The sequence below is a fragment of the Schistocerca cancellata genome, chromosome 12 (genome assembly GCF_023864275.1).
Source record: "Schistocerca cancellata isolate TAMUIC-IGC-003103 chromosome 12, iqSchCanc2.1, whole genome shotgun sequence".
NCBI classification, from domain to species: Eukaryota; Metazoa; Arthropoda; class Insecta; order Orthoptera; family Acrididae; genus Schistocerca; species Schistocerca cancellata.
This window is the reverse complement of record NC_064637.1, coordinates 31726728-31870906: the sequence shown is the minus strand read 5'-3', so window position 1 is coordinate 31870906 and position 144179 is coordinate 31726728. Positions and strand designations below refer to the sequence as shown.

Here is a 144179-nt window from a genome sequence, read left to right as displayed (position 1 = left end):
TCTTCGTCATCTGCAGAGCTAGTTGGCATATAAACTTGTACTACTGTAGTAGGTGTGGGCTTCGTATCTATCTTGGCCACAATAATGTAATCAAGTATGTATACGATATTATTTCTCAACTGCTGTCAACTACTATAAATCAATCTTTTGAACAGGGATGCTTTCCAAATGTATTGAAATATGCTGAGATCAAATCTCTATTCAAGAAAGGATTGACAGAAGATATGGGGAATTACCGCTCTATCTCTCTTTTGCCGATGTTCTCTAAAGTGTTTGAAATGATTGCAGCAAAACAAATTAATAAATTTCGTACTGTAAATGATATAATTATTAAAAACCAGTTCAGATTCCAACAGGGTAAAAGCACTGTGAATCCCATAAATGAGTTTATCCAAAAAATATGCTCCACGTTAGATAAAGGTAGAAAGGCCACAGGAATATTCTGTGATCTAACTAAAGCTTTCAATTCAGTGAACCATGCATTACTCCTCCACAAATTACAGATGTATGGAATTAGGGACATTGCTTTAAAATGGTTCAGCTCTTACCTGTCAGGTAGGAAACAAAGAGTAATTTTAACTTCAAATGGAACCAATTATTCCTCAGACTGGAAAACAGTTCCGCAAGGAGTCCCACAAGGTTTAATATTGGGTCCCTATCTGTTTCTTTTTTACGTAAATGACCTACCAGTTGCTACTGATGTTCATTCAGTCTTATTTGCTGATGATACATCAGTTCTAATTGAAAATGAGGTATCTGAAAATACTCCAGAAAAAACCAAACATACTTTAGAAAAACTTGAATCTTAGTTCTATTAAAATGGACTAAAACTAAATGTAACTAAAACCAAAATGATGCAATTTGCAGCTAAATCAGTAGAAAGTACTGAAATAAAGATAACTTGCAATGATCAGGGTATCACAGAAGCAAACCACATGAAGTTCTTAGGGCTAAATCTTGACAAAAATTTAAATTGGAAGGTACACATAGATTACTTAGCAAGTAAACTGAACAACTTAGCATTTGCAATGTGTATTTTGTCTGGTGCCACAAACATGGATACCAGAAAGATAGTTTATCACTGCTACTTTGAGTCAGTTATTCATTATGGCATAATCTTCTGGGGAAATTCAACAAATGTCACTAGGCTCCTAGTATAACAAAAGAAAGTAATTAGAAACGCGTGTTGCAAAAACACGGGAATCCTGTCGACCACTGTTAAAAAATTTAAAAATACTACCTATCCCCTCACTTTACCTATATGAGATGGTGGTGTTCCTATATAAAAATCAACATACACTAGGCACTTTCCATTTTGACCACAACTACAGCACTCGCCACAGAGATAACTTCAAACTTCCAACACATCATTTAAAACTTTATGCCCAAACTTCAGAGTATATGGGGTTAAAAATTTTCAATAAAATAAAATGCAGTAATATATTTAAAATGAAATTTGGTTCACTGAAAAGATTGCTCTTTACTCTTCTGGTGGAAAAGGGTTATTATTCTGTCAATGAATTCATTGAGGACAGCTTCACAGTCTGAACACAGGGATTGTATTACATGTATTATTTTATGTACATGTGTAGCTGTAACTTAGAAATGTAAAATATAATGAAAGCTTTTGTATTTCTCTTAAAAAAAACTGAAAAAAGTTTCTTTTGTAAACCTTGACATGTCTCCTGTACATCAAATCAAATGATTTGAAAATTGTACATAATGAGATGAATAAATCACATACCGCATCATCCTTTCATATCACTGTCCATTGCAGTCAACTGTTCTTCCAAGTCTTTTGCTGTCTTTGACAGAATTACAGTATCATTGAGAAACCTCCAAGGTTTTTATTTCTTCTCCCTGAACTTCAGTTTCTACTCAAAATTTTCCTTTGGTTTCCTATACGGCTTATTCATTGTACAGATTGAATAACATTGGGGATAGACAACAACCTTCTCTCACTCCCTTCTCAATTACTGCTTCCCTTTCATTTCCCTTGACTCTTATAACTGCTGTCTGTTTTCTGTACAAGTTGTAAATAGATTTTTGCTCCCTCTGTTTTACCCTTGCTATCTTCAAAATTTCAAAGAGAGTCTTTCAGTCAACATTGTCAAAAGCTTTCTCTAAGTCTACAAATGCTATAAATGTAGGTTTGCCTTTCCTTAACCTGTCTTCTAAGACAAGTCATAGGGTTAATACTGCCCCATGTGATCCTACATTTTTCTGGAATCCAAGCTGACCTTCCCTGAGGTCAGCGCCTACCAGATTTTTTATTCTTCTGTAAAGAATTCATGTTAGTATTTTGCAGTCATGACTTATTAAACTGATAGTCTAGTAATATCTACACCTGTCAGCAACTGATTTCTTTGGTATTTGAATTAACATTCTTTTTGAAGATTGAGGATGTTTCATTTGTCTCATACATCTTGCACAGATGGGTGAGTTTTGTCATGAATGACTCCCCAACACTGTCAATAGTTCTGATGGAATATCATCTACACTCGAGCTTTGTTTTGTTTTTAGATTCTTCCAAGCTCTGTTATATTCGCCTCACAGTATCATATCTCCCATCCCATCTTCATCTTCATCCTCTTCCCTTTCTGTAGTATTGCCTTCAAGTTCATCTCCCTTGTATAGACCATGCAAATCCTCCTTTGCTTTGGAGTGGTTTTCCATCTGCACCCTTGATATTCATACAGATGCTTCTCTTTTCTCCAAAGGCCTCTTTAATTTTCCCGTACTGAAATATGCTTCTAAGTCCTTAAATTTGTCATCTAGTCATTACTGCTCAACCATTTCTCACTTCCTTGTATTACTTTTCTCCTGCTTCATTTTTATATGTTCTCATTTCATCAGTTAAATTCAGTGTGTCTTGCTTTATCCAAGGATTTCTACTAGATCTTGTCTTTTTAACCTATTTGATCCTCTGCTGCCTTCACTATTTCATCTCTTAAAGCTACCCATTTGTCTTCTACTGCATTCCTTTCCCCTGTTCAAGTCAACCATTGCCTAATACTCACTCTGAAACTCTCAGCAACCTTTGATTCTTTCAACTTATTCAGGTTACATCTCCTTCATTTCCTACATTTTTCGAGTTTGTTTCATTTTAATCTACAGTTCATAACCAATAAATTGTGGTCAGAGTCCACATCTGCCCGTGGAAATGTCTTATAATTTAAAATCTGGTTCCTAAATCTCTGTCTTACCATTATATAATCAATCTGAAACCTTCTGGTGTCTCCAGGTCTCTCCCATGCATTGAACCTTCTTTTATGATTCTTAAACCAAGTGTTAGCAATGCTCAGTGCAAAATCCTACCAGGTGGCTTCTTCTTTCATTTCTTTCCCTGAGTCTGTTTTCGTCTACTGTTTTTCCTTTTTTCCTTTTCTATTATTGAACTCTAGTCCCCCATCACAATCAAGTGTTTGTCTCCTTTAACTGTCTGAAAAATTTATTTTATCACATCATACATTTCTTCAATCTCTTCACTATCTGTGGAGCTAGTTGGAACATAAACTTGTACTACTGTGGTAAATGTGGGCTTTGTGTCTATCTTGGCTCCAATAATGTAGACTTGTAGTACTGTGGTAGGTGTGGGCTTTGTGACTGTCTCGGCTGTGGTAATGCATTGTGTAATGTCAACGCAAACATTTTGAGTCACCAATGCATGCTACAGTGCTTGAGATTTACGAAGTGATGAATATTTTCCAGAAATGACCTTTAAGCCTATATGTGAAAACTGAGAAAAGATTTATTATTATATTGTGACTTATTATTATATTGTGAAATGTAAATAACTTCAAACCACGATATGTTTCATTATTTTTATAACCTACAAAGAATAATCATATAACAAAAGATAATACCACTAAAAGACTGTATTTGCATTGTATTGTCTGTGAGATTCTTCTTTCTTCTATTGTTCTCTATGATGTATGTAGAAGCTGAGATTGAAGATAAGCTGAGGTCTATTCTTTTAAATATTGTAAAAGGTAGTCATAAGTGATCGAAAGAAAAAATATAATGTACAATTTACTAAATGGAATTCTAGTGTTTGGACTTTTATTTGTAATTAGATAACCTACTATGAATGTGTAAGTTTTGTGTCCACAGCAAACAGGAAAGAATACCATGTCCAGACTGTGTTTTGTCTGCCACCATTACGTGAGCGTACAGAGCGGCAATTTCAAAACTGCAGAAATAATCAAACGTTAATTTTTTTGATCCATATTATAATATTTGAACTCTGAGGACAAGAACCCACAGGAATTTATTATTTTCTATACTAACAGTGAAAACAACATTTAGTAGAACAATCTTACACTTTACATAAATGAAATAATTTTTGTGGCTGGTGTGTAAGATTAATTTTTCTCACAGTAATTTATCAGTGACTTTAAATAATAATATTTATGATACCAGTGTTCATTATGGAAAGAGGTTGTGGTATGATATATTAATTATTTGGTGTATACATTTTAAAGTCTTTTAGTGAATTAGTGAAACAGCACTTCAATCATTATCTGTAGTGATAAGCTATGACAAAATAATTCAATATAGTTGGGGTCAGCAGCACATAAATAAGAATTATCAGAGATTATTTCTTTCTTTCAAATAATACCGTTATTGTTACTGCTACATTTTCATACATTTTACAATAACACAGACACACCACCACAACAACTTTAAAAAGAACCAAAACATATTACAAATGACTATGCTGTTCATGGTAGCTTACCCGCATTTCCACTTTCTTATTGATTATTAGACCCACTCCTGCATTACCCCTATTTGATTTTTTATTTATAGCCCTGTATTCATCTGACCAGCAGTCCTGTCCCTCCTGTCACTGAACTTCACTAACTCCCATTATATCTAACTTCAACTTATCCATTTCCCTTTTTAAATTTTCTAACCTACCTGTAGATTAAGGGATCTAACATTCCATGTCCAGATCTGTAGAAAGCCGGTATTGTTTCCCCTGACGATGACATCTTCCTGAGTAGTCCCTATCCAAAAGGGGAACTATTTTACCTCCAGGATATTGTTTACCCAAGAGCAAGCCATCATCATTTAACCATAAAGTAGAAGTGCATCACCTTGGAAAAAATTACAGCTGTAGTTTCCCCTTTCTTTCAGCCATTCCAGTATTAGGAGAGCAAGGTATGTTTTGGCTGATGTACAAGGCCAGATCACTCAAACATCCAGATTGTTGCCCCTTCAGCAACTACAAGTTTTTGTGGCCTCTGAACAGATACGCTCCATTGCGGTTGCTCCTATACAACAGCTATTTGTATCACTGAGGCACACAAGCCACTCCACCAATAGCAAGGTCCATGGTTGATGGGAGAAAGGGGGGAGGGGTGTTGCAAAATAGTGATATGAATTTTTTACAAAATAATGGAGAAACTGGTAAAAAGCGACCTCAGGGAAGATCAGGTTGGGTTCTAGAGAAATGTAGGAACAAGCAAGGCTTGCTATGCCTTGTTGTTGTTGTGGTCTTCAGTCCTGAGACTGGTTTGATGCAGCTCTCCATGCTACTCTATCCTGTGCAAGCCTCTTCATCTCCCAGTACCTACTGCAACCTACATCCTTCTGAATCTGCTTAGTGTATTCATCTCTTGGTCTCCCTCTATGATTTTTACCCTCCAATACTAAATTTGTGATCCCTTGATGCCTCAGAACATGTCCTACCAGCTGATCCCTTCTTCTAGTCAAGTTGTGCCACAGACTTCTCTTCTCCCCAGTCCTATTCAATACTTCCTCATTAGTTATGTGATCTACCCATCTAATCTTCAGCATTCTTCTGTAGCACCACATTTCAAAAGCTTCTATTCTCTTCTTGTCCAAACTATTTATTGTCCATGTTTCACTTCCATACATGGCTACACTCCATACAAATACTTTCAGAAATGACTTCCTGACACTTAAATCTATATTCGATGTTAACAAATTTCTCTTCTTCAGAAATGCTTTCCTTGCCATTGCCAGTCTACATTTTATATCCTCTCTACTTCGACCTTCATCAGTTATTTTGCTCCCCAAATAGCAAAACTCCTTTACTACTTTAAGTGCCTCATTTCCTAATATAATTCCCTCAGCATCACCCGACTTAATTCGACTACATTCCATTATCCTCATTTTGCTTTTGTTGATGTTCATCTTATATCCTCCTTTCAAGACACTATCCATTCTGTTCAACTGCTCTTCCAAGTCCTTTGCTGTCTCTGACAGAATTACAATGTCATTGGCTAACCTCAAAGTTTTTATTTCTTCTCCATGGATTTTAATACCTACTCTGAACTTTTCTTTTGTTTCCTTTACTGCTTGCTCAATATACAGATTGAATAACATTGGGGATAGGCTACAGCCCTGTCTCACTCCCTTCCCAACCACTGCTTCCCTTTCATGCCCCTCGATTCTTATAACTGCCTTCTGGTTTCTGTACAAATTGTAAATAGCCTTTCGCTCCCTGTATTTTACCCCCGACACCTTCAGAATTTGAAAGAGAGTATTCCAGTCAACATTGTCGAAAGCTTTCTCTAAGTCTACAAATGCTAGAAACGTAGGTTTGCCCTTCCTTAATCTAGCTTCTAAGATGAGTCGTAGGGTCAGTATTGCCTCACGTGTTCCAACATTTCTACAGAATCCAAACTGATCTTACCCCGAGGTTGGCTTCTACTAGTTTTTCCATTCTTCTGTAAAGAATTCGTGTTAGTATTTTGCAGCTGTGGCTTATTAAACTAATAGTTTGGTAACTTTCACATCTGTCAATACCTGCTTTCTTTGGGATTGGAATTATTATATTCTTCTTGAAGCCTGAGGGTATTTCACCTGTCTCATACATCTTGCTCACCAGATGGTAGAGTTTTGTCAGTACTGGCTCTCCCAAGGCCGTCAGTAGTTCCAATGGAATATTGTCTACTCCGGGGGCCTTGTTTTGACTCAGGTCTTTCAGTGCTCTGTCAAACTCTTCACGCAGTCTCGTATCTCCCATTTCATATTCATCTACATCCTCTTCCATTTCCATAATACTGTCCTCAAGTACATCGCCCTTGCATCGACCTCCTATATACTCCTTCCACCTTTCTGCTTTCCCTTCTTTGCTTAGAACTGGGTTTCCATCTGAGCTCTTGATATTCATGCAAGTGGTTCTCTTATCTCCAAAGGTCTCTTTAATTTTCCTGTAGGCAGTATCTATCTTACCCCTAGTGAGATAAGCCTCTACATCCCTACATTTGTCCTCTAGCCATCCCTACTTAGCCATTTTGCACTTCCTGTCGATCTCATTTTTGAGACATTTGTATTCCTTTTTGCCTGCTTCATTTACTGCATTTTTATATTTTCTCCTTTCATCAATTAAATTCAATATATCTTCTGTTACCCAAGGATTTCTACTAGCCCTCGTCTTTTTACCTACTTGATCCTCTGCTGCCTTCACTACTTCGTCCCTCAAAGCTACCCATTCTTCTTCTACTGTATTTCTTTCCCCCATTCCTGTCAATTGTTCCCTTATGCTCTCCCTGAAACTCTGTACAACCTGTGGTTCTTTCAGTTTATCCAGGTTCCATCTCCTTAAATTCCCACCTTTTTGCAGTTTCTTCAGTTTTAACCTACAGGTCATAACCAATAGATTGAGGTCAGAGTCCAAATCTGCCCCTGGAAATGTCTTACAATTTAAAACCTGGTTCCTAAATCTCTGTCTTACCATTAGATAATCTATCTGAAACCTGTCAGTATCTCCAGGGTTCTTCCATGTATACAGCCTTCTTTTATGATTCTTGAACCAAGTGTTAGCTATGATTAAGTTGTGCTCTTTGTAAAATTCTACCAGGCGGCTTCCTCTTTCATTTCTTAGCCCCAATCCATATTGACCTACTACGTTTCCTTCTCTACCTTTTCCTACACTTGAATTCCAGTCACCCATGACTATTAAATTTTCGTCTCCCTTCACTACCTGAATAATTTGTTTTACCTCATCATACATTTCTTCAATTTCTTCGTCATCTGCAGAGCTAGTTGGCATATAAACCTGTACTACTATAGTAGGCGTGGGCTTCGTATCTATCTTGGCCACAATAATGCATTCACTATGCGGTTTGTAGTAGCTTACCTGCATTCTTATTTTCCTATTCATTATTAAACCTACTCCTGCATTACCCCTATTTGATTTTGTGTTTATAACCCTGTAGTCACCTGACCAGAAGTCTTGTTCCTCCTGCCACCAAACTTCACTAATTCCTACTATATCTAACTTTAACCTATCCATTTCCCTTTTTAAATTTTCTAACCTACCTGCCCGATTAAGGGATCTGACATTCCACGCTCCAATCCATAGAACACCAGTTTTCTTTCTCCTGATAACGACATGCCTTATAGTGGAAGATAGGTCAAAGAAATGCAGGTCTATATTTATACCATTCATAGATTAGAAATTGGAATTCACTTTTTGAAATTCTAAAGATGGCAGAGATAAAATACATGGAGCAAAAGGTTGTAGAGAAATCAGGCTGCAGTTGTAAGAGTATGAGGGCATGGAGGGGAGCAGTAGTTGGGAAGGGAGTGAGACATTGTTGCAAGTTATCCCCCATGTTATTCAATCCTGAACACTTAACAAGCAGAAAGGGAAAGCATGGAGAAATTTGGAAAGGGCTTTACAGTTCAGAGAGAATGTAAAGAGCTTCAAGATTTGCTAACAATATTATAATTCCAGATGTGGCACGGGTGCTCAGAAGGGTAGTTGAATGGAATGAATAATGTCTTGAAAACAGGTTACAAGACAAACATCAACTAAAGTAATACAGAAGTAACTAAATGTAGTCAAATTAGATCAGGTGATGTGGAGGGAATTAGCTTAGCAAATGAGACACTAAATGTAGTGGGTGACGTTTGGTATTTGCACACCAAAATTACAACCCACAAAAACAAGTGGACCATCATGTATTGCATGGATAGCCACTGATTTGATAGGCATTTTAATCTTCTTATCACCAAATGTAGTAGTCAGCTCAGTATTGTCTATAGATTTATACCCTGTAAATCTTGAATGACGACAAAATCTGAAAGCAACAGAGAGTGCCAACACTAAGAAAAATCACTTCTCGGCTTTTGACAAGATCAATGTCTAGTCTTTCTTTTATACAAAAAACTTTATTTAAGATAGTTTACAGAACAACCACAATATTCACATACATAATAATAATAATGTTTATTTGTCCATGTTAACTTTACAGTCTTGGACATCATCATTTTTTGTACAATTATATCAATATCATGTCATTCTGAGAATGAATATATACATCAAGTAGCACATTGTATATCATTCCATGCAATAATGTTATAAACACATTAGCACATTATATATCACTCCATACATATAATGATTATATACATCAGTCAGCCAATTATAACAATACCACCACTAATATACTGCAGTATGTAAAAAAATAAACTAACAGTACTGCAGCTCAGAATCCTTTTAATGAGTATAAACATCTTTCTATTAAAAAAATTTTTCAACTTGCCCTTGAAAACATTTCTTGGAAATTTATTATAGAATTGTCTCCCAGTTACATATGGACTCTGGTCTGTAGCTTTCTTGTTAGTCCGTATCCTATGATAGTCACTTTTGGCTCGAGTATTGTAATTATGGGTGTCACTGTTCTTTACATTATTTTCCTTGTTCTCTTTTACAAACATTATGGTCTTAAATACATACAATGAGTACACAGTAATTTATAATTTTTGAAATAGTCCCTACAGGACTGGTGTTTGCTTATATTAGCAATTATCCTAACTGCTCTCTTTTGAAGCCTGAAAATGCGATCCATATAGACAGTGGGTGACCCACCCTAGACGTCGATCCCATATTGCAGATGTGAGTGTATTAACCCATAATACACTTGTTTAAGGGCAACGGGAGATATTATATTTGCACGATGTTTTAGTAAGTAAATATTACTAGAAACCTTTTTACAGGTGGAGCCGATATGCTCTTTTCAAGTGAGATGTTCATCAATCAGTATGCCTAAAAACTTATGTTTGTCAGATGTTTCAACTGCAGAAAGTGATTGAGTAGGAGTATTATAAAAATGTAGCAAGAACTTTATTACTACAATCTTGTCCTTATTCAGTGTAAGCTTATTCACTGTTAGATATTCTGTGATCATTTCAAAGTTCTCTTTGCTGCTTTGGAATACTGCCCGCTCTGTACGGCCCCAGCTAATAAAAGATGTATCATCAGCATAGTTCACTAGTTTGGAGTTTTGTGGCTGTGTTATATCATTAATATATACTATAAACAAGAATGGTCCAAGTATACTTCCTTGGGGAACTCCACAATTGAGAGTTATGTATGCTGACTTTACTGTTTGGATCTTACTTTCATTCTTATAATTTAGGTTTGTGCACTGTCTTCTATCACAGAGATAAGAACTTAGTAATTTTAGAGCTACTCCTCTTATCCTGTACTTTTCTAACTTGGATAACAGTACTGCATGATTCACAGAATCGAATGCTTTAGACAGATCTAGGAAAGTCCCTATAACTTTGTTTCCTTCATCCAGCCTGTTCAGTAGTTCATGGAAAAAAAGCAGCTAATGCTGTTATTGTAGATCATCCTTTTCGACACCCGTGTTGTGTTTTGTTTAATAGTTTGTATTTACAGAAGAAGAATTATTCTTTCAAGCAGTTTGCCGAGTGTTGAAGTCAAAGAGATTGGCCGTCTTTTTTACCTTTAATACAGACATGAACAGTTTCATCAGAGTTTATCTTATGGTTATTATGAGTATACAAACTAAAAGGAGAAGGGGAAAGCTCTCAAGAGTTGTCATAGTTCCCTCAAACAAAAAAACAGTGCCCAGTTCTTGGAAAAAAGCGTGGGTCATACCCATCTACAAGAAGAGTAGTATATGTGATCCACATGACTATCATCCAATATCCTTGACACCTGTTTGTTGCAGAATCTTACATATTCTGAGTTCTCCAACAGAATGACCTCCTCAGTGCCAGCCAGCATGGATTCCAAAAATATCGATCATATGAAACCCAACTCACACTTTTCTCACATGACTTACTGAAAGCTTTGGATTGAGGCAGTCAGGTAGCTGCAGTATTTCTTGCTTTTCAAAAAAATTTGACTTAGTACCACACCTATGCTTATTGTCAAAAGTATGATCGTAAAGGATATCGAGTGAAATTTGTAACTGGATTGAAGACTTTTTGGAAGGAAAGGCACAGCATGTCATTTCGGACGGAGAGTCATCGTCAGATGTAGAAGTAACTTCGAGTATGCCCCACAGAAGTGTATTGGGACTCTTGCTAGTTCATGTTGTATGTTAATGACACTGCTGACAACAGTAACAGTAATCTCAGACTTTTTATATAAATAACGTGAGCATTAGATGTTAACATTTACGAATTCTTTTGCAGGCTTCAGCCTATTGACCCTTAAGGGAGACAGATAGGAATTGATTTGAGACATTGCAGCAAGAGACCTGCATCGTTTATGTGTGGCATGAGGTTTAGTGTGTTATGTTGGAGCTGCTAAGTTTTTTACCTTATGCTTGTCACCATGTTTAAATAATGGCTTCACTTTTGAAATTTTCAGCCTTTCTGGAAAAGCTCCTTCACTGAATGATAAATTGGCTATGTGTGCAAAGAGCTTTGCGATTTTTGGTGCTGTCCTTATTATGATTGACACCAGCACCTCACCTATGCCAGCCGACATTTTGGGTTTCAAGCTTTGTATCACTTTCAACACTTCACCCTCGTTTGTTGGCTCTAGCCTCATCCTACAAGCTGTGTTTGGATATTCAGGTTTTTCTTCGTTTGTAAATTTTAAGCTTAATGAAGTTGTTGCATTTATGAAATAATTGTTAATATAATTTGGCAAATCTTGTTTATTAATATTGACATTTTTTAAATTTTTGAGGGTAATGTACTGGTTTTCAAAACTCTTCCCCGTTTCAGTCTTCACAATACCCCATATGGCTTTTGATTTGTTTTCAGACTGTCTTATAAAACTATCATTACTCATGAATTTTGCTTCAGCAATTACTTTTCTATATACCCTCTTGTAATTCCTGACATATTCTACGAATTGTGCATATTTTGGCTGTTTTCAATCTCTTGCCACATACGGAATAATATTTTGGGGTTCCACAACAGGCTGCCTAAAACAAATTTTTTTGTTGCAGAAGAGGGCCATCCGAATAATAACTCACAGTCATCCACAGACACACTGCATACCCATATTCAAAAAGCTTAGAATACTTACTATACCATCATTATACATACACAAATGTGTATTGTATGTCAGGAACCACGTTGCAGATTTTCAGACAAATACCGACTTTCATAACTACAATACCCGTAATAGCGCAGCACTCCATACTCAGTGAACAAAAAGAACAAATACACAAAGGCATGTGAGTCGTATCGGTGCAAAACTGTACAACGCACTGCCAGTCAACATGAGGCAGTTAAAAGATGATAACAAACTTAAAACAGAATTTAAAAAATTTCTAGTAGAACAATGTTTTTATTCTGTAAATGACTATGTAGGTCAATAAATTTTCTCTGATGATGTTTATAAAGGCAAATGGAAATACTCTATCTGTACCTAATCATTCATTACCTAATCATTCATTACATTTACATACTTAAAGGACAGCTGTTGTGTGATGTACATATATACTTAAGCAGTGTTGTGTATATAAGGACTTGCCGTTTAGGGAGGACAAAACTAAAGCCTTATGAAAAACAGACTATGCATTTAAAATAACAAGCAGGGATGTATATAGGCTATATTAATTTCATGGTATTATTATTAACTTCATTGTATTATTTTTTTTGTACTTTTTTACATATATAATGTTTGTGTCCCATTTCTTTGAAATGGCTTACATGTACCCTTGACAACATCCATACAATATTTATTGTCAATGGATGGATAAATAAAAAATAAATAAATAAATAGGGTGATATGTTAAAACTGTTATTTGTAATTTGTCATAGTTGCAATGAGAAATATCATTTATTTGCAGTGACTAATTTTGGACATGTGATTGATGATTAAACTATTCCCTATAAACAAGTTACAGCCGTTGTCACACACTTTCTCTGAACTCATAGTCTCCTTACACCCAGAGACTCGACTCGAGATTCTCTACCACTTGTCACTTGAGTCTGAGCGGGTACAAGTGAACTTTCCCAGCATAGAAAGTAGAGGGTGTACACGAGTTGGCAAGTATAGCTGAGAACTTGTGACATTGTCACTATATTAGCAATCATTGTACACGACAATTATTATCTACCAATGCAATGACTGAATGGTTAATAGTGAATACTGTTCTGTTTATGCATACATTAATATGTATGTGTGTATATTATTGTTATTAGTACTAGTATTATGTGTGATTGGACCTCAGATCATGTGAAATTCTTTATGTTTCAGTCTTTCGAGATTCGAAGCAGCTCACATTTTTTTTTTCTCCTTGTATTCTTTGTCTTTCTTCAGCCCACTTTGTCTCTAAATAGTGTTTAATTATTAAAATCAATTTCCAGCAGTCTTCAAAAAAGTTACAGAAATTGATGATAAGCCAAACAACTCGCTATTAGTTCATAAGCACAAGTTGTCACAACTAAGAGAATACACAAAGAGTACACTTTTTGGTCACAAGGACAGAAACCTACATTGCTCAGGATCCGGCTAGTCATCTGATGGTGCAAATATGTTCTCTCATGTTGGAGGTTGAATAAAGAAAAATACAACCACCCCGTTTGAATTGGACGAACTTTGTAAGTTTCTTGTCTGAAGGGTGGATTACAGCATCAGACTTAACAGACATCACTCCTGTAATGGGTTACATTTGCAATTGTATTCATTGCATCACTTAATTTTTGTCTCACGTCTTTCACATCCTGACAAAACACAGCTTCATTAGAAGCCACCTGATCCTGAAAACCAGTCATTTCATCCTCTCAGAGCATCTTTGTAACAGCCAGATTGAGCACTCAACTTCCTTACTAAGTCACCATTTCTCTTACACCCCTGCAAGCTCCAGTGAGAGAGGACAGATTGACGAGTAGGAAGCGATCGCAGCACCAATGTTCTCAGACTCGTCATACTTGCGGAACTGCAGTGGGAAGGAAGAGGTCCGAATAGCACAGATGGGACGGCGGTGCCTCGATTTATAAGCTATGCAACCGTCTACATTAGACATATACTCAGTATGTACTGCCACAGATAGAAATCCATCATAGATGAGAGTTGCCAAGATGTCAGGAAATCACACCAGTGGCATCATCAACGAGTAACCTGTTCAGGCTCTAGTTAATCGTGAAGCGTAATTTTCTGTGATACCAGGAGCTTTCTGTTGCTATCTTAAGATGTTCTGAGGTGCATAAGATACACAGGCCACTTTGTTGAAGGTTGTCCGTGGAAAATTCATCTACTTGTCAGGAACCTGTTTTGCAAGATTAACTATCAACAACATAATACAGCCCTTCCAATTTATTGTTTTATCAGCCATAATTTTGTATTGGTTGGGGCTTCTTACATGTAGCACAAACAGTCACAGACTGTGGTAAGTCGGAGCTCCAGACTGATAAAGCTGCCCCACAAGTTCATGCAGCAATGAGTGCTTTGCACGATAGTCAACAGTTGAAGAGACACTTTACAGTCTGTGGGTATCTTACAATTGCTACAGTCACCCATCCATTCCCAGCTCTATTGGTATCATTATTTTGTAGAGTGAAATTAAGCACTCCTCCACAAAAAAACAGAAGGGCCGTGCGAAAACACCTGCCCATTAGTGTGATTGACTTTCATGTTGATATTATCTACAGCTTTGTAAACTGTCTGGCATGTGCGCCTCCTCCTCCTATAGTAGCATGGCATCTCTGTGTGTACGTGCTGCTGCTCGTGCAGCTGCTCGACGGATGACACCTTGTGACAAACGTTATTCGTGCAGCTCCGTTATCAAACCCCCACTCCGGCACAGGAAGCAACTCACCTGGCACGTGTGACGTGGGCGTCGCCATCTTGAAATGAGCAGTACGCATGCGCGAAGCCGCATTCAGCGGCTAAGTCCCGTCCGAGGTCACGCAGAGATGCCTCACACAGAGTACATCACTGAGTATTAACCAGAGATTTTATTTTTTTTAAAAAAAGAAATGACACAAGGAAAGGAAAGGAACTTCATTAATTTCTGTAATAGTGAGTCAAATCACCTACAAATTGAACATCAGAACAATTGCCTGAGCCTTTAGCCCAGACACATACATATTCATATTCACAAATTTTACGGTGATTATTAGTTCTTAAAGTATGAGGCATTGTAGACATAAAATACGAAGCTGCAATATCTCTGTTATACACTTCAGCTATATGATATGTATGATATGCAATAATGTCTCTATCATAAAATGCCTCTAGTCCTTCAACTTTAGACACTTTGTCTCCTGGGTACCGTACAATTGCTACAGTCACCCATCAGGCAATTGTGCTAATGTTCATATTGTAGGTGATTTGACTCACTATTACTGAAATTAATAAAGTTTATTTCCTTCCCTTATCTCTGTGTGACCTTGAACAGGACATAGCCGCTGAACGCGGCTTCGCGCATGCGCACTTCTCGTTTCAAGATGGTGGCACCCATGTCACAGGCACTAGTTTTACTAGGCCCGTGACAGGATAAAATTATTTCCGGTGGCCTCGTGCTCAAGGTCACGCACCGAGGCAAGTTGCTGCTTATCATTTCTGGGGCCGGAAGCTGTGGTGTGATAACGCAGCTGCACGAGTCACGTGTGCCAGAAGGCGTCAGTCTCTGAAGCAGCCGCACGAGCAGCAGCACGTACACACAGAGATGCCACGATACTACAAGAGGAGGAGGCGCACATGTCACACAGTTTACAAAGCTGTAGACAATATTAATATGAATGTGAATCACACTAATGGGCAGGTGTTTTTGCACGGACCTTCTGTTTTTTGTGGAATGGTGCTTAACTTCACTCTAACAAATAATGATACCAACCAAGCTGGAAATGGATGGGTGACCGTAGCAATTGTACGTTACCCAGGTTGCCCATGGAAAATTTATCTACTTGTCAGGAACCTGTTTTGCAAGATTAACTATCAACAATATAATACAGCCCTTACAATTTGTTGTTTTATCAGCCATAATTTTGTATTGGTTGGGGCTTCTTACATGTAGCACAAACAGTCACAGACTGTGGTAAGTCGGAGCTCCAGACTAATGAAACTGCCCCACAAGTTCATGCAGCAACGAGTGGTCTGCACGATAGCAAACTGTTTAAGAGCCACTTATCCCATTGTTGTTCATGAGATAAGTTCTAGCTCATAACCTGGATGTTCAGTCAAACTGTGAACTTTTAGTAAAGTGCAAAAAGAAATATATATGCTAGTGACAGTCATAACCATTACAAATGGAGCAGAAGAGTTGTGGGCCACCAATTCCACTTAACGCTGCAACCCATACCTATGGGCGTGTGCATACGGACTGACAAACCCGTTCAGGAACAGACTGACAAACCAGTTCAGGAATGTCAGCTCAGTGCAACTGATGGAGAATCGTTCTATGACACCGTTACAGACTACCCACCATCATCTTCTACCTGACCACAAGTAGGTCCCAGCTTGAAAGAGGGACAATGTCTGCGTCTTTCAGCTATTCTGTGTCAGTTTTCAGGTGCATTTGCGTCCTGAGAGGGGATGAGGAAAACTAGATGACTAAATGTGAAATGCCATATGCACATCCCCAGTCAGTTATTACTCATAAAGGCCTTTCTGCCCTGGCATGCACGATTGTGCACGTCCAGTTTTAAATGTTTTATGGCTCACCATTGTCAATTTTCTGCATCACTCCAGGTTACAATGATTGTGCAAGTTCCCAGCTTCTGTTTGGCAGCTATTTTGTTTGATATTGTGACTACCACAGTGTAACAGATCATTTGAAACTTCAATTAGAAGACAGAGACATGCCTCCCAGAGATAAATACGAAGTTTTCCAACATTTCATTACTTCAAGGCAATTCCTGCCTTATTTTATACTGAGAATGTTTCATTTAATATATATAAGGCGTTTAAACAAATCCATGAAGTGCCAGTTGGATTCTATAGATGTCTATATTTTGAGTAACATAATCACATTAGTGACTTTTTAAACAAACTAGCATCATGAGAATTTTTTCAGTATTTTTACCTGAATCAATAGGTCATAGTGTATGGAAATTTCTACATTTCAGATAGAAATTCAAAAAATTTTCAGTCAAATGATGAGTAATTCAGAAGAAATTGGAGAAGATGCTAAGAGAAATCAGTCAGCCACTGTAGAGTCCTGCAATGTGGTCCTCATGAAGAAGAAAGGCAGCATGTCTATTCTGTGGCAATTACTTGTAGCTTAATAAAATCACCAAAAAGGATGTATAAACAAAACACTGTCATGAGTTTATGGCACCCTGGGTTGTCTAATGGGGGCACAGTATTTCTCCACTTACGAATATGGAGACTAGCTACTGGCAGTTCTAAGTTGATAAAGCTGACCATGAAAAGTCTGCTCATAGCACCCGATAGCCCTCTTTCAGTTTAAATGTACACTGTTAGACCTGTGAAATATTCCAATCACATTTGAATGCATGATAGAAAATATGCTTTGACATCTTAAAACAAGGCTTCACAACATACGTGCTCGCGGAGCAAGCTGTGAGCAGCAAGGCGCGAGCACGGAGCAGCGCGAGCACGCTACCCCCACTACCGGACCAGAGCGGAGAGTGGGGAGAGTCACGTGGGGCACACAACAGCTGCCGCCAGTCAATGTAAATCCGCGGCCACCTGCAGGGATATCACTCACGAATTATTACTGCGACAAATGAAACAAATAAAGGAGAATGTACACATGCCACGTAATTTTATTAGCTTAGTGTATGCCTCTACATTCGCATTAATTTGTGAACTGTAACACAATAAAAGGTGTCACTGAAGTGTGGGATTCTCTGTTATCTTGTACTTTTTGCCCTTTACAATTGCGTCAATGTTCGGAGTAATTGTTCTTGTGCATTGTAGGCGCAGTGTGCAGTTTAAATTTTGATCAGAAAATGCGTTTCTCAGGCGCGTCTTGTTACCTTTCATTGCAGAGAACAGTTGTTCACAAACATACGTTGAACTGAACATTGATATTATTGTAGCCGCCAATTTGTGCAAACGAGGAAATCTATGCTGAGGGAAGTGTCTGTAGAATACCAAAATGTTTTTCTTGTTCTGAAATTTGTCTCCGTATTCTCTGTCACACTGCAGGTCAATAATTTCTAGTTGCAGCTCAGGACGAATCTCTTCAATATTCACTGAATATGGAGAGGAGAACAGATCAAAATCACTGTCTAGTGCTGTCAGATCTTGAAAGTGTTAATCAAATTCTTCCTTAAGGGCAACTAAACTATATGAATAACGTTCACAGTTTTTGTGAACATCGTGCATGGATGGTAATTTAGGAAAATGAGCTAGATTTCCTGTTTCCAGCTGACTCACCCAAAGTGTCAATTTCATTTTAAAAGCTTGTATTCGATCTATGAAATGAGTAATTAGCAGATCTTTACCTTGTAGTGAAATGTTCAAAGCATTCATATGGCTAGTTAAATCTGCTGAGAACGCAAGATCACATTTCCAGGAAGGCTCTTTCAATTCAGAAACACACATGTTATTTATTTCCATGAACATATTTATCTCATCTAATAGGCAAAAAAATCGATTTAATAATTCGCCACGACTAAGCCAGCGGACCTAGCTGTAATAAGGCAGGCTACCATACTGGTTTTCTACATGCTCAAGAAAGCTTTTAAATTGTCTGTGTTGTAGCCCATGCTTCCTTATATAATTGGTTGTACGAACAACAACACTCGTCACATTTTTTTAGAGTGATCCACTTTGCACATAAGTTTTCCTGGTGGATGACACAGTGAACGCCGCTTATTTCATTCGGCACGGTCAGTTTTTGCATTTTCTCCTTCAACAGCGCAACGAAACCTGATTTTTTCCGTATCATCGCTGGTGCACCGTCTGTAGACACCGAAACTAAAGAATTCCACGACAATCCTATATTTTCAACACTTTCTTCAACACTGCTTAAAATATCACCTCCAGTTGCAGTGTTCTTCATGACTACTACATCGAGGAGCTCCTCCCTCACCTGAAGATCTCTATTAACACCTCTAATAAATATGGCAAGCTGCGCTGTTCCAGTGATATCAAGACTTTCGTCCAGAGCTAGAGAATACGCCATAAAATCTTTACAGATATTTGCAAGCTGGTTCTGGACGTCGTCTGCCATGCCCTGTATGCGACGCATAATGGTCATGTTAGATAATGGCACAATCAGAAACTGTTCAACTTGAGATGGACACAAATGTTCCGCTGCAGCTACCAAACGTTCTTTTATTAAATCGCCATCAGTGAAGGGGCGCAGGGATTTTGCTGAAAGCAATGCAATTTTGTAACTCACTCTGAGAGCTGCCTCAGTTGATTTTTCTTCGTCGTCCAGATCTTCTTCGGATAGCTTCCTTTTAAGTTTAATAACTTCCTGTGCATGACCTGGTCCATCACATTTTCCACTTCTGTAGTCTTTCGCGTGGTACGACATATAATGTCGCTGCAAATTAAATTTCCTAAAAGAATTCAGCGTTTTGTGACATACTAAACATTTTGCAACTCCATCTTTTTCTGTAAACAGATACAATTCCCCCCAATGGGGATTGAACTGCGAAAGCATAGTTGGGGTTACACAACGGCGACTTGACATGATTCTTAACCAGCGAAGTGACTGTTAGAGCTGATCATAGTACTTTAAACGTTACACAGTCGGTGCGAATTCAATAGGCATGCTGCGGACCTATTCAAACGTGTGCTCGCATTTCCCCTCCCTCCCTATTCCGTGACCTTGCACCTGCTCGCGAGCACGTGCCTGAGCAGACGCGAGTACTCGCGCTCAAAACCGGCCAGTTGTTAAGCCCTGTCTTAAAAGGATAACATGTCTTTGCTACCTGAATGAAACTGTTCTTCTCAAAAATACTCTGATGCGCCCAGACTTAGTGACCACTGCTGACTGTGAAGATGAATGAAGATGAAAAGTGGTGTGGGAATGTGGTGCAGAAAAGGAAACTGTATGTAGAGCAGAAACAAATAGTGGAATCATTCACAATACAAGCTACAAAAGAGGGTCTACTTATATAAAGGACTTCGACAAAGGGCAAATTATTATGCCCGGGACCTGAGCGATGCTTTCCAAAACTGTGCTGATTCACAGACATAAGCTGCTCACTCTCAAGAAAATTTATAATATTCAAACTGAGTATATGTTCAAGGATTCTGGTGCAAACCAATATTAGGAATATCAGTCTGTAATTTTGCAAGTCAATTCTTTTACTCTTCTTGCATGCTGGAATCAACTGCACTTTTTTCCAGCCACTTGGGACTTTGCACTGTATGAGAGATTCACGATAAATACAAGCTAAGTGAGAGACCAATGCTCTTAACTACTCTGTGGTAATACTGACTTGGGATTTCATCTGGATCTGGTTGTTTCCAACTTTCAGTTATTTCTCTATCCCAGGGATGCTTATCACCATGTTGTCCACACAGGAGTCTGTTTGATGGTCAAACAAGGGTATGTTTGTACTGGCATTACGATTGCAGTGAGCACAGGATCATCAACATTAGACTGTGGAACAATGAAAATGTGTCACCTGGTCATATAAGTCAGGGTTCTTTTTTCACCAGCTCAGTGGTTATGTGCAAATATGGTTCAGATAAACTGCTGCTTGAAACACGCCCTTGGTCACAGCCACATGATGATGGGGTCTGTATTAAGCTATGGGGGACATTTACTTGGGCTTCCATGGGACATATGGTAATAAGCAAAAGCACCACACTGTGAATTATGTAAACATTACTGCAGACCACCTTGATGTCTTTCCTGATGGCAATGCTATCATCTCACAGGATAAATGTCCTTGCACTAAGGTCAGAATCGTGCTGCATTTGGTTTGAGAAGTGTTGGATAGACATACTCTAACGCATTCATCAGTAACGGCAGTGATATCACGTTCAAGTCTTGACTACCAAATTCACGACTTGATCCCGATCGGACACTGGCTTACAATTTATGGGAATTTTGTGACCTGTGCCTAGACATCTGGTATCACGTACCTCCAGAAACTTACCAAGGACTTGTCAAGTCCTTGTCACACACAATTACAGTTCATTTTCCTAGTGTTTGTTTTACCCAGATTATTTGATGACAAGACTCTGACTTTGCTCAAATCTGTGATGAAGCTCTCTTTGCTTTCATAATAATTTTCCAACAGTGCTGTTGATCCACAGTAGGCTTTTCCCATTGGCCATGACTCTGATTGGCACACATCTGTCTTATGTACAGGATGTAATGGGTATTTTCATATGTGGCACCTTAATATGCAGTCACATCAGTGTTTTAGTTGTTTTTCTTTTCCACATTGAAAGGTCTTCCCATTAACAAGTCACAAACTTTACGACCTGATGTTTCCTGTACGGTTGCAGCTGCACCACTAAGTGGACTACACCTGTAAGTATAGACTGACCATTTTATGCCCACATTTCAACACGCGGCCTGCTGATCCTTGGAAAATCAGGCTAATGGCTTACTCTTGCCACATGTACTTGGAGGTACTACCCAACCTAAAAAAAAAAAAAAAAAAAGTAGTCTGCAAATGACATAAATACTGATGTAAAGTTATTCTGTACTTCAGTCACTAATAGAAATATCTGCATTTTTTCCTATTATATCATTTATATTGTGTAATACGTTTGAATTTTTGCCATTAATTCTCTATATTTTGAGACCCTTACATGAATACTTGATATTGGCTGTTTGGGTGACCTGCAATCTGTTTGTTGCCTTTGCAAAGCAGAAATATTTTGCTAGCTTTCGTAATATTTATTTTAATACCCACCGTCATTAATGCTAAGATGGACCTAGACTCACCAATTACCTTCCTTGTGTTAACGGAATCGAAGATATGAAATCTGTTTCTACCCGGAGATCTCAGACATTATCCTCACCAGTCAGCTGTACAGCTAACTGGCACAGATACTTTATGAAAGTTATTTAGTACTACATCATACAATTCCCTGTTCTTGCTGCATGTTCTACTGGATCGAGTCACCAATTATGTAACTGATATGCTGAAACTTTTCCCTTATGGGAAATTTACAAGTACTGTTCTCCACTGACATGTTCTACATCCTGGAGGACCTCCTCACTACAGGTCAATCGGACTGAAAGTAAATCTAATCTAATCTAATCCAAGTTTTCTGCTACTTTGGCAACTAAGTCACATAGCCTATAACAGTAATAAACTACAATGTTCGACTCACAGTTCACATTTATGTTCCAATTATTTTGTGTTTGGAGTAAGTAATAAACTCACTAGGTATGACTTTCTTCTCTATGGATGGTTTGGAAAATAGAAAATTTGCTCCAGTAAATAAATATTAAAAGCACACTGTAACCAAAGACATGTGTCATTATGTGTTGAACATTCATTTGTGGTATTCAAGTTTAAGGACCTTGAAGTGTTAAAACATAATCTGGAATCTTGTTACTATAAATTTGCCATTTCAGTGTTAAAATCCCCACAGATAGGAACATATGTTTCTTAAAAATAATTCAAATTTATCAAAAAATAAAGTTATATACTGATTTAGAGACCTGTAATATTATTACATTTTCTTCAACCAGTCTTACACAACTTAACTGTGTATGTGTTTCTGAACAATACTGTGTTGTGTTGTTTTGAAACTATTGAACTGTGCTTGATGTAAAGTCCACCATTCACCTCTGTTTCCCACAGCATATGCCCACTGCAACATATCCCTAACGGCTCTCCACTGGATTTTCTGTAAGCCAGTTTTCAGATATGATGGTGGTCTCAAAAGTCCTCAGCCTGGTAGTGAAAATGATGATTCATGCTTTCAAAGAAGTTTCAACATAATCTCCTCTAATATCCAGTGGTGTTCCAATGCCTTTATCTGCTCTCTGTGGTGTTCCTCCAGACGTTCTGCAAAGTATCCACGTAAGGCTGCAACAGCTTCTCAATTGGACAAAAAGGCATTTATTCAATTTTAGGAATAGGCTGAAGTTTGAGAGAGTCAAATCTGGCAAATAAAATGGATGTTCCAGCACTTCACAGTGCAAATACCTCAATTTCCCCTTTGCTGAGACCGATGCATTATCCTGATGGAATATAATATTTTTCTTCTTTATGCCGGATCCGGTTTCACAAATGCTTATTTCCTGTTTCATTAAAAGCTGAGTAATATTCTCCAGTTTGGTTTTCTCTCTTTTGAGATTGTCAACTGACAAAACTCCTTTCACATCCTGAAACACTGATGCTGTGGTCTTTCCTGCCAATGGCACCCTTCTTGCCTTCTTTGGAGCTGAAGAATGAGCTTCAATCCACTGCGTAGACTGCTGCTTAGATTTGGCTGTGTAGTGATGTATCCACATGTCATCCACTGTCACGAACTGACTTCTGTAAAATATCTGGGAGTGTGCGTGCAGAACGATTTGAAGTGGAATGATCATATAAAATTAATTGTTGGTAAGGCGGGTGCCAGGTTGAGATTCATTGGGAGAGTCCTAAGAAAATGTAGTCCATCAACAAAGGAGGTGGCTTACAAAACACTCGTTCGACCTATACTTGAGTATTGCTCATCAGTGTGGGATCGGTACCGGGTCATGTTGATAGGGAAGATAGAGAAGATCCAAAGAAGAGCGGCGCGTTTCGTCACAGGGTTATTTGGTAAGCGTGATAGTGCTACGGAGATGTTTAGCAAACTTGAGTGGCAGACTTTGCGAGAGAGGCACTCTGCATCGCAGTGTAGCTTGCTGTCCGGGTTTCGAGGTAATGACAGTGGCACGTAAAGTGGCCTCCGCCACACACCGTTGGGTGGGTTGCAGAGTATAAATGTAGATGTAGATGAATAAGTCATTTCTGTTCTTCTTAAAATGCACCAAGCACTCTTCACAAAGTGCTGTGCAGACGCATTTGTGATCTGCACTGAACAAATGCGGCATATGTCTTGCACGAAGCTTTCTCATGTTCAGTTTCTGGAGCAAGATGTGACCTATATGTTCCTTTAATATCCCTAGAGCATTAGCAATTTCTCACACCTTTAAGCACCAGTCATCCAAAATCATATTGCGCACTTTGCTGATGATTTCTGGTGTGTTTGCACTTTTTGGACATCTTCTATGTGGCATCTACTACCATGTGTACCAATGTATAGGGAAAAAATCAGTAGTAGTGCTGTAATCTCCAGGTGAGGCTGAGAACTTTTCAGATGGCCCTCGTGCATATCGTATCCACATCTTCAATGGTACAAAAATGTTCTAACAGTGTGGTTTTACAACAAAACATATTTATTTGTATGCTACAACATTTAGATGGTCAGTCTAAATAGGGCTGGGAGTAGCATACTGCCACGAAATGCACCGGTCAGACTTTGGCACACAGGCAGTGGCAACGTCACGAGGCCGGTCATCTGCATTAGCACTCGGAAGCACCTGCATCGAGTGTGGCTGCACGCAGCTTGCAGGAGATGACGGCCAGGGCACCTGTGATCCAGTCATAGGCTGCACAAGGGGAAGGCGTTTACCAGCTTGCTAGAGTACGCAAAGCTGTGTAGCAAAATGCCATGCCCCCCCCCCCCCCCCCCCTCCGCTGGCTCTGCAGAAGTCTGCCACAGGAACAGAGGTGAACAGCAGTGGGGACTCGCCTACGAGATGACGGATGGTGGGTCAGACCTCCAGAAGGCCTGGCGGATGCCAACGGCGCAGCTTTCCGCCAGTCTCGACTCGGTAGATGGTGCCGCAGCTCACGGCGACCGAGTCCCTCCGGACAGGACTTTCCACTCAGTAGAAAATCAGTGGCGGCTAGGAAAGCAGAGGGTCGACTGGTGCTCGCTTTCCCCTTTGATAGGATGGCTACAATCTGAATAGAACTCTGCCAGAACAGAAGTAATATTTATACAGGACAAGCTCCTGTGCTCTGCTACAGTGAGGCAGCAATGACCTTATTCGTTCTGATTTTCCCATTTAGTCTGCTCTCTTTTGTCACTTCAGGATCTCACATGCTTATGTTCCAGACATTCTTTTCTGCTGTGTCAGTAAATTGAGTAGTTACTCTATTGTCCAACTTCAGCTTTCTTGCAACACTTTGTGCAGTCACGATTGCAATAATATCCCTTTGTCACCACAGTGTCATTTTGCTATGTTGCTTACTCCGGCACTCAGCCTTTCAGTGTTGCAATAGCTTCTGTGTTTGCTGCTGCACTATCAGTGGTTCTTCCTCACTGGAATTCTGCCTGGCTGTTAACGTTCTGCCTCTGGGGTTGTCAGAGAAGAACTTCAAAATTTTTTTGGCTGCGCCAAGGAAAGCCTATTCTAATCTGCATTGCAACAGTTAGATGCCAGTTTCGCATTCTCCAGTGGACATATCACCGGAAATATTAATCTCCTAAAATTTCCACCACCAAATACTCTGTGCAGTATCTGTCACACAAAAACACTGTTAGGTGACATTCTATGAGGGTTGTCCAAAAAGTAAGTTCCGTTTCCATTTCTATCCAAGGCAGCACTACGATCGCACTTCCGAACATGCACAGCAGTTACTCTGACTCGAGGAGAAGATATGTACGCCACCTTCAGATCACTGCTGCTGATGTGTGCTTTTTTAGTGCTTCTTTATAATGTTAGCTGTAATTGAAAATGCCACCACGTGTGAAATCAGATCTGTGATTCATGTTCTAAATGCAAAGAAAGTTAAACCAAAGGAAATTCATTCGCAAATCTGTGAGGTTTATGGACAAAATGCTATGAGTGATTCAATGGTTAGAAGATGGGTCAGACTGTTCAATGAAGGACGTGATCAAGTTCATGATGAACGAAATGGATGCCCGCCTGTTGTTACTCATGAACTGGTTCACACAACTGAAGCGAATATTAAGCACAACCATAAGTTTACATTTAGAGCCCTGGCTATGGAAGTTCCGTACAATGCAGGACGAGCGCCGAGGATTACTGTCAAAATGTGTTGCTTTTTTCCACGATAATGCCCGACCGCACACAGTGAATGTGACCAAACAACTCTTATGCCAATTCCACTGGTGGCGTGTTTGATCATCCTCCGTACAGCTCGGACCTTGCTCCTAGTGACTTTCATCTCTTCTTACACCTTAAATCTGTCCTTGGTCGTCAACACTTCAACGATCATGACGAGCTGAAGAACATGTTGCCACACGGTTGAATACACAGGCGGCAACATTCTATAAAGAAGGCATATAAAAACTTGTGCCACACTATGACAAGTGCCTACAAAATTTCAGAAGCTGTGTGGAAAAATAGTGTAACAGTTGTAGATTTTTGTACAATAAATATTTTTTCTGTATCTGTACACGTTTGTTTTATATAACCAAATGGAACTTACTTTGTGGACATACCTCGAACAATTACAGTGAATTTGGAGAAGGACCTGGTTGTTCATTGCACTCCAAAACGAAAAGTAAGGTAGCGTACCCCAGTAATTTCAGTGACAATGGGCGTTTGAGTAAAGGGAGATATGGCCAAAAATAATTTTCCTTTATTAGTGCAGTTGTTGTTGTGGTTGTTGACTGGTTTGGTACAGCTCTGTATGCTACTCTACCCTGTGCAAGCCTCTTCATCTCTGAATAACTATTGCAACTTACATCCTTCTGAATCTGCTGACTGTATTCATCTGTTGGTCTCCCACTACAATTTTTACCCCCCACCACTTCTCTCTGATACTAAATTGGCAACCCCTTGATGTCTCAGAATGTGTCCTGTCTACCAATCCCTTCTTCTAGTCAGGTCATGCCACAAATTTTTTTTCTCCCCATTTCCATTCAGTACCTCCTCATTAGTTACGTGATCTTTCCATCTGGCATTTTTCTGTAGCACCACATTTTGAAACCTTCTATTCTCTTCTCATCTAAACTGTTTATTGCACATATTTCACTTCCATACATGGATACACTGCAAATGAATACCTTCAGAAGAGACTTCCTTATACTTCAATCTCTATTTAATGTAAACAAATTTGTCTTCTTCAGAAACACTTTCCTTGCCATTGCCAGTCTACATTTTTTACCTTCTCTGCTTTGGCCATCATTTTACTGTCCATTTACATTACTTAATTTTTTTGTTTTTAAAGTCTATACTGCACTGGGCACATGTGAGGGAATACTGATCCTACAACTTCTCTTGGAAGATAAGTTTAGTAAAGGCAAACCTATGTTTTTAGCATTTCTAGACTTAGAGAAAGTGTTTGTCCTAATCTAATTCCCTCAGCATCATCTGGTTTAATTCGACTACTATCCATTACACTTGTCTTGTTTTTGTTGATGTTCATCTTATATCCACCTTTTAACACACTGTCGATTCAACTGCCAACACTATCCGTTTGACTGCTCTTCTCTTTATAGTCTTTTGCTGTCTCTGACAGAGTTACAATATCATCAGCAAACCTCAAAGTTTTTATTTCTTCTTCATGAACTTTAGTTACTACTACAGATTTTTCTTTGGTTTCCTTCACTGTTTGCTCAGTGTAAAAATTGAATAACATTGGGTTTGGGCTACAGCCTTGTCTCAATCCCTTGTCAATCACTGCTTTCTTTTCATGGCCCTCAACTCTTATAACTGCCATCTGATTGCAGTTCAAGTTGTAAATAGCCTTTTGCTTCCTGTATTTTACGCCTGATACCTCCAGAATTTCAAAGCAAGTATTGCAGTCAACATTGGCAAACACATTCTCGAAGTATAGAAATGCTAAAAACGTAGGTTTGCCTTTGCTAAACTTATCTTCCAAGAGAAGTTGTAGGATCAGTATTGCCTCACATGTGCCCAGTGCAGTATAGAATTTAAAAACAAAAAAATTAAGTAATGTAAATGTAGCTTCTTAGTGTAGTTTTCATGTGTCTGGCATGTTTAAGGGTATTTTAAGATAATAAAGGCTATAATGTAATTCAGAAGTTTATTTCAGTTGAGACTGTCGTTTGTGTTACAGACTTAACAAAATATTTTCGTAATATTTCATATTTTGCCCATTTTCATTACATAAATATATACATATTTTGCCTGTTTATAAGAAGTAAAAGTCTGGGCTCTACATATCAGTGTTAGGACATTATTTGCAGCCCTCTTGCAAGGATAATGTCTTACATTCACAACAGAAAGCAGAGGGTCTCACAGATAGACCAGTGTCTCAGGCATTTGCCTACAGAATGGGGAAGCATAAAGTGTGAGGTGCCACACGGAAAGGTATTGGCCCAGCTCTTGTTCTTAACCTACAGAAGTGGTTTTCTGATGACCTTAAAGGGCAGTTCAAAGACTGCAATGTATGCTGATGACACAAGCATACAAGCACGGGTCAGATGATAACTAAACAGACCAAGTGGCTCACAGTAGATAGTTTAAGACTTAGACTCACAATATGTGATTTCAGACAAGCAATAATAATGTGTTAGCACCAGAAGTTGACACTGATGGTCATACACTAGATGAAAATTCCTTCACGTCCAGCAGGATAAGTTAAAATATTCAACACACAATAAACTAATACAAAAGCTTAGTTCAGTGTGACACGACCTTAGAAACCTCCCTCATTGTGTTGCCCTTAACACAAAAGTGTTGGCTTATTTAGAACATTTTGTCTTGTGGATTTATATTCTGGGGCACGGTAGTTGAGTGGTCAGCGTGACAGAATGTCAATCCTAAGGGCCCGGGTTCGATTCCTGGCTGGGTCGGAGATTTTCTCCGCTCAGGGAATGGGTGTTGTGTTGTCCTAATCATCATCATTTCATCCCCATCGACGCGCAAACTGCCGTAGTGGCGTCAGAAGACTAGCATCCGGCAAATGGTCTACCCGATGGAAGGCCCTAGTCACACGACATTTACATATTTGTTCTGGGGGATTGCATCCACAGTAAATAATGAGAATATTCAGTAGAGGTGAGAAGTAAGACTATTGCATATAGTAAACAGCATCTCGCAAAAGTCTTTTTAAAGAGACTGACATTCTTGCCACTCACTTTTCAACATATTTACTCCTCAACTGTTTTTGCTACTGACAATCAGTTTCAGCTGAACTGTGGTTTGCACAATCAGAACACAAAAACAGTGCTCAGTCCATCAGTTCACCTGATGATGGCGGCATGTATGATCGCCGAAATATTGTGCCCGTTGGACACTGTAGACTGGCAGTACACCTGTGGATATTTTGATTATCAAATACGCCAGGAGAAACTCAAGAATCACAGTTTCCATATACTTTGCCTCCCTGTCTAGGTTTCAGGATGGAGTTATGTGCTCTGCTATGTACCTTGTGTTACTTTCTCCCACATAACACAAGGCAAGAAAGCGGGCTGGGAATCCCCACCATTCGATAGAAAATGTCTCATTAGCCACTCTTTCCATAAATTATTTGAATATCTAGATTCAAAGATTAAAAAGTTCTGTTAGCTACATGGCAAGTGCAGCAATGGTCTTCGTAAAGCTTCATGGCAAGTAGTAATGTACCGTAAACAAGACCCGGTACTTGTAGGTGTAGGCAAAAATTTTCTTTGAAAAATACCATTGTAATAAAATTAAACAGATGCTATACAAAATAACCAAGGAGGCAGCAGTTTTTTTCAATGAAGCAACTTTATTTCTGATTTATTTGTTTACATGTAGCCAGCAAAAACATGAATGGCATTGATTACATTCATGCTCATAAATTGAGGATAATGCTGATACATGGTGAAACAATGTTCTGGTGGGCAATTTGCAGGTTTAAATCACCTCGGGGTATGACCAAGCGGTCATTTGACCTGCGGTCATTGCATGGTGACGCTGGCAGCAGTCCACATATGCAGAGGGGTGTTGGTTCATGTCAGAGTACGGTGCAGCGAGTAAGTGTGCAGACATTTTCAGATGTGCTAATGGTGACTGTGTGTTGAAAATGGCTTAAAGAATACATATTGATGACGTTATGAGAGATAGAATACTAGGGCGACTGGAGGCTGGTCAAATACAGCAGGTCATAGCATGGGCCCTCAGTGTGCCACAAAGTGAGATCTCAAGATTATGGCAATGATTCCAGCAGACAGGAAACGTGTCCAGGCACTACAGTACGGGAGGTCCACAGCGGACAACACCACAAGAAGACCGATATCTCACCATCAGTGCCTGCAGATGGCCACAGAATACTGCAGGTAGCCTTGCTCGGGACCTTACCGCAGCCACTGGAACAGTTGTCTCCAGATGACTGAACAGACGTGGTTTATTCACCCGGAGACCTGCAAGGTGCTTTCCACTGACCCCTGGTCACAGGAGAGCCCATAAAGCCTGGTGTCAAGGACACAATAGATGGTCAATGGAACAGTGGTCCCAGGTTATGTTCACAGACGAGTCCAGATGTAGTCTGAACAGTGATTCTCGCCGGGTTTTCATCTGGCATGAACCAGGAACCAGATACCAACCCCTTAATGTCCTTGAAAGGTACCTGTATGGAGGTCGTGGTTTGATGGTGTGAGGGGGGGTGGGGTGGGATTATGATTGGTGTACGTACACCCCTGCATGTCTGACACAGGAACTGTAACAGGTCAGGTGTATCGGTATGTCATTTTGTACCAGTATGTCTGCCTTTTCAGGAGTGCAGTGGGTCCCACCTTCCTCCTGATGGATGATAATGAATCGTCCCACAGAGCTTCCATCGTGGAGGAGTACCTTGAAACAGAAGATATCAGGCGAATGGAGTGCCCTTCCTGTTCTCCCGACCTAAACCCCATCGAGCACGTCTGGGATGCTCTCTGTCGACGTATCGCTGCACATGTTCAAACCCCTAGGTCACTTCAGGAGCTCCGACAGGCGCTGGTGAAAGATTGGGAGGCTATACCCCAGCAGCTGGTCAGCCACCTGATCCAGAGTATGCCAACCCGTTATGCGGCTTGTGTACATGTTCCTGGTGATCATATCCCATTTTGATGTCAGGGTACATGCGCAGGAAACAGTGGCGTTTTGTAGCACGAGTTTCGGGACGGTTTTCTCAACTTATCTCCAATACCGTGGACTTATAGATCTGTGCCATGTGTGTTCCCTACGTGCCTATGCTATTAGTGCCAGTTTTGTGTAGTGTCATGTTGTGTGGCACCACATTCTGCAGTTATCCTTAATTTATGAGCATGAGTGTAGTATAGTGGTAGGCTATTGTTGATACAGAAAACAAATTCAATTTCTACAATTTGCTTGTCTTTTGTCAATTTCTGTCTTCAATTGCTGCATACCTGTGAAGTTTCTTCTTTTTGATGTGACATAAGGAACACAATGAATGAATGAATCAATCAATGAATGAATGAAAAGAATACGAGACAAGTTCCTGTTGACGAAGGCTCCTTCTTGGACTAGAATATACAAAGTTTATGTGGTCCTTTAGTGGACAAATAAAGCATGTTAAATTAAAAGAATCTTTTGGTGTACTTGGAATGTTTAGGATGTACCTTATTCTGGGGGAAGAGGAGATGTTAAAACATAAGGATGTCTCACACCATAATGTCATGGAGACACACACACACACACTGATGCGTCAAAACATTATGTCCACCTGCCTAAAGTGTACTGGCCCCCTCTGGAATGCCATTCAGCAGTGATTCTGTGTGATTCAACTAGTACTTGATAGGTTTCCAGAGGTTTGTAACACCAGATGACTGTGCACAGGTCACAGACTTCCCGTAATGTAAGTGTGGTCATGTTGGCTTGCGGTTGCGGTGCTGGTGCTCGATAGCATCCCAGATGTGTTTCATTGGATTCAGGCAAGCCAAATTTGATGGCCAAGACATAGAGGCGAGTTCACTATCGTGCGTTTCAAGCCCCTGCAGCACGATTCTGGCTTTGTGACACGGACAGTTATCCTGCTGGAAGAGACCACCGCTATTGGGTAAGACATCAAGCATAAGAAGTTACAGGTCGTCCCAAATAATATTCGTGTAGTCCGCAGCTGTCTTCGAATACTGCTGCGGGTTCCACGGAAGCCCTGGTGAATGTCCCCCACAATATAATACTGCTCTCACCAGTCTGGGCCTCTGCTGCACTGCACTTTTCGAGCAGCCATTCGCCTGGATGGCTGCATATCTGAACACAACCGTTAACCTGTTTTAACAATAAACAGGATTCATCTAGCCAGGTGACGCACTTCCAATCTCAATGATCCCGTGCCCACTGTAATCGTAAATGACAATGTCGTTGGGGCAACAAGGGAACACTCAGCAGCCCCTCTACTGTGGAACTATACGTTACCTGCATCTGTTATCAGATCTGCCACAGATCAATGCCTACCCTGCTTTACAGCGTGGGCAAGCCTCTGATCCCTATATCTGTGCTGAGGCATTCTTCGACCACTTTCCATAAAGGCTCGTGACAGTAGCATGCGAACAGCTGACAAGTTTCGCCATTTCCGTGATGCTTGCTCCGAGCCACTGGGCCACAACAACCTAGCTTTAGTCAAAGTCACTGAAGTTGGCAGATTTCTGCATTTATGCCACTTATCGTTGCTAGAATGATTCCTCATTTCTCTCTGCTCCGTTCGTACGCTTCTCTTCGCTCGTCACGTGCCCTCGGGCAGTGCACGACCTCGTGGTGGACAGTGGTCATAACGTTTTGGCTCTTCAGTGTACAATTACATGCATACGTATTAATAAGGATACGTCAGATAATGATGAAGATAACAAGTTGTGAAACAAAGATATCTTTGAAGGAAACACCTCTGTAAGAGTTGATGGTATCTTTGATGACTTACTGTCTTTTCTTCAAGTGACATGACCTGCCCACTGTCATTTCAAGCTAATCACTCTTTCCATTATGTCACTGACTGATATCAGCTGCTTTCCTTCTGGGTTTCTTTGTGAAGCCCAACATTGATCATTCCATTACTGTTTGGATTCTAACAATGAATTCATTTAATGTCCATGTCTCATAGTATAAATTGGTCAAAAACTGTTTTCTTCAACTCAGCTGACATATTAGAATTCAAAACTGTAGAGTGTCTTCCACAAGCTTGCCAGCCTAATTTCATATATCAAAGTATTTTTGGTTTTAGGTCTCCTTTCATATTTTCAGATCGATCCAGACAGACATTCTGTGACTCTTTTGTAGTGGCACTACCCAGTATTTTAGGGAAAAGTATTAAATCTTTAGTGTAAGTGGCTGAAAGTAGCATGGAGGCCATTGTGGAGTATTATGGTAATAACTGTCAGCCACACTAGGTTATTATGTGGGGCAAAATAAGAGACGTGCAAGTGAGTTGCAAAGCGAGGATAGCCGAGTGCCGTGTTAAACTGCCTGTGCAGCTGTAGCGAGCAGGTCGTTCCCACCACACTCGAGCGAGTCTCTCTGTTACGGGCAACACGACTAGATGTCAGGATTTAGAGAAAACAAACGGGCAGTAGCTGAGTATAAATGAGACTGAATTCGAGAGCACGATATCATTCAGTTCGAGGACTCAATCGTTACTGAGTAGCTGCACCGCAACACCAGACTACGAGACAACTGGGCAGCACCAACTGCAGCCTCCGTTTTGAGACCAGGCTATGTCTGCTATCACACTGGGTCCTTCACGGGGCTCTGTACCAAAGCCACACTAGCCTGCTATCTGTGTCTGCTACCACCGACACTGAGGCCCACGGAGGGACACGGTGTCACGGACACCGTCCGCCACCTGTCGGGGGGGTGGTTGGTTGATTTGGGGAAGGAGACCAGACAGCGTGGTCATCGGTCTCATCGGATTAGGGAAGGATTGGGAAGGAAGTCGGCCGTGCCCTTTCAGAGGAACCATCCTGGCATTTGCCTGGAGTGATTTAGGGAAATCACGGAAAAACCTAAATCAGGATGGCCGGATGCGGGATTGAACCGTCGTCCTCTCGGGTGCGAGTCCAGTGTCTAACCACTGCGCCACCCCACTCGGTGGGGGGTGGTTTGAGACCTGTGCACGGCAACCTCCGCCACCGTGGAGTGAAGAGAGGCAGAGCTGCCGCACGGCGTATCGATCGTTCCGCCATGAAGCGCCACTGTCACAAATGGTCGTGGCCTCGCCTTTGCCACCAGGTCGGAGTCCTGAGTCCTGACATGGCATCACCGAGCACCCTCCTGGCAGCCCACGCCGGCAGCACCGTCCAGAGCTCACGAGAAGAGGTGTGTCTGCCTCGTGTAGAATTGCAGGTGTAGTAAAGTTATACTGTTAAATTGTCCACAGTGTTCCCACTGGTTTTGCACCACCTACAGTATCACCACACACGCATCACCCCCTACAGAGTGGTCTGTACACTTTGCAGTTGAGTACATTCAACAGAGATAGTTCCCTCCAGTGTTCATTCGTGCATCACGATCCGGTTTTACCATAGTTCATTTTTAGACTAATATATACACGGTGAATCAAAATTCGTGCTCTCCGATGCCACAGTGTGATTCCTCGCATATCGACATCACAAAAATGTCGGTAAAAAATATTTGTCCCTTGCATATTTTCAGTTGAAAATGGACGACAAAGAAAGACAATTTGGAAACATTGTAGTCACACTTGGATGTATCTTCTTCTGATACATTGTAGCTACACTGTCCCATTAGTGTGATAAGTAGAGCTTTGCCTTAGAATTTTCGAGTTTCATTTTGGGTCCAGGGGTAATTTTTTTCTTTTTTAAAAAAGATTGACCTGCTCAACAATGCTGGAATATACACTGTTTCTTAAATGAAATGTATCTTATAACTACAGCTTTTAACGTTTAACATAATTATTGGACAGATATGTCAGACATATTCATAAGTGTTGTAATCGATTAAAAAAAAAAAGGAGAACCGTTACAGGATAGAAATAACTGCAAAACTTATCAATCAGATATGTTAAACACACATGCTACATTAAGGGTGGCAAGTTGTAATACTTTAAGTACACCATCTGTGACAGTAAGTCTTTCGGTTACACAATACATCACACAAATCTGAAGGCTGTGAATCCAACTAAATACTTAGGGATTACAATTACAAATAACTTAAATTGGAATGATCACATAGATAACGTTGTCGGGAAAGCAAACTGCGGTCTGCAATTTTTTGGCAGAACACTAAGAAAATGAGACTGATCTATTAGAGAGACAGCTTACATTACGCACATGTCCTCTCTTCTCGAATACGCTGTGCATTGGGGGTACACACAAGTTAGGATTGACAGAGGACCTCAAAAAAATTCAAAGCACAGTTCCTATTGTAGATTTTCCCCACTAGGGTAGGCAATTGCTCACAAACAGCCATTGAAAATATCTTTATAGAAAAGTCCAATGAACAAAATTATGTTACAAAAACAATAGTCAATGGCCTCTCAGACCGTGACATGCTGTTCCTTCTGTTAAATGTTAATACTGCACAGGATATAAAATCTGTTAAATCTGAGCTCAAGAGGGTAATCAATAAGCCAAAAATTGATTATTTTAGGACACTCCTCAGAGACATTCACTGGACTGATGTTTACAGTGCTCATGGCACGAATGAAAAATATAACACTTTTGGTAATAAAATGCTTACCTTATTTGAACACTGTTTTCCCCCAAAACTAACCAAGGTCAGAGCAAAGTCTACAAAGAAGCCATGGATTACTCAAGGAATAGGGGTATCTTGTAAACAAAACGAAAACTGTTTCTGTCAATCCAAAACAGTTATGATGATGCTACAGCACATTACAAGAAGTACTGCAAAATATTAAAGACTGTAAAACGGACATCAAAGCAAATATATTACAAGGAAAAGATAGTCATATCAGATAACAAAATGAAGACAATATGGGACATAGTGAAGGAGGAGACCGGTAGAACCAGACACGAAGAGGTACAAATAGCATTAAGAGTAAATGATACATAGGTGACAGATGTGTGTAGTGTTGCAAAACTTTTTAACAAATATTTTATAGAATGAGATTTTCACTCTGCAGCGGAGTGTGCGCTGATATGAAACTTCCTGGCAGATTAAAACTGTGTGCCCGACCGAGACTCGAACTCGGGACCTTTGCCTTTCGCGGGCAAGTGCTCTGGAAACATCCCCCAGTCTGTGGCTAAGCCAAGTCTCCGCAATATCCTTTCTTTCAGGAGTGCTAGTTCTGCAAGGTTCGCAGGAGAGCTTCTGTAAAGTTTGGAAGGTAGGAGACGAGATACTGGCAGAAGTAAAGCTGTGAGTACCGGGCGTGAGTCGTGCTTCGGTAGCTCAGTTGGTAGAGCACTTGCCCGCGAAAGGCAAAGGTCCCGAGTTCGAGTCTCGGTCGGGCACACAGTTTTAATCTGCCAGGAAGTTTCATATCAGCGCACACTCCGCTGCAGAGTGAAAATCTCATTCTGGAATCATCCCCCAGGCTGTGGCTAAGCCAAGTCTCCGCAAAATCCTTTCTTTCAGGAGTGCTAGTTCTGCAAGGTTCGCAGGAGAGCTTCTGTAAAGTTTGGAAGGTAGGAGACGAGGTACTGGCAGAAGTAAAGCTGTGAGTACTGGGCGTGAGTCGTGCTTCGGTAGCTCAGTTGGTAGAGCACTTGCCCGCGAAAGGCAAAGGTCCCGAGTACGAGTCTCGGTCGGGCACACAGTTTTAATCTGCCAGGAAGTTTCAAATATTTTATAACTGTTACTGAAAAGATGGGGTTGTCAGGTTCTGTAGAAGCTGCTATGGAATACCTCATAGACCAGACATTTCAAGTAACTTCCATAATATGAATTTCACCCTAACTACCACAGCAGAAATGATGTCCACCATAAAATCTTTAAAATCAAAAGCATCTAGTTGGTATGATGAAATATCAACAAAGTTAATTAAAGAATGTGATTCTGAGTTAAGTAATATATTAAGCTATCTGTGTAACCAGTCATTTATCAGTGGAATATTTCCTGAATGGTTGAAATATGCTGAAGTTAAGCCACTGTTTAAGAAGGGAGGTAAAGAAATAGCATCAAATTTCCGTCCAATTTCACTTTTGCCAGCATTCTCAAAAATTTTAGAAAAAGTAATGTACAAATGGCTTCTTAATCATCTTATCTCAAATAACATACTGTCAAAGTCACAGTTTGGATTTCTAAAGGGTTATGGTATTGAGAAGGCTATCTACACTTACAGTGAAAATGTGCTTAATTCATTAGACAAAAAATTGCAGGCAACTGGTATATTTTGTGATCTGTCAAAGGAATTGGACTGTGTAAATCAGAATATCCTTTTAAGTAAATTAGAATGCTGCAAAATGGTTCAAATCTTATCTCTGTGGCAGTAAAAAAAGGGTGTTATTAGGAAAGAGACATGTATTAAGCTACCAGGCATCATCCAACTGGGAACAAATACATGTGGGGTCCCCACAAGGTTCCATTTTAGGGGCCTTACTTTTTAATGTGTATATCAATAACCCTTTCATCAGTAACATTACCAGATGCCAAGTTCGTTTTGTTTGCCGATGATACAAACATTGAAATGAATATCAAATCAAGTGTAGTGTTAGAAAGATCGGCTAGTAAAATATTTGTGGACATTAATCACTGGTTCCTAGCCAATTCTTTGTTACTAAACTTTGAAAAAAACACACTACATGCAGTTCAGAACTTGTACGGGGTGTCCCATGAGTATATGCCTAACATATGATGACAAGCAGATAGAAGAAGTAGACAGTGTTAAATTCTTGGGATTACAGCTTGATAATAAATTCAACTGGGAGGAGCACACCACAGATCTGCTGAAGTGTCTTAATTAATCTCTATTTGCTATGTGAATTGTGTCAGACACAGGGGATATAAAAATTAAAAATCTGGCATACTATGCTTACTTTCATTCCATAATTTCATATGGGATTATTTTTTGAGGTAATTCATCAAGGCAAGCTAAGTTTTCCATGCACAAAAACGTGCAGTAAGAGTTATATGTCGTGTGAACTCAAGAACATCCTGCAGAAGCCTGTTTAGGGAACTAGGGATACTAACTACTGCTTCCCAATATATTCATTCGAAATTTGTCATTAAAAATATATCACTTTTCCAAACCAACAGCTCAATTCATGGAATCAATACTAGAAATAAGAATAATCTTCACAAGGATTTAAAGTCACTTACTTTTGTACAAAAAGGTGTGCACCACTCAGGAACACACATTTTCAATAACTTGCCAGCAGCCATAAAAAGCTTAACAACCAATGAAATTCAGTTTAAGAGAAGCCTAAAGGATTTATTGGTGGCCAACTCCTACTCCATTGATGATTTTCTCAACTGATTTTTGTGTGTGTGTGTGTGTGTGTGTGTGTGTGTGTGTGTGTGTAAGTACAATCTAACTTCTGCAATGTGTTCATTGTAAATAGGTATTATAGTAGTTCTATCGAGCCTCATCTGAAAACAGAACGAGGTAAGGACTCATTTCCCCATCATGCACTCGTTTTAAAACCCATTTGCAAAACTTAACCCTGTGTTCATTGTAAATAAGTATTATAGCAGATCTATTACATGTTAATTACCTTATAAATAAAAATAACTTTTTTTATTTAAAATTCAGTGCAATTGCGTTTGTAAAATGATTCTTTCATACCGTGTTCATTAAAAAAAAATTACCACCATTCCACTTGGGACCTGTGGAAGATACATTACCTTATTTGTTTCAGTTGTAAATATTTGTCATGTATTATTGTTTTTCTGACATGTTCTACATCCTGGAGGACCTCCTCACTATGGATCAATTGGAATGAAAGTAAATCTAATCTAATCTAATACTGTGCAGTGCACTAGATGCCGGGCAGTGTGCGCTCCGTTGCCCAGCGATCAGAGGCGTTGTCGCCTGTTTACTGCTGCGGTATGACGTGAATCTATTTAAAATATAAGAAAATAAATTTTGTACTCACTCATGTCACGCGAGGAGATGCTGGAGCTGCCTGCCATTATTTACTAGGCATTTATGACATCTACAAGATGTAACTCTCTTTTGAGATATTGAATTAATTGATTCACACAACTTGACCAGAAGAAGGGATCGGTTGCTAGGACATGTTCTGAGGCATCAAGGGATCACCAATTTAGTACTGGAGGGCAGCGTGGAGGGTAAAAATCGTAGGGGGAGACCAAGAGATCAATACACTAAGCAGATTCAGAAGGATGTAGGTTGCAGTAGGTACTGGGAGATGATGAAGCTTGCACAGGATAGAGTAGCGTGGAGAGCTGCATCAAACCAGTCTCAGGACTGAAGACCACAACAACAACAACAACAACAACAACATATTATCCTCGAGTTACTCTATTGTGCGAGGATTTGTTGTGTATGCTTTGTCCTTCAGCGCACCCCACAAATAAAAATCATACAGAGTGAAATAAGGACTTCTAACAGGCCAGGTATTGTTACTAATCACTCTTTCATCAAACACACTGTGAATTGCATGCGAAGAAACATTGGTCATATGAGCCTTTGGTCAATCCTGTTGAAAAAATGTGATGCTTTGTTCTCTTCCAATAAGTTCATTAAAAATTGGTCACAAAATGTTTTGCACATATCTTTCACTTATAACTGTGTAATTACAAAAAATTGGGCCTATTATTCTGTCACCACTAATGGCACACCACAGCCCTATTTTCTGATCACGAAGGGATTTCTCGTGAAGCACAACAGGTCTATCTGCACTCCAATGTTGACAGTTTTGGGAATTAACATGGAATCAAGCCTCGTCTGAAAACAGAATGAGGCAAGGACTCATTTCCCCATCATGCACTTGTTTTAAAACCAATTTGCAAAACTTAACCCTGTGCGCAGGATCATCAGGTCGAAGTTCTTGTACCAGTGATACTTAATAGGGCCTTTGCCCAAGCAGCTTAGCACCCCTTTGTACAGAGGTGCACAATATTTGTGTTTCCTGCGAAATATGTACAAGATACTTTTTAGGGGAATTTTCCAGGCGGTACGCAATGTCATCGAGACTAGGTTCTTTGAGAACTGTACATCATCCTTTATGCTTATTGTCTTGAACGCTTCCCATTTCACAAAATTTATTCACTAATTTGTGAACTGTGTCATGACTTGGAACTCTAACACTTGGAAACTTCTGTTCAAACAATGTCCGACCAGTATGAGTGTACGCACATGCGAATTGTAAATAAACACTCATTGCGGAATTGAATAATCACTCATGCCATTCTTGTGTTCGCAAACTTCACTGGCCATGTGTCTGTATGGCCTTCACGCAAAAAAATGGGGGGGTTGGGAGGGATTGGGCGGGGGGGGGGGGGGGGGGGGGGGGGGGGTAGCGCACGTGGGACCCACTCGACTGGCAGGTGCATCTTCCCCGTGGCTGACCTGCAATACCCCGGGCAGGAAGTCATCAGATAAATTGAACACCCTGTACTATCACAAAATAGGGGAGTGTGTGCCACAAACAATATATGTAAATTGGGGTGCCAATCATTGAAATAAAAGTGGTTTGCAATGTGGCAGTATCTCATTAAATTTCAATCACTAACTTTCTCCTCAGGGTGTGAAAATATTTTGTTGGTACATAGGTAGAAATGATCATCATAATAATAAATAAGAGAAATCACAGTTTGTGCAGAAAGATGTGAATGTTTGTTTTCTTCCGCATGCTGTTCAAGAGTGTAAAGGTAGAGAAATAGCTTGAAGGTGGTTCGATGAATCCTCTGCCACTCTCTTGGATGTGAATTGCAGCATAATCATGTGGATGTAGATGTATAAACATATGTAGTCTTCAGAGCAGATGCTACAGACCTTCCCGCATCTCCAAACATTTAAAGACTTGTCGGAGTGCGTTTCTCCAAACTCTTCGCAGCACAGCTGCATTCTTAGTTACGAGACCCACACGGAAGCCCACTACCAGTTGCCCCCACATTCGTCAGTGGAACAGAATAAACATGCCTCTTCAAGTGCCCCACAGAGAATTTAGATCAGGTAAATGCGGAGGCCACAAAACGACCTCCATGGCCAACCCGTTTCCTGAAAAAGGCGCTCCTTCATTACTGTTGCACATATTTTACAAATTGTACAGGTGCAACCACAACCTGTGCCGAATATGAAGTAGAATGTCTTATAGAGCTTCAAGCATATTGTCTGTGGGAAATGAAACCTTTGATCAGTCAACCAGCCCGGCATCATGTTGGGCCCCCAGGTACCCTCATATGTGAAGACAACTTCTTCCTTAGAAGTGGAATAATAAAAACAATTGTACTCTCATTTATGTAATAGTATTAAATAACTGCATGTGTCTGCAATGCCTCTTAAATGATTACGAAGCCAGATACCAAATTGTGAGTCTAAAATTAGAAAAGAAAAAATATTACACCTAGATCTGGAATCAAACTAACGAACTCCAGTACTCTCACACAAAACTTGCAACATGGCTGGAGAGGAAGTCTCAGGCAACCAGTGACAGTTATTTGGGGCTGTGAAAGTATAAGCTGAAGCCGAGAAAACTAGTTCGTGGTAACACCCAAAAGTGTGAACAATAACAGACGACCTGTAACACGTGTTGTGGAAACGCTGGAGCGGGAGAGCAGTATAACCATTAGTTTAAGCTGTTAAAAGACAGGGATGGTTCCCTTTCCCAAAACACATTGCTATAGAAGACTGTTCATTCTGTTGTGTGTATATGAAACAGAGGCCGGGCAAGTGATGACGGGTTCAGCCAAAGTAGGCACGACAAAGGCCTACGGACAGAGGAGGAATTAGTAGGAGTTAGCATCTGGCCTTAAGTGGCGAGAAGGCCGCTAATAGCTACTTTTTGTTTGGAAATCACAACATTCTGAACAGAACCAACACCTTAATAAATTAGAATAAGACAAGGAACACTGATGCAGTAAGCTTAAGAGTTATATGTGAGTTCAAGAAAGACAATGTTATTCATCGCTATGAACACAAGCACCAGCTTTAATTACAAGCATAAGTAGACACTGTACTGTAAATGTTTGCAGACAATAACAACAAACAAGACTGTCATACAAGGCAGACATAATATGGAAAAATGGCATTGCACACTAGCCATTATCACGAGTAACAATGCAAATTATGTTACTTTATATTATATTACTTTTACACTACGATGATAGGTGTCTGCATTAAGAATGTCATACCACAGAAAATTCCACACACACACACACACACACACACACACACACACACACACACACACACACACACTTATAAATAAAACAGTACACATTTATTAGAATATAAAACTAATGTAACATAATTATTAACCTTGTCAATAGCATTTGATTGAGACTGCTATAAATGCACATCCTTGTCTAAATAAATCATATAGCCATGTTTAAAGGAACAGAAATTATTGTCAGTACACACTGTGTGAAATAATGTTTCGTCTAACTCGTGTAAATTATCTGTAGAATTATTAGTGTAGGAATAGTGGTCCTGTCCCATTTACATTTCCAATTCAGTTTCATTTCATTTTAACAGCACATGGTGTGTAAAAGTGTTGTAAGAAGTTGTGTTAGCTAAAGGTGGGTAACAGTGGTGGATGTGATGGTGTGCGATGTGCTCTTGGGAGCTGTTGGAAAATGCAAGAGGAAGTTCTGTTACAGCCATTGGACAGAGGGGACTAGTTTGGTTTTCAGTGAGAGTGGATATTCAGTTATGGCTGTTGGAAATTTGTGTTTTTTTGCAATCGGAAGTGCAGCCAAATGATAGATTCTGAAAAGATACTCGTGACTGTGACTTTGGCTGTCGAAGCACATATTGTATTTCGTTATATGTGGACATAAGTTTACACATCTGAGCATATGGTTAGAAGAACTGGTATATAAACACATTTATTAATTTGAGCATACCAAGTCAAGACTTCCACAACTTGTATGCCACTAGTTAAATTGCAAACGGGACATCCGTATTAGAGTAACTCATATTTTATTTCATTAGGACCACAATTAAATGGGAAGTAAAATTGCTGAATAAATGATCTATTTCAAATATAAATCTGGAGTGTATTGAAAGTTATTACTGCAATTTCCACGATCTTTTATGTTTAATAATCTAACTCGCATCACGTGTCTGCCCTAAGGTTCACCAGTGTAGTGTATTGACTGGGCACTACCATATTGTGGCGTAAAGCAGACAACGCATGGCGTGATCCCGAGACGTCTACGAGCCAAGTTTTAGCCCGAGGAAGTTAATTCGCCAGCTCTACCCACCACACTATTAAGACACCATAGCTATGAAGTACTGAATGAACACGTTTGTCATAATGCAACGAAAGTGTTGCCAAATTGCCTTTTCATCGATATCAATTTTCTACCAACAGTATGCAAAGACAAAATTCTGTTACAGACATTTTTGCACTGTTAGCACACAAGGGATTGCATTGTGGTGTCTTCACTGAATGAATTTTGGTTCACTCGATATACCGGTTAGCCGATGTCCTTGCCACAGTGGTATCACCAGTTCCTGCCAGTCACCAAAGTTACGCGCAGTCGGGCTCGGCCGACAGCTAGACGGGTGACTGCACCAGCCTGCCGAGTGCTGTCAGCAAGCGTGGAGCGTTCGGCCCTCGTGAGGCCAACTGAGGAATTACTCGACTGACAAGTGGCAGCTCCGGTCATGAAAACTCACATTTGTCGCAAAGGCTTTGAAACACTTGATATGATCAGGGAAATTTAGCATTCAGTGGAAACAAATGCAAGAAGTTACATTTATCTCTGTAGTAGTATTGTGACATTCAATAAGTAATGCCAAACAATTTTTTCTGAAAACAGGTTGGTTTCATTCAGGATTCCAATAACCCATATCATTCCTCATTTGGCTAGAAATCTCTATTTTTCAACATAATCTCCACTCTATGTAATGGCCTTTGCAACGTTGCCCGCACAGTACCGCTCTACTGGTTTATGCCGGGGCCAACATCTTGCCGGATCAATAACCTCCGTGCACTCCTTAATGCGGAGTGCATCCTCCATTGGGCCAAAGAGATAGAAGTCGGAAGGTGCAAGATCTGGGCTAAAGGGTGGATTATTTAGAACAATCCAGTGAAGTTTTGTGGGCTCCTCTCAGGTGTGAGGACTTGCGTTGTCACAGAGATGGAGAAGTCGGTTCATTTTTTTGTGGCGAGACTGCATTGACGTCAATTCTTCAATTTTCTGATGGCGCCCTTGTTGCGATGCTGACAGGTGCCTCGCCTAAGGACTAACCCTGCTTTTTCTCACTGCCAGGTCTCCACAGACATTTTGCAAGCATCTAAGAATATCTGTGACACTCTGGTTTTCTGTCAAAAGAAACTCGACAACAGCTCTCCGACTGGAACGCACCTCCATTACAGACGCCATTTTGAAGACACATTCAGTGCGACCACCAATCAGAACTTCATGAAACTATAGAGGCGGGAATATTCCATGATGTCATACAACAAATTCCGCATTTCCCCACCCAAAATTGACCAAGGGGGAAAAAAAAATGTAGTTCATTACTTACTGAACGCACCTTGTATACCACATGTTGAGTGAACATCTGTTCATTTGGGAGACACATTCAAAACTACCACTTCTCAGCAGGTTTTCGGTCTTAATAAGATAACATTCCCCTGCAATATGCAGTCAGTCTTAACTTTCCTTGATGTGATCATTGTCACTACATGTGTGATATGCAGATACTGTTACCTCCTACTCCTGTAGGAGGCTGTGAGGCAACGGTTTGTCTACAATAACATTTCTGAAATGGACTGGATTTCCCACATTCCCAACCTGGAGCCAAGGAACAACTTTAGGATTAGTTAGAATGTTGAATTCGCTTTATGTCCCAGCACCTTCTCTGGTTCTGGCTGTTTAAGAAGAATGGGCTGCCATTCCTTCACAGACAATCAGACACCTTGCTGACAGATTCTCCAGTATTCAAGTTGTCATGAAGGTGAAGGATGGAAACACTACATTTTACTGTCAACTAATAGGTGTCCAAATACTTAAAAAACTCTGCCACTGCCAGTCTCCAGCCCGGGGCCTCGCCTTGCAAGTGACGGAGGAGGAGGGGGAGGAGCAAGTCGTCGTCACAAAACCTGGGTCCGGATGGTAGCACCCTGTGAGGGGTCCCTGCCCGAGGTTGTGTGTGAAACCTGTTCAACAGTCTCAATGGCAAAATAGTAGTATCAGTTCCAAATGGCAGAGAAAATGGAAGAAAACTACTCACAGAAACCCTTTCAGCATTTTGTCGGACAAGCAGTTAAATGTTGGCGTCTGTTTATCTAGTTGTGGTAGCTGCAATAAAGATCTGGAAGTGACCACTCCAATTCAACTCACCCAGTGGAAGGTGGACTCGCAAACTGAGTGTAGACTCGAACGGTGGGAGAATACTATCACTACACCAATGGTAGCCGATCAACCAGCGCCCACCGTTGCACCGTAACCAGACTGACAGATTTGGTGGAGTTTGGTCTACCACGGAAACAGAGGTTATCAGAGACATCTGGAAAATTTTCCACCGAACTGCAAACATACATAGGAACACTGAATACCAATACACTAATCATAGCAGGGAAACTAAACAACAGTAACACAGAGAGAGACAAAGAAAGAATCAATAAGCACTGAGATGGGGTAAAAAAAAAAAAGGAGAGAGAGAGAGAGGGGGAGAGAGAGAGAGAGAGAGAGAGAGAGAGAGAGAGAGAGAGAGAGAGAAATGTGGAAGTTATCCAACACGTCCTCAGGAGAATACCAAACTGACCAGACAGCCATTACACACACAAACCACAGAGAAATTGTGAATATACAACTCAGAAAAGAGGAAAACAGACTCCGATCAGTACCTCACCAAGATCAAAATCAGGCTGATGCCAAACAGAATGAACAAGACAACTGTCCCGATACCAAAGTCTGATATGACTAAATTAAAATCATCGAGAATCAAAGACAAATGGGAGGAAAAGACAGCCAAGACACGGGAAGAATTCAAAGAGAAGATCATTAGTAATGTAAAAGAGAAAATTTCTCTAATCAAAATGAAGAGAGATCCATGTTGCAATGACGTACCTGATAAAGCAACTGAAAACACAAAAATAGCATACAAGAAATGGAACAGGGGCATAACAGAATTTAATCTAGCAACATACATAGAAGCAAGAAAGCAAACAACAGACTCCCCTAATGAGTCAAAAGAGAATATGAACAGCATCAGTTAAAAGGAACACCAGAAGATTTCCAATACCACAACATGAGACACTTGTAGAAGTGTTTAAAACCAAAGTACCCGGATAGCATCCTCAGAAAAAGGGTGGAGAACTGGTACAGAACAAGAAAGAGAGCTGCGAGACATTGGTGAAATACTTCAACAATTGTCCTGAACCAGCTGAGAGAGTCCAAAGGAGCCAAGAGATCGAGTCAAATGCACTGTACAAATTGGAGATCAAGAGAAAAATCATGAAACTGAAAAATTGGCAGAACAGCAGGAGAAGATGGCACTGTAGCTGAACTTCTAAATGAAGATGGGCTGAATAATATCAGAAAAATAACAAATATCACACGACACATAGGAGAGAAAGTGCACAGTTATACACACTGTACGTACGAAAGGGAATAGGACTTCACAGTTACACAGGGATATGTTTACTGCCCGTTACATACACAATTATATCACAATACCTGCTAGATAGGACACAGTTCCAACTGGAAAACACAGTAGGAGAATACCGAGCTGGCTTCACACTGGAAAGGTCCTGTGTTGAACAGGCACTCAGTTCAACACTTCACGGCATAGAAATCTGCTGTGCACTTTCTGCACGAATGTTTTTCTTTTAGTGAAAAAGATAAATGTACTGAAACTTCCTGGCCGATTAAAACCGAGACTCGACCTCTAGACCTTTGCCACAGTTTTAAGCTGCCAGGAAGTTTCATATCAGCGCACACTCCGCAGCAGAGTGAAAATCTCATTGTGGATAAATGTATTGCTTTCAAGGTTACCAGTCCATACTCGTAAGCAATTTTGGAAATAAGTTTTGTTTTCCAAAATATATAAAAAAGGCTTTGGCACATTTCTGGCACATCATGCATGTAAGGCGCAATATCTATGAGTGCAGTGGTTTTTTTTTTTCCCCCTGCTATGTGACATACCTATCACTTCACTTGTGCTGTCCAATTGTACAATCTACATCAACACTCCTTTACTCGTACAATATGGAATATTTTGCAACAATTTCTGTCCTTCGCAAACAAGACCGGATATATCCACCCTTCAATTTCCATAGCTACCGATCTCTCCACAAAGACTAGTGTCCAGCATTTGGCCATTTACACTGGTCAGCCAGAACATTATTACCCTTTACCTGAAAAACTCGGGAGGAGGTCAATGAGCTTTGACACCACGCTCCATCACATTCCAGATGTGTCCAATCGTGTTCAGATCTAGGGAGTATAGGTGCTAACCCATCAATTGGGACTCTCCACTATTCCTCGAACCACTCCGGCACACTCCCGGTCTCGTGACGGCACATTATATTGTTGAGAAATGTCCGAGTCATCGGGAAACACGATCATCGTGAAGGGTTGTACGTGGTCCGCAACCAGTGTATGATAATCCTTGGCCATCCTGGTGCCTTGCACGAGCTCCACAGGACCCGTGTATGCCCACGTTAATGTTCTCCAAAGTACAATAGAGTCGCCACCAGTCTGTCTCCGTCCCGAAGTACATGTACCAAAAAGCTGTTCCCCTGGAACACTACAGATTCGCACCCTCCCTTCGGCACGATGAAGAAGGTATCGGGATTCGTCAGGCCGTGCAACGCTCTGCCACTGCACCAATATCAAGTGCCGAAGGTCACGTTCCATTTCAGTTGTAGCTGCTGATATCCTGGTGTTAACAGTGGCACATACACGGTTGTCTGTTCTGGAGACCCTTCGTTAGCAGTGTCTGATGCTCTGTGTATTCAGATACACTTGTACCTCCCCAGCATTAATGTGTGACGTCAGTTCCGCCGCAATTTGCTGCCTGTCCTGTTTTACCGGTCTGCTCAGCCTACAACATCCGACATCTATAATGAGGGGTGGCTGCCCAACCCCATAACATCTGGAAGTGGCTTCACCTCGGTTTTGCCAGGTGTTGAAGACACTAATCACTGCAGTCCTCAAACACCCGACAAGTCACTCAGCTTCCGAAATACTCGTGCTGAACCTCCAGGCCATCACAATCTGTGCTCGGTCCAACTCTGACAGATCGTGCACCTTCCCCATTCTACACACAAGACAGCACGTTCACTGATGCGACACGCACCGTACGTGTGCCCGACTAGCAGTCGTTCCTCGCCATGTGACGCTGCTATCGCCTGAACTGGTTTATATCAATAGCAGGTCAGCGGTCACAATTTTCTGCTCATCAGTGTATATGTGAATAAGAATGTAAACTCATTTAAAATGTTCCATACTGCATACGTAAAGGAGTATTGGTGTAGATTTTGTACCATTGGACGTGATGAGTAGTGTAGTAGTTACTTCACACACTACAGTAATTGTGAAAAAATAAAAAAGTAATAAACTGAACTGCTACGTATTGCAGCTTACATGCATGGTGTGCCAGAAATACGCCAAACTATTTTTTCTTATACAGGGTGATTCAAAAAGAATACCACAACTTTAGGAATTTAAAACTCTGCAACGACAAAAGGCAGAGCTAAGCACTATCTGTCGGCGAATTAAGGGAGCTATAAAGTTTCATTTAGTTGTACATTTGTTCGCTTGAGGCGCTGTTGACTAGGCATCAGCGTCAGTTGATGCTAAGATGGCGACCGCTCAACGGAAAGTTTTTTGTGTTATTGAGTACGGCAGAAGTGAATCGACGACAGTTGTTCAGCGTGCATTTCGAATGAAGTATGGTGTTAAACCTCCTGATAGGTGGTGTATTAAACGTTGGTATAAACAGTTTACAGAGAATGGGTGTTTATGCAAAGGGAAAAGTTCTGGACGGCCGAGAACGAGTGATGAAAATGTAGCACGCATCCAGCAGGACTACAGTATCTGGAGATGTTAGAGAATTGGCTGTTCCCTCAGCTCGAACAAGAAGCACAACAATTCATATCTCAGCAGGATGGAGCGCCACCACATTGGCACTTATCTGTCCGTAACTACCTGAACGTCAACTACCCAAGGCGATGGATCGGCCGCCAGGCAGTCCGTGACAGAGCACTTCATCACTGGCCTCCAAGAAGCCCTGATCTTACCCCCTGCGATTTTTTCTTATGGGGGTATGTTAAGGATATGGTGTTTCGGCCACCTCTCCCAGCCACCATTGATGATTTGAAACGAGAAATAACAGCAGCTATCCAAACTGTTACGCCTGATATGCTAAGAGAGTGTGGCACAAGTTGGAGTATCGGGTTGATATTGCTCGAGTGTCTGGAGGGGGCCATATTGAACATCTCTGAACTTGTTTTTGAGTGAAAAAAAAACCTTTTTAAATACTCTTTGTAATGATGTATAACAGAAGGTTATATTATGTTTCTTTAATTAAATACACATTTTTAAAGTAGTGGTATTCTTTTTGAATCACCCTGCATTTTGGAAAATAAAGTGGTTCCTTCTCAAACACGCAGAAGGGTAAACAACACCAAACTAAAATTAAATTCGTGGGAGAGTTAAACGTGCTTCAAGAGTAGAACAGGAGTGAGACAGGATGATTGTACTTCACCACTATTATTCGATATACTGTTAGACAAAATTGTCACAGAATAGGAGAAAGAAGTGAAGATACATGAACTTTATAAACCAATGAGGCTAAGAAGGAAAACCAAAGCACTAGATTTGTCTGTCTAGCATTCGCTGATGATCTGACAGTACTCACAGATAATATAGAAACTGAAGTAAAGCAAACATAGAACTGAGTAGAAATCTCTTGAGAAAACAGAATACATGTGAAACCAAAAAAGACATATCTAAAAAGATCGCAATAAAATATGGTGAATTCACAAATTCAGGTTATCTTGGGGAGATGATACAGCCAAATGGGATAGAGAAAGCAGCTCACGAACAGACCAATCAAAAGATTAGTAGAGCATTCCGGAAGACTGGAAGCACCTACAGTAATTCGGACGTTTCACATAATGCAAAGAGAGACAATACAACACTGTCATCAAGCCAGAAACCTCACATGCATCCAGAAATGTGGATCAGAAAGGTGCACTAGAAAATATTAAGAAACTAGGGAAAAGAATAATCAGAAAAAGTCTTAGAGCTCAATTAGACAGAAGGAGGCTACAAACTGCAAATTAGGCAAGAGGCCAAACAGCTATGTAACATAGCACACGACATTAAGAAACACTGCTGAAATTTTACAAGAGTATAAAGAGAACATGACACATATGACAAACTTAACAGATCTTTGAGTCCACAGAAAGTATTCAGGGACCAAGAAATTCAAGACTAGGGCAACTTGGCCAGATGAAAGGAAGAAAATGCAAAGTGAGATGATGAAAGAAGTGAAATGCTTACTGTGCACTTCACAGTGGTTTTCAGAGTACGCTTGTATGTATTCTTTTCAGCTTCATGGTTAACTGTGCACCAAAGGTATCTGGGTATGCATTTCGAAAGAATTTTGTAATGCAAAACTAAGGAAGTTTAGCTATCTAATCTTGTGTGAGCACAATGTCCTCACGAGTCGCATTGGGCCTATGTCACAATGTGGTTAATTAACTGCACACTATTGCTCTGCAGTATTATGATTATGATATGGTAACAGCAGTTATGATTGCTGTAGTCTATGATGACAATCTGTTCATATGAGGGGGTCACAAAGATATTTCTTGTGTGTGTTTGTGTGTGCGCGAGGGCCCCCCCCCCTGCTCCCCTCAAACTTCAGGGTCAATCTGAACTCACCAGGTATGAGCCACAGATATCTAATAAGGTGCATGTTCATATATAACCCCACAATAAAAAAACTTGGGCTTTTTAAGGATACTGTTGTGCTTATTCAGAGAACTCCAGACAGAAAAATGACTTGCACCCTGATAACATTTCCTCGTGCACTGTACAGAAATGATTAAACAGAGAATAGAGTGGGACATCTTTTACACATTAATGCTTTCTTGCAATAAACTTTTAGTATTGTATTTGTCAGTTTTCAAATAGGATTTGCTTTGCTGCAATACATGTGTATATATGGTTGCAACTCTGTTATTGTTCACGTTCTTGTCTGTAACCATATTCTGTGAATGTCAATATCCAATGGTCATTCAATAATAAAATAACTTTTGCTCATATTGTCCCAAAATCTGGAAATTTAAACAATTCTACTTACCTAGCAGCACATATGGAATACTGGCCACTAGCTCATAGGCTCCAAAATTTCCTCAGCTAGTTACAGGGAAAAAAAGGTTTCAAAGAAATGCCTAGCACTTTATTTATATGGCAAATGAGAGAGATCTCCTTCCCAAACTTTTTACAATTAAAGCCACTATCACTGATAAAGATATTGCATTAATTCACCTGAGAAGTGAATCGAATAATGAGAGATTTCTCACATCTTCTTCTAGAGTCACGGGTTGGGCTGCTTTTCGAACATGACAACTGTTTGAGTAGGGACAGAAGGAAATGTAGCAGTGCCAAATAATTAGAACTTCAAACATCACAATTTCCAGAAAAAAGTATATTTTTGACAAGAAATGATTTACAAAATGAGCTAATGCCACATTCACAAACACATGCTTGGCCAGCACACACAAACAGCTGTTGCTGCATATCTCAATCACACAAAAATGAATGAAGCAACGTATTATTACATTTTCCCCTTATTCACCATAACTTCTCTTCAACAATAATCAGATAGTTCTGAGAAGGGAAAACTGGAACTTTGTCCTCTCATCATTGTTACAATGCAAATTGAGAAAAAATACAATTCCATTTTTTGTGCATGAAACTGTGTTTTCATATACACATATACATATATATATACATATATATTTCACACCACGTCCTTTAATTTTTTTTACCATTTTAGCTTTTCCACACTAACAGCAAGCAACAGGCAGGACTTCAAAGAGCCCAGGTAACCTAAAAAAATCCACACAAACAAGAGGCTCTTTATACAATACTCTAGCACTTTGCAGCATCATATAGAAGACACTTTCGTTCTTAACTTGTCACTATTCTAACGCTTACATATAAGAACGTATTTTAACTGACTGGGGCACATTTAACAGAAAAAAAAAGTGAAACGAAGGAAAGTTATGCTTTGGCATTTCTTAGTCTTGCCTGAAAAAAACGCATTTCCCATTCCATTCTTGTTGCTCACAATGCTCTACCACTATTATTCTGCTGAAGATCATCACACATTCTGGTAGGCTACACAATAATAAACATGCTTCTTAGCGTTTTTCCCCAATGCTAAACTGTGATGTTTGACCACTGTCTAACTCAGTGGCCTAAAAATGTTGCTGGGTTTCAGTTTGTAATCACAGGTTAGACGTTTGTGCACAATATTCAATTCAGTAGACAGAGCTGAAGTAAACTAATAAAACAAAGAACATGTTTGCAATATATGGCTGTATACATTTACAAAGGCAGAAATAAAAAAAAAAATAAATCACGAGATATAAAATTTATTCATAAGATGTAACAAACAACATAAAGCTTTTGGCAATAGCAGCTCAAATAGGAATACAAACATTACATATTTTGGAGTTGTTTTCGGATGTCTATAGTGTTGCAGGTAGTTGCAATAATAACACAGACAATGAGTGAAAAATAACCGTTTGTAATGAAGGGTTACCCTGAGCAAGCTCCCTATGTAGTTTAGTAATTTTCCATATTTAGTTTCTTATACTGGGCTGTATGAATCTGTACTTGAATTTCATGTAATGGCATTGTTATATATTAGTACACCAAGGTGTCTCAAATGTCTTGAAAAGTGGTATTTATGTTTCTGCAATTCTTAAGTACCAAGAAGTGAATGAGGAAACAAATAAGCATTCAAGTAACTGGATGCTTAAGCAGCCGATGACTCAGGGAGGTAACACAGCACATCTCAATCACTAGCTCCTTTCAGTAAATTATTACAAAATTTTTTATACTGTCTGACTGAGAAAAATTTTGTCCATTTTCCTTTGGACTCAATACCCTTTAAATAAACAAATAAAAAAAAATTATGAAGGGCATATGACTGCAGGTCCACTTCACACATTAACACACCGACAGTGCTACCAATATCAGTACTTCCTGCCCATTTACACATTTTCTTCACCTTATCTAATTTTTTTCCATACATCTCTCACATCTGCACAAAGAATAGCCCACTGAACAAAAGACCTGCGTTAAATACTGTTTCAACTGAAATTAAATTCTGAGACCAATACAAACCACATTTGAAGACACCTCAAAAGCCTGAAAAAATTCAGACTTGCTAAAAGATATGACGACTCGTCTAATGGCAAGCTGGCAGTAAATGGTGTCATAAGTATTCCTCAATAGCTGTTTGGAATCTTGACAATGGGGTTCAGTGAACCTGTGATCGAAGTCGCAATATGACAACTCCGCACACGTTACGAGCCAAATTGATGTCTGCTTCTCTTGTGCCTAGATAACCAGTACTCTGATACAAAATGGAGTCGACCTTACCAATGTCTACTGTCCTTTCAAATTCCTCGGTTGCACACACTATCTCAGTCCGTTACACTGTCGCAACTCGAGGTGACAGCTGGACTCTGGAGCTCTCCGTAACAGAGATCAAATTGGGTCGACATGTATTCACGAATTTTAAATGACATCGTTGTATATTGATAATATTTGATTATTGGACTCTGTTAATACTTCTGCAAAATGCGTCGTAACAAATAAAAATTAGTCCGTATAAATATAATTCACAATATGTGTATGTGTGTACATATATTTATATATATATATAGCTTGGCATAATCATCCAATTAACTGCAACAATTTCTGTTTAATAAATAAATATTCTGTATACATTAATACAATTCACAATATTTACAGTTAGAAGATAATTAAATCAGCTGAATTTCACAAGCTATTTCTGTCATTACGAACACTACAAACTTCAGTATTCAACCGCATTTACACCTATGATATATAATGCCAGGGAAACAACAATAAACAGAAAAAAGTAAAAACCATCCTCACAAGTTCTGCAATGCTAATCAAAAACTTATCACATTCCATCTCCAGCATTTAATGCCTCCCACTGTAGACAAACCCTACGAGAAAGCAGTGTGTCGCAGGCACGGCTCTCGCACTTCACACTGACCTAAGACGCGACACCGCGAAGACGCGGTCGCATTCAAAAATTGTCTCTTCACAGTGCAATACTTCTCGATCCAAAAGTTCGGATGACTGTGTCCGTCTGCTGCACACTGGCAATCTGGATTTCTTTCTTAGGCCAAACTGTCACTGTTTAATTACTTACAACAGCCATTAAAAACAACAACAAAGCAAATATGCACAGTACAACTCACTGAAGAGCTGTAAAAGGTATTTCCACAAATCCTTCACAACCTCCTCTCGCGAACAAAAAGAAAAAAGAGGGATAAATATTTTCACACAACAATAGCACGCGCTCTGCACAGCTATACGGAATAATTAGCTTAGTACAATTATTTACAAACATGGAATAATTATGGGCTCATTTAAAATACAATTAACAAACAGATTAGCATACATTCATGTAAATGTCCCTTGTTTTACAACCAGATGATGACAATAGGCACTGGAGATTCAATAGATTTCATACAGCTGCTCTCCATAAGTGCAAGTCAATGCCTCTCCTACAAGATAGGGAAGGTGGAAAAGCATAGAAGGGAAAGAAAGAGGAGTAAGAAGGAGAGAAAGAGAGAGAAAGAGAAAGAAAGAAAGAGAGAGAGAATCCCAAAGGAGGTAATATTGTTAGGCGTTGACCTTCTCCCACTTCACAGATATGTTTCACAGAAACCTTACCGAATCGACAAACACACCGACTCGAACAGTAAATGCAAACTCTGGATCCTTACAAAAGCTCTCAGTTGAGCTGGTGTTATCTATCACAATGCACCAAAATATAGGAAATTTTAACATAACATAATGAGATATTTTGCAAACAACTGCAGACTATAATTGTTTCACAAAATATTTTTTTACAATTCGAAGGCATTATTTTAAAATGTTGCGCTATCAAAAACCCTACTGTTTGGAGCTCATAATTCCTGTAATGTACTCCTGAAGAAAATTACAAACACCATATATGCCAATAAATACAGAAATTTTGGACAATTTTAACCCAAAGAAACAAACTGATATTTTGGTTCAAGTTGGTCCACTGCTATAAACTTAACTGGTAGCCAGAACACCGAGGAAAGTACAGCTGACAAGCAGATGATAAGCTTACTGTAAAACTGAAGTAGTTATTAACATTAACTTGGTAGTGTAAGTTTAAATATCACACATAATCATGGGGGTTGCCTCCTTCATTCCTAAACGTAATGCTATATGTAGCGCATTTCAACAACTGCCCCCCCCCCCCCCCCCCCAAAGAAAAGATTAAACATCTCACACTTCCCAGGCATGATAAAATTCATGTTTAAAGCAATGGTTATATTACATTCCTCTTATCAACCATTCTTGCCCAGAAATTTCTGTCCTATAAACCACAAAAACATTTTTTGCTACGTTGTCATTGGCAGTAGGTAATTTAGGATTTTGAAGTTTACATCAGAGAGAGAGAGAGAGAGAGAGAGAGAGAGAGAGAGAAAAGAGGGATGAGGGAGAAAGGCAGAAGAGAAGGAAACCAAAGAATTAGTTGTGACTTCTCTCTGATGCTCACTAACAAATGTATCCCTACATCAGACACTAGACTCAGGTGACACAACACTCAGGAGAAGGAGAAGAAGGGAGCTCTTCCTTCCACAAATAATAAGCGAAGTGTCCGATGCTCTCTAATTAATGTACGACTGTACTGGCATTGGATTCCTCTGACCCAATACAATGAACACAATACACAATGTAAGAACATTTCCTCCAATTCTTTTTTCTTATGTAATAAAATGATTAAAAATAAATTATCTCTCAATATGTTACGTGGTGTCGAGCGAGAGCTGCCAGGCGTGGCGTGGCGTTTTAAACCAGGTTGTACTCCTTCAGGTTCGACTGCAAAATCGTGTCCTTCACTGCCGCAAACACAAACCTGATGTTCTCTGTATCTGTAAACAGCAATGAAAATGGGTGACATGTAGTAACTGAAAATGTTACAGTTGCTACCGTGCTACTACTATCTAACTGGTAGTCGTGACTACTGAAGAAATTGTGAAGCAGTAAATCATTGGTCATACATAAAGACAAGCACATTTAAGAATTTTTGGAAAGAATACTGAATATTACATATGTTTTAGAGACAAAAAAACAAATTGCGTTCTGCACTAATTTGAACCCAGGTATATTTAATGTTTGTCACTTGTTTTAATAGGTACTTCAGTAACAGTACACACTCTTCCAGAGAGCTACATTTTGTGCACGGGCAAGTGTTCTGTCAACTGAGCTATCCAAGTACTTCTGCTGTCCTAATAGCAAGTTTCAAAATAGTGCATACTCCACCGCAGAGTGAAAATTCGTTCTAGAAACAACCCCCCATGTTGTGGCTCAGTTATGTCTCTGCAATATCCTTTCTTCCAAGAGTGTTAGCCCTGCAAGATATGCAGGAGAACTTCTGCGAAGTTAGTTTGGAGGATAGGAGATAAGATATTGGCAGAGGTTAAGTTGTGGGGGGCAGGTCGTTAGTTGTGCTCAAATATCTCCATCAGTAGAGGATTTGGCTGCAGAAGGCAAAGCTGATAGGTCAGAGTTCTAGTCTAGTGGGTAGTTTTATTCCACCAGGAAGTTTCGAACCAGCACGTAATCGATCACTGAGTGAAAATTTGTTCTGGAAGTAGGGTTAAGGTCACAGATGACATGCTGTATGAAATGTTCTGTACTGAATATATGCACAAAACTAACCCAAATAAAGTTTAAAAAACAACATTTCACATACTTAACAACCAATCAAAGTGGTAGCTCGCAACACACGCACGCGCGCACACACACACACACACACACACACACACACACACACACTTATTTTATCTGGGCACAACCTTCAACCAACTGTTCACCCCAAGCACAATGTGCTCAATTTTTTGTAATTGTGACAAAGTCACACAAAAAGAATGCAACCATATTGCAAATCAATATAAGTACTTTATTATTTTTGTTTGATTGTTTTCCTTCACATTTTATTCATGTGATTTTGTATGAAGATTTGAATTTTTCTAACTGTCCTGGGATTTTTACTCCGTTAACTGTAACTCTTGTCAATGGTATTTTTTATATGTATAAATTTCTAAGCTTAGTTAATTTTATTATTTCCCATTTTGTAAAATTTTACCAAAGTTTAATTTTGCATAATACATTTTTTAGGAATTAGAAAAATTTCTTCTGTTTCTGTCACTACACAGGCTACTTTTGTATTCATCACTGCCCTCTGGTTGCTTAAATTTTCTTCCTTGTTATCGTGTTGTAGCTAGTCGGTCTGCCATGACTGCTGTGCTACATACCGTCTTTATACAGCTCATCACCAAGATGTTCATGGTGTGCATTTCAGCTGTTTAATGTCCTACGTATTTCTGGTTTGCAGACAATCTGAAGATGCGTTCTAACTGGAACGCGTAAGTCATTGCTGGCTTCTTACTTAGTGATCAAGAACTCAAACCCTCCGAGAACAGGTTGCAGAGATTGTGCACATAAAACTCATTAAAAAACAAATAATGTAATAAAAAACACCACAGAAACACAAGGGAAAACAGAGGACATAATATAATTCCCAAAAGCACTGGGGTAAGTGGCAACAAAGATCTATTCGGAATATGAGCATTAATTATAATATCAGATGTCAAGGATGCTGGAATGTTTCCCATACTTATCACTTTTGTCATACTTATTTCTCGAGTGTTTGAGTTCACAGCATCCTTGATATCTAATAATTAGTGCTCACGTACTGAATAGGTTGTTGTTAAAGCTTATCCTAATGCTTTCGGAAATTTTAGTATGCCTCTATTTCCCCCCGTCTTCCAATGGTCTTTTATTATTAAATTATTTATTTTATCTTTTAACGAGTTTTGCTTGCACTACCTCCCTCACCTGATCCCTGTGTGGGTTTGAGTCCTTGCCCTATGTTACAACTGAATTCTCTCTATTGTCTTTCACCTTTTTAAATTTTTTTTCCTTCACTTGTTTTATTTATGTAATTTTGTGAGAGTTTAAATTTAGGCAACTGTCTTGGAATTTTATTCTGTTTGTCATTTTACATGTATGTCTTTTTTGTCAATGGTATTTTCCATATAATTTTAAATTTCTATTCTTTGATCTTTTATTATTTACACTTTGTAAACTTTTCCAAAAGCCTTTTTTTTATGCATTACATTTCTTACGAGAAAAAAAATTTCTCTGATTCTGTCACTACATTTATATTCATCACCACCCTCTAGTGCATTGCATTGTCTCTTTGGTTATCATGCTGTAGCTACCCAGTGGGCCACTACAGCTCTCTTTGTTACATAATGCCTTTACATATCTTATCACCAAATTGTTAATGGTGTGTATTTCAGCCGCTTAATTTTTGCGAAAGCTCAAAATTTTGTGTGTGTGTGTGTGTGTGTGTGTGTGTGTGTGTGTGTGTGTGTGTGTGTGTCTTATTGTGCCTATCTACCAGCCCTTTCCCGTATATATATATAATAGAGGGAAACATTCCACGTGGGAAAAATATATCTAAAAAGAAAGATGATGAGACTTACCAAACAAAAGCGCTGGCAGGTCGATAGACACACAAACAAACACAAACATACACACAAAATTCTAGCTTTCGCAACCAACGGTTGCCTCGTCAGGAAAGAGGGAAGGAGAGGGAAACACAAAAGGATTTGGGTTTTAAGGGAGAGGGTAAGGAGTCATTCCAATCCCGGGAGCGGAAAGACTTACCTTAGGGGGAAAAAAGGACAGGTATACACTCGCCATATACCTGTCCTTTTTTCCCCCTAAGGTAAGTCTTTCCGCTCCCGGGATTGGAATGACTCCTTACCCTCTCCCTTAAAACCCAAATCCTTTCGTCTTTCCCTCTCCTTCCCTCTTTCCTGACGAGGCAACCGTTGGTTGCGAAAGCTAGAATTTTGTGTGTATGTTGTGTGTCTATCGACCTGCCAGTGCTTTTGTTTGGTAAGTCTCATCATATTTCTTAGTTATAATAGAAGGAAACATTCCACGTAGGAAAAATATACCTAAAAACAAAGATAATGTAACTTACCAAATGAAAGTGCTGGCAGGTCGACAGACACACAAACGAACACAAACATACACACAAAATTCAAGCTTTCGCAACCAACGGTTGCCTCGTCAGGAAAGAGGGAAGGAAAGGGAAAGACGAAAGGATTTGGGTTTTAAGGGAGAGGGTAAGGAGTCATTCCAATCCCGGGAGCGGAAAGACTTACCTTAGGGGGAAAAAAGGACAGGTATACACTAGCACACACACACATATCCATCCGCATATATACAGACACACGCAGACATTTGTAAAGGCCTTTTGTTTGGTAAGTTTCATCATCTTTCTTTATATATATATATATATATTATCTTTGTTTTTAGGTATATTTTTCCTACGTGGAATGTTTCCTTCTATTATAACTAAGAAATATGATGAGACTTACCAAACAAAAGCACTGGCAGGTCGATAGACACACAAACAAACACAAACATACACACAAAATCTAGCTTTCGCAACCAACGGTTGCCTCGTCAGGAAAGAGGGAAGGAGAAGGAAAGACAAAAGGATATGGGTTTTAAGGGAGAGGGTAAGGAGTCATTCCAATCCCGGGAGCGGAAAGACTTACACTCGCACACACACATATATATATATATATATATATATATATATATATATATATATATATATATACTGAACTATCAGTTTCATAAGTCACGGCTACAAAATACAAACACAAATTCTTTACACACTAATGGAAAAACTGGCAGAAGCTGACCTTGTGGAAGATCAGTTTGGATTCCGTAGAAATGTTGGACATTTGAGGCAATACTGACCCTATTTTAGAAGATAGATTAAGGAAATGCAAATCATCTTTTCTAGCATTTGTAGACTTAGAGAAAGTTTTTGACAATGTTGACTGGAATACTCTCTTTCAAATTCTGAAAGTGGCAGGGGAAATACAGGGAGCAAAAGGCTATTTATAATTTGTACAGAAACCAACGGTCAGTTGTAAGAGTCAAGGGGCATGAAAGGGAAGCAGTGGTTGGGAAAGGAGTGAGACAGGGTTGTAGCCTATCCTCGATGTTACTCAATCTGTATATTGAGCAAGCAGTAAAGGAAACAGAAGAAAAATTTGGACTAGGAATTAAAATCCACGGAGAAGAAATAAAAGCTTTGAGGTTTGCTGATGGCATTGTAATTCTGTTGGAAACAACAAAGGATCTGGAAGATCAGTTGAATGGAATGGACAGTGTCTTGAAAGAAGGATATAAGATGAACATCAACAAAAGCAAAACGAGGATAATGGAATGTAGTCGAATTAAGTCGGGTGACGCTGAGGGAATTAGATTAGGAAATGAGACACTTAAAGTAGTAAAGGAGTTTTGCTATTTGGGGAGCAAAATAACTGATGATGGTCAAAGAAGGGAGGATATAAAATGTAGACTGGCAATGGCAAGGAAAGCGTTTCTGAAGAAGAGAAATTTGTTAACATTGAGAATAGATTTAAGTGTCAGGAAGTCTCTTCTTAAAGTATTTATACAGAGTGTAGCCATGTATGGAAGTGAAACATTTTTGATGAATGGTTTAGACAAGAAGAGAATAGCAGCTTTCAAAATGTGGCGCTGGAGAAGAATGCTGAAGGTTAGATGGGTAAATCACTTAAGGGTGTGCTGAACAGAAGTGGGGAGGTGGGAAAGAGTAATTTGTGGCACAACATGACTAGAAAAAGTGATAAGTTGGTAGGACATGTTCTGAGGTATCAAGGGATCACCAGTTTAGTATTGGAGGGCAGTGTGGAGGATAAAAATCATAGAGGGCGACCAAGAGATGAATACACTAAGCAAATTCAGAAGGATGTAGGATGCAGTAGTTACTCGGGAATTAAGAAGCTTGCGCAGGATAGTGCAGCATGGAGAGCTGCATCAAACCAGTCTCAGGACTGAAGACCACAACAATAACAACATGTTAACATAAGATACTTAATTTGTACATAATCCAACTGTAACATACTATCACTGACAAAACCTATTCTACAGGATGTCATCAATGGCGAATAAAGGATATAATCTGGAGAAGTTCACCCATTCCTAGCGTAAGATTTCCCCATGTTCAGTAGTTATTTTCTACAGCACATGTCATCCTCATGTAAATCTACACAGCGCTCACTGTGAAATTTTGTCAGAGTTCCAGTTCGAACTGTATAATAAATCAATAATAATAAATAAGTGTATAATAAATTAATATGTAAATTTACCTCAGGATGATCTGTGCTGTATAAGAAACAGAGTGCAAAGGGTGTGTGTGTGTGTGTGTGTGTGTGTGTGTGTGTGTGTGTGTAATCTCAAGAATAGCAATACCTCATTTACTGCTACAGAAAACCAGCTGTCAGAAGGAAAAATAACTATTATTTTCACAATTTACATTTGTCTCTCCCACATGTGTGGTCACACCTTAGCACACCTTAGCTCAAGGCTGGACCGTACTAGTCGTTCAGACTTCTGCAAAGCCTTTGACACATTACTGGGAGATTAAGTCCCACCATCAGAACAGATAGCGTGGGGTGAATGTGTCATTGCGAGACATCACAGTTTCACCTGTTTCTATACTCCACAAGCCTCCTCACAGTTTTTGATGTAGGGATACAGTGTTTACCCTTTCCCCACTACACCCATTAATCGTGCATGGTAAGAACAATTAAACCTCTGTACAAGCTCTAATTACTCCATTTTTTTTGACTGTGGTCATTTCCAGAGAAGTAAATGTTTGGAAGCAATAAGTCAGCCAAACTCTTTGAGGAATGTATGCTCTCGGAATTTCGCTGGTACACTTCTGTGTGGTGTGCAACGTCTCTCTCGTACTGTCCGCTACAGGAGTTCGTCAAAGTTTCTCTGGGACACGTTCACAATTACTACAAGATCCTGTGACAAAATGGGCCACTCTTTGTTGACTCCTCTCTATCTTTCACATTAATCTCCCCTGATACACATCCAAGACTGATGGGAGACACAGGCACTCACGAATCAGTCTTACAAGGGTTTTGGAAGCCACTTCTGTCATCGACGGATTACCTTCCCTCAAGATTATTCAATCCCATCTCAGCCTGATATCTGCTTTTCCTACAATAATTTTTATGCAATCATTCCTCTCCAAGTCACTTAGGATGGCGGTTCACAGTTTGTGGTAATTGTCACCAGTGGTGTAATTAAACAGCAATGAGTTTCTTTGCCTAGCTGATTAATATTTGACAATTCCTGCAGGAATCGCCAGGTCATCCTGAATTTTTTGGTATTTTGGCTCTACTCTCTCTCTGTCTCTGAGCTGAGCTGCTCTGATTTTTTCAAAATAAGATTTTAGCAAGCTGTGTTCACACAAAATATTGATTGTGTACTCCATTTTGACAGAAGGATTTGAAGGAGCATTTCATCTGCAACATTTAACAGAATATTATTTTAAATAATGACTGCACTGATACTGTTAACAGAAAGAGCTAAACCATCTGTAAAAGACAGGCACTTGATGCAAGTGCTCCAATTCCGATACGTAAGTTTGCTTTTGCTATCTCTTCTAGTGTCTTTTTTTTACCTTCAAATGGTTTTTGTATCTCCATCAAATAGCCGTTCAAATTTCAAAAAATTATGACACATGGGCTATCAAGAAGCTAACCTCCACTGTCATGCAGTGCAAGTGGGAATGGAACAGATATTACACTGGTTCAGTAGGGCAGGGCACACTACATTTGCCTACAGTAGCTATTCAACATGGGTATTACACCTGAAACATCCAACAGGTTTGAAAACAATCTTTAAAACAGCTTTTAGTGACGAAATATCTCAAAGCTGTTGACATTAATCACAAACGGTAAGTTGCGTACAGACTGAATGTGACGAGGGAATACTGTGTGTATCAATGAAGCTGTCTAACAATGGGAGGAAAAAAGTTAAAGAAGCCACAAGTAGCTGTCCATATGTAGCCAGCAGCCAGCTGATACACCTACAGAAAACTGAAATAAAAATTTGCAAAATCCAACTTTCTGGCAATATTTCTGAGGATCATATTACTCAATGTATTACTGCTTATCTTTACTTATACAACAGACAGAGAAGATATGAGCGTCTAATGAACAGAACAGAAACTAGTGACGAGGCATTGGCTTCCTATACTAATGCGTAGACCAAACAGTAGGCAGTGACAGTCAACAGAGCCTTGGAAAAAAAGAAGCGTGGAGGGAGGAGCATGCCAATGTCTTGCAGCCGGAGAGATTACAGCTACTGTGTTTTTTGGACACTTCTGGATGCGGAAGGAAAATAAATTCTTAATTCTACTGTGAAACATTAAATCTCTTGGCTAGCACTCTGTGTTTGCTCAACATTCCGATCCACATTCTGCCTGGGAAACAGTAGAATTCTTGCAGCAGTTCAAACAGAACTCTAACCCAAGATTTGGCTGGAAGTGATTTTCACCTCTTCAAGAAAACGGAGTAGCAGCTCAGATTATAACGCTTTAAGCCTGAAAAAGAATTTGAAGATACTGACGTGCCCCTATACTCTCAAGCAGTGGAACATTGAGCCAAGAGAACTTGTCAACTCATCAAGAAATAAATGGTCCAGTTACATTAATGGGAGCTCTGCCAATCAAAATGCAATAATAGCAGGTGGCAGCACTAGTAGTGGAGGGAGGGTATATAAAGCTGGTTTAAGGGAGGGGGGGGGGGGGGATGCGGTCAACAATGCAGTCATTGTGGTAATGTGGAAAAGGAGCAATTTATCTGACATCCAAAAGGAGTATGAAAATTGGCTTTCTAGTCAAGTGTGGAAGCAATTCCAAAATGGCTACATTTTAAAATGTGCTGCTGTGGTTGAAGTATACCGTGCACAGAGAAACAGCACTATCCAAAATCGGCACCACGGCAGCTGCGGACCACCACGGGCCACAGGTGACGGACGTGAGCGACAGCTGTAAAGATGTGTACGAGCGAACAGATGTGCAGCTGTTAAGAAACCACCCACTCAGATGAACTGCGGTGTTACTAACAGTGTCTCCTCAACGACTGTTCAGCAAGCTCTGCTGCGTAAGGTCCTCCTACGCAGAAACAGGGTCAGTGCACCAGTGCCGACCACCGTTCACTGATGACAGACTGGAATTTGCAGCCAATACCATAACTGGACTGGAGTGGTGACATGTAGCAGTTTCAGATGAATCGTGTTTTAGGCTCCATCAGATAGGTGGCCACTGGTGTATATGGCATGAAACACTGATAGCACACATCCTAAAACAATTGTGGAAAGGGTGCAAGCTGGAATGGGTGATATTGGCTTCCTGCACCGCACAACGGATGAACACAGGTACACACCTACCCACGGGAACCGCGTCCACCCCTACACGCAGTTCGTTTTTCCTCGGCATGATATCTACCGGCAGGACAGTGCAATGTGCGACACGGCTCCTAGTGTACGTGTGCGGTTTGAAGAGCGCCACGGTGAGTTTACCTGGTCACCGTGTAAACCTCATCAAGAATCTATGGGACCACCTCAATCTGGCTGTTTGTAGCACGAATCGTCAGTCGAGGAACACAGTGCAGCTAGTTACGGCACTGGAGTCTGTACGGCACTACATTTCTGTCGGTACCTTCCAGATCCTCACAGACTCCCTCCCTGCACGTCTCGCAGCAGTTTGCACTGCAAAAGGTGGTTATTCAGGCATCTGACAGGTGTTCACAATAATGTGAGTGGACAGTGTATATTAAGTGCTTTAATAATAAAAAGAGTAGTTTTTAAAACTGTCTTCTCCATTTGCAGTAGTTTACTGAAAGCTGACTGAAGGGAATTTTTAGAATAGCTATTATTTTGCTAAGGAAATTGACCTCGGATTTACACTACTGACCATTAAAACTGCTACACCACGAAGATGACGTGCTACAGATGCGAAATTTAACCGACAGAAAGAAGATGCTGTGATATGCAAATGATTAGCATTCCAGAGCATTCGCACAAGGTTGGCGCCAGTGGCGACACCTACAACCTGCTGACATGAGGAAAGTTGCCAATCGATTTCTCATACACAAACAGCGTTGACCGGCGTTGCCTGGTGAAACGTTGTTGCGATGCCTCATGTAAGGAGGAGAAATGCGTACCATCACATTTCCGACTTTGATAAAGGTCGGATTGTAGCCTATTGTGATTGCGGTTTATCGTATCATGATATTCCTGCTCGCGTTGGTCGAGGTCCAATGACTGTTAGCAGAATACGGAATCGGTGGGTTCAGGAGGGTAATACGGAACGCCGTGCCAGATCCCAACGGCCTCGTATCACTAGCAGTCAAGATCACAGGCATCTTATCTGCATGGCTGTAACAGATCGGATAGACACGTCTTGATCCCCGAGTCAACAGATGGGGACATTTACAAGACAACAACCATCTGCACGAACAGTTCGACAACGTTTGCAACAGCATTGACTATCAGCTCGGAGACCGTGGCTGCGGTTACCCTTGATGCTGCATCACTGACAGGAGCACCTGCGATGGTGTACTAAACAACGAACCTAGGTGCACGAATGACAAAACATTTTTTTGGATGAATGCAGGTTCTGTTTACAGCATCATGATGGTCGCATCCGTGTTTGGCGACATTGCGGTGAATGTACATTGGAAGTGTGTATTCGTCATCGCCATGCTGGCGTATCACCCGGCGTGATGGTATGGGGCGCCATTGATTACACATCTCGGTCACATCTTGTTCACATTGACTGCACTTTGAACAGTGGATGTTACATTTCAGATGTGTTACGACCCATGGCTCTACCCTTCATTCAATCCCTGCGAAACCCTACATTTTAGCAGGATAATGTACAATCGCATGTCGCAGATCCTGTATGGGCCTTTCTGGATACAGAAAATGTTCGACTGCTGCCCTGGCCAGCACATTCTCCAAATCTCTCAGCAATTGGAAACGTGAGGTCAATGGTGGCCGAGCAACTGGCTCGTCACAATACGCCAGTCACTAGTCTTGATGAACTGTGGTATCGTGTTGAAGCTGGATGGGCAGCTGTACCTGTGCACGCCATCCAAGCTCTGACTCAATGCCCAGGCCATATCAAGGCCGTTATTACGGCCAGAGGTGGTGGTTCTGGGTACTGATTTCTCAGGATCCAAGCACACAAACTGCGTGAAAATGTAACCAAAATGTCAGTTCTAGTGTAATATATTTGTCCAATGAATATCCGTTTATCATCTGCATTTCTTCTTGGTGTAGCAATTTTAATGGCCAGTAGTGTAGAATTCAGGGCAGAGTGGTCTGTCACTGCCCCAATGCACGATATCACTACATTAACATGTGCAAATCTGCCTTTTCACTGTGCAACAGACTCACTCTCACCGCCTACTCTTCTACCGAGAGGTGCGGAAACATTTAGACACACTGCCACTCAAAATACTATGACTTACAATTATTTGGATACGAACAATGAGTAAGAAGACACCATAATATTTTGGCTTTAAAGGTTGCCCTAGGGACCATTTGCCGGCCTCATTTATACCGAACACAGTATAGTACAACACACCACTTTAAGAAAGTCATGTGTTGCACAATGTATTTAGGACAACTAAATGATGATCAACTGCTGAAGAAAATTTATTTGATGTAGTTGGAAGGTGAACACACGTCGAACATGGGGTTGCTCAGTAAGTGCACATTAACTGAATGGCAGTGAAGTTGGCACAGCTACTGGACAGGGTGAAGCTCCTGGCGGCTCGCGTACAATTGCTGTTTTTAATGGTTTCTCCAACAACCAACCCCCGCCTCGGACTTGTGCTGGTCTCCGTGAAAGAAGACTTGTGACAATGCTTGAAAAGCTCACGGAAAAAAAGTAGTTTGAGTTGCAGAGCCCGCTACGAACAGGGACTCCGATTGTCACTAATACATTTGAGGCAAACTTGTCCGGCAGACAGAGAATTGTTTGACGTTGTTTTCAGAGTTTAAAAGATTGTTATAATGTATGTGGCTTATGAAAGAAAAAAATCCTCTCATTTAGCAATGTTGAGAGAGGTAGTTTACTGTCAAGTTTTCAGCGCTCAGCAACATGCTAAAAAGGACGATATTTCAACGACGTGAGGCACACAAGGTATAGCTTGACGTAGATTTGGATGGGTGGGAGCGTGAGTTGGATGGGGGGGGGGTTTGGTGCGAGAGATTTTCAAGCCAAGATGTAGGCAATGAGAAAAAGGGATTTTCACATTAGAAGCCTACCTTCCAGTTAAAGTACTGAATTATTCAACAACTATTATGGAGGAACCCACGAAACATTTCATTCGTGATACTGTTCTAGTAACTACATTGGTCCAGACTCATCTTGATCCTATAGGCTGTGCTAGCACACAAACAAAAACAGTTGACATTCCAAATTCTACAACATTCGTTCTGTAACTGATACAAAAGTACACAAAAAATGAAACAACACACTCAGTGCTGCAAAAACACAGACTTCACACCAAGACAGATTGCTCATGTGGCAGCCCTCCAACCAAATAGATAACAATTCAGATCTTGAGGCTTGTTAAAATGTCACTAGATATTATTATGTATAAGGTACTGGAGGGACTGATATTTCCTGTACTATTTTGTCTTCCTTTTAGCAAAATTTCTTAATTAAGGTTTTATGGTATTGTTTTAACTTCTCTGGTGACTACAATGTTAGTTATACACAAGTACCTTGGGTTTGGTTTGACTATTTTCTTCACCAAAAGTAAACTACAGAACACAAGCCTATTACAAATTTCATAATGACTGACTCCTGACTTTGAGCTCATATTCTGGTTACGTCCCATGACAAACATCAATGTGTTGTATCCTGCTGGAATTGTGGAAATGTCTGCTTTCAGTTGATGTACGAATATTATACAGGGTGATTCTAAAGTCACTACACATTTAAGTGATATACTAAGTCACTGTACATTACTTTGCCTGTCAATTCCGGAAAACAGGGCATACCAGGCTCGCTATCAAGACCCTAGTCAATAAATTCCAGCATACTGGTAGTGTTGCAGATGAAGAACATCCAAGGGAGGCTGGCCATAATGCTAGACACCGTGCAAAGTGTGCAGGATGCGATCACACGTAGCCCTTCTGCATCTACCAGCAGACTTACTAGGGAGCTCGGTATTCCTCAGACCACTGTAATGGAGAGTTCTTCGTTACAAGCTGCACAAACGTGCGTACCATATCCACATACATATCCATATCCCCGTACATAAGCTTGTAACGGAGGACTACGCAGCCAGACAAGGTACGTGTCATGACCTGCTACAAGCTGTGGAAAATGATAATTTGACGCAAAATGTCTTGTTCGGTGATGAAGCTACGTTTCATACCTGTGGACAAGTGAACAGACAACTGCAGGATCTGGGCAGACGAACAACCAAGCGTGCTGCAGGAGTGGCAACGGGACACGGCAAAAGTGAACGTGCGGTTAGGGATAATAAGGTCAACAGTGTACGGGCTCTCCTCCTTCGCAGAACAAACAGTTACTGGAACCACATACCTAGATATGTTGGAACAATTTTTGGAGCCCCAGCTGATATCTGATGGGATTATAGATACTGTCGTTTTTCAACAGGACGGTGCACCACCCCATTTTGCCCTCGTTCGAGATTATTTGAATCGAGCATTTCCCGGCAGATGAACTGGTCGTGCCTCTCCACGGATGTGGGCACCCCGCTCTCCTGACTTGACACCCTTAGACGTTTTTGCATGGGGATTTATCAAGTCTAAGGTATACCAAGTGAAGATCCGCAACACTGAACACTTAACACAGCGGATTCGAGCTGCAGCTGCTGAGATTACACCAGATATGCTCGGGCAGGTTTTTCAGTTTCAGTGGCGCACTGGGGTTGTGCCTAGACATGCAAGGTGGTCACAATGAAATGTACTGAAATTATGTCTTATTGTAACAAGAGTTGCAGTGCCATTACATATTGGTAAATAAAATTTGTTTAAGTACAAAATGTATAGTGACTTTAGAATCATTCTGTATTTCAGTTGAAAAGGTGGTGTCATCTGCAGTAATATTTAGGAGAAAGTGTGCTTTATCAACCATTTTTTGGTGAACATCAACTCTGAGGAGTCACAGAAACCAGACCGTAATTAGGATAAAAATTTCTTTTGCAGAAGCAAAGATACAACATTTTTCTCCTTGCAGGGGATTTTCATTACTTTCTGATTACTGATTTCATTGCTATAATGTCAAATGCAAGACACTGCGACTGAGCTTACCGGTTTAGTCATTGCAGTGGACAAATCGTGTGTGTATAGCTTCAACTTTTGTTGACTGCATTGTATGCCACTACTAATGAATACTCCATGCGTTTTTCAGTTAAGAGTTTGTAAAGCAATTATGTTAGCAGCTGCAATGTACAGGATACTGAGTCGTCATACCAATGCACTGCTACAGTTTTAACGCACAATAGGCACTTATTCACCAGCAAAAATGGCCAACTTCATACTAGCATTACAATGTAGCTTTCACGCGTTCAGTTGTTGAGGGTAGGGGGGTAAGAAAATGGGAACTGCAAGTGAACACTTGATATAGAAGCAGCCCTCAATAAATGAACAATGAAAACTACTGTATGTTTTAACAGAAAATGAAAAATTTATTACTTTGAATGAATTTTGGAGGAAAGAATGACGAATGAAATAATACCTACCTTAATCACCTTTGCAGCTATTTGTTTTCACATACGTGAACAACCCACAGAATTCCTCCAGAATGCTTTTCTGAGTAGAACAACACAGCTACAAAGGAAGTACCATTTACCTTAAAATTCTTGTTCTCCTTTGCTACCTTGTTCTTGACAAAGACCCAAATAAGTTCAATGGCGGTGAATTTACAGTGTGCCATAGGGAACCACGAAAGTTTAATTTCCTTGTCCACTGAGTCCAATATGCTGACTTTCCTTAAGGTATTCTCGTGACCCAAAGTACGGTCACACACGTTTCGGTAGGCCCACCTTTGTAAATTCTTCAACTGACGAGACAGATGGAAGCTCTCCGTTACTGCTTTCCATCTATTTAACAATAGAATTCTTCTTCCATTTCACAGATGGGTTTCACGATACTGGACTTAGCATTGTGTGGTATGGAGCACAATTTATTTCAATCGGAGATATGTATGGTAATATTTCGAGAATGCTCCTAAACCAATCTTTGCAGTGTGTGGTTTTCATCTCAAAGTGATAATCTGCATCTCCTTTTTGCCCTACAAAATGTAAACCAGCATTCTGCAAGAATCCACCTTTGTATCCAATGTGGCACAATATAATCCTACTTCCAGACCCGGGCAAAGTTTCAATTCTTTCATTCCAGTCATTCTACTCTTTAACACTTCCTCAGAGATAATCGAATATATTTTCTGATGCGTAATTTCTTTTCTTTCCTGCAATAAATACTTTTTGATACGATTTGCACAACATCAAATCTCGTCAATGTAATAAATAATCCATCGAGTGTTTGGCAATTGTCTTATTTCTCACAGAACTGGTTACCTTTTCCTTCTGCTCTGTTATTTTTCATCAGCACAGATTTTTTGTTCAGTTTCTCATATCTCATTCCCAATTTTTAAATAGCACACCAAAAGATTGTTTCGCCTTTATCATGCAGGACTTCCACTTCAGTCTTCAACTTTTTCCATGCAGCTGCTAATGATGGAAACTGCGTTTCCACACTGAAGCTGCAAATTTTCTTTCTTACGACTCATTGCGTAAACTCATCCAATACAAACTTCTGTTGCCTGCCAGAACACACTATTGGTTATATGAGACATCAGCTTTCTGTATGTTCTCTTTAAAAGCTTTCTGTGTGTTCTCTTTAAATTTGCTTCACTGTAGTTTCACTAACATCGAGACATTCAGAAATTCTCTTTGCTGGCTGTAACACAGAACTCCTCACGCCCTGTTCCTTTTTGGCTTCACAGTAAGCATGCCCACTTTTCACCGTGGACTTATCCCAACCCTGTACACAAGTACAAGGCAGCTAATCACATCCTGAAGCTTGCCGCATATGAGTACTAAACGACAAATGGTAGCACAGATGTTTCCTATCTGAGCAGAAACCTTGATGTAAATACTGCAACAATGAACAATGAAATGGAAATGCTTTTTGGAGGTCCAACAACACAGCAAACGCAAGCACGTGGTGTGTAGGGACGCAAAAGTGTAATTTTAAACATGTGCTATTTGCGTTTTATGTAGAGTTACGTTCATAAAAACATAATAGCAGTGAAAGATGTCAACAGAGGTAGCATTTAACTTTCCATCTTGTTTTTAAGCATCAGCAATATGGGAGTTGTGTCAACCCACATCTGTCATTATTATGACAAAATGGCTAATGAGGAATCAATGAAAATGTACCTGCAAATGGAGAATGGTGGAATTTTTAAACTGTGCAAAGGAAATTGTTAACGTAATTACGGTCTTGTTTCTATGACTCTTCAAAGATGACATTCACTAGAAAAGATTTGAAAAACACATTTCCTCTTAAATATTACCACATGTCGCTCCCTATTCAACTAAAACATAATATTCATACAACAAATGGAATCAGACATTTACATGATTCCAGGAAGGTACTATACTTCAAGGATTGTCATACAATGTAACCAGAATACAAGTTCAAAATCAGGGCTAAATCATTATGAAATGAAGAGCATTCAGAGCAGTGGGGCACCAAGACAGTGACGAAATATGGTGTTAGGGCATCTATGCTAGGTGTGCGAAGTTGTAGACAGTTAAAAGAAGAATGTGTGTCATGTCAAATAAAAAGATCAATTAAATCAGGAGGTGCTAACACCTGCACATGTAGCAAATTTTAAAAGCAGATGGCATAGTGCTACTATTTGAGGGGTGTTAATCAGAAATCACTGCGTGTAAGGTAGGGCAGTGTATGTAATTAGAACTATTTTGGAAAAATCTCTCTCCTTTAAGAAATGGAAGCCACATTACATCTGCTAACAGGGTGTATACATGGACAAGGAAAAAAAATTCCCGGATTTTTCCCAGATTTCCCGGTTGAAAATACACTTTCTTCCGGGTGAAAAAACACTTTTTTCGTGTTAAGTGACATTACACTTTTCCTCAGCACTGTAAAACTTAATCCTTTGATGGTTTTTGGTTTTATACGCCGTAGAATTTCCCAACACTTCAGACAATGACACTCAGGGGAAAAAACACGTTTTGGAAAGATCTTTGATGTGCAGCAACATGTACGCTGCATATTTTGGTGTTACAAAGGTGTAAGTTCAAATTCCACCAAACACCGCATATTACTTTCCGAAGCATTTAAATCGACATTGAGACGCACTTTTGTAAGCCAGCCACAGTTCAAGTCGCGTGATCTCACCAGCTGATGACAGCATAGGACACGTGACGTAGTCAGCCAATAGCAAGATCACTCTTAAGTGGCGCAAACACACAAACAAGAAAAGTTAATGTTTCAAATTAATATACACATTGCTGCTACAAGAAAAGCAAAGCTTTCACATATAATATTGGTCTCTAAGATTAATAAGCTGCAAGAGAAGCTAAGCTTCCACGTATAATGTTGATCTTTTTTGCGCCTGTTACATTTTAAGATACATAACCCAAATGTGCCACTGAAATTTTTAGATATGACGTAAATGTCTGATCTTCTGGGCCCGAAATTCTTCTTGATGGTCGTCCCCAAAGAGTCGATTTTTAAATGAGAGTTTAACGCTCTGTGATATAAGAAATTCGTCGTACATTCTCGCATGTAGTTCATCTTGCATAAAAGGAAATTTACTTTCAAAGTAATGCTTTTCAAACAACCATTAGCAATATTTTCCCGTCACCTGTCAGAAATAGGTCCGTTTCAGCAGTTGCCAGAGAGCGCCACTGCGCTTGCACAGCTACGATGACGCAGCAAGCCCGTATGTTCGTACGTGTAAAACATTTAAAAGATCTTGCATTAAAACGAATCTAGTGTAAACAGCTGTCACGTCACACTCATCGGAGGCAATTTGTTGTTACGAAGCATTGTATAATCTCCCTAAAGCCTATGACACACTTTGCTGTTAGCAGACGCTTGTATGAGCACTGTGTTTTGTTGTTGTATATGGCGCATTTCCTTTCCGACTTAAGTTTTATTTTCGTTTTTTTTTTTTTTTCTCTCGTTCATGCTTTGTTACTGCAGTATTATTCTGCAGAAGCGGGATACAGTAATATTCTTTGTTAGAGTATTCGTTCTCACCAGTTAAAATCACAAAAATTTAACTGAAAACTAAAACAATGAAAAATTCACAGAATTCTAAAAAATTCCCGGCTTTTTTCCAGTTTTCTCCCGGATGAAAAAATTCTCGGGTTTTTCCCGTTTCTCCCAGTTGTCCTGGGTCGTATACACCCTGGCTAAACAAAACTGACAAAAAGAGTGTTTACTGAAGTCATTTCTCGCTATCACAATTAATGGGTGAGAATACTTCTTTCAGTGTTGCAGTCAATGTTCACTTTACACGACGATACTGCATAGTCTTTTGGGATCTCTCTTACCTGTTACGTTTTAGTACTTAAGAGATAGAAATAAAATTTTAACAATAAATATAAATTCTATCAACAAAACTTAATAGTCATCTTAGGTATGCCAAAGACAAATACAATTACCCTCACTGCACTACTTGTCAGTTGTCAGAAGAAGAAGCATTTCGTGCACAAGTCATGGCGATAATAACAAGACCGTCCATATTACCTATCCACAGACAATGCCACTAATGGGTGAATGAGTGGTCTGTTAAGTTGCTGTGCATCTTTGACTTCAGGATAATCAGTCACTTCGGAGTGAGGACATAGTGAAAATGCCGAGATCCTTGCATTATACAGTGGTTTAGCCTTGAGCTATAAAACTTTACCACCTAGATGCTATTTTAACTCTAGCCTTCTACAATACTAGCCCATTATTCGCCTGTCTAAGTAAGTAGAGAAAACCAGTATAATATCGCATGAATGATAAGGTAATTATAAATGGAGTACAAGCTCAGATTGAAGAAGGGTGAGAAAGGAAGTCAGCTGCGTCTCCTTTTCGAAGGAACTGTTCTGTCATTTTCCATAATTGACTTAAGAAAAGTACGGAAAATGCCTGGAAAGTACGGAAAATGCCTGGATGGGGATTTGAAATGCCATCCTCCCGGGCACAAGTCCACTGTGATATCTCACAGCCAATAAAGAGCGTGGTGTGGTAAGCCTATACCTGTCTTCCACAGTTCACTTTAAGATAACTGATGAAGCTCAACTGAAATAAATGATGACTACCTGTGATACCAAACTAGCATACAGTATTTGGTATGTCAGGGTAAACTTTAATTTAAGAATGGGTGAGAATGTTTAAAAACAGTGTACAGTCTGACGGACCATATGACTAGTCATTGTTTACAGAGTCGACACTCCACCCTTTCACTTCATGCAAGATAAGTGTACCTATAAATATCACTCAGGGTTGCACAATGTGGGTAAATGTTGCACATGGGAATTGAAATTTGCAGTTAGATCTTATACCTTCGACGTTTTCTTTTGGGTATGAGTTGTACTGTCACAAATCGAGTTCTTCAACAAACTGGAAGTAACAATCACTTTTGTGCTTACATGTCAGGGAAAAATATAATGCTGAATAAAGCCTCTGTGTGGGAGCATGCACATGTGTCTTCGTGTTTAATTTTCATTACAGCTACTTAAGTGACAAATTTAACAAACTTACTGTAATTTAAAAACAGAGTGGCTTGTCAAACTCACTTTTCCTAAGGCATTAGGTTTGGAATCCTGTTAATTGTGTACTGTTTGACACAAAACACCAATTTGGTTTGTCAAATGTAGAGGAACTGTTGCTCTTTCACTATCTGAGGCTGAATGAGAAATTATCATTTCTGATGTATTTGCAGTTTTGTAGCTAATGGGTGTACATCAAATACATATTGAGAGTTGGCGATCATGTATGCATGCTTGTGTGTATGAATTCTCTTTTCTGATGAAGCCTGTGGTCAAAAGATTTATCTAAGTGTCTCAGTTGTGCCTGTCTGCTACTTAATGCATCTTCTTTATGGCAAGCAGCAATCTACTGTTTCCTATATTGTAAATACATACATACATATATATATATATATATATATATATATATATATATATATATATATATATATATATATATATATATCTGTTTACTATTTCTAACCAAGAGATTCTGTCTCATTTACAATGAACTTCTCCAGTTGTTTAGTCTGATATCACTAATTTTGAGGCAAAAGTCTCGTTATGAAATTCCCCAATATAAAAAATACAGTGTCAATAAACCCTAATTTTAAGTAGAGATTCATCATCATCATCATCATCATCATCATGCATTCTTGACAAATATAGAGGGGCCACAAAATCTGGAAATGAAGACCAAAATTACACCTGGAAAATACCAAGATTAGAAATAATAAGCCAAATTGGTGCAAGAATATTACTTCAGCAGAGCTGAGAAGATTTTTTGTGAGGACTACTGCTATTTTGAGGCACGATAAAAATTATTGTAATCGGGATGATACTTGGAAATGAATGAGTGGGTATGGTACAAGGATTAGGAGTACAGAAAGAGAGGTGTGTGTGTGGGTGAGGGGGGGGGGGGGGTGTTTTGGAGGGCAGGAGGGGGCCTCTATAAAGATGGTCATTTATATTAACTGTGGTTGTCCGGTAAGGTTTTTAACAGATGTCCAAGCAGCATTCTCCACAATACACGTGCAAAGCACAAACAAATAAAAACATGCAATCACTATTTGGTCTTCCAACAAAGTCATCACTGTTTATGTAAAGTGATACAAATAAATAATCAGTGTTCAACAAATAACAGTTTCTATATTTGTGCATTTCCAAACTCATATCAGAAAATAATTGTATTTAAACATTAGTTATTTGATTCTGAAGAATAGATTATTTACAAAATTAGTAATTATAATATTAACACACTAAATTATTCTACATCTTTAAATATAGAACAAGCCATCTACAAAAACTGATCTCAGGTTCATTCGAATAGTGTTCCTGGGCTTACATTCTTAAGGGAATTACCCATATTAAAAACAAAATGTGGCAACAAAATCTCTTAGCAAGTGGAGAAACCATAACAAACACTGTATGAATTAATGAAATACCTGCACACAGCAAAATGATGTCTACGCATCCCCATGTATTTAACAATATTGATGAACTTTGTAAAACAGTTATCCGTTATTTTCAGCATTTCCAGCTTGTCATTGTTATAATAAAGATATTTAGAGATTCATTGTAGCCTCGCAGAGAGAACAGTTGAATAACCGAATACAATACATGCAGATGTAATACTGAAGGGAATAGTGGTACCTAAAAATTGCCCATTTGCCAGTTCTCTTCCTTTCTTTAAGGGCATAAAATGTGAACAATATTTCAATTCTTTTCTCATATACACCACCTTCAATTTTCCCCAGCTTCATTAATATACAAGAAAAGAATTTACAATAATTCCCTAAAACAGTATAAAACATCAATTTATGCAAATTGTCACTTGCCCACATATTCAAAACATCTCAAAATATGCTTAGTGATCCCAATACTGAAATATAAGATACAGTACAAATACATTTAAAAAAAATCTGCCTCCACATTTCTTTGACACAGAGAAAAAAGAAGATTTGAAAACATGCAATCAGCAACAGTGGTGTTAATAATACGAGCAAAATAAAATATGTACATGCACACGTTAGTTACATTAGGCCAAGTTGAACTCTTTCAGAGCACTTTGCATTATAGTGTCTTTGACAGCACAGAACACTAGTTTAATATTCTCAGTGTCTGTAGACATGAAGCACATAAGCAGTCATTGTCATTATCAGAGAAAGCCACGCGACCAAAAACATTTGCAGCAACTGAGAGGTCATGCATTTGGAAAAGCACCAGACGGCATGCAAGTCGATATAGCGCCGGCAAGTGAGGAGTCGAAGACCAGATCCCGGGACAGGAAAGCGTGCACAGACACAGAACACACACATTAGAGAAACCAGACCGTGCACAAAGATTTGCAGTGACATTGCCAGCTATTGTACAACACAGGGAGTCAGAGAAACAGTGACACACACACAGTAACAACTTACTTGCACCTAAGCCCCCACACAGCACTGCAAGACCACAGCAGTATAAGCACTTGTACTAGAACGAAGGGCAAACCATTAAATCACACTTCTTTTTCCTTCTTATATGACAAAAATAGAAAGCAAGACATATTTTCAACCACGGCAGCTCGAGATAATTTTGTTAGGTGTCTTCCGTCACTTAAATTTGGTATGTTCGTGCAAAATTCAAATTTGCTTCTATCGATTAGAAATTTTAATTTTCACCATCAAATGAGATGCAATACAACAGCAATACGAGCACAGCCACTGTGGCGTGTGGGTACTGAAAACTGGGAACCTGATTCCTGTGCTGAGTGAAGTGTACCAGTTGTCTCTCCTAATACTTGTCACATGGGTTTCCTCCAAGTTCCTCAAAATACTTTTGAATTTCATTTCTAGGGTCAATTCGTGTGGATGTTGACTGATAACTTAGTTTCTGATCTCGTTAATAACAAGTGAAGTAATCTTGCTCAACAATTTATAGCCGAGGACATATTTGCTGTGGGAACCAGTCAGCATACTTGAACAGATTGAAAACATAATACTTGGTGAAAAGTCCTATTTACTAATAAATTATTTATTATTCTACAGTCCCTGGCCATGTTATTAGATACATTTTTTTTCTTTTTTTTTTTTTTTTTTTTTTTTTTTGACAGTTCAATTATTTCTGGGGTTTGATTTCATAAACTGGCTCACCTATAACAATTTAATAGGTTGAAAATCATTAAAGAGCTATTACTGAAAGAATTGAGCTCATTTACTCTGCCACATCATTCTTGTGAGATCTGACTGTCGATGAACAACTGATAATTACTGTTTTGAGTAACAGCTGACATGTTTGAAGTGTCAGTACATTATTAAAAATCTAGTATTATCATGTTCCTGATGTATTTACCATCAGTAACCTCTAAAGTTTGTCAATTACTAAGTGATTTTTGATACAAAATGGTATAAAAAACAATGGGAAAAGTAAGTGATCCAACGCCCCAAAAGATTGCCGATACGTAAGGACTGACTGGCAGCAATACGTATTCAAATTGGATTTCTCAACGATTGGTTTATCTGAATCATCTGTAAGGTGTGTAAAGAAGAAAACTAATTTTGGAATTGAATTAGTACCTCAAAGGAAGAACAGGTGTGGCAGAAAACCAATATTTTCACCAAGGTCTGAGTGCTTTTTGAAAAAGATATGCTGTAAGATCCAGTTTACTTGTACAAAAGAAATCAAAACTAAAGTAATGCAGTGGTGTTGCTGATTCTTTTGATAAATGTACTTCAAGGTGCAAGGGCAAAGGAGCAAAAGCACCAAGATTTGAACTTCTGCAAATTGTCGAGTGTCATTAAATTAGAGAGCATTTGCCGTCATACAGCAGTGATAAATTTTCGGACTTCAAGGCCAATCCTAAAGCAAATCTTAATAGATTTTTTTCCATGGCATTTCAGGTTCGCTTTAGTGATGGGTTCACAACCAAAAGTTTGATAAATAAAACTCAGACTGTATGAAGGCACCTCGGTGAAAAGTGCTATCGCACTGTATTGTGCAGACTCTGGAATATAGCACCAAAGTCATGATATCATCCGTCATCAGTGGCATCTGTACTTTGTTGAGGGGACAATGCAGCAAGACCAGTAAAAGGAGGAGGCTACTAACTCAAATAAAAAAAAAAATGTTCCCTAAAGGAGAACCATTTGTGTTTATGCAGGACTGAGCTCCATGCTACACAGCACAATCAGTAAAAAGTTTTTTGCATCAGTAAAACATCCCTTTGTTACCCTGGTCAGGAAATTTACTGACATGAACCCAACTGAGTTCACGGGAGCTGGTGGAAAGGGAAGTGGCAAAGGAAACAACAACAACAAAACTATTTCTCATAGAAATTATTAGTAACATCTAGTACCATCACTCACAGATGCAGGGCACTGTACAACATGTATGACAAGGCAAACTGAAGCATTAGTGGCTGATAAAACAGTGTGGCGAAGTATTACGAAGTTAGGTCTAGTTCCGCTTACATTTAAAACAACACCAGCATGGTGTGTCAATTATCAATAAACTGTCATGTTTAAAGATATTCAATTACTTCATTTAGAATGAACAAAATAATCTTAACAGCTCTTTGTACCTCCTGAACTGTTATTATGTTGAAAACTGAAGGTGTGTGTCTAATAATGCAACCAGTGACTGTATGTTTGACATTTTCATCCCACCATATCGAATATACATGTATTAGGAAAGGTGAAGCAATCCATTAGGTATACAGCTTTGCATCGTAGTGGATAACATCTTATTACCAGCTAGTATAGAACTGGTGTCTGGTTCCGCCAAATAAAATTAATACAGTACAAGTGCTTATACGTGACATCACAATACAAACAGCACAAAACATTAAGAACACTGAACAAGTAGTTGGCAATGTCACCACATTCGTTAACACAAAATACCTGTGGCACAAGTGAAGTGCGAGTAGATAATCTTCTCGCTGTCAGGATTCAGCTCGACAAACATTCGCAGAATGAATTCCCGAGCCGCGATGGCGTCCCGCTGAGGACCTGTGCCACAGAAGTTGTCATGTACACCTCTCTCTACACAGTACTAGATGTGAACAACAGAACCTAACACAATGGCCTCTGGGAACTGCCCACTGTCACCCAACTCCATAACTCAGCTTTAAACATAACAAAAGTTTGCCACAAAGCACATTTATGACACATTCCTTTACAATTAATTATCTCTGTCAGTACCCTGTGATACGAATGGACACAATTATCAACAAACAAAACTGGGGAAAATCAAATTTTTTGAATAGCTTCAACCTGAAACAGAATGTTGTTCAGTAATTATTATACAATGAGAAGAGGGAGAATGAGGTTCCAAGGGATGGATGGAGAGAGGGAGGGGTAGTTTACGAGGGAGGGTGGGACAGGTATGTTCCAAGGGAAGGAGAGGGGAAGGAGGGAGAAGTAAATGCTGTAGTCACAAAGAAACAACAACAACTGTATATTTGTTTCCCTACACAAATCCTGTCATTCTTGATGCCCTTTATTATAGCTTGCACCATTATTTGTGAATTCTTATGACCAAAAATTTGCCATCTTTGGTAATAACAATTATAATTAGCATGATAGTGAAATTCATAAAAACTGCAACAAAAATTTTGTCACTCTCCTCCTCCTAGATCATATAGGACCAAATAAAGACAAAAGTATATTTACTTAAAGCACTGAAGTGGTCTTACTGCAACTGTCTTGGCACTGATGAAACACGGAAAAATTACATCATCATACTAAATTGTACTAAATCAGTTACATAGATTTGATCTTCTCTGCTAAAAATATACAAATCGTTGCATATAAAAGCTGTAATTGTTACAAGGTGATTTACTTTAAAGCATGACCACAAATGAAATACTAAAAATCAGCAATAGTGACAATAGTTCTTTGTTTGTCTAGTTGGGGAAAGCAACAAGTTACTGCATAAACTTCAAAATGAGATCATAGCATATAGCGTAAGTTTCAAAGTAGAATATATGTCAGATGTGGCTTTCCAACTACGGCTCACTGGCTACTGTCTCACCAAATAACTAAATGGGAAGCAGTACGTTGCTATTACAATAGGTAATTCATTCACAAAATTGTTTTTGGAACACCACAGATACATGTAACTGAAAGGGTACTTACAGCAAACATTAGGTATTTGACAATACGCTAATTATCAGAATAATTGACAGAGAATTCTGTACACCGGATGCTCAACCCCTCCACCACCGCACCCCTGACAGGCTCTAAACATACCACCACATTATCACATAATATCCGGAGAATATGTCCCCACAAAGTATCGAAGTGACTACGACAGAATCATAACTAGCAAATAGTCCACCTGCTGAATCCTATACACGTTCAACGGTTCCAGGGAACAGTGGGCTGTGTCTCAGATCCCAACACAAACTCTGACGAAGAAACTGAAGATGTTCTTACAGAATAGCTGCAATCTGAGGAGACCCAGTTACATGCAGAAGGAACGTCTCAACTTAGTAAAAGGTAGAAATACTTTAAGATTTTTTTAAAAAAACTACAAAAATCTAACAAAAAACTTTTAATAGCCACATTAGCTATTAGTAATTCGTTTTTTGCAGAATCAATTAGTTTCATGATGACTTAATCACATTCTTAGGTGCACACATCTATGAGAAAATGTAATATTATTTAGAAGGTATAATAACAGTAAAAATAAGGCAATAACCTGAAGGATAGGGGAACAAATACTCAAATACTCACATAACTAATTTAACATTGGTTCGTTAAAGATACACCGGCTCCCAACATTTTGACGGCATTGGAATTGCCGGAACTGCCTAAATTGGATGGTTACAAGATGAAACATTAAAAATTCCAATGGGTAGCAGGTCCAGGCAGTGTACATGAGCACAGGGAGCTGCGGATGTTGTTGTTGTTGTGGTCTTCAGTCCAGACACTGGTTTGATGCAGCTCTCTATGCTACTCTATCCTGTGCAAGCTGCTTCATCTCCAAGTAACTACTGCACCCTACATCCTCCTGAATCTGCTTAGTGTATTCATCTCTCTGTCTCCCACTACAATTTTTACCCTCCATGCTGCCCTCCAATACTACACTAAATTGGTGATCCCTTGATGCCTCAGAATGTATCCAACTAACCGATCCCTTCTTCTAGACAAGTTGTGCCACAACTCCTCTTCTCACCAATTTTATTCAGTACCTCGTCATTGGTTACATGATCTACCCATCAAATCTTCAGCATTCTTCTGTAGCACCACATTTCAAAAGCCTCTATTCTCTTGTTCTCTAAACTATTTATCGTCCACGTTTCACATCCATTCATGACTACACTCTATTACTTTGAGAAAAGACTTCCAGACACTTAAACCTATACTCGATGTCAACAAATTTCTCTTCTTCAGAAACGCTTACCTTGTCATTGCCAGTCTACATATTATATCCTCCCTACTTCGACCATCATCAGTTATTTTGCTCCCCAAATAGCAAAACTCGTTTACTACTTTTAAGTGTCTCATTTCCTAATCTAATTACCTCAGCATCACCCAATTCAATTCGACTACATTCCATTATCCTCATTTTGCTTTTGTTGATGGTCATCTTATAGCCTCCTTTCAAGACACTGTTCATTCCGTTCAGTTGCTTTTACGGGTCCTTTGCTGCCTCTGACAGAATTGAAATGTCATCGGCATACCTCAAAGGTTTTATTTCTTCTCCATGGATTTTAATTCCTACTCCAAATTTTTCTTTTGTTTCCTTTACTGCTTGCTCAATGTATAGAATGAATAATACTGGGGACAGGCTACAACCCTGTCTCACTCTCTTCCCAACCACTGCTTCCCTTTCACGTCCCTCAACTCTTTAAACTGCCATTTGGTTTCTGTTCAAATTGTAAATAACCTTTCACTCCCTGTATCTGATCCCTGTCACCTTCAGAATTTGAAAGAGAGTATTCCAGTTAACATTGTCGAAGACTTTCTCTAAGTGTACAAATGCTAGAAAAGTAGGTTTGCCTTTCCTTAAACTATCTTCTAACGTAAGTATTAAGGTCAGTGTGGCCTCACGTGTTCCAACATTTCTACAGAATCCAAACTGATCCTCCTCAAGGTCGGCTTCTACCAGTTTCTCCAATTGTCTGTAAAGAATCTGTGTAAGTATTTTGCAGCCGTGATTTATTAAACTGATAGTTCGGTAGTTTTCACATTGTCAACACTCACTTTCTTTGGGATTGGAATTATTATATTGTCCTTTAAGTCTGACGGTATTTCGCCTGTCTCATACATCTTGCTCACGAGATGGCAGAGTTTTGTCAGGGCTGGCTCTCACAAGGCTATCAGCAATTCCAATGGAATGTTGTCTATTCCCAGGGCCTTGTTTCAATTTAGGTGTAAAAAAGGCCTGCCACATAGGTATTTGTATTACCTACATCTAGTATTTTTCTGACTTTGGAATGGTTACTTCAGCACACTTAGTATGTTGCCCCATGGGTTTTGTTGAAATTTTAACCATTTTTATACGTCACTTGGTAATTTTTATATTACTAATGTTTTATCTTAGGAAGTTTTTTATTGTACTTTTACCTTACTGGCTCTTACCACATGTCCTATTTATTGCTCTCTTCATAGACTTAACATTACTCACTGTCTTTTTTCTCTTTAATTTAATCTGTAATGGTTCCCAGCCTTTGCTTGTTATGTAATCTTGTTTGTTCTGTCTTCATTTCTGTACCTTCTAGCTGCATATTTCCATGCTTCTTTTTGACCACTTCTCTCGAGCACACTGTGCTCTGCAGTTTCAATAACAGAATGTCAACTGAACTGTTTTGTGGTTTGGCCTTAACACTTCAGGCATAGTCACATCTCCGCAATGTTGCTTTTGAGGGTATTTGTTGATTTTTCATCACTGGTTATTTTCCTATCCAAAGGCAGGTTTATTCTGTACATTTTTCTTTTGGGATATTATTTAAATTCCTTTTTTAGGTTCATACCCGCAGCTCCCAGTGTCCATGTACACTGCCTATGCCTGCTAGCCACTGGAATTTTTGTTTGTTTCGTCTTTTAATCAACCAATTTAGGCGATTCTGGCAATTTGAACACCACCCAAACAATGACACACTGTGTATCTTCAACAAACCTATGTTAAATCACTTATGTGAGTATTGTCCTTTGGTTAACTGCCTTATTTTTACCATTATTACTCCTTACAATTCATATTATACTTTTTCATAGATGTATGCACCTGAGGATGTGATTAAATAATTGTGAAACAGTTGGGTATGATCCTGTAATAAAGAAACTGCTAACAGCTAATGCGGGTACTAAAAGTTTTTTTTTTTAGATTTTAATAGTTTTTGAAAAGAAAATTAAAATATTTCAATCTTGTATCTATGCTGTGGATGCCCACACAATGAAATCATGTCAGATAAACATAATTATAAATGCTTAATAGTGATTACGTAGAGAAGTAATACAAAGGTATAGTTTTAAGATTTCTCTAATAAATTTGCTGTACCTCTGAGTATTTTATTTATAGCCTTCCAGATAAGCCTACAATAAAGTCAATTATTTTTGCAGCCATCTGTAAATAGCTCCTGCTCCGCTTCCCTTCCTCCCACTGTGACATCACACAAAGTCCAAAGATAACCAAACCAGTATTTACACAACGCAGGTGGGGTGACAGTCTATGGAGAAGTAACAACTTGATACTGGAGTAGCAGTCAGTGGCAAATTACAAGCTCAAAGAGGAAAAAAAAGGTTTTCTGTAAGCTGCAATACTTTTATCCCTACTCTGCACCCAACGGTAGCAACAAACCTAGGTACGAGAACAATAGGTCTGACCTGTAGCGACTGTGAAGTGAGAATAACACATGCGATCAGGGTCGGGATTCTGTGCCATGTACATCTTCAGAATGTACTCCTGTGCACCAATGTGATCTTGCTTTGGCCCTAAACAAAAACAGCCATTGCAATGTTCTGTTTCAGATAACTACCGCAGTCTGAAGCACAAAATCACGTCAGTCACCATATTAATTTACTTGCGCATTTCACGGTCACAAACATTGAAGTTCTTTCTATGCTTTAGTCTTACATACACTGAGGAACTATGAGGGTCATTTCAAAAATGCTGTAACTGCACCTGCATAACTGTTACTGTGGTGTGATCAACTTGAAATTCATGTCAGTCATGAGCACGACTTTAGGTGCGATGGTCATATGTGTGTGTGTGTGTGTGTGTGTGTGTGTGTGTGTGTGTGTGTGTGTGTGTGCTGGTTTGTGTCAATGTGTGGTGATCAATTCAATTTTAAAATGGAAGCTGAAACAGAGCCAGGTCAGATTACACACAGTGACCAGTGTTCCTATGTTAAAATCGAATCCCTGTGTGAAAAGACATTTATTACAATTTATACAATATATTTATTCAAATTTATACAACACTCAGAAGTGTGAGGGACTAGTGCAGTGGATCACACCACAGTATCTGGGTGAACTACTCGTTTTGTGAAGGTCAGCTAAGCACTGAGGACGACCCAAGAAGGTGAAGGCCATTAACTGCAACCAGACTACTCCTCTTAAGGTTATAGTAAATGACATTTTGAGAGAGGATCAATGAAAAACGTGAGGAATTTGCATGTGAAGCCAGAATGTCTGTCACTTCATTTACAGACTCATAACTGAAAAGTTAAAGATGAGAAAAGTTGCTGTCAGATGGTTCCGCATGATCTGAGTGAAGAGGAGAAAGCAGGTCACAAAAGAATTGTAAAATAATTGCTTCAACATTATGGAACAGAAGGAAAACAATTTCTGGAAAGGACTTGATGTTTCAATAAATAAACCATTTAAAGTGTATATGAGAGAGAAATTGACGATGGTTGAAACCCAACACGAATTCATGCCGAAGTGAGCTTGACAATGATCTACAGATACACAAATGTGTCACTGGATAAAACAGTTGTGGTCTTTAGTGAGAGAAGACACTGTTAAGTCTTTCAAGAAATGCGGCATAAGTAATGCTCTCCATGGCAGTTAAGACCATCTTATATATGAAGAGGACAATGATGATGAGGAAGAGAAGAAGAGGAAGAAGAAAGTTTAAATGACAATATTATGAAAAAGAAAGTTGCTACTCACCATATAGCAAAGATGCCGAGTCACCTGTAGGCGCAACAAAAAGACTGTCACAAATAAAGCTTTGGCCATTAAGGCCTTCGTCAACAATAGACCCCCCCCCCCCCCCACACACACACACACAAAACTGTAGTCTCAGGCAACTGAAAGCACACTCAGTGGTTTCAGTTGCCAGGGACTGCAGTCTCGTGTGTGTGTGTGTGTGTGTGTGTGTGTGTGTGTGTGTGTGTGTGTGTGTGGGTGGGTGGCGGCGGCGGGGTGGGGTGGAGGTGGGGGGGGGGGGGGGGGTTCATGAAGGCCTTAATGGCCGAAAGCTTTATTTGTGACACAGCATCTCTGCTATATAGTGAGTAGCAACGTTCCTTTTCATAATATTGTTACATTCCATCCTGGATTTTCCATTGTTTGGAAGTGCAAATAATGATTTTCAGGGATTTTAGAGGTCTTTTTTTTTTTTTTAAGTTTGGCTTTGCAATCTAGCAATAAAAATGTTATTTTTTCTTAAACATTGCTTAAAAATTAAGGTGTGTCTTACACCCAGTAGCATCTTATTGCCCATAAAATACAGTATGTACAACATACGGAAGTAGTATCACATACACAAGGTATAAAAGGGCAGTGTACAGATGGAGCTGTCATCTGTAGTCGGGTGATTCATGTGAAAAGGTTTCCAACATGATTATGGCCACACAACGGGAATTAACAGACTTTGAATGCAGAGTAGTAGTTGGAGCTAGACGCGTGAGATATTCCATTTTGGATACCATTATGGAATTTGAATCAACAGTGTTAAAAGTGTGGAAAGATTACTAAATATCAGGCATGACCTCTCATTGTGTACAAAACAGTTGCCGACGGTCTTCGTTAACAACTGAGAGCAGAGGCGTTTGTGTGGAGTTGTCAGTGCTAAGAGAGGAGCCATACTGCGGGAAATAACTGCAGAAATCGGTATGTGATGTACAATTAAATGATCTGTAAAGAATGTGTAGCAAAATTTGACATTAACGAAATAGGGCAGCAGATGACTGACGTGTGTCTTTGCTAACAAACGACATTGCCCGCAGCCCCTCTCCAGGGCTCGTGACTATTTCAGTTTGACCTCAGATGACTGGAAAACCGTGGCTCGGTAAGGTGAATCCCGATTTTAGTTGGTAAGAGCTGGCGGTAGGGTTCGAGTGTGATGCAGCCCCCACAAATCCACGGACCCAAGTTGTCAAGCTGGTGGTGATTTCATAATGATGTGGGCTGGTCCAACTGAACTGATAATTGACTGGAAATGGTTATGTTTGCTTACTTGCAGACCTTTTGTAGCAATTCATAGGCTTCACATTCCCAAACAATGATGGCATTCTTACAGATGACCTCGTGCTGTATCACTGGGCCACAACTGTTGGCAATTGGTTCAAAAAACATTCTGGACAATTCGAGCTAATGATTTAGCCACCTAGATCGCTGATCGCTGGACATGAATCGCATCATATGTTTACGGGACATAATTGAGAGGTCAGTTTGTGCACCTTATCCTGCGCCGGCAACACTTTCGCAGTTATAGATGGTATAGAAGCAGCATAAGGGGTCTTCCAGTGACTTGTTTAGTCCATGCCACATCATTTGCTGTGTTACACAGAGCAAAAGGAGGTCTGACATGATATTAGGAGATATCCCATGACTTTTTTCACCTCAGTGTATATTGGCATAGACCTGTTTTCCTGAACAACAGATCATATTTCAGATATTTTCTGTTGCCAAGACAGCACTTGTTTTCAGATAATTTTCATTTTTGGGTTTCAGAATAGACACTTCTTACAGTTTAATTCTGATCCGTGGTACGTGAAATTACACCCGACAACAAATATATACGAATAAATGTCTAGAAATGGGGTTCCATTAGGATAATTTTCTTTAGTTGCAGGCATGTAATTAGTTCTTTGTTTTATTTATCTGTAGATTCATATTTCTAGCAGCACTTTCAAGACTTGTAAAGGTTTCTTTCACTGCTCTTGGCATTCTTGCAATTATATCAATATCATCTGCTTATGCCAGCACCTGAACCAATTTGTTCAGGGTAGACTCCCTTGTACTGATGTCCACATCTCTTACATTTCCCAAGGCTATATTAAGTAGAAGACAAGATAATTAATCTCACATGCTTCGTTTTTTGTGATCATCACACTTGATAACAGACAGTATTTTGTATCATAATTTGACTATGATGTTTTCCATAGTGGCTTTCACCAAAGTCCATCAATTCATTAGAAATCTCTAACGCTACCATTGCCATATTAAGCTCCTTTCTGTTATTGTCATAGGGTGATCTATAAAGATGTGACATGTATCAATTTTTTCTGGTATTGTCAGTATTGTGAAGAAACTGTCAACAATAGATCTTTCTTATTATTACTAACTACAGAGATAAATTCCTTCTCGAGTGCCCAACTTCTATTAAAACCAAACAGTTCCTCTCCTGATCTACCTTTGATTCTCCCTGCTTTCCTGCTATGATGTACTCCTCTAAGTATTTTTGACCCATGTGATACTCTACCAACTCTGTAGTAATTTTCACGTCCATCCACTCTTGCTGTCTACCAAAAAAACGTTAACAGTGCAAAACTCTGCCACCCGTTTCTAGTTAAGGATAGAGCCTCGTGGGTCCAAAATCAACTGAAATTAAACTACAAAGAGAAAACTACAACTGTTTGGCTACAGAACTGAAACAGAATGAATAGTAGCTATTTTCCTCCTCAATACATTAGTAGCTGACCTTTTCGAACTGAATTGAGGCTAGATGATTAATTACTCCTCCTCCCACACCACACATCTTCCCCATCCTAACTGTTACAATCTTTTCCTCTTCCTCCACAACCTCCTTTCAGGTCAACTGCAACTCAGGACTAGGAAAAGAGTGATATCTTGAAAGCTTGACAATTTTATGAGGTGGTATGTGTTTCAAAACACCACCCATCACTCAGCTGCTCATTTTTGACCATTAATGATATGGCCTACGTAGTAAAAGCTTTATATTAAATACGCAGCTATTTTAGGAGCTTTTATCACATTCCTCAGTCACATATGAATAAATGGGTAGACGAGCCCACTCAAGCCAAAAACTGACCTCTCATTAGCAGGCGAAATTTCAAGATTCAGAATGCTGAAGGCCGTTTCCCACCAGCATTGCAAACTGGCTTCCCCAATTATTGTACGGGAGTGCTGACTAGAATGTAACCACAAATGTGTTGACTATTCCTCAGTGGATGGAACAAAGTATACAGTAGTAATACAGTGAGCTTCAAATTCAATATCCAGGTATTAAAGCTTTCTAACATTTCTTGCATTCAACTCACAGTTGTAAATAATACATTAAATGAAAGTGCAACTCAAATAGTTTATCTTACGTGTGCTCAATGTGAGCACCATTCGCCACATGACACACAACAAGTCAATATGTACCAACTTTGCAAAGAAAATATTACCCCTGCTTACAATCCCTTGCCTCATGGCTCATACCCATGTAATAGACCTGCATCTGCAAGACCTGTCCCATACATCCTCCCACCACCCCCTACTCAAGTCCGGACACTAATATCACATATCCCATCAAAGGCAGGGCTACCTATGAAACCAGTCATGTGATTTACAAGCTACGCTGCAACCACTGTGCTGCACTCTATGTAAGCATGACAACCAACAATTTGTCTATCCACATGAATGGCCACCAACAAACTGGGGCCAAGAAACAAGTGGACCATCCTGTTGTTGAACACACTGCCAAACATGATATCCTTCATTTCAATGACTGCTTCACAGCCTGTGATCCTTCCCACCAATACCATTTTTTTTTCTGAATTATGTAGGTGGGAACTTTCTCTGCAATACGTCCTATGTTAGCGTAAATCTCCTGGCCTCAACCTTTGTTAGTCACTGTCCTCACCCATCCAGCCCCTTCCCTGTTCCCATTCCAGCACTACACAGCTGCCATTCCACCACCACACCGAGACTTTTTATTTCTCTCCTTTTCCACTATCTCCCCCCCCCCCCCCCTTCCCTCACCCGCCACCAACCATCTCTCCATGCACTTCATTGTGTGACACACCTATTATACTATCCCCCCCCCCCTTCTCCACCCCAGCCTCCTCCTTTCTCCAACCCAGCTGTCACTCCCATCATGCACTGGTGCTGATGCTTGCAGCACGGTTTCAGTTGACTGAAACCACAGTCGTGAGTTGAGTTGTGTTTGTGTGTGACAGAGAGAGAGAGAGAGAGAGAGAGAGAGAGAGAGAGAGAGAGAGAGAGAGAGAGAGAGTCGTTGACAAAGACCTTAACAGCCAAAAGCTATATTTGTGAGTCTTTTTGTTGTATCTATCTGTGACTCAGCATCTCCGCTATTTGGTGAGTAGCAACTTTCCTTCTCATAATGTTGAGTTGTCTTTCATTTGATGTATTATTTACAATTTTAAGTTGAATGCAAGAAATGCTAAGAAACCTTAAATCCCAGATATTAATTTTGAAACACCCTGTATTTTGTTGAGTGTGTGTATTTCAACAAATATTTTCCCTTTCCTTACTTTTTCTTGTGACTGCCTTTTGTTGTATCACATAATTTTCACTACCTTCAACCTACCCTTTACAGTAGGTCCTCTTTCCCCACTAGGATTACTGAGGCAGTTTTAGAGAGAGACAAGTTGGTGAAGTGGCGTCCAATTTAAAGACTTGCACTGAATTGTTGAGTCATAGAGAATTATTATTATTATCACTAAATCTTCTCTTAAAGAAACTATTTCTTACTACTTTATTACCAAATACTTACCATCATATTCTGGAAAATAGTCTACTAGATGTGAATACATGATTTTCTCTTCGAGGAGATCCTTCTTGTTCAAGAACAGGATGACTGAGGAGTGTTGGAACCAGGGATATGTTATGATCGTTTTAAACAATGCTTTGCTTTCTTCCATCCGATTCTGCAACAATTTTGAACACCGTTTCAGGTGCCAATCGCGTATGATATGCAATAGGTATAAGTTCTAATTAATAGCACTGACACAAAGAATACTAAATAATGTTTTTTTTAAAGGTCACTCACAAATAAGATCTACTAGGAATACATGATATTAATGCTCAGGTTAAAAGAATTATAGATATAACAATTATGAATTAGGGAGGCACAATCAGGTGTAGAAGGAAGGCCAAAAAATACTCACCTCATTTTCAGATTCAAACAGAATTTGGTCGTATTCACTTAATGCTACCAGGAAGATAATGGAAGTAACATTTTCAAAGCAGTGTATCCACTTCCTTCTCTCCGAACGCTGTCCTCCTACATCTACCATCCTGTGGGAGACAGTACAAATGCAGTAACATGCTCGAGACATTCGTACAAAATGTTATATTTGAAAATAGTGTCGCCTCTGGAAGTATCACACTATTTGTGAGAGTTTGATTCAAATTTACAGTTGTACAAAACTATAAATTCCTAAAATTAAATTGCTGAGAATACTTATTAAACTGATGAATAAACACAGTGTTATTACATACTATTACTGTATAATCAAGAAGAAATAACCAAGAATTATTAAAAATGAAGCAAGTGCAGGGAATACTATTACTGTTCTTGAAGGTCTAATTTTAGCTAAGTGACATCAAACAAAGCAAAGCAAAAGAAAGGAAAATAATAATACTAAATTAATAATCTATTAAGGTTCTTGAAAGCATTATTTATGATTTACTTACCCCTTTACTTCCCCTCTCCACTCACCCACTCACCATATTCACAAACTTTCATCAATTTAGTAACATCAACTTCTACAAATTTGCACACTCCAGAAGCAAACAGTGTTAAAGCAGTTACAAATGCCAGCGGACAACAGAATTTTTCCAGGATTATCATGCATCAACAAAATAAGCAAATAAATTTGGCTTATTCAGTTTGTGGAAAATAAATCTGTTATTACAGACAATTATCAACATTTCTCCCGCCGCGAGCACAGTTCCTAGAAAGCAATCACGGTGCTGGTGCAAGAAAGACTGGCTCAGTGCAGCTCTTCTCACCGGTCTATTTTGTGTGAGCGTCTTCACCTCTGCATTACGACTGCAACTTACATCAACTTCAATCTGTTAACTGGTACGCTGCGTTTCACGGTCTGCATTTACAATTTTTACCCTCCGCACTTCCTATTATTACCAAGTTGACGATTCTTTCACGCCTCAGAATGTGACCTATCAATCGATCCCTTCTTTTCCTTAAGTTGTGACACAACTTTCTTTTTTCCTGTAAACCAGTTCAGTACCACCACATTAAGCACGCAATCTATTTGTCTAATTTTCAGCTTTATTCTGCAGAACCACATTTCAAAAGCTTTTATTCTTTTCTTGCTTGCAGTATTTAATGCATACAATGATCAGCCAGAAAATTACCTACTTTCGATATACACCTGTCCTGGCGACAGCAGCATCACCTCGTGAGGAGTGACTGCTAGACACACGCACGGTGCTCGTAGTATCAGTGAGCACGCTGTCCGTGTGTAGAAAGGGCTGGGCACGTGATATATCGGAGTTTGATAGAGGGCAGATTGTGATTGCCCGGAGGCTCGGCACGAGCGTTTCGGAAACTGCACGAATTTTCAAACCATGTCTGTACATTATGGAGCTGGACAGCCACCCTCATTACAGATGATGGATGTCACAGGATGGGCAGACTGGTAAAAGAAGACAGGTGGCAAACTGCGGCGGCACTAACATCAGAGTACACGTGTGTCTCCACACACGGCACACTTAACACTTAACGATGGGCCTCCACAGCCAACGATCCATATTAGTGCCAATGTTAACACCACATTGGCAACTACAACTGAAACGGGCACGGGGACTATCGGCACTGGACGTTGGTGCAGTAACTGAGCACTGTGCGGCCCAATAAATCCCGATACTTTCTTCACCGTGCCAACGGGAGTGCACGAATCTCATCTTCCGGGGGAACAACTCCTCGATACCTGTACTGTGGGAGGGAGACAAGCTGGTGCCATCTCAATTATACTCTAGGGAACATACACACGGGCATCCGTGTGTCCAGTGGAGCTCGTTCAAGGTACCGTGACGGCAACGAGTATTTTACACTGGCTGCAGACCTAATACACCGTTTCGTGACAATTGTGTTCCCTGACGGCAGTGGCATTTTTCCAATAAGATAATGCACCCTGTTACAAGGCCAGGAGGCAATGGAGTGGTTCGAGGAATACAGTGGCGAGTTCCAATTGATGTGCTGGCCACCCAACTCGCCAGATCTGAACCCGATCGAACGCGTCTGGGATACGATTTAACACAGTGTCAGACTTCACGGAACCCCTGCCCGGAATTTACGGGAATTAGGCGACTTTTGTGTGCAGATGTAGTGCCGACTCCCAACAGTGACCTACAAAGACCTTACTGTTTCCACACCCTGATGTTGCTGCTGTTACCCGTGCCAAAGGTGGACATACTGGCTATTAGGTAGGCGGGTTATGAAGTTCTGCTGATCAGTGCACGTTGCACTTATGCACAAGACTACACTCCAGACTGATGCCGACAGAAAAGACTTCCTAATACCTAAATTTATGTTTGCTGTTGACAAATTTCTCGTTTTCAGAAACACTTATCATTAATAGCAGTTAGCATTTTATAACATCTCTGCTTTAGCCACTGACAGTTATACAGCTGTCCAAACAGCAAAACTAGTTTACTACTTTCAGCATCCCATTTCCAAATGTATAATCTCTTTTAAGGCACTATCCAGTTTTTTCAACTGCTCTTACCTTTAATTCCCTTTCCATGTTTCTCCTCTGTTTGCTCAATGTATAAATCGACTAAGATGAGAGAGGTTAAGCAACAGAACCCAGTTTCTTGACCTCCAAAGTGAATGTTCATCAGAGACAAGAGTGCCCCAGGGAAGTGTGAGAGTACTGCTCTCTCTTCCATATACACAAATGATCTGATGGACACGGTGAGCAGCAATCAGTGGCTCTGTGCTGACAATGCTGGGGTGTACAGGAAGACAGTGTCATTATGTGACTGCAGGAGCATACCAGACCACTTTGACAGAATTTACAATTCATGTGATAGATAAATGACAGCTAACTTGAAATATAGAAAAAATGTAAGTTAATGTGGATGAGTAGGGAGGAAAAAAATGTGTAATGTTCGGATACAGCATTAGTAGTGTCCTGCTCGACACGGGCACGTCATTTAAATATATGGGCATAATATTGCCAAGTGATCTGAAATGGGATGAGCATGTAAGGATTGTAGTAGGGAAAGTGAATGGTCGACTTTGGCTTATTGAGGGAATTTTATGAAAGTGTGATTCATACAGGACACTAGTGCAACACATTCTCGAGTACAGCTCGAATGTTTTGGGGATCCACAGCAAGTCTGACTGAAGGAAGGCATCGAAGCTATTCACAGGCGGGCAGTAAGATTTGCTACTGGTACACTTAAACAACATGCAAGTATTACTAAGATGCTTCGGGAAAACAAATAGGAATCCCTCGAGGGAAGGCAATGTTCTGTTTGATGAACACTACTGAGAAAATTTAGGGAACTGGCACTTTAAGCTGAAAGCAGAATAATTCCACTGCTGGCAACACAGATTTCACATAAGGACCATAAAAATGAAAGAAATTAGGGCTCGTAAGGAGGCACACCGATAGATATTTTCCTCTTGCTCTATATGCGAGTGGAACAGGAAAGGAAATGACTAGTAGTTGTATAGGGAAGCCTCTGCCACGTACTATATGGTGGGTTGTGGAGTACGTATGAAGATGTAGACACAAGGCTGCAACCTTTTCTCACTCCCTTATCGACAACTGCCTCCCCTTCATCCTTTCACTTTTATAATTGCAGTCTGATTTCTGTACCACTTGTATGTTAATTTTTTGCTCCATGTATTTTACCCCTTCAGATTTTCAAAGAAAGGGCTAGACCTTGTTCGAGCCTTATGTGACTAAGTTTAGGGAACACAGTGGAGTCTGCCAGAACCAAAATGGGGGAAGAGGGTGCAGCATAGCATGCACTGTTCAGCCAGACAATTGCCTCAACTGAAGTGATGTGACATTCTCAAGTCAGTTTACATCCACTATCTCTACACCTACTCCACAAGCCACCCTAGTGTATGGTGAAGAGTACATCGTCCTCCACTGTCCCATTTGCAAATGGTGGCTCAGGAGAATGAATGTCACTAAGCCTCTGTACCAGCTATAATTTATCTTATTTTCTAATCACGGTCATTTTACATTATGGGTGCATTGGGAAATAATATGTTGTCAGCCTCCTCTTAGTGTACAGACTCAGAATTTCAAAAGTAAACTTCCATGTGGTGCACAACACCTCTCTTTTTCTGCTGTATTTAAATCAATTCTCTTGTAGCACAATATTCAACTCTTCCAGTCATTTCCCACCTCACTGTAAAGAGTTCTCCAACATGGAATTAGCCAAACCCTTCAACATGTGTTCACTTCAAAGGCTCTGAACTGAATTAGTTTTGTGGAATATGGTAAAATGCAATTGGTAGTCTAAAGTTGCCTCTAGGAGCGCACTGCATCAACACCAAAATCACTCTAGTGTTTGGGAAAAAATTTCAGAAATTTGATATTTTCTGAAATACATCTCACTTACAACGTGTTCAAAGAAGTGACAAGAATGTGACAAAAGGTGCCAAGAATGCGAAGGCAATCATGTGATGTACCAATTTAGCTGCGAATACTGTGTGCCAATCTGTGTGTCCACAGCTACTAAAAGAGTCAATTACGAACAACTTCAATCGGAAAAATTGCAGAGATATTGTTGCAGGAAAGGTAAACCAAAGACTGCATTTTATTGGCAGAACACTTTGAAGATGTGACAGGTCTACTGCACTTCTCCGCCCTCTGTAAGAATACTGCTGTATGGTATGGGATCCTTACTGGAGAGGATTGATGAAAGGTATCAAAAAGGTCCAAAGACGGGCAGCTCTTTTTGTATTATCAGGAAATAGGAGAGAGAGTGTCGTCATGGATATGATAAACAAATTGAGGTGTCAATAATTAAAAGAAAGACTTATGTTGCAGTGAGATTTTTTTCCCCCTTCGAAATTTCAATCATGAACTCTCTCCTCTGAATTTGAAAATACTTTTGTTCCCTACTTACACAGGGAGAAATTATCAGCATCATAAACCAAGAGAAATAAGTTTGTACGGAAATATCTAACAGTTAATTTTTCCACACACTGTTCCAGAGTGGCACATTAGAGAAATAGTCGGACGACTAAAATGGATGTAAGAGGGTTATATCACAGCAGAATTGTTCTCATATTGTATGATGTTTACTTTTTCTCACGAGGTACATCTTTCCCTAGGAAAAGTCTGGCTTCCAAATGTTGCTTATTTGACAGAAATTTTGTTAAAAAAGTCAACAATTGAAAGTTATTACCTTACAGACCAAACACATACCTGTGTAATGTGCATTTTTTTGTACAAATTGTTCATTAAAAGCCTTGCAGTTTGGGAAATCTGAATTCCAAATGAACTATGTGCTTCGATACCCTTGATTATTACCCAGTAGAAATTTATCTTACTTAGGATGAAAATGTCAAGAATAAAATTAAGGAACTTCTGAAGGGATTTGGAAAAAATTTCAATCACTATTTCCCCGATCTATCTAGTAACAACAACAGCATTTGCAAAAGAGGATAATTCTGGAAGTGTAAATTGAAACAAGCAGCTATTCGAAAGTTCCAGTGGCTAAGTTACAGAAAATAAATCTGTTTCACCGATAAGTTTAAGGTTATACTTAAAGACTTGAGTTTCCAATGCTATCAAATAAAGTGGTAACAAGTTTACTACATGTCTCATCCACATGTCTGTGCGAAAAAAAAGGTTTTTCATTCTTAAATGCATGTAAGAAATAAACCCAGAAAAAACTTCACAGCGAAAGTAATTTTAAACTGGCTTTACCCTCTGTGGTCTCCAATTTCGAAGTTACGCCACACGCAAAGCAGGCAGATCCTCCTCGACGAATTCCAAGGAAGGGCTGAGCCGGTCAGTTCCATAAGAAGACTTTTAGATTAACAGGAAAGTGTAAAATTCTTTAATTTTGCGTACTAGAGCCATCCATTGTGCCAAAACTTCAGCATTTCTGGTACGGTACAGGTGAAATATAAAGCTCTATAACAGCATTATGGCTACTAAACCATTTACTTTGAATTCAATTCCTTCCATGTCAAAATAAGTACTTTTTTGTGTTACATCAATCATTTTACATTACACATTATTTTTCTTTGTAAAGGATCAAGAATGCACTGTTCGTAGCACATCAAACCTTCACTATTCTCAAAGGAAAGCAGACGATCGAGGGAGCAATTCCACGTTCCGCACGTTTGTGGTGCCTTCCCAGTGCTGCCTGTTTTCCAGTTGCACCGTGCCTCGTCGACACCCAGGCTCGGCTGTGCACCCGACGAGCTGCGGGGCTCGAGAGCGCATCGCAGCTCACGTACTCCATTGCCAGTACACTTGGGCTCGACTACCCGGAGAGTAGGCAATGGGACAGAGGTCGGCCACGGCAGGGCTCAGGCAGGCAAATGTGGCACGGTGCACGGCTCTGGCCACAGATGCATCAGAAGCAAACCAGGGGCTGGAGGCTTAAGAATCCCAGAGAAGGCCCTCCAAACAACAAATAAAAATGTTGGCACAGGAAAGAGCCTCCTGACTCCCATGGCCACACCCCCGATATATTTGTATGTATGCCCCTCAAAGGCAAGTATGAAGTTCACAAAAATGTGCAGGAAGGATGTCACAGGACTGGAATCAGGTGAGCACTGGCTGAGGTAATGTTCACCGGCAGCCAGGTTATGTACGTGGGGAATGTTGGTATAGACAGAGAGGAGGTATCAGTGGTGACAAGCAAGGTGTGTGGTGGCAGTGGGACAGGTAAAGATTTCAGATGATCTACAAAATATTTGGTGTCTTTACTACAGGAGGGTCTTTGTATTATGATTGTAGGTGTTTATTAACAAAGTGTCAGAAAGTCGTTTCTGAAAGTATTTGTATGGAGTGTAGCCATGTATGGAAGTGAAATGTGGACAATAAATAGTTTATACAAGAAGAGAATAGAAGCTTTCAAAATGTGGTGCTACAGAAGAATGCTGAAGATTAGATGGGTAGATCACATAACTAATGAGGAGGTATTGAATAGAATTGGTGAGAAGAGGAGTTTGTGGCACTTGACTAGAAGAAGGGATCGGTTGGCAGGACATGTTATGAGGCATCAAGGGATCACCAATTTAGTACTGGAGGGCAGCACGGAGGGTAAAAATCGTAGAGGGAGACCAAGAGATGAATACACCGAGCAGATTCGAAAGGATGTAGGTTGCGGTAGGTACTGGGAGATGAAGAAGCTTGCACAGGATAGAGTAGCATGGAGAGCTGCATCAAACCAGTCTCAGGACTGAAGACAACAACAATTAACCAAGGCAGATATATGTGTTGATTGGATGCTTTGGAGCCAGCAACTATGGGACGGGTTGTGTTTGTAGACGTTAGCAAGAAGGTAAAAGGTGAGAGTGCATGTTGGGGTACGAAGTTCTATGCATTATTAATTCTTGTGAGGAGCCTGAGGTTTTGAGGAGGGACTGCCGGTCAGTTCGCATCACAGGATTAGGGCATGGAAGTGTCAGGAAGCCGGCACAGATCCTCAATTACACTATATGACCAAAAGTATCTGGACACCCCCAAAAACATACGTTTTTCATATTAGTTGCATTGTGCTGCCGCCTACTGCCAGGTAGTCCATATCAGTGACCTCAGTAGTCATTAGACATTGTGAGAGAACAGAATGGGGTGCTCCGTGGAACTCGCGGAAATCGAGTTGATTGGATGGTCACTTGTGTCATACATCTGTACACAAGATTTCCACATCCATTAACATCTCTAGGTCCACTGTTTCTGATGTGATAGTGAAGTGGAAATGTGAAGGGACACATACAGCACAAAAGCATACAGGCCGACCTCGTCTGTTGACTGACAGGAACCGCCGACAGTTGAAGAGGGTCGTAATTTGTAATAGGCAGACATCTATCCAGACCATCACACAGGAATTCCAAACTGCATCTGGATCCATTGCAAGTAGTATGACAGATAGGTGGGAGGTGAGGAAACTTGGATTTCATGATCGAGCAGCTGCTCAAACTACACATCATGCCGGTAAATGCCAAACACTTTGTGTAAAGAGCGTAAACAATGGACGATTGAACAGTAAAAAAAACTATTGTGTGGAGTGACTAACCATGGTACACAATGGGTGATCCGATGGCAGGGTGCTGGTACAGCGAATGCCCGGTGAATGGAATCTGCCAGCATTTGTAGAGCCAACAGTAAAATCCTGATGCTGTGCTGTTATGGTGGGGTTGTGTTTGTCATGGAGGGGTCTTGCACCCCTTGTTGTTTTGCGTGACACCATCACATCACATCACAGGCTTACATCGATGTTTTAAGCACCTTTTTTGTTACCACTGTTGAAGATCAATTCACGGATGGCAATTCATCATGATTGAACACTTGTTCCTAATGCACGGCCTGTGGCGGAGTGGTACTCGACAATAGCATCCCTGTAATGGACTGGCGTGCACAGAGTCCTGACCTGAATACTATAGAACACGTAGGGGATGTTTTGGAACGCCCACTTCGTGCCAGGCCTCACTGACCGACATCGCTACCTCTCCTCAGTGCAGAACTCCATGAAGAATGAGCTGACATTCCCCAAGAAACCTTCCAGCACCTGATTGAACGCATGCCTGTGAGAGTGGAAGCTGTCATCAAGGCTAAGGGTGGGCCAACACGATATTGAATTCCAGCATTGACGATTGCAGGCGCCACCAACTTTTAAGTAATTTTCAGCCAAGTGTCTGTATACTTTTGATCATAGAGTAAACATACTCCCTTCGGTCATGTACCACAGTGAACAAGCCCTTGTCTGCCAGGAGGATGATGATGGAGTCATCAGTTTTTTAGGGCCTGGAGTTGTGCAGAGGGTAGTTTAGAGCCATGTTGTAGGGACCTGAAGAAGGATCATGAAGCAACACAGTATGTTAGAACTTCTTGGAAGGATTTTGATGTATTGATGATGGATCAAATTCTGATCATGGATGGAATTGTTCACAGTACAGTTCAATATTAGGTTTGCTGTTGGAAAGGTTTTGAGATTGGATTCCAAAGTAATACTTCCAATTAAAGAATTGTTAAAGAAAGTAGGTCCATAACCAAAGGAGCATGATTAAATGTAGACTTAGGGTTAAACATGAGACCCTTGTGTAATACAGATAATTCATGAGGTGCAAGAGCCTTGGAAGACAGGTTGAGAACGCTGTACTGCTGTGGCTGGTTCTTGTAATCATTGCTTTGGGAGTAGTAGTGAAGGCTAGGGTTTGTTAAGGTGGTTTGCCAAGTTTTGTGTGTAAGTGAGGAAACAACAGAGGTAGATAGCTGCAGGATTTTGTACAAGGAGAGAAGTTTGTTGGAGTGGAAATTGTCAGATGAGGTATGTAAGTCGTCACAGATTAGCTGGGTTAGTTCACATTATTGCTGTATTTGAAACTGTAAGGGGCATTGGTGATGAGTAGAATTACACCCAGAAACAGGGACTTTCGATATTAGGGCTTTGGAAGTAACCCCAGGTAAAGGCCGATTTCAAGCAGCAGAATGTGGGACCTTAGCATAGATAGAGCAAAAGCATGTTTACGAAAAGAATGAAAATAATTAGTGACGGTACTCATCGTGGCAAAAAGTGGAGGGTTTTGAGTATTAAGAGATGGTGGGAGTTACGAAAATGAAGCAGCAGTGGGAAAAACTAAGACAAGCAAAGAAAAAGATTGGAAAAATAAAAATAATAAAAGTACAAAAATTTGAAGGAAATTTGTGTGAACAGACAAGGTTGGTTGGTCGATCTGGGGGGAGGAGGGGCCAAACAGCGAGGTCATTGGTCCCATATGATTATGGAAGGATGGGGAAAGAAATTTGCCATACCTTTCAAAGCCTGACATTTGCCTGAAGCAATTTAGGGAAATCACAGAAAACCTAAATATTATGGTCGGAGGAGGGTTTGAACCGTCGTCCTCCCGAATGAGTGTCTAGTGTGATAACCACTGCGAATCCTAGATTGGTTATGTGAACAGGCAAGGGACACCAACAGTTTTTTTTTTTTTTTTAAAGTGATAAATTTTTTTTCCAAGAAAAGTGACTATACATAGGAAAAAATTACATCAGTAAACTGTGTCTGTGTAACTTAGTGCACAAGGAAACAGACAAAACTTTAAAAGCAGGAGAGACGTAGGAGGAGGAGGTTAGCGTTCAACGTCCTGGCGACAACGGGGTCATTAGAGAGAGAGCACAAGCTCGGATTCGGGAAGGATTGGGAAGGAAATTGGCTGTGCCCTTTCAAAGGGACCATCTCGGCATTTTCCTGAAACGATTTAGGGAAATCGCAGAAAACCTAAATCAGGATGGCCGGAGACACGTTTAAACAGTCTTCCTCCGGAATGCGAGTCCAGTGTGCTAACCACTGCACCACCCCGAGAGACAGAGAGAGAGGTTGTCATAGGAGAGAATAGAATGTACTGTGTTTGAGCATTAAAATAGTGCAGGCAATTGGTGTAACAGTCGACTTGCACGGTTTTGTATTTAAAAAAATTGCACAAAAAGGTGGAAAGAATTGCGTAGAAGGAACATATATGGCGGGAAGGAAAGAAAAGCTGTGTCAAATTTGTAAATAAATCATCCAAAGCCCACGAGTAGACGACCCTGCAATGTACACTGAACCGTAAACAAAGAGTTATATGAAAATTCGCAAACAACAATGGTGAATGACCTGTCTAGGTGCACAGAAATCAGTACCGACACTAGGGAAGATATAGTGGCAAGATGTTCGTTAAAGATATATTTTATTACATGTCTTGCACAACAGAATGATTTTATCTAATGCATACTGTACATTTAGAACAAATCAGTGTTCTCAACTGTCTAAAAAATAACAGTACTTGTTAGGTTATTAACTATTCTGGAATTGTAAACATTCTAACTATTTACTGGCAATAATTCCATATAGACGGACAACTTGAGCTGTGGAAGGTTTTCATATGGCTATACAATAAATTTGACCTAATATCACAAACAAAAAAAGGAAACAACTACAATAGCAAATAGCCTGTAGGGGACACAGCAACCACAGCAAATAATACAGAGACGAAACACTCGCAGGTTACATAGATCTGATTTTATAACTGGACTGTCCCGCCAGAAGCAAGCTGAATTTTCATGATTAACTTTACCTGACTTTGCCACGAGCTGAGATTTCTACACATTTGATGACACTTGCATCTGATGTGTGAAACTGGTAATAAAACTTAAATCGAGTGTGACCTGCAGGTGTTTTACATCTACATAACAACTGAAGTATAAAATGCAAGTGTATTCTGTGAGTAGGCCGGCTCCGTGTGGATGTTATTGGCCGCAAAGTACACTGAACTCCCAGACAGGTCAGAAAACTACATGCGTAACACATGTACCATTACTGACAAAAAATAAAAGAGCCAAATGCACATCCTTGATGCCCAGTCAAATGTACTGAGCACTCACAAAAAGTTAAACAGAGAAATGTGTTGAGCAGATGCAACTTTGGAGTAGTGAGCCACCCTTGCACAATACTTTTCAAATGGTATGACATGCATATTAAGTGATATATTTGAGTATTCTAAACGTGACTTTCCATTCGTGACAAATTCAGCTCACAAATACCCCTATCGCAAAAATACAAGAGAGGAAAGGAATTTTACTGCCTACAGCAGAAACAGGAATTCAGCACAAGATCTGTGGTAGTACTGAGGAAGATGGTCTGAAATTGAAAAGTTCTGTTCTAGTGTGCAACATACGAGTGACATCTGACACTAAGGCAACAGTAGCTAAGCATCTACTCAAAAGGGTCAAACTCTGAGGCGAAAGACAGTACATACTGTCCTGAACTTACAGGGTCTACTCCCACAAACAACTAGTTGGGCTTCAGTTAGCAGCAGTTTGAGATACTGCGAATATGTGACACAAAGAATGATCTTTGTATATCTTTACCTAAATATTATGGAATCCAAGTCAAAGGGATACTCTAAGATGCCAGTTGTCGGTACACGTGCACGTAGGATGTCTTGTTCGGTCGGAAGAAAGTCAGATCTCTCGATCCTCTCTAAGTCGCTCAGGTAGCTGAAAATTCACAAGTCGATGCATTTTGCTTTTTAATTATGGACAGGAGCTGAAAATTCACATTATGGGGGAAGAGTCACCCCTCGGTGTCCTCTATTCTCGTGTTCACTTAAACGACACAAACTACAACACACAGCATGCACATGCATAAAAGAAAAAAAACAATAATTGTTTAATTCCAACCAGCTTCCAGATGGTCCATTTCTTCTGAAACATGCCAACAATCACAACTGGCTGCTGCACAACCATACAAGCCTTTACCACTATCAACAACTCTAGTAAAAACTTTTACTTTCTTCATTAATTCTTCAGGAATGTACAATGCCACATGCTAGTAATACGGAAAACACTGGTACTTTTCCACCTCTATTTCCTCTGTCATTTTTAACACTGGAAACTCAATATACTTAATATCTTAATTAAAAATCAGCTCCAAAGTAGTCTTCAAGAATAAGACAATCCAGACTATATGCTAATGTTAGTGAAAATCTGCACCAAAGCTTTATTAAACGCACCTCATCAGAGTGGAAACAATCTGGAATGTAACTGGTGCACTGTGTCACACAATGTTCAGTCGATTGCACTGATGTCTGGCACGTAAATTGTGGAAGTAGCACGGCTATCGAGTCATTCGAGACTGACTTTACAATTGAGACTCGCACATGACTGGACTGGCACACACTACTAATAAGGTCACAATTACCGGTAAAAGGGCACTCACTGCCATCGGGAGTCGCACGTAATATGACTAGAAGCAGAAATGGCAGCTCTAAATTTATTTCTTTGCATAACATACCACATTTCGACATTTGACATTTAAAGCCAAAATGACTGGTAATTTAGCATAGCATGAAAAAGGCTTTAAAACATACATTTTAAAAAAGGATTTAAAAAAAAAAACATTATTTGTAACTTCCACATTATCTTACATCACTGAAATGTTCGAACACAGTTCATATATTTATGTGGAAAACACAGTATTATTTTACTTTGTCATCTTTTCTCCAGCCAGACCACTTTAAAGTGGCTGTACATTCCTCTTCAAAGCCTTTGCTCTTGTGAAACTGGGTATTACAAACCGTATCTATCCTGTTAGATGCCCTTTGTAGGCCAATTTGAGGTGGTTTTCTGACTTGACAGACCACAACTGTATCACGTCACATTGTTTCTCTTCACTTCGCTTACAAAACTACCAAATGTTAACAGTTATCATTTACACCCTAAACAGACAAAACACTCCACCAAGATATGGACTGCCATGGGATCAGAATTCGTTACTGTGACATTTGTGTGGTAACTTCAAAAGAAAAAGTAGAAGTAAATGAGTACCAATGCCACAACATTGGCTAACAAACAAAACACTAAAACTTTTATTTCACTATGGAGTATAAAGACTAATTAAACAGCTGAAGCCCATGAATTCCAACACTACAGAAGCAAACAATTTCATTATTTTTATGTCATTTTACACTTTCGAGGATACAAAATACTTTCACACACGACGCGTATCTTCACAACAATGCTTTGAGCTTTAACTTTGTAACTAAAACGGCAGTTCAAGTTTAGGCAGCATACCAGTGTGATAGCCTATCTTTACTTAATCTGTCTTTTTTCCTCCTCCCCCCCCCCCCCCCCTGTTTAACTGTTTTGAAAGCACATACTATCTGGAAGCTGTTTGCCAGAAATTTACTAAGAAGAGAAAGACAACACAGATACAGAAAAAATTCATGCACACAGAAAGAGTCCCAGCAGCCCGTAGAGAGAAAAGAACCGCAAAGCCAACACAGTTTCCATTCCACATGCAGCAGTAGAGACTGGAAAGCCACCACCAGGTCACAAGATGACGGTTGTACCTAAAACGAATCTCCTCCAGATCAAACGGATACTCTATGATGCCGGTGGTGGGCACTCGCACTCGCAGGATGTCCTGCTCCGTCGGGAGGTAGTTGGGAGCCGCCACGCGGTCTATCTCCGACAGGTAGCTGCGATCCGACAGAACGACATACTTGACACAGTTACAAAAGTGAGAAGTCAATAAAACACCACCTGGCTCAATCTAAAGCAAAAACAACAATTGTGATTTATATTATGCTAAATAGAGACAACAAGTAACCAATCATTTAGTTATGTGCTAAAGTGCCAGCTTCTTCTTGTCAAGTGACTGTATAAATATTAGTAATAACTTATCAACTGAAATGTTAAGCAGACTCAGATTATTTGTAAAATCTGTCAAAACTGAATTTTAGAGGTAAAATGTTTGCTTTCCAGTCACCATGTGACTGATTTTTTAGTCTTACAAAATGCTCAATTACTTTATTCTTCTATATCTGGTTTACTGTTTGATTTACAAGGCATATTTGAAAAGTAATGGCCACTTTAAACACTTTTATTAGCTTCTTCAACCACTCTTTACAGTCCTCTGCCCGTGTATTTACAATGTCAACAATGGAAGCCTAGTGTCTTAGCACTTTGAAACCTCTGTCCACGAAGCCAGTGCTTTGAGTGTGAACAGAGGTAATGTGATGTGAGTGAAAGGGGGGAGAGGGTGGGGTGTGGTCTACGAGTTTCCGCTGGAAATGCTGAACCTTTTCCTTGGTACAAGCAGCAGTGCAGAAATAAATGCCATCTTTAAGCTGTACTTTCCTTGGCAACAGTTTACCTGCCATTTATTTTGGCTGACCATCTCAGCCTTTTGGCCATTTCACAGCACATGCCATAGCAGCAATGGCCGATCAAATTACAGATTTTGCTCCACTTGCAGCACGATTTCGTCGGATGCTGGGTTTGGCACTACACTCTCCATTGTGCATCTTTGTACTTTCAGTTTTAAGGCCTCAACAGAAGGTAATTACTTTATGCCCGTAAACTAGATACGGCTACCCAATCTCAGTAGCTGTTGGTCCATTTGCACACAAAAATCTGATTACAGACACATTTCACAATTTATCTTTTTCCTGGTCTTTATCCTGTAAATTCACGGGGTTGACACGTTAATTTCTGATTTGGCATTGTCAGTCAGGAACGATGAGGCAGATGCTCTTCCTGCCTCCCCCCCTCCCTCCACTGAGCAGATTTCATGTACCCAACTGTATACATCTGGTGCTATTCCATATGAAAGTGTGGAAATGTATTCTACATGTTCATGTATTGTCAGAGGCGGGATGTGGGCAGTAGCCCAGTGTTTATCAAGTCGGATGTGGGAAACTACCTAGAAACCACACCGACCCTCATTACGAATGCACAGGGCCAGCAACGCCTCTCCGAACCTTGAAACAACATGCTAGCGCACACAGCTATCTGGGAAATTACAGTTCACCATTTGTAGGAGCAACAATTCACAAAGCTATTGTTTGGTTTTACCAACAGTGAAACAAGTACTGAAGTAAAACAATAACTTCTGTGCCTTTGTAAAATCAATAGGTGGGGATGCACTTCCGCAACTTTCTTCTCAGCTACTGAAATTTCTGTATAAGTAAATGGCCCTTACTTTTCACACACACCTTGTAACTACTCCCACCCTCCTTCACTGTATTAACATTGACATTGTTTGGACTGCACCCATCTCTACCCTTCACAAAATTATGAGATAGACTTGCTGGCCATTACTTACCTTCAGGAGGCACTACACTAGCTTTTGGAACTAACAGCTTCTTCCTCAGGAGAAGACAGGGACGGTCTGAGGAATCAGTATTGACCAAAAATCATCCATGTCCATCTTTCAGCAACCTATTGCACTCTTATTTTCTCCTCGTATTAAAAAAATAAAATAAACTGCTCATTTTAACACTTTCACTGCTACAGATGAGCTGGTGGTGGTTAGTGTTTAACGTCCCGTCGACAACGAGGTCATTAGAGACTGAGCTCATGCTCGGGTTAGGGAAGGATTGGGAAGGAAATCGGCCGTGCCCTTTCAAAGGAACCATCCCGGCATTTGCCTGAAGCGATTTAGGGAAATCAACAGATGAGCTCTCTGCCTTCCGTGCCGAGGCTGCTTTCGTTACGGCTGTACTGCTTGCCAAATTCTGGTGCCTGTGCTGAGGGATGGCATTCAAGCCAATACGAAATACTGATCATCCGATTTTTTGAAAACTATTGGGTGAAAAATTTTGACTTGTTGCACATCTTACAGTCTGATATCTGCACCCAATAAAGAACTGAATTTCAAATGGTTCAAATGGCTCTGAGCACTATGGGACTTAACTTCTGAAGTCATCAGTCCCCTAGAACTTAGAACTACTTAAACCTAACTAACCTAAGGACAGCACACAACACCCAGCCATCACGAGGCAGAGAAAATCCCTGACCCCGCCGGGAATCGAACCCGGGAACAGGGCGTGGGAAGCGAGAACGCTACCGCACGACCACGAGATGCGGGCGAACTGAATTTCTTTTCCTTATCTGTCATACATATTATGCTGCATTAAATTAAGTAAAATCGTGCACAAAATTTTAAAGAGTTTACAGAAGTAAAAACTCATTGAGAGAACTTTGCGTAAAATTGATTATACCTTACACATTGCAGTGAATGAAATATAGATGTCACCAAAATTTTATTTACAGCTGAGAGCAGAATAATGTCTCATTACATTCTAAAGTTACTGGATTTTATATCCAAATATCAGTAGCGAGCAGCAGGTCCATTCACATCCTTGTACATCGCAGATTGTGTAGTCATAACTGTCATCGCGTATAAATGATTCAAGATACTGAGATGAGGTTTTCTGCAAATGATATCACGCGAGGAGGTAGATATGTTGTATGATAAATACTTTGAACCTTTTTATTCATCGAGGTAGGGCAGAAACTCGTTTGCAGCAGTGAGAAGTTAGCAACTCGGGACACATTCAGACATTCATAGCAGTGTAGGAAATTTCAAGTGGCACGCATATACAGACCCGCAGCACCTGTGGTATGGCGTAACAGGACACGTATACATGCCCACAGCAGTGGGAGGGTTAAAGAAAGATTACTCGGAGCCTTTGCATTTCTCAGCTAATGTAGCATAATGTTCCAGGCATGACCTTCCCTTTTAGTCCTTACACTACTTTGAGAATCTGACCACTGTCTTCTCCCTGAAAGCTAACATACTGTCACTATGAAAACAAAAGTGTCACACGCCTCAAATATCGACAAAATTATAGCAACCTGACTTTTCCAAATGTCATTGTCCGGATAAGATTTGATTCACTAAATACTGATCTAATGTAATTCATATTTCAGCTCTATGACAAATGTTTTCAAAAACCTATTAGATATGTTATGTGGTACTATGTGGAACTGACAACTGCTTTTGGTTGAATTAAGATTGCACAATGAGTACATAATTATTTTATGTTTATAATGAAGTGAGTTACAAATGTCAGTTTATATTAATGAAAACAGTTATCTAATGAACATGTCCTTAATCTTTTGCTACAAATTACTAAATTGTGGATTATATGCATTTATGATACACTACTTTGGTAAATAGGTTATCTGGAAAGATATAGTAAAATTTCAAAACAAAGCTATAAAACAGTGAAAGAATGAGGTATATCTAAAGATAAATAGACATGAATACGAAAAATTTGTCTGGGAGGACAACAGTATCAAGGACTGGAAACATTACAGAAACTAACCACACTATTGAAATAAGGGAAATTGGCTGTCTTGCAAAATGCATGCAAACTTTTTGCAAGTCTACAGAACAGCCTGAGTTCACAACCAATCCAAATGCTCTAGCACGGATAAGGAAACTACTAGCAGTGCGCCACTTTCAATTTGAATGTCAAAAAGCTTATGAGTGGACCACACTGAGCAAGTGCGACACACCGACAAGCACTTCCGACACGGATTTCGCATAAGCTGAGGATCGGTATGGAAGTGTAGACGTTGAGAGGAAGGTGAAAGGATAGTGTGTTCCTCGAAGTGCATCAAAAGCAGAAAGGCTAGCAAATGGAAATTAATAACATGTTTTACTGACATGTGACAAATGTACTCAACCACCACAGTTGTATGGAGTACATTTAAGGGGTGAAAAAAAAACCAATAACAACACACTTCTAAAGATTTACAACTCTGAAGCTTCACTTTATTTTTTTATTTCTGAAAAGGGAGGAACCGCAGTTACTGTTACATCTGTGCATTGTATCTAAATGCTCGAAAACTTTCTTCATCCAGAAATTGAAACGTTTCCAGTGAACTTGAGAGAAATGAGATTCCAACAGGATGGTCCCTTAACTCTCATGGTGAGAACATCCACGGAACTGGTTCAACAAATGTTCCCAGGACATGTCACGTCACGAAACGGTAATGTTAATTGGCCCACAAGCTCACCTGATTTATCAATCTGACTTCTTTCTGTGGGGTTACTTGAAACCGACAGTGCACATGAACAGCCCTACACAATCGATGACCTCAAGAGTTCCATGTCAGGAAACTGCGCAAAATGAAGTGTTGGAGAGAGCCGCAACTTTCAGGACAGGATCCAAATTTGTGCCTGGCAAGGTCACCTCAACATTATTTTCCAAGCCTAATTAACGTATGTTGATTTCAAAAATGCAATAAAGTACTACTACCGAATGTAAGATTTTTCTAAAAATAAAACCAGCCTTTAGTTATTCAATAGTAGAAACATGCATTTCCTCTGTTTCATCCTCTGTTTTTACAGAAAAGTCCTTGCAATTTAATTCTGCTTTTTAAGATATTATTATAACCTTATTTTGAGTGGTTACTCAAGATGAAGAGGTTTGCAGAGGATAGAGTCGCATGGAGAGTAGGATCAAACCAGTCTTTGGACTGAAGACCACAACAACAACACATTTCAAATGGTTCTGTTATCTTATAGAATGGGTGTTTCTCATCATAAACCTTGTAAAGCAAGCACCGAACAGATTTTGGGAGTTTGTTAAAAAAATTTCTATATTATGTGAGTTTTTGGTCTTTGTCAGTCTGTGTCACAGTGTATCGAAGTCAAGTCAGCTTCCAGTGTAAAGATTGTGTATATTCTCTCCGATCCCAAGCTAGAGTTGCTTTTAACATAAAGCAATTAACTGTCACAAGTCACAACTTTTGTGGGACTGTACTGAGCAAATCCCTTGGATCCTGAGATCCGAGTGATCATTAGTTCATTCATCAGGGCAGAAAAAGTGATCAGTTGCAGAAGGTAAAAAGGATGGCATTATTTTTTAACTTTCCCAACCAATCACGCTCTCCTTCCCACTAACAGAACTAATAGTTCCCAAAACTACGATAATATAATGTACTTTTATATGTATATACAAGTAGTATACCTCCTGGACGTAAATTTTGGCGAACAATTCCATTTCATAATTTCAAGTATTTATGTAATATTTTCTGTAATTTACAATGTTTAATTTTAAAAAATAAAAAGAAGAGCTCTGTGTTATATGTATTTTTGCATAACCAATATACAGTGACAATATTTTACGCAACAAAACAGGAGGTGATAATTTATTACTATTACTGGGCAGAGCATGTTGAAATTCAACTGTTATTGTTATTCCCTCCAAACAGTCACACTATTCCACATCCTCCTCTCCCCTGCCCCTTCCCCCACCCCCCCTTTATAAGTGGGTGTTTTAACAATCTGCATTTCAATCAGTATCTCAGAAGAAATCATTACCACAAAATAAAAACATCCTATTATAAACAGGACTGTTTCATCTTTTCTGTTTTTAACATTTTTTTCTTTTTTACTCCAACAAAGTCTATACTTACTATTTGGCAGAGTCTGTGAGCTGGTACTCGCGACGCCTGTCGTAACATTCCTGAATTCCTGCATCTGCCCACAGATCCTTGATGGCCTCAACATATGGACTTTCAAACGTTGTTACTGTTTCAAAGTCCACACTTCGAATGAGTTCTGCTTTTTCCTACAGAAAAAGAAAAATATCACTTTATAAATACAGAAAGAAGTTGTTATTATTCATTTATTTATTTACTAATTTATTTACACGTCTGGTTTCGTAGAACCAAATTGAGGAGCAAATGTCCAAGGTCACGGAATGCTATTACTATCTTCATCATCTTGATCTTTATCTTGACAGAATACACCACCGTTTGACTTTATATTTCTGTATTTTTCTTGTGTACAATCTAGATTTCGGCTTTAATACCATTTTCGAATACAATTATCTTACACAATCAATTTTTTTTTTATTTTTTTTTTGTTTGTGGTTTTAGGGCGCAAAACTTCTATGGTCATTAGCGCCCAGCCCGTGACTTAAGACAGTAAAAAACCGAAATTGAAAACCAGCAGCAATGGGAACAAAGTCAGAAAATTGGAGAAACTAAAAATAGAAGAATGCTTAAAAATCTGCTACAGAAAGGGGGTGGTGGTCCCCAAAAAAAACTTCAAATGACTGACGTCATTTCACTTTCACTAATAAACTGGAGAACGCGGTCGGCTGAGCGCGTGTCATCTGCTAAAATCGACGATAAATCAGGCGATAGCTGTAGACGGGAGCGTAACGGATTAAAATAGGGGCATTCAATTAAAAGGTGTCTTACCGTCCACAGCTGAGAGCAGTGGGGACAGAGTGGGGGAGGATCGCCGCTTAAAAGATGTCGATGGCTAAAACGACAGTGCCCTATCCGGAGTCTAGCTAAAATTACCTCCTCCCGACGACGCGTTCGGGAGGAAGAGGTCCAAGTGCAAGGAAGGGCTTTTACTTCCCGCAATTTATTACGGGGAAGTGCCGACCAATGCGCATGCCATAAATGAGCAACTTGGCGACATAAACCGCTCCGTATATCAGTGAAGGGAAGCGACTGAATAGCTGGCCGTGGAAGAGAGACTGCAGCCTTGGCCGCTATATCGGCCGCCTCATTCCCACAGATACCAGCGTGTCCCGGGAGCCAGAGGAACGCCACCGAGACGCCCCCCAGGTGGAGCAAGCGCAGACAGTCCTGAATCCGGTGGACCAGAGGGTGCACAGGGTAAAGAGCTTGGAGACTGAGGAGAGAGCTGAGAGAATCTGAGCAGATAACGTACTGTATCCGCTGATTGCGGCGGATGAAGTGGATAGCCTGGAGAACAGCGTAAAGCTCCGCAGTATAAACCGAACATTGGTCGGGAAGCCGAAAGCGATTTGGGGTGTCGCCAACAATATAGGCACTCCCTACACCTAACGATGTTTTCGAGCCGTCGGTGTAAATAAATGTGGCGTCCGTCATTTGTGCACATAGAGCAGCAAATGCCCGACGATAAACAAGTGTAGGGGTACCATCCTTGGGAAATTGACAAAGGTCACGGAGCAGGCAGATCCGGGGACGGAGCCAAGGCGGTGCTGTACCCCAAGTTGTCAAGAAGGTTTTAGGAAAGCGGAAGGAAAGAGAATGGAGCAGTTGACGGAAGCGGACTCCCGGGGGTAGTAGGGAGGAGGAGCGGCCTGCATACCCTACATCAAAGGAGGCGTCGAAAAAAAGGTCGTGGGTTGGATTAGCAGGCATGGAAGACAGATGGCTAGCATAACGACTCAGGAGGACTGCTCGCCGATTGGACAGCAGAGGTTCAGCAGTCTCAGCATAAAGGCTTTCCACAGGGCTAGTGTAAAAAGCTCCAGACACTAAACGTAATCCACGGTGGTGGATAGAATCGAGACGCCGAAGAATAGACGGCCGAGCAGAGGAGTAGACTATGTTTCCATAATCCAATTTCGAGCGCACTAAGGCGCGATAGAGGCGGAGAAGGACCACTCTGTCCGCTCCCCAGGAGGTACCATTCAGGACACGGAGGGTGTTAAGTGATCGCAGACAGCGAGCCGAAAGATAGGAAACGTGGGAGGACCAGCATAGTTTTCTGTCAAACATAAGACCCAAGAATTTAGCGACGTCTGAAAACGGAAGGTTGAGAGGACCTAGATGTAAGGAGGGCGGAAGAAACTCCTTACGTCGCCAAAAATTGACACAAACGGTCTTACTGGGTGAGAAACGGAAGCCAGTTTCGATGCTCCACGAGTGGAGGCGATCGAGACATCCTTGAAGACGTCGTTCAAGAAGGCTGGTCCGTTGAGCGCTGTAGTAGATCGCAAAATCGTCCACAAAGAGGGAGCCCGAGACATCAGGAGGGAGACAATCCATAATTGGATTTATGGCGATGGCAAACAGTACAACACTCAGCACGGAACCCTGGGGTACCCCGTTTTCTTGGGAGAAAGTACGGGAGAGAGTAGTGTTCACCCGCACCCTAAATGTGCGCTCTGCCATAAATTCGCGAAGAAGAAGGGGCAGCCGGCCTCGAAAGCCCCAAGAGAACAGTGTGCGGAGGATGCCTGTCCTCCAACAGGTATCGTATGCTCTCTCCAGATCAAAAAATTTTGCTACCGTTTGGCGTTTCCGGAGAAAATTGTTCATGAAGTAAGTGGAGAGAGCAACAAGATGGTCAACTGCAGAACGATGCTGTCGGAATCCGCATTGGGCAGGTGTTAAAAGACTGCGGGATTCCAGCCACCAAGCTAAACGGTAATTCACCATACGCTCCAAAACCTTACAGACACTACTCGTGAGAGAAATGGGGCGATAGCTAGAGGGGAGATGTTTGTCCTTTCCAGGTTTCGGAACGGGAACGACAATAGCTTCCCGCCACCGTCTGGGAAAGGTACTGTCGGTCCAAATTCGATTATAAAGGTGAAGGAGGTAATGCAGACTATGGGTTGATAAATGCAGCAACATCTGGACATGGATTCCATCCGGTCCTGGGGCGGTGGAGCGAGAAGAAGAGAGGGCATGTTGGAGTTCCCGCATGGAGAAAACAGTATTGTAGCTTTCGTGATTTGGAGAGGAGAAAGCAAGATGTCGCACTTCTGCTGCACGTTTCTTCGGGAGAAACGCTGGCGGGTAATTTGAAGAGCTCAAAATCTCAGCAAAGTGCTGACCCAACGAGTTAGAAATTGCGACGGGGTCCACTAAGGTATCATGTGCGACAGTGAGCCCAGAGACCGGGGAGAAACTAGGCACGCCTGAGAACCGTCGAAGCCGACTCCAAACTTCCGAGGAGGGAGTGAAGGTGTTAAATGAGCTAATAAAGAATTTCCAGCTTGCCTTCTTGCTATCGCGGATGACGCGACGGCATCGCGCACGGAGCTGCTTATAGCGGAGCCAGTTGGCCAAAGTAGGATGGTGGCGGAAAACGCGAAGAGCATGTCGCCGCTCACGTAGTGCGTCACGGCATGCCTCGTTCCACCAAGGAACTGGGGGGCGCCGGGGCAATTCGGAGGTGCGTGGTATTGAACATTCCGCAGCTGTAAGAATAACGTCGGTAATATGTGTGACCTCATCGTCGACGCTGGGAAAGCGACGGTCATCGAATGTCGCGAGAGACGAAAAAAGTGTCCAATCGGCTTGGGCAAATTTCCAGCGTCGCGAGCGCATATATGGCAGTGGAGACTGCAGTCTAAGGACACATGGAAAGTGGTCACTCGAGTGTGTATCATCAAGGGCGAACCATTCGAAGCGCCGAGCTAGCGGAACAGTACCGACCGCAAGGTCCAAATGAGATAAATTTGTCGTGGAGGCAGACCCCAGCGTTGAGGCAAACTAGATCCGCTTGGTGGAAGACGTCTAGCAATAGAGAGCCACGTGGACAAGGATGTGGAGATCCCCAAAGCGGGTGGTGGGCATTGAAGTCCCCAACCAGCAAATAGGGGGGTGGAAGCTGACCAAGAAGATGAAGGAGATCAGCTCGTGCCATTGGTGTGGATGATGGAATGTATACAGTACAAAGAGAGAACGTGTATCCAGAAAGGGAAAGACGGACAGCGACAGCGTGGAAGGAACTGTTTAGGGGGATTGGGTGATAATAGAGAGTATCATGGAGAAGAATCATGAGTCCTCCATGGGCTGGAGTGCCTTCAACAGAGGGGAGGTCATATCGGACGGACTGAAAGTGAGGGAGAACAAAGCGGTCATGGGGACGCAGCTTTGTTTCCTGAAGACAGAAGATGACCGGCGAGTAGGAGCGTAAGAGGACCGACAATTCATCCCGATTGGCTCGAATGCCGCGGATATTCCAGTGGATAATGGACATGGGGTGAAAAGAAAATGGAGGAATGTGACCAAAGTTGCTGTCAACTCAAAGACTGCTCGGAGCTAGCAACCGACAGCATGGAATGGCATTCAGCTGAAGGCAGAAGATCCTGATCCATAGGTTGGTCAGGAGCAGTCCCTGCCACCAGCGATCGGCCGGTTGACCGGCCACCAGCAGTGCGCCTCGGCGACACAGAAGATGGCCGAGGGCGATTTCCGCCAGGTGGTGCTGTAGAGGGGACACGCCTTGGCGGAGAAGGAGAGGAACTGGGTTTCTTTGTAGCCTTCTTGGAAGAATGTTGTTTAGATGAAGGAGGAACCGATGGTTGTGAAGTTGCGGTACGTAAAAACTCTTCACGAGTATGCTCTTTTTTCGAAGACTTGGCGTCCGACTTTTGGGCTCAAGATTTAGCAGAACCCGACGAAGGGTGAGCCATAGAGTGGGCAGGCGAAAGTGGTGAGGTTGAACGAGCGATCTTTGCGCTGGCCGATCTGACGACCGTGGTACTAAAGGTGAGGTCGCAAGTCTGCGTGGCCGCCTCCTTTGTTGGCCGAGGAGAAGCAAGGACAGTGCTGTATTTTCCTGTCTGAGGCACGGTGGGCTTGCGACTGGCGAATAATTTTCGAGCAGCAAAGGTCGACACCTTTTCCTTCACTCTTATTTCCTGGATGAGCTTCTCGTCCTTAAAAACGGGGCAATCTCGAGAGGAAGCAGCGTGGTCACCCATACAGTTGATGCAGCGAGGGGATGGAGGTGGACAAGCACCCTCATGGGCATCCTTGCCACACGTAACACATTTGGCTGGATTGGAACAGGACTGGCTGGTGTGATTGAACCGCTGACATCGATAGCAACGCGTAGGGTTTGGGACGTAAGGGCGAACGGAAATTATCTCATAGCCTGCTTTGATTTTCGATGGGAGTTGAACTGTGTCAAATGTCAAGAAGACAGTGCGGGTTGCAATGATGTTCGTGTCAACCCGTTTCATTACTCTATGAACTGCCGTTACGCCCTGGTCAGACAGATAGTGCTGAATTTCTTCGTCAGACAATCCATCGAGGGAGCGTGTATAAACGACTCCACGCGAGGAATTTAAGGTACGGTGCGGTTCCACCCGGACAGGGAAGGTGTGGAGCAGAGAAGTACACAGCAATTTTTGTGCCTGGAGGGCACTGTGTGTTTCTAACAACAGGGTGCCATTCCGTAATCTGGAACAAGACTTTACAGGACCGGCAATTGCGTCGACACCTTTCTGAATAATGAAAGGGTTGACCATGGAGAAGTCGTGACCTTCATCAGTCCGAGAAACAACAAGGAACTGTGGCAACGATGGAAGAATCGTCTGTGGCTGAGACTCAGTATACTTACGTTTGTGAGCAGACATAGTGGAAGGTGAGGAAACCATTGCGGAAGAATCCCCCATGATTACCGGCGTCTCCGATGGCGCGCTCCTCCCTTGTGGGGGCCCTCTCTGAGGGCACTCCCGCCTTAGGTGATTGTTCACACCTCAGGTCACACCTCCCGACAAACGGACGGAGGGACCAATCGGCATTTTCGGAAGGTATCAGCTCGGGTAATCACCCCTCCCTGGGCCTGGCCGTTACCAGGGGGTACGTACGTGTCCTACCTGTCTACCCGGGGCGGGGAATTACGCGTTACCCCGTCACCGGCTACGCACGAAAGGCGTGGGTCGGCCTTCAGACACGCACAGGGAGGAAGAAAGAGAAAGGGAAAGGAAGGAAGAGAGGTCTCAAACGCCGCAGCGGAGAAAAGGGAAAGAGAAGAGGTAAGGAAAAGAGAAGGACAAAGGAAGGAAGAAGACAGAGAAGGACAAAGGAAGGAAGAAGACAGAGAAGGACAAAGGAAGGAAGAAGACAGAAGGACAAAGGAAGGAAGAAGACAGAGAAGGACAAAGGAAGGAAGAAGACATAAAAGCAAGGAAGGCGAAGAATGCAGTACATTTACGAGCGTCCGTCTCTGGACGTAGGCACAAACCATACTCCCAGATGGGGAGAAAGGGAAGGAAAGAGCCAGAGGTGAGGGGAGGAGGGGCGAAGATAGGGATGGGGAAGGATGCGGAATGGGAAGGTATGCAGCCCGGAAAGGAAGGAAGGCCACATTAGCTCGGGGTCCCGTGCTCGCTACGCACATATCCACAAAAGAGTTGTGGACCCCCTGGGGGGTGCAACAATCAATTTTGCTGTGTACTGTGCAGGATGGCATATACACAGTTCAACACATCTACTTAACACTGATATAAACTAATAGTGGAACAGTTACATCTTAAAGGCATAAGCTAGTCTTGTGTTTACATGCTTTGGGCTGACTTCAACAGATATGATGTGCTTTGTGCAACAATGTGCAGCAGCTGCTTTCCTACAAGACTTACACGTATGTTAAGCACTTGTGTTGAATGTGTCGAAATGTAAATCTAAAAAAGACTATGTATGCAGTGTTTAAAAACAAGGAAAAGGCTGTAGACATGGATTTAGAGGTTGATGGAAGAAGCAGAGTCTGCTAGATTCTTAGGTATTCTTGTGGATAATGAACTGAAATGGAAAAAACATATTAATAATGTTTGTAAGAAACTGAGCTCTGTCATATTCTTAATGATGCAGCTATCACAGTATTCAGACAAGAACCTTCTGTGTACAGTGTATCATGGACTTTTTGAACCATACTTACAGTATGGAGTGACTGTGTGGGGAAACTCAAACAAACAAGAGACAAAACGAGTGTTCACATTACAAAAAAAAGCAATTACGACCATTTTAAGAAGAAAGACCTCTGAAACATGCAGAAACTGTTTCAAGAATTTAGGTATCTTAACTTTTTCATCATTGTATATATACAAAACAATAACGTACATCACAAAAGGTAGTGAGGACTAGATTACAAATGCTAGTGTACACACCCACAATACAAGAAAGAAGAATGAAGTATGGAGCATACCCCACCGATTGGCAATGCTAGAAAAAGGACCCCAGTACTCTGGTATCAGACTACTAAGAAGTCTGCCCCAAAAACTGCAAGATAGTGTACTTCACAATGACTTTCCAAAGAAACTTAAAGACTATCTCATTGAAAAAGGGTTTTACAGTGTTGCAGAATACTTATGCCATTAAATTTGTATATATTGTTACTCATTATCAGTGATGTAAAAATGTAAACTAAAGGTGTAGAAAAATAAGTGATAAAGAATGTTATGTTAATACTTTGACATGTCCTATATTACACGTACATTTACTGTACACAATGTAATCTTACAGGATCAAATTCAATTCAATTCAATTCAATTCAATGTGTGTTTGTCATCCTGCACAGTACACAGCAAAATCATGTTAATGATCTAATAACACTGTACTTGATCATGGTGTAAAAGCCAAAATCCAGATTGTACAGAAGAAAAATAGAGTAATAAACAGTTTAATGCCGTGTACTCTTTAAAAAAAAATTATGATATGACTGTGGTTCAGCACTGTCGAAAACGTTTTTCAAAGAAATTATAAACTAAGACTCACTTGTTAAACAATCTTGTATGTTGCTAAGGTATAACTACGAATACTCTGAGTTTTTACTCCATGTAATGTCTTATGCAAGAGTTCATTGTTACAGTTTTATCTTGTTAAAGTGTGAGCAACAAATGTGTTCGTTCCAATCAGGTAACATCTGTAAAGAACTATGCTAACAGGTTATGGACCCAGACTGCATACTTCCGCATTATATATATAGAGAGGCATCAGAATAGCCTCTTCCACGAGTTGGGAAACTGGCCTGTCTGCTGTGTCAAATTAAAACAGTCAAGAAGGATTTCATGTGACTCTGATGGAAAATGTCAAAGCATGCAGTACCGGCTTTGGCTGTGACCGGGTGCAGTATACTTGCCCTTCGTAACAGTCGCACAGAAGCGCTGAAATGCCAAATTCTAGCTGGCTTTGGCAGTAGTGTTTCAAAATGCTCTGCCATCACCTGAGCGATGCCACCAGGCATTTTTTGGACACCCCATGACTTCAGTACTGGTGCTATTTGGAAACAACTGTGTTTACTGGAAATCCTCCCAATGGCTTCCCATACTTCCATAGAACAAGTTGAACAGTTGATGGGCCCAGTTGATGGAGTCCAGGAATGCTTGACTTTTATTTTGTCACCAGTCTTCTGACTGGTTTGATGCGGCCCACCACGAATTCCTCTCCTGTGCTAACCTCTTCATCTCAGAGTAGCACTTGCAACCGACGTCCGCAATTATTCGCTGGATGTACTCCTCCAATCTCTGCCTTCCTCTACAATTTTTGCCCTCTACACTTCCCTCTAGTACCATGCAAGTCATTCCCTGATGTATTAACAGATATACTCTCATCCTGTCCCCTCTCCTTATCAGTGATTTCCACCTATTCCTTTCCTCTCTGATTCTGCGTAGAACCTCCTCATTCCTTACCTTATCAGTCCACCTAATTTTCAACATTTGTCTGTAGCACCACATCTCAAATGCTTCAATTATCTTCCGTTCTGGTTTTCCCACAGTCCATGTTTCACTACCATATAATGCTGTACTCCAGACATACATTCTCAGAAATTTCTTCCTCAAATTAAGGCCAATATTTGATATTAGTAGACTTCTCTTGGCCAGGAATGCCTTTTTTGCAATAGCCAGTCTGCTTTTGATGTCCTCCTTGCTCTGTCTGTTATTGGTTATTTTTCTGTCTAGGTAGCAGAATTCTGTAACTTCATTGACTTCATGGCCATCTTGCTGTTCTCATTGCCTTTGTCGTTCTCTGATTTACTCTCAATCCATACTCTCTACTCATTAGACTGATCATTCCATTCAGCAGGCATGTCATTATTCTTCACTTTCACTCAAGATAGCAATGTCATCAGCGAATCTTATCACTGATATCATTTCACCTTGAGTTTTAATTCCACTTCTGAACCTTTCTTTTATTTCCATCGTTGCTTCCTCAATGTATTGATTGAACAATAGGGGTGAGAGGCTACATCCTTGTCTTACACCCTTTTTAATACGACCACTTCGTTCTTGGTCGTCCACTCTTATTATTCCCTCTTGGTTGTTACACATGACCCATCTCTCCCTATAGCGTACATCTACATCTACATCTACATTTATACTCCGCGAGCCACCCAACGGTGTGTGGCGGAGGGCACTTTACGTGCCACTGTCATTATCTCCCTTTCCTGTTCCAGTCGCGTATGGTTCGCGGGAAGAACGACTGTCTGAAAGCCTCTGTGCGCGCTCTAATCTCTCTAATTTTACATTCGTGATCTCCTCGGGAGGTATAAGTAGGGGGAAGCAATATATTCGATACCTCATCCAGAAATGTACCCTCTCGAAACCTGGCGAGCAAGCTACACCGCGATGCAGAGCGCCTCTCTTGCAGAGTCTGCCACTTGAGTTTGTTAAACATCTCCGTAACGCTATCACGGTTACCAAATAACCCTGTGACGAAACGCGCCGCTCTTCTTTGGATCTTCTCTATCTCCTCCGTCAACCCGATCTGGTACGGATCCCACACTGATGAGCAATACTCAAGTATAGGTCGAACGAGTGTTTTGTAAGCCACCTCCTTTGTTGATGGACTACATTTTCTAAGGACTCTCCCAATGAATCTCAACCTGGTACCCGCCTTACCAACAATTAATTTTATATGATCATTCCACTTCAAATCGTTCCGCACGCATACTCCCAGATATTTTACAGAAGTAACTGCTACCAGTGTTTGTTCCGCTATCATATAATCATACAATAAAGGATCCTTCTTTCTATGTATTCGCAATACATTACATTTGTCTATGTTAAGGGTCAGTTGCCACTCCCTGCACCAAGTGCCTATCCGCTGCAGATCTTCCTGCATTTCGCTACAATTTTCTAATGCTGCAACTTCTCTGTATACTACAGCATCATCCGCGAAAAGCCGCATGGAACTTCCGACACTATCTACTAGGTCATTTATATATATTGTGAAAAGCAATGGTCCCATAACACTCCCCTGTGGCACGCCAGAGGTTACTTTAACGTCTGTAGATGTCTCTCCATTGAGAACAACATGCTGTGTTCTGTTTGCTAAAAACTCTTCAATCCAGCCACACAGCTGGTCTGATATTCCGTAGGCTCTTACTTTGTTTATCAGACGACAGTGCGGAACTGTATCGAACGCCTTCCGGAAGTCAAGGAAAATGGCATCTACCTGGGAGCCTGTATCTAATATTTTCTGGGTTTCATGAACAAATAATGCGAGTTGGGTTTCACACGATCGCTGTTTCCGGAATCCATGTTGATTCCTACATAGTAGATTCTGAGTTTCCAAAAACGACATGATACTCGAGCAAAAGACATGTTCTAAAATTCTACAACAGATCGACGTCAGAGAGATAGGTCTATAGTTTTGCGCATCTGCTCGACGACCCTTCTTGAAGACTGGGACTACCTGTGCTCTTTTCCAATCATTTGGAACCTTCTGTTCCTCTAGAGACTTGCGGTACACGGCTGTTAGAAGGGGGGCAAGTTCTTTCGCGTACTCTGTGTAGAATCGAATTGGTATCCCGTCAGGTCCAGTGGACTTTCCTCTGTTGAGTGATTCCAGTTGCTTTTCTATTCCTTGGACACTTATTTCAATGTCAGCCATTTTTTCGTTGGTGCGAGGATTTAGAGAAGGAACTGCAGTGCGGTCTTCCTCTGTGAAACAGCTTTGGAAAAAGGTGTTTAGTATTTCAGCTTTACGCTTGTCATCCTCTGTTTCAATGCCATCATCATCCCAGAGTGTCTGGACATGATGTTTCGAGCCACTTACTGATTTAACGTAAGACCAGAACTTCCTAGGATTTTCTGTCAAGTCGGTACCTAGTATTTTACTTTCGAATTCACTGAACGCTTCACGCATAGCCCTCCTTACGCTAACTTTGACATCGTTTAGCTTCTGTTTGTCTGAGAGGTTTTGGCTGCGTTTAAACTTGGAGTGAAGCTCTCTTTGCTTTCGCAGTAGTTTCCTAACTTTGTTGTTGTACCACGGTGGGTTTTTCCCGTCCCTCACAGTTTTGCTCGGCACGTACCTGTCTAAAACGCATTTAACGGTTGCCTTGAACTTTTTCCATAAACACTCAACATTGTCAGTGTCGGAACAGAAATTTTCGTTTTGATCTGTTAGGTAGTCTGAAATCTGCCTTCTATTACTCTTGCTAAACAGATAAACCTTCCTCCCTTTTTTTATATTCCTATTAACTTCCATATTCAGGGATGCTGCAACGGCCTTATGATCACTGATTCCCTGTTCTGCACTTACAGAGTCGAAAAGTTCGGGTCTGTTTGTTATCAGTAGGTCCACTACTTTTTTCAGAATTTCTGAACATCTTGCACCATTTGTAATGTCGAACTTTTTTCCAGGTCGACAAATCCTATGAATGTGTCTTCATTTTTTTTAAAGTCTTGCTTCCATTATTAACCACAATGTCAGAATTGCCTCTCTGGTGCCTTTACTTTTCCTAAAGCCAAACTGATCATCATCTAGTGCATCCTCAATTTTCTTTTCCATTCTTCTGTATATTGTTCTTGTAAGCAACTTGGATGCATGAGCCGTTAAGCTGACTGTGCAGTAATTCTCGCACTTGACAGCTCTTGCTGTCTTCGTAATTGTATGGGTGACGCTTTTCCGAAAGTCAGATGGTGTGTCGCTAGACTCATATATTCTACACACCAATGTGAATAGTCATTTTGTTGCCACATCCCCAATGATCTTAGAAATTCTGATGGAATGTTATCTAGCCCTTCTGCCTTTATATGACCTTAAGTCCTCCAAAACTCTTAAATTCTGATTCTAATATTGGACCCCCATCTCTTCTAAATCGACCCCTGTTTCTTCTTCTATCATATCAGATGAATCTTCCCCCTCATAGAAGCTTTCACTGTATCCTTTCCACCTATCTGCTCTCTCCTTTACATTTAACATTGCTCTCAATGTTACCACCCTGGCTTTTAATGTCACCAAAGGTTGTTTTGACTTTCCTGTATGCCGAGTCTTTCCTTCCGACAATCATTTCTTTTTCGATGTCTTCACATTTTTCCTACAGCCATTTCATTTTAGCTTCCCTGCACTTCCTATTTATTGTGATTTGTATTTCTGTGTTCCTGCATTTCCCAGAACATGTTTGCACTTCCTCCTTTCATCAATCAACTGTAGTATTTCCTCTTTTATCCATGGTTTCTTCGCAGTTACCTTCTTTGTACCTATGTTTTCCTTCCCAACTTCTGTGATGAACCTTTTTAGACATGTCCATTCCTTTTCAACTGTACTGCCAACTGAGCTATTCCTTGTTGTTGTATCTATAGCCTTAGAGAACTTAAGCGTATCTCGTCATTCCTCAGTACTTGTGTATCCCACTTCTTTGCGTATTGACTCTTCCTGACTAATGTCTTAAACTTCAACCTACTCTTCATCACTACTATATTGTGATTGAGTATGTCTGCTCCTGGGTATGCCTTACAATCCAGTATCTGATTTTGGAATCTCTGTCTGACCATGATGTAATCTAACTGAAATCTTTCTGCATCTTCTGGCTTTTTCCAAGTATACCACCTCCTCTTGTGATTCTTGAACAGGGTATTCGCTATTAGTAGCTGAAACTTGTAACAGAACTCAAACTTTTCTTACTACCCTTAACTGTGAGTATAGCCTTGGTTCTCACAACTCTAAAAGGGTGCAAGGTTGACGGCTTTTGGGCGGTATTTAAATTGACAAAGAGCCACACACTTTACCCAGATTGCTAAGCAGCACTCGTTGCCTCATAAGGTGACCTGAGGACTTTGAAATGGATATGTGAATGGCACGATGGATCACTCTTGTGATACGATCCATACACTCCAAGACACTGTCGTGCTGTTCAAACACAGCCAGCTGGCTACACAGCATCCAGTTAGCCCTGCTGTCCACTGATATTGGTGGTTTCTGTTCAGTAATGCTTCATCCATTAAGTCAATCCAGAGTGGGAAGTGGTCACTGGAATGAAGGTCATCAGTTGCTTCCCACAGCCCAAGTTTACAAGGGCTGGAGAGCAGAAATACAGATCGATGGCTGAGGATGACCCAGTAACACCTGGGAAATGAGTGAGTCTAGAAGCATTGAGGATCCACAACACCTGATCTATCATGATGTTCTCAATGACTTGACCCCTGAGGAAAGTATAGTTCAAGCTCCATAATACATTACGGGCACCGAAATCATCGAGTTGGAGAACTGGGTGGGTGAGTTGTTCAGTAAGGACTGTCAAAGCCTCAGTGTCTATTGCAGGTAAGTACAGTGAGCAGACAGTGATCCTCTGAGGCACACAAACTGCAACAGCTACAGTTTGTATGTCAATAATCAAGGAGAGGGCAGAGGAGTGGTTTGTGTTTCTGGCAAACTCGGCAATCCCTCCCTTGACCCTTTCCCCAGTAAATCCACCATTTTGGTGCAGGGTATAGCCCCATAATACAGGGGCATCAGATGCTTTAAAATGCACTGCCTGCACAGAGGGTGTTTCCTTGCTAGGAGTTTCAGTTCCTCCACACCTGTCCTGAACCCACTGAACCTATTGTGCCATTGCAGTATGGGGGCCACTTATCACGGGGGTTGCCCTTTCACCCTCTCTCTCTGTCAGGGACAGGAGCCCATAGTGGGTGGAGGCTCAGACTCGGTACGAAAGGAGTGCCCTAGGCCAACATCGAGGTCCATCGGCCCTGAGGGTGAATCACAAGAGGCATCAGGGAGAACAATATCGACATAATCGACGACTTACTTCCCACCTCTTATCAGTGGCCGATTCTTTGCCTTTGTCTTTGATTTTTTTTTGCCCTGGGTAGGCTTCAGAGGCACAACCATGAACATGGTAGTAGCATTGTTGGATGGTGGACCACAATGAACCTCTGGAGGAGCAGTGAGATCCACGGTGTCAACAACCACGGCCTTTCCTGTTGTTCTGGGAGGAAGTAACTGAAGCAGCAGCAGGGCCACCAGTGCACTGACAAATACATATTCTAATGCCTACACTAGCAACCTCTATTTCTGTAGCAGCATTGGCCTTCTGAACAGGCTGTTTAAGAACAGAAGCAATGAAGGGAGTGAACTTTGAGGCTGGGAGGCCCTTACACATCTTTTTGGCCTCATCACACAGGATGCGCTTCTTTATTTTAACCACCTGTATCTTTCTTTCTTCAAGGAAGACACTTCAGTCCCTACTCGAGACAATATGATCCCCAGAGCAATTTACACACTTCAGAGGAAATGAACAACTGACTCCTTTGTGGGCAGCCCGATTACATTTGCCAAAAGTGACTTCTTCCTTCCAACCTAGAGGAACGTGCCCAAAGTGAAAACAGTGCATTGGATTGGGGAACACAACAGCACACGCTTCGATGAAGGAAATCTGTCTTGATGTGCTTTTCAAGTTCTTTGGGGAGTTCTTTGAAAAAGACCTGACACTGAGTTCTATACAAATACCTGACGAACTTCTGTCTATTAGGGGTTTTGGAGTACATTCGTGAACACACAAGTACAATAAAAAAACACCAGAATAACTTAAGTGCACTGTCGTAAATTGAAAGTACATATTGCAGTGTTTATTAACATTCGTGCATGAGAGCGACTGATGAAAGAAGACTTTTGCCAGTAGTGATGAGTTAACTGTAATCAGTGAAAATTGAAATTAACTCATTTTTCTTAATTTGTGCAGAAGAACATTGAAGCAACCATCAAATTTAACATTTCAACTGTTGCTGGAGGATATCAACTGTTTCAAACACTTATAGCGTATGACTGAAATTTTGTTTGTTGGCAGCGCAGATTACATAAAAACATTTAAATATATTCTGGAAATGACAGCAGTCTACACTTGCTTTTATGAGACATGTACTTTTGGCACATCTGTGAAGCAAATCACTTTAAAAAACATGTCTCTCTTGAAACATATTTTCAAAAAACTTACTCCAAAATAATGAACAACTACCCTGTAAGCACAGTACTATGTTATATTTCTAAAATAAACACAAGAGTTATGTGGTTTGAGGTGTCTTTTCCTTTCTAGTTTTCCCTGCTAAATGTTTATTTTTCTGTATATTGTGATCCAATCACATTAATGTGCCCACTGCATATGTTCGACATCAACGTGCAATGACCGTTCACAGGCAACAGGTGGCAGCACTAGCAGTGGAGGAGGGTATATAATGTGTCAGGAGGATGCAGGTTCGAATCCTGCCTCGGGCATGGATGTGTGTGATGTCCTTAGGTTAGTTAGGTTTAAGTAGTTCTAAGTTCTAGGGGACTGATGACCTCAGAAGTTAAGTCCCATAGTGCTCAGAGCAACTTTTGAGGATGCGAAAAACAGCACAGTCATCGTCGTAATGCTGAAATGGAGCGATTTAGCTGACGTCCAAAAGATCGTGACCACTGGCTTTTGGGCCAAGACTGGAAGAATTTCTGAAACGGTTAAATTTGTGAACTATTAGTGTGCCACCATTGTCAATGTGTACTGTACATGGTAAAATGGCACTACCCAAAATCAGTGCTGACACGACTGTAGTGGACCACGGGTCACAGATGACAGGGTCGAACGACAAGTAGCCAGACGAAATGAGGAGCTACCAACAGTGTCTCCTTAGCAACCGTTCAGCTAATGCTGCTGCGTAAGAGCCTCTGCAGCATGCGTCTGATCCACGCAGCCACGCCGACAGCTGTTCACCGACAATGAAGGCTGGAATTTGATGCCAATACTGCAGCTGGATGTCCTCCAAATGGCGACAGGTGGCCTTTTCACGTGAAGCACATTTCATGCTCCATCGGACAGACGGTCATTGGCAGGTAAGTGTCTGAGCTGGAGGAGGAAGTATTATAGTCTGGGAAATGTTTGCGTGGCATTCCTATGTGATCTTGTCATTCTGGAAGAGACAATTGATCAACCCAAGTACACATTTAGCCTTCCCTATGCGAGTGTTTCTTCTTGGCACAACGGCATCTACCAGCAGGACAATGCAACATGTCACGCAGGTCACAGTGTACATGTCAGGTTCGAAGAGCACCAGGATGAGTTTACCATAATTGTCTGCCCATCAGAGGCAGGGCCACGTGTGAAAGCAGACGTGTAATACCAACTCAGCCACAATTTCTGCCCAGTAATGAGTATGACTACCAGCTAGGTGTCTGCACAAAAGATAGACCACTGCCGAACTGTGGTCGGAAGCATAGCTGACCACCCAGTGGTGAAGCACACTGCTGAGCACAACAGGCTCTAAATGGCTGCTTCACAAAATGTGCTATCCAGATTGACTCGCAACATGTTCTTTGTTTCCATAATACTCCCGACCTCTAGTCTCCACTAGCTCGCTGTCCCACAACCACTTCCAGCCAAGCCCAGGAGCCTGACTTCATTCATCCTGCACCTGCACCTGCACCCACTCCCACTCAGTCTGTGTTCTGTCATCCTCTCCCAACAGATTCCTCCACGTTATCAGTGCTCACATCACATTCTTATCCCGTGCACCTGCTGCCTTCCTCGACACTCACACCCACCCCCCCACACCCTTGCCATGCTGCAGTACTCCTTACGAAATCCAAACAAATGGAAATCACAGAATGATAGGTCTATGCTTTAAAGAGAGTAATCAAGATGAGTCCCGCCAGCTGATAGTCGGGTCCCTGCTTTCACTGGGGCTCTCTCCCCTTTCCTCTGCCACTACTTCTTGGAAGGTATGGATTCAGGGGTGTAATGGAACCAACATTTCATCGCAGTTGACAATCCTACTAAAAAATCCGTAACCTTCTTTTGCAAACTTTGCTGTAAGTCTCTGATGTACCTCCAAATGCCTCAACTTCTTAGTTTTGGTCAAAAGGTGAGAGACGCATCTGCAACATCCTTTTACACAACTGTAGGGCATTTGTGATGATCGTGTGACACCTCCCAAACTTATTCCAACCTGTTCTGCAATATCTGATAATCTTGCCCGTCGAGCGTCTTCAAGAATGTCTCAAACTACTCGGAGATTTTCATCTGTAATGCTGGTCCGGGGATGGCAATCGTGTTTCTGATTTTCCACACATTCATGTCCTTCCTTGAATTATTTACGCCAGGCAAACACGTGCATACTTGTCAATGTTTGATCACCGACATGTGCTGTCAATCTCTGGAAAATTTCTGTCACTCCTTCACAAACACTAAATTTTATATTTATGTGTTGTGAAGTGAAGAGGTGCACCTACTGGTCCGACATAGTGGGCATTGCCGATGAAGCTGTTAGAAGTATGTAACAGCAGGCTATCCCCATTGCTAATGGGCACCTCCCAACAATACTAGAAATGCAAGTCTAATCCAAACAATGGTTGATGCTCAAGAACAAAAATCCTGTTTATAGTTGATTCAGCCTCATAAGTAACACTCAATGTGAACTTCAGAAAATTGAAAATGGCTTCACAAGCAAAACTGTTCCATAATGAAAGCAAAATAAAAGCATATTTAAATCTTTACAATGGCAAGTAGTAATGCAAAATGTTATTCAGCTTCCAAGTGACATGCTCTTATGTACAGAACACACTGGGATATTGTTTACTTTTATTTTCACATGTCAGTTTTAAAGGTTCATCTTTCTAATGAGGTCTTTAATGATTTGATCATATAGGTGAAATATGCAAACAAGCAAAGAATTTCCAACTGTAATTACTGAAGTGGAACAAGTATCAGTAGAACAGTATACACCTACTGGCTTCTTCATAGTATACTTACTGTATGTCTATCATAAGCAATTATAATTATAATAAAAATTAATTGTATATTACTAATCTCATACTAAGTCTTTAACACAGAGCAATGGCTACTTACTATATTTGATGACTGCGCATATTGTATCTTTAATAACTCCATGGCCCTAATCATACTTTGCATGGCCATGAATATGTTCTGGTAAACCAATTTGATGAAACCTCGTTTATCTTCATCAGAGTACCCCGAGCCATGGATGATACGCATCTGCTTGATGAATGTCGACTTCCCCGACTCACCAGTACCTGTGGCATGTGAGTCAACATTTTATTCACTGCACAAACATAATTCAAGCAATATAAAAAAGCTCACTCATGATTCAGATATACTGCTAACAAAAAGTTTAATTTAGCTTGGTTATGTATGATCCTTCAATCATAACTGCAATATCTTCCTACAGTTTCGAGTTAGTCAATTATTTTACAATGATGGTACATTATCTCAGCATAAAATCTGGCAACCTCCTGTTGATTACACACACACACACACACACACACACACACACACAGTGTATGCAAAATTCTTCTATGGTGAAATAACACAAGTCAGGTGCTTTAGCCTACAGCAGAGATAAATACCCAATAATGAACAACTAACTGCAATGACAAAAGAGAATCTGAGGACAGGAAGAAGAAAAAAAAAAAAACTTATTATATGCAGGTCAGTGAGCAGATTACACAGAAGTTTACGGTTTGCCTGGCACCGCTTTTAACTTCGCACACTATATTATTGACTTAGGCTGCTAAGTAAGATACATCTAGAACCGATGTCACTTGGGGGCTATTACTGCACATAATCCTGAACTCAAGATGAGATGCAATAACATATTTGCGATGTACAGCTCTTTTGACATTACATGTCAGGGACAAAAAAAGGCAGAAACAGAAGTACAACTTCAAACGGCCAAGACCACTACTGTACAGCATTTATTGTGAGGACCAGTTTCAGCAAACTACGTTGCCATAGTCAAATCTCTGCAGTACACTTCATTGAATCTTGACTAAACGTACTGCAGGAGATCTGATGATAGCAATATAGTTTGCAGGAACCAGTCACCACAATAAATACTTTACAATAGAGGTCTTGGCTGTTTAAAGTTTTGCTTCTGTTTCTGCATTAATCCACATTGGCCCCCACTTGAAAAGTCAAGCATATACAAAAAATAGGGACAGAGGGGCATTAAATGCCACTTTTCACAGAAATGGGAGATTTCATTACCTAAAGATTAAATAAGCGGACATATTTTATTGGTAATTATAATGGTTTTTGTGTAACTCCTAACCAATCATCACATAAAATTTAAATTTCACAAATCATGACAACATATTACCTACACACGTAGCACAAGCAAAATACTGATACATTCAAGTACGACTTTACATTGAAACCTGTACAGTACCAGAATATGAAACCACCACTAACACCACCAACTCTTCAATCAATCTAACTCCCCTTTAAAAAACCGCTTCAAATGTTTCATATTTTACAAATGAATTAATATACTATATATGTAGGCAAAGAAAGGTTTAGAAAAGGACTGAAATTTTGTTTGAAGTTTGTTGCCAGCTGATAGGAGCTCTCAAATCAGACATTGCACGACTAGTCCAGGTAATTTGTGCTCAACTTTTAAGAAAAATCTAGGTCCTCCCTCTTTCATGTTTAGGACGTATCTGCTGATCTATATGTCGTACAATGATATAATTTTGCAGGCACATTCAATGGTATATGGAGAATGTCTGCAGAATGTGTTGCAAATAGAGATAGTAATAAAGGAGGAATAAAATGTCATGCCTGATGTTGAAGTTTTACCGGATATACAGTGAAAATTTAGCAAGCAATAAACTTGTTTCCTTTCATCGTTTTGCTATGTGTTACAGTGTTATAAAGTTTCACAATGGTTCAAAATTATGTGTAAAGTTTGTTGGAAGTCGCTAAGTGCTCTCATTTTCATATACTGGGTTAGTATTGGGTCATTCCATGTCAAGTCACCCAGGCCTTGACACCAACCATGTCAGATTTTGATGAAACTTGGTACAATTACTTCTTTTATCATCCTGAAAGCACTTGTAAAATTATTTTGTTCTATCTCTTATAGTTTTTTTTATAAATTTTGAAAGTTTTTAGATTTGGCGTTGTTTCAGCAGTCGGAAATCTTAACTTAAACATGTCCTCACAACTAAAACAAATTTGTATATTAAAGAATACTCAAGATATCAGTATGAAATTTTGGAAAAAAATTACCATAAAGATATATCAAAATCTTCCAAACGAAAAAAAAATTTAAAAAGGTGTTTTTTTAGCTAACAGATGTTTAGTTTTACAAAAACTGCAATATCTAGAGTCTCAGACCTGATAGAAAGCTCAAATTTGTTTTAAAATACTCTTAATTGTATAGGCTATTAGATAAAAGAAAAATTATGTTGGCTTTTCAACCTGTTTAATAGTTATCTAATTTTTAAAATAATATTAATTATATTTTAAAAATAAAAAGTACCAAGTGACTTAGACACCGAAAATAAGTTTTTGTCTTCTTGGAGTAACAATGTACGCTTGGATTTTGTTTTGTTACTCCTGTGTTTTGAAGTAAAAGATTATTACAGTGTTAAATAGTGCTTGGATAGTATTTTATTAAGTTTATTCGAACTTTCAGTAAGTACTGTTACTTAGTTTACAGAGATTCTTTTCCAATATCCTATAAAAGTAACCAGAACAGTAATCAGACCAGAAGTGAAACCAGTATGTCAGATATTCAAACCTGTAGCGTAGGGTTATTTAAAAAATCTGACTGTTTCTTAACAACCTACACACCTTCAAAAAAGTTACAACCGGTATCTGAATTGAGTGAGGAAGAAAAAGATTTGATCCACTTAAAATCTGGAATTAATCTGTGTGAATTTAAGAATATATGTTCACACCACAGCTACTACTTTTTAAATGTTTTTGAAAAGTATCAAACATGTGTAGACCCACTAAAAAAACACAAAAAGCCCATCAATAAATCGTTGAGAAGTGTAGGCTTGGATCTTTCTAAACAACTACTGACAAAAAATATTAGCATAAAACCTGGACAAAAGCTTTGTTCAACATGCCATAACTTTTGTGAGGAAAAATTAAGAGTTGAAGTCAATGAAAGTGAAACAGATGATGAAGTCATGGTTGAATTAGAATCATTGGAATCCAGAAATGAATCCCTCGTACAAACAAACATTGCTCTTGATAATTTAGGTTTAACACCGATAAAGCTTCATGGCTTGTCAGAACAAAGTGAAGGGTCTTATTTTAAAAGGAAGATTAGCAGTATTGAAAAGACTGCAAAAAAGGCGGTTTCAAAAGCCTTAAAATATGATGCACCAAGTTCTGATGATGACAAAGAAGATACAAGTGTGGTTGAGAAAGCAAAGGATTTTGATGTAATGATTTCTCTTACGAAAGAGAAGATTTCATCTGTCGGGAGGTCTAGAAAAATTCAGATTCTGACCTTGGCTCCAGATTCTTGGAGTCGAAATAAAGTGATGAAAGAATTTAATGTAAGTGAGTACATGGTGCGACAAGCTAGAAAGCTAAAATCTGAAAAGGGTATTTTGGAAACTCCTGGTCCAAAAAAAGGTAAAACTCTTTCTGAAAATACAGTAAGACTTTTAACATTTTTATGAAAAGGATGAAAGTTCCAGAGTGCTACCTGGAACGAAAGACAAAGTAAGTGTTCAAAAAAATGTGTACATGCAAAAAAGACTCATTTTGTGTAACTTGAGAGAACTCTATTATTCTTTCAAATGGGAGAATCCCGAGGTAGAAGTAGGATTATCAAAATTTTGTTTCTTGAGACGTAAATGATGTATCCTTGCCGGTGCTGCAGGCACACACACTGTATGTGTATGCAGTATCCACCAGAATGTTAAACTGTTATTGGATGCTGTGAAAATTGAAGAATCTTATAAAGATCTAATTAAGATGCTTGTATGCAACATGGAAAACCAAAACTGCATGCTACATCATTGCGACAGCTGTCCTGCAAATACTGCACTAACTGAGTACTTAACTGAAAAACTAAGTGAAGATTATGATTTAGAAGAAGAAATTGTAATCAGTCAGTGCGTTAACTCTTTGATGCACAGATTTTATGTTTAATTAATTTTTTAATAAAACATGCATTTTCTATGTCTGGTGGGGTTGCTAATAAAGGAAAACATGAATTAAAATTTTTTATTGTATTGATTTTGGTTTTAGATGGTGGTATATATAATATACCACCATGCCACTTAGGGCCGTACCTAAAGTTTTTGAGATATCTTGGTTTGTGCTTGTAACTCACCTTTAAATTCTACTCTAAGCAGTAATAATTAGTATAATTAATGTAAAATAATTTTATTTCTGGCAATTGGTCATTTACAATACAAAATCAAATTACAAACCTTACAAATAAAATATGTTTCTTATTCCTTTTTGTGAAAATCTTGAAAGCACCTTTTTGTTTTGCTAAGGCACAAAGGCACTTTGCATTCAGCGCACATCCAGAAAGTGCGCACTTGCTTCTTTTTTGTACTGCATTTCGCACAACGTCTGGCGGTAGTACGCTCTGGCTGGTGGGATGAATTGTCGAGACGCTGGCGTGAGGAAACATATGGCTTGTTTTTCTTTACGTGGACTTGACTCTCATGAAGTCTAGATGGCCTCAATGGTGTTTTCTGGGTTACTAAGCTTTGCAGGATACTCATCCTGAAGACTTTGGCAGTCATTTTTTCTCTATCGCCTAGTTCCTTCCAAATTATATAGCTGTTGACGATACTGACATCAAGCAGGTGAAAGAATATTCGGTGCCACCACTTTTTACTTCTCCGGCTTATTTCATATGATTTTTTCAGTTGGTCGAACTTGTCGACATTGTTCATGTGTGCATTGTAATCCATCACTGCTTGAGGACAAGGTAGCTCTATGCGTGAACCATCTCTTTCACGGCGAGTCACTGTAGTAACTTCAGGACTGTGAAAATTTGAAAGGAGATGAACAGCTCTCTTATCTTTCCACTTCAAGTAGAGGATGCCACAGTTGCTGACCCTCCAGTCAAATTCACCTCTGCTTAATTCTTTGTCTGTTTTTAATTTGGGTAAATGTTTCCTTGTTGGTTGAACTGTCCCACAGGCATATATGTTTCTCTGCTGTAAACCAGCCAACAAGTTATAGCTATTGAAATAGTTGTCGAAATAAAGATAATGGCCTTTATTTACGAGTTCAGAGGACAAACTCAGCACTACATGCTCCCCAAGGCCTGTTTGCACTGTGTCACCTACTTTTCCGGTGTAAATATCAAATTTCAAGTTGTAAGAGGTCTTGTCACACAGCATCCACACTTTGTAACCACGCTTTATGGGTTTATCTCTCATGTATTGTTTCATACTGTTGCGGCCTTTGAATTTGATCATTGACTCATCAATTGCTAGGTGTTTGCTGGGTTGGTAACACTTGGAAAAAGATTCAGATAGTATCTTGATCACTGGTCGCAGCTTGTACAGTTTGTCATAACCTGGGTGTCCTTTTTCTGGATGCAATGTGTTATCATTCAGATGAATGTTCCTCAGTAACCATCCAAACCGATTTACTGCCATCAGAGATGCAATATAACGATCATGAAGTTCTGGGGCACTAGACCAGTAGTCTCTGTATGCTGGCATACGCTTTATACCCATCAAAATGTTGATTCCCAGGAAAGTTCGTATTTCATTGTCAGTTGTTGGAGTGAAAGACTTGCCAGATTGCGTCGCATATAAATTTGTTTGGAAAACGATTAGCTCAACTAGCTCTTTTGGAAATATTTTTTCGAATATATCGATAGGTTCTGGATCATCAATGTCCCTAATAAAAGCACTTGGTCCTGATTCACTGTCGAACTGCATTCCTGAGGTAGCATTGAATTGTTGTCCCCAAGTTGGCGCTGTGTCAGCAGCGCGTTTTGGCGGAGTGGACTCACTTTCTTCCTCGCTCTCTGAAACTTCGCCTTCAGACGACACAATAGCCTCCGCAACAATGCTTGCTTCATAATCAGATTCGTCATCTGTGGTGTCAACAGTGGAATCCTCGTCTGATGGAATTTCACACAATAATCGTTCGATTTCTTCATCTCGTAAGCCTCTTCTTGACATTTTCATTTTCAAACAACAGCCTGAATCCAAGTAAAGAATACGTAAGCAAAACAAAATGGAGAAAGAGCTAAAATAAGTCACAACACAATTAAAAACTAAACTTTGTAGCGGAGGATTTCGAATTTTATACTAGGAAACGAAATGCAATAGAATACTGCTACATGCACGGTGGTACAAATAATATACCACCAAAATAAATTGTATATAAATAACGGAAGATTGTGCATATGAATGTATACATGGGTTCATACCGTAGCTGTGACGTCCAAGATATGGAAAAAACACAGGCGCAACAAGAAATTCGTTATAAACCACTATTCACACGCAAAAACCATGCACAACTCAGCACGCAGCTTTCACAGTTGTAATCTATGCAATTCTTGGCGGGAACTGATTCCTTATAGGCAGTGAGTGCCATCTGTCTGATAAGTAGAGAACTAGGTGAGCATATTAGAGTGGTGGTCGTGCAGTTAAACCACTGTGCAAAGAGCCAAGAAAATTTTCAAAAGGTGGTATACTATGTATACCACCGTGCTCCAAAGAGTTAACACAGACAGGGCAGAATTGATCAAACAGTCTATCAGTATTGAAGACTACATTTCTTTATTGGTTAGGTCATGGGAAAAGCTCAGCCCGCACTCGTTTATAGCAAAATCCCAATCAGCAGCCTTTGAAAGATTGAAAGAAGACCCACCACCCAAAACAGCAATTATTGTGATGGATTTCAGTGAAAATTATTCCTTTGTTATACAAAATGAGATCCAAAGTTACCACTGGAATAGAGGTGGTTGTACTCTACACCCAGTTGGAGCTTTTCTAAGAAATGAGGAAAACAATGTTTTTGTTTCCAACCACTGTTTTATTAGTGATGACCAAGAACATGACACTGGTTTTGTTAACTTTGTACAAAAAGAAACTACAAAGTGCCTGTCATTACATCATACTGTCATTGACTCAGTTCACTACATTACAGATGTTTGTGCTGGGCAGTACAAAAATAGAAACAGTTTTAAAAATTTGACTGAACACTAGAGAGACACTAATTTGAAGGCCCAACACACTTTTTTTTTGCAACAAGTCATGGGAAGTCAATTTGTGATGGCCTAGGAGGAACTATTAAAAGAATTTTAAGGAAAGGCAGTCTACAGCTTTCAGACGAAGAACACATAATGACAGCAATCAATGTGTACAAGTTTTGTGAAAAAAAATATTGAAAACTTTCATTTTCACTTTATTGACAAAAAAAACTGATTTGCTGTGGTTAAAACCAGAAAAACGTTTTTCAGCAACCCAAACCATTCCTGGAACAAGAAGTTTTCACAACTTCAAACCACTTCCAACAAACAACCTTGAAATTAGAAGGACTACAGATAGTGTAAAACCCTCCTTAGTCTTTTCTTTCCATTCTTCTTCTGATTGGGTTCGTGTTGAACCATCCATAAATAGCTATGTGGCTGCAAATTATGATGGTAACTGGTACTTTGGACTGGTAAAAACAATATTCAATGATGAAGAAGATGCAGAATTTCTATTTCTTAATCCTTCAGGACCAGCTGCATCATTTTATTGGCCTGTAAGAGAAGATTCTTGCATAGTGCCTTTGGAGCACATAGTCTGTGTGGTAGACACACCTCAATGAAGTGGCACTGGAAGAATGTATTACTTCAAAAAAGAGTATATTAAGAGAACTGAAAGCTCTTGTTGGATGAAGTGGAAAAACAGTTTGAATCAGCATTAACGTTTATTAAAAAGACAAAATTACTCAAAAAATTCAATGTTTCAAGCAATCAGTTGGGTTATACATAAGTGTCATAAGTACACTATCTTTGTACATAATTCTAATGTAATCTACTATAGTTAATAAACATGTTAAAAAGCCATCATTATTTTTGTTTTATCAAGTAGCCCATATGTTTAAGAGTAAATTAAAACAAATTTGAGCATTCTATCAGGTCTGAGACTGCAATTCTTATAAAACAAAACATCTGTTAAAAAAAAATACATTTTTTTTTTCATAGAAAATAATATATTTTAATAGTATCATTTTTATCTTCAAATAACTTGAATAACTTGCTGCAAAAATTTATGATGTTATCTAAAAGAGTTTTTAAGATACGCAATTTTAAAGTTTTGAATACAAATTAAATTTATCATTTCCGAAGGTTCGGAAAATGCTAAACATAAAAACTTTAAAAATGTATTAAAAAAACTATAAGATATACAGCAAAAAAAATTGCAGGTGTTGTCAGGATGGTATTTGGCTCATTGAGCCAAATTTCATGAAAATCTAAGGAGGTGGGTGTAAAATTTATTTTTTATTGGGTGATTTGATATGGAATGACCCTATTGTCTTAGTAATTTGTGTGACGTAAGTTATGGTACTTCACAACATGTATACTGTTTCTAAGTATAATACATGTCTTACTGCATTAATCATTTAACGTAAGATTATCGATGGTAGGCAGTGTGTGTGTGTGTATGTGTGTGTGTGTGTGTGTGTGTGTGTGTGAGAGAGAGAGAGAGAGAGAGAGAGAGAGAGATGACATGGTGTGAAAATGCTTAGTGTCAGATCAGTATATGGCGAGACACACAATGTCAAATCAGAAGGGTTGAACCTAACAAAAGCGGATGTCAGCATTAAGTTCTAAGATGATGATAAGGTGTGTAAAGACAGACAGACAGACAGAACAGAGCCTTGATGATATTTACTTTATTTCTGTATTATTTTTACAAAAATAGGTTGTGTTTTGCAGACAGATCTGTAACACAGTTCGAGGACTTGGTTGGTTGGTAGTTACAAGTTGGTGAAGCCATCCAATAAGATGTCACAGTAGTAACTATAAAGCTTGTTATGGAGAATATAATTTTGTTTGTCAGATGTTGATGACAGTTCTATGTCTATCTCTCCAGTCACCCACCACTTCCCAAAGTCCCCCTGTCCGACCACAGAGTAGCATTCTGCTCCTGACTCAGTACCAGCTAGGACTGGAGCAACTGAATCAATTCTCCGCCAGCATCTCTACTTTCATACAAAGTATATTTTATCAGCCTATTCATCATCAAATATGGTAACAGGTTTTGTACGGTGGTGATAATCAAAGTTAGAATTTTATGTTTCACAAACATTTTCAGAAACTGGTGTAGTTAGCTTGAAACAGAAAATGTGCATTTGCTCCTCCCCCTCTCTCTCTCTCTCTCTCTCTCTCTCTCTCTCTCTCTCTCTCTCACACACACACACACACACACACACACACACACTCTCTCTGCCTGTCTCATTTGAGGTCAAATCCGTAACACTGGTACTAAAAACTATATCTGAAATATAACTCTAGAACCACATTTTCTGCTACTTCCAGTCTGTCTCAGAATTAGCCAACAGAAATAAATTAAAGTCATTAAGCTGTTATGCGTTGTAAGTATACTGAGCCAATGTATTTCCAAGAAATCAAACTTGTTGGTCAGTGCTTCCTTCAGGTAGAATCCCTCTCAGCACAGGTGGGGATAGATGGGGGGGGGGATAGGGGGAGAGAGGGAGGGGGGAGGGAGAGAGAGAGAGAGTGGGGGTAGAGAGAGAGAGAGAGAGAGAGAGAGAGAGAGAGAGAGAGAGAGAGTGGGGGAGGGGGGGGGGGAGAGAGAGAGAGAGAGAGGAGAGAGAGAGAAGCCCCTGAAAGTAAAATAATACTATTTGCAGATTATGTAATTTACACATTTCTTCCTCAGAGAGTAAAGGGTTTCGGCCGGAGAAAGTGAGATAGGAGGAAAATATACCTCTGACCACCAGATGTCTGGAATCCCTCTCAGCACAGGTGGGGATAGAGGGGGGGGGGTGGGATAGGGGGAGAGAGGAGGGGGGAGGAGAGGGAGGGGGAGGAGAGAGAGAGAGAGAGAGAGAGAGAGAGAGAGAGAGAGAGAAGATGGGGGGTAGTGTGACAGGAGACAGTAGGTGGTAGGGAGGGAGGGAGTAGATATGAGGAGCATGGGAAGGCAGGTGTAGATGGGAGGAGGTGAGAAAGATGGGGAGATTTAGGTGTGAGGGAGGCAGGGATGGAAGGAAGAGGAGGGTGTGGGGGGAGGGAGGAAGGAAGAGGGGGGTGTGGGGGAGGGAAGAAGGAAGAAGGAAGAGGAGGGAAAGAGGGACGGGGTGTGAGGGAGGGAGGGACGGGGTGTGAGGGAGGGAAGGGGGTGTGAGGGAAGGGGGTGTGAGGGAGGGAGGGAAGGGGGTGTGAGGGAGGGAGGGAAGGGGGTGTGAGGGAGGGAGGAAGGGGGTGTGAGGGAGGGAGGGAGGGAGGGAGGGTGTGTGAGGGAGGGAGGGAGGGAGGGAGGGGGGTGTGGGAAGGGGGTGTGGGAAAGGGGGTGTGGGAAGGGGGTGTGGGAAGGGGGTGTGGGAAGGGGGGTGTGGGAAGGGGGTGTGGGAAGGGGGGTGTGGGAAGGGGGGTGTGGGAAGGGGGGTGTGGGAAGGGGGTGTGGAAGGGGGTGTGGGAAGGAAGGAGGGAGGGAGGGAGGGAGGGAGGGAAGGGGGTGTGAGGGAGGGAGGGAAGGGGGTGTGAGGGAGGGAGGGAAGGGGTGTGAGGGAGGGAGGGAAGGGGGGTGTGAGGGAGGGAGGGAAGGGGTGTGAGGGAGGGAGGGAAGGGGTGTGAGGGAGGGAGGGAAGGGGTGTGAGGGAGGAAGGAAGGAAGAGGGGGGTGTGAGGAAGGAAGGAAGGAAGAGGGGGGTGTGAGGAAGGAAGAGGGGGTGTGAGGGAGGGAAGGAAGAAAGGAGAGGGGGTGTGAGGGAGGGAAGGAAGGAAGGAAGGAAGGAAGAGGGGGTGTGAGGGAGGAAGGAAGGAAGGAAGGAAGGAAGGAAGGAAGGAAGGAAGAGGGGGTTGTGAGGGAGGGAAGGAAGGAAGGAAGGAAGAGGGGGTGTGAGGGAGGGAAGGAAGGAAGGAAGGAAGGAAGGAAGAGGGCGTGTGAGGGAGGGAAGGAAGGAAGGAAGGAAGGAAGGAAGGAAGGAAGAGGGCATGTGAGGGAGGGAAGGAAGGAAGGAAGGAAGGAAGGAAGGAAGGAAGGAAGAGGGGGGTGTGAGGGAGGAAGGAAGGAAGAGGGGGGTGTGAGGAAGGAAGAAAGGAAGGAAGGAAGAGGGGGGTGTGAGGAAGGAAGAAAGGAAGGAAGGAAGAGGGGGGTGTGAGGGAGGAAGGAAGGAAGAGGGGGGTGTGAGGAAGGAAGGAAGGAAGGAAGGAAGGAAGGAAGGAAGAGGGGGGTGTGAGGGAGGAAGGAAGGAAGGAAGGAAGGAAGGAAGAGGGGGTGTGAGGAGGGTGGGAAGGAAGGAAGGAAGAGGGGGGTGTGAGGGAGGAAGGAAGGAAGAGGGGGGTGTGTGGAGGAAGGAAGGAAGGAAGAGGGGGGGTGAGGAAGGAAGGAAGGAAGAGGGGGTGTGAGGGAGGGTGGGAAGGAAGGAAGGAAGGAAGGAAGAGGGGGTGTGAGGGAGGGTGGAAAGGAAGGAAGGAAGGAAGGAAGAGGGGGTGTGAGGGAGGGTGGGAAGGAAGGAAGGAAGAGGGGGTGTGAGGGAGGGAGAGTGTAGGTGTGAGGGAGGGAGAGTGTAGGTGTGAGGGAGGGAGAGTGTAGGTGTGAGGGAGGGAGAGTGTAGGTGTGAGGGAGGGAGAGTGTAGGTGTGAGGGAGGGAGAGTGTAGGTGTGAGGGAGGGAGAGTGTAGGTGTGAGGGAGGGAGAGTGTAGGTGTGAGGGAGGGAGAGTGTAGGTGTGAGGGAGGGAGAGTGTAGGTGTGAGGGAGGGAGAGTGTAGGTGTGAGGGAGGGAGAGTAGGAAGGGAAAGTGGGAGGGAGGAGGGTGAGTGAGTGAGTGAATGGGAGGGAGGGATGAATAGAGTGTGTAGGTGTGAGGGAGGGAATGTGAGTGAATGTAGGTGATGGAGGGAGGGAGGGAGAGCGAGTATAAGCAGGAGGGACGGAGGGAGGGTGAGAAATGTCTGAACAGGACAAAAAGGATTGGAAAATACAGGATAAGAAAGAATGGGAGAAATGGAGTAAGGAAAGAAATAGCTGAGGATTTGGGCTAGCAGAGGTTGTAGGGGTAGGCATTTCATACTGCCAGAGGTTTGGCGAAAATCAGAATTCAGGAAGGTAGCCTGCTGGGTTGAGATGGACCAGTTAAAGCTGACTTCAGGCTATACATGTTTAACTACCAAGGTAAATCCAGGATATGTTCTAAATTATTAATGGGACACCAAGTGGAATCCTTGTTCACTTAACATATTAAATCCCTTCTGTGGTTCAAACAGGCTGATGTTGCATTTACAGACAAAGAACATTGCAATGATAATGTAATTATGAAACTGCACTCTCTCAAACAAACTCCCATGTGCAAAAAATTGTTTTACACAAGTACTAGTGTATTTGTGGTACAAATTCTGTTTAGCCTATTGTCTAGGATATTAACAAATACACTGCAGGAAATAAGCACTACACTGTTTTTTCTGTCACTCCTCCGTAATGCAAACATATCCACAAAGAATACACATTGGTATTAGGTCTCTAAACACAACAAAGCTTAGTAAAACCCAAAAATTACAAAGCAAGGCACACAGAAGAATAGAAAATTTCAGGTGGTACGTCTCTTAGTATAGTTCACATATTAAATTGTGTGGAGACAACTTCTTAGTCAAGAAACAAATATCTATGGTTAACTTTCTATCAACATTGAGGTAATCAAAGGCAAGAAGTAAGTGAATATTAAACATACACAACACCACCATCTTAGAGCTGAGATTGAATAATTGAAATATTTACAGTTTCGTTCAAAGAGTTAAAATTTGCTATTTCTATCATCACTGATGAAATTATTTAAATATTTTTTTTTTTTTTTTTTTTTTTTTTTTTGGGAATGACAGATGAAAACGAAAATTTAGCTCCTGAGCTAAATGAATTTCCATGTTTATTACCGAATTCGTCTTACAAACAGTTATACAGAAAAAGATACATACGGCACATGCATATTGTAGATAAATGTAGCTGTTGCAGATTACTGCAAAACACATTAGAGGTCTACAACAGAAAGAACAATGTCTGCTTTCATATACTAATACAATTAGGTAAACATTTGGCATACAAATGTATGTTTGAGAAAGTTAGACCAACTGTTCAATCCATTTCCATTGCTTCAGTCAGATGCATCAATGCTTAGGAATTTTAAGAGTGTAATGAATTCTAACAGCACTGGAAAATCTTCGACGTGTTTCTCTGAATCGCGAACAAGATACGAAATCAGTTTCGATTCTTATACAAAAATTACTGCCGATTACTTCGTTCTATGACGGAAATATTTAGCTATAACAGCTCTACGACATCCTAGATTAATATTTTGGCATTGTAACCAGTAACAATTTATTAAATGAAAACATTCAAGCCCCTAACTGCTACATGTTAGCTGTTTATAGGTATAGTTTTGTACACTAATCAACGACGACTAACAATCTTGATAGATCAGCCAAATAGGTAAGAATAAGGTTTCACAACACACGGCAATGAAATCTCCCTACCATCTTTCGTAAATCATTTTAAAATGGTAGCAGACAATTTAGAACCACAGAAGTATTTCAGTGAAGCACTAGGATAGTGCAGATTTATCTAGCCTGGTGTATTTCTAAAGTTTGTCTGACCAGATTTACATTAAAAAATCATGTAAAGGCAAGAGGAAAATATTGCTGGTTCTGAGTGTTCTAACTGTAAATTAGTTTTCTAAAACATTTGGAAAAAGAAAAAGTCTTGGAACACTAAAATCGGCTTTCATGATCCTAAAACTGTCAAACTGTCAAAACAAAATACAATGATGACATCACAAATACACCATCAGTTCGTCGGAGTACTTACCTAGAAGTAAAAGTTTCAGCTCCCGTCTCGCATCACGTTTATCCCTCCGAAGCTGCCTTTCGATTTCTTGATTTATTCGCTTCTGCTCCTTCGCCTCTTCTGAAAGGCAGCACGCCATGTTTTAGCTTCGGAGGGTTGGCTCAGCCAATATTATCTGTTTCGAGCCGTTTTCCGAGCCGTTTTACAAACCCTCACTTGGCTTCTCACAAACGTAGCACTCCTATGAACATTAATAATAACCACCAAATCTTTCCGCATAAACACATTAGCGCACAGTACACACTCGATGTTTTCTGCCTGTTGGGTGTGGTACAGACGACGCAATACTACAGGCAGCCTACTAAAACCCTTCCTTTCCCCGCTCGCAAAAACAAACGAGACGCTTTATACCCCCAGACTGGGACACGGCGCTTACGACAAATCTTGTTACAGTAATGCGATTTGAAAACCTAGTCAGCCTTGCGCGCACGTGTATATTAACAAGATTAAAATACTGAACTAACGCTGAAGTGCACTGGGGGGAAGGCAGGGTTTTCTGAGCAGCGAGCCAAGGGTACGCCGATTATCGACCATTTCTAGCACTACAAAGACTATACCTGTAGCAGCTGCAAAGTAAACTCACGCAAAATATTATCCATTGGACAGTTATAATTGTATCCGGCTTTCTTTAATGCACAGAGTAATACGTTCTTTCTTAATAAACGACCACTACAGCCTTCCAAAATGGCGTCCTGATGATGTTTCGTCCCATGATGCAGTTCCTAAAAACAAATATGTGACGAGATTTGATTGTACTAAGTTTGTGAATGGGAAATTATATTGCGTTGAAGATGATGTAAGGCTCTGTGCTGTTGTACATAAGTGCATAGCAGAAATTACGTAGACCTACGTTTATTGTGACCGGAAGAAATAATCGCAATGATTTCAAGATGTAGACACTAGACAGTATAGCTTCTCAGCTGGCTTACTC

The 144179-nt window shown here is 40.5% G+C and overlaps 1 protein-coding gene across 7 annotated transcripts; it reads right to left on the bottom strand.

Moving 5' to 3' along the window:
* Positions 1-51690: 51690 nt before the first annotated feature.
* LOC126109667 (guanine nucleotide-binding protein G(q) subunit alpha) lies at positions 51691-143944 on the bottom strand. Of its 7 annotated transcripts, none has more exons than XM_049914716.1 (9): positions 143832-143944; positions 143210-143429; positions 129277-129461; positions 111120-111274; positions 103272-103400; positions 91356-91485; positions 90962-91115; positions 84871-84978; positions 76191-77182 (listed from the first exon to the last, which is right to left on the bottom strand). In XM_049914716.1, the coding sequence occupies exons 2-9, from the start codon at positions 143325-143327 to the stop codon at positions 77100-77102; spliced, it is 1062 nt and encodes a 353-aa protein (XP_049770673.1). In that variant the 5' UTR covers positions 143328-143429; positions 143832-143944; the 3' UTR covers positions 76191-77099. The 7 variants fall into 7 exon arrangements, with proteins under 7 accessions (XP_049770672.1, XP_049770670.1, XP_049770673.1 ...); XM_049914717.1 differs by having other exon boundaries at positions 143806-143921; XM_049914715.1 differs by lacking the exons at positions 76191-77182; positions 84871-84978; positions 103272-103400; positions 143832-143944 and adding exons at positions 51691-56242; positions 79942-80049; positions 105254-105382 and having other exon boundaries at positions 143210-143779.
* Positions 143945-144179: the final 235 nt, after the last annotated feature.

What these genes read in the sequence shown, in the direction of transcription:
- LOC126109667 (XM_049914716.1), bottom strand. Translation starts at nt 143,327, where the DNA reads ATGGCGTGCTGCCTTTCAGAAGAGGCGAAGGAGCAGAAGCGAATAAAT. An exon ending in CTCACAGACTCTGCCAAATA is followed by an intron (nt 103,401 to 111,119) that starts GTAAGTATAGAC and finishes GTGAATTTTCAG; the next exon opens with CTACCTGAGCGACTTAGAGA. An exon ending in TGTTTGAATCTGAAAATGAG is followed by an intron (nt 91,116 to 91,355) that starts GTGAGTATTTTT and finishes AAATTGTTGCAG; the next exon opens with AATCGGATGGAAGAAAGCAA.